Raw genomic sequence first — 133,723 nt, 5'->3', positions numbered from 1 at the left:
TTTTCTGCACTTCTTTATTCTCAGGACTCCTTCCGCTGAGTATCAGTTTGTCCTAGCTCCTGGCAACAAATAAATGTCAGGTATTCTTCCTCTGTTCCAAACCTTTCAAAGCTGTAGAGAAGCTGTTATTATAGAGTTATAAAATATTAATGCCACTAGAAACTTAAAAATCAGCCAGTCCAAGCCCCTCATTTAGCAGTTGCCCAAAATGAGGCACAAAAATCCGGAGATCTCCTCGTGGCTTGGTGTAGTGTCCAAGCTGAGATCTGACCAGCACTTTGGGAGGTCATGGCAGGAGGATCACTTGAGCCAGGAGTTCCAGACCAGTCTGTGCAACATGGCAAAACCCTGTCTCTACAAAAATTAGCTGGTTGGCTGCATGCAGTGGCTCACACCTGTAATCCCAGCACTTTGGGAGGCTGAGGTGGGCGGATCACCTGAGGTCAGAAGTTTGAGATCAGCCTGGCCAACATGGTGAAACCCCATCTCTACTAAAAATACAAAAACTAGCCAGGCATGGTGGCACACGCCTATAGTTCCAGCTACTCGGGAGGCTGAGGCAGGAGAATCACTTGAACCTGGGAGGAAGAGGTTGCAGTGAGTTGAGATCGTACCATTGGATTCCAGCCTGGGCAACAGAGTGAGATCCTTCTAAACAAAAAAATAGCTAGATATGGTAGTGTAACGCCTGTAGTCCCAGCTACTTGGGAGGCTGAGGTGGGAGGATTGCCTGAGCCTGGGAGGTCGAGGCTGTGTTGACTAATGATCACGCCACCGTACTCCAACCTGGGCAACAAGAGCGAGACTCGGTCTCAAAAAAAAAAAAAAAAAAAAATCTGTAGTCCTGTTGCATTTTATTCACTTGGCTTATAGGTGTTATTTTGTCTTTCATTTTCTTTTCTTTTTTTCTTTTTTTTTTTTGAGACGGAGTCTCGCTCTTGTTGCCCAGGCCAGAGTGCAGTGGCGTGATCTCAGCTCACTGCAGCTTCTGCCTCCCTGATTCAAGCGATTCTCCTGCCTCAGCCTCCCGAGTAGCTGGGGTTACAGGCGCCCGCCACCACGCCCGGCTAATTTTTGTATTTTTAGTAGAGACAGGGTTTCACCATGTTGGCCAGGCTGGTCCCGAAGTCCTGACCTGAGGTAAGCGACCCGCCTCGGCCTCTCAAAGTGCTGGGATTACAGGCCTGAGCCACTGTGCCTGGCCTATCTTTCATTTTCAAAGCTTGTTTTTGAGTGGTGGCATGGGGCATACCCCTGTACTGCTAATGCAAAGGAATATTAGAATCACCATTTGTGAAAGAAACTTGGCAGTCTGTTATAAGAGCCTCAGCTATGTCATACAGTTTCACCCAATAATTCTATTTCAAGAGACTTATCCAGGAAAAAAAAAAATAATAATAAGAAAAGCTTTGTAATGAGCCCTTGTTGCTTTTACCTACCCAGTGCCTCTGTTCCTCTTCTGGTAACTGAGTTCCTCCTTCATCTACCAATTTATAGCAGCAGGGTTTGAGATTCTTTCACTGAATTCCAACCAACCGAATTATCTGAAAAGTATTATTTTTCTTTTTTCAGACAGGGTCTCGCTCTTTCACCCAGGCTGGAGCACGGTGGTGTGACCTCAGTTCACTGAAGGCTCAACCTCCTGGACTCAAGGGATCCTCCCACCTCAGCCTCCTGAGTAGCTGGGACTACAGGTGCACACCAGCATGCCCAACTAAATTTTATTTTTTGTAGAGATGGGGTTTCGCCATGTTGCTTGGGCTGGTCTCGAACTCCTGGGCTCCTGCGATCCGCCCACCTCAGCCTCCCAGAGTGCTGGGACTACAGGCATGGGCCATTGCACCTGGCCTGTAAAATATTCCTTTCTTTTCAAGTGACAAATGGTATCCTACTGATGTCTTAATTTGCCTTTCTTTGATATATACAGTCAGGGAGAGCATCTTTTCCACATGTCTATTGGCCATGTGTATTTCCCATGAAATATTTCATACCACCCCCCTCACCATTTTACAATATGATCTTTATCAGTGTCACAGTGATAGGATATGTCTCTAACCTGTATCTTTTATTTTCTTTCTTTCCTTTTTTTTTTTTTTTTTTGATACGGAGTTTTCCTCTTGTCGTCCAGTCTGGAATGCAATGACACGATCTCGGCTCACCGCAATCTCCGCCTCCCGGGTTCAAGCAGTTCTCCTGCCTCAGCCTCCCCAGTAGCTGGGATTACAGGCATGTGCCACCATGCCCGGCTAATTTTGTATTTTTAGTAGAGACAGGGTTTCGCCACGTTGGTCAGGCTGGTCTCGAACTCCTGACCTCAGGTGATCCACCCCCCCCCCCCGCCCTTAGCCTCCCAAAGTGCTGGGATTACAGGCACGAACTACTATGCCTGGGATTAACCTGTATCTTTTGACTTATTAACTTGTCTGTGCTTACTGGAGTGGCACTCTGAGCTGAGCCTGGACAGGTGAGACTATTTCTAGAGGTTTGTCTATTCTATATATTTCATATAAACAGGATCATACAATATGTTGGAATTGCATCTTTATGTCTCTTTTCAGTAGTCCAATGGCACAATCTCAAAAACAGTCTAACTTCTGAACTTTTGCATACTGTTTGTTTGTGTTCTTCACATCTGGATTTGGCGTTCCCACGCTGGAATGCTGTTTGGGGGGATGATACGCAATCTTCTCTCAGTCTCCATGGTAATTGCTCTGAACTCACCGCCCAGCTGTAGGGCAGCGCTTGCATGTGATCATGATAAACTGCAATATGCATTCAACTGAAATAGAAAAGCAGCTCAAGGACGCACAGTGAAGCTGTGGTTTTTTTGTTGTTGTTGTTTTTGTTTTTTTGTTTTTTTTTTTGAGATGATGTTTTGCTCTTGTCGCCCAGGCTGGAGTGCAATGGCAAGATCTCGGCTCAATGCAACCTCCGCCTCCCAGGTTCAAGTGATTCCATGCCTTAGCCTCCTGAATAGCTGGGATTACAGATGCCTGCCACCACACCCGGCTAATTTTTGTATTTTTAGTAGAGACGGGTTTTCACTGGTCTCGAACTCCTGACCTCAGGTGATCCACCTGCCTCGGCCTCCCAAAGTGCTGGAATTACAGGTTTGAGCCACCGCATCTGGCCTGCAGTGAAGCTTTCTAAGTCTATCTTTTCCTTTCCCCTTTCCTTCCCCGTGTCCCAAAGGCAGAAATATGCCCCTCCTCTTGAAGTTCCTCTGATTGTCCAGTCCTCCACGGAAAATCTTATTATTTATCAGAACAGAAGCAAAATAAATGCCCTTGAAAGGTGACAAGCAACAGCGTGAGGAGGACCTCGCTTGCCCAGGCAGCCTCCTCCAATCCCACCCTTGCCCCACACCAGAACAGAGGATAATTTCAGCACCCGTGCCTGGGAAGACACCCAAAATGAGTGTCTGTAGTTTGTCCCCTCTTTGAAAGAATGCAGGGCTTGAGAAGGCTCACTTTCCCTGCAGGCCTCTGTCTGGTGCCAGATGTAGGCTCTGTGAAAAGAAGCACAGCTACAACCGGGAGCCTTAAAATAGTCAAAGTTTCTATAACAGAATTATTAGTGGTGTAGGGGAGCAAAAACAGGCAAAAGAATAGCTGCTTTGAGCTTCAGGCTTTCATTGTGGTTAATAGACAATTGAAATCAAAGAAACATGTTTACTTCTTTTTTCTTTTCTTTTTTTTTTTGACAGGATGTTGCTCAGACTGGAGTGCAGTGGTGCGATCTGGGCTCACTGAGGCCTCAAACTCCTAGGCTCCAGGCTGGGGTGCTGTGGTGTGATCTCAGCTCACCGCAACCTCCACCTCTGGGCTCAAGCGATTCTCCTGCTTCAGCCTCCTGAGTAGCTGGGACTATAGGTACACACCACCACACCTGGCTAATTTTTTTTTTTTTTTTTTTGAGACAGAGTCTTCCTCTGTCACCAGTCTGGAGTGCAGTGGCATGATCTTAGCTCACTGTAACCTCCGCCTCCTGGGTTCAAGCCATTCTCCTAGCTCAGCATCCCAAGTAGCTGGGATTACAGGTGCCCACCACCACACCCAACTAATTTTTGTATTTTTAGTAGAGACAGGGTTTCACCATGTTGGTCAGGATGGTCTTGGTCTCCTGACCTCGTGATCTGCCCGCCTCGGCCTCCCAAAGTGCTGGGATTACAGGCGTGAGCCACCGCTCCTGGCATTTTTTTTCTGTAGAGATGGGGTTTTGCCATGTTGCCCAGGCTGGCCTCGAACTCCTGGGCTCAAAGCAACCCTCCCTCCTCGGCCTCTCAAAGTTCTTGGATTACAGCATGAGCCACCATGCCTGGTGGAAATCCATGTGGAACATGTTTGTTTTCCTCCCACTGGGTTGTAGCCCAGCTTTCACTCCACTATTTGTGTTATTTCTCCACCTCCCACTTCAGCACCTCAGTCTCTTTCATCCTAAGAAAATCCACCTCACCCTGTGGAATTAAAAACATTTAAACCAGCCAGGCACGGTGGCTCACGCCTGTAATCCCAGCACTTTGGGAGGCCGAGGCAGGTGGATCACCTGAGGTCAGGAGTTCAAGACCAGCCTGACCAACATGGTGAAACCCCATCTCTACTAAAAATACAAAAATTAGCTGGGCATGGTGGTGGGCGCCTGTAATCCCAGCTACTCGGGAGGCTGAAGCAGGAGAATCGCTTGACCCCAGGAGGCGGAGGTTGCAGTGAGCCGAAATCGCACCATTGCACTCCAGCCTGGATGACAAGAGCAAGACTCCATTTAAAAACAAAACAAAACAAAAACCCTTTAAACCAAATAATTTGGATGCAGATTGAAATGGTTAGAAAATGTGGCCAGGCATGGTGGCTCACGCCTGTAATCCGAGCACTTTGGGAGGCCGAGGCAGGTGGATCACCTGAGGTCAGGAGTTCAAGACCATCCTAGCCAACATGGTAAAACCCCATCTCTACTAAAAATACAAAAATTAGCAGGCGTGGTGGTGTGCACCTGTAATCCCAGTTACTTGGGAGGCTGAGGCAGGAGAATTGCTTGAACCCAGGAGGCGGAGGTTGCAGTGAGCAGAGATCGTGCCATTGCACTCCAGCCTGGGGAACAAGAGCAAGACAACATCTCAGAAAAAAAAAAAAAAAAAAAAAAAAGAAGAAAAGAAATAGTTAGAGAATGCAAGGCCCTGGGTTAGTCATTAGCCTTTGTTTTTCAGAAGGACAAGAAATAAGGTGAGGAAATTTTTACATACCAGTGGCCATAAAATTTAAGTTAAATCTTGACTTATTCTGTATCTTGGCCTGCTAAAACTGCGTTTCAGTTTGTTTTGGTTTTCTATAAGGGGCAAGGAGCTTTTCCTTCCTCCTAGAAAGGTCATTTTCATAATTGTGAGAATTGTCACTTTGCAACCTTGAAACCTTGAGTCTGATCATGTTTATTACTAGAACCTACATCTGTTTGAGGGTTTGTTGTGGAAAACTGTCTTTGTTCCAGGAAGTCGTAAACCACATTGATCCTAAGATGCTGACTTCACTCCTGGACCGAATCGTTATTAACCCCAGTGGCATTACTATTCTAGCTCTAATTAACTCTACCAATATGAAAACCTCTGAGGGTTCTCTGAAAATCAGGAAGCTATCTAAAGGCATTCCTTCTTGTAAAAACACACACACACACACACACCCCACATCAATTAATAAGTAAATCTAGGCTGGGTGCCATGGCTCATGGCTGTAATCCTAGCACTTTGGGAGGCCGAGACAGGATTGCTTGAGCCCAGGAGTTCGAAACAAGCCTGGGCAACATAGAGAGACCTCGTCTCTACAAATACTTTAAAAATTAGCCGGGAGTGGTGGCGCATGCCTGTGGTCCCAGCTACTTGGAAGGCTGAGGCGGGAGGATCACTTGAGCCCAGGAGGTCGAGGCTGTAGTGAGCCGTGGTTGTGCCACTGCACTCCAACCTGGGTGACAGAGCGAGACCCTGTCTCAAAAGTAAATCTACACTCTACTTTAATTTATTTTATTTTATTTTATTTTATTTATTTATTTTAGACGGAGTCTTGCTCTGTTGCCCAGGCTGGAGTGCAGTGGCGCAATCTCTGCTCACTGCAACCTCCGCCTCCCAGGTTCACACCATTCTCCCGCCTCAGCCTCCCGATTAGCTGGGACTACAGCCGCCCGCCACCAGGCCCGGCTAATTTTTTGTGTATTTTTAGTAGAGACAGGGTTTCACCGTGTCAGCCAGGATGGTCTCGATCTCCTGACCTCGTGATCCACCCGCCTCGGCCTCCCAAAGTGCTGGCATTACAGGTGTGAGCCACCGTGCCTGGCCCATCTACACTCTAAACTGCAGGCCCAAACCAAGTAATCCACACAAATATCTAGGACAAGAAAAGCTCCCTGGGAGGGTTTCACCCTTATCAGTAGATCGGTCAGAGCAGATTTGGAGGTCGAGGAAGACGCCCCTTGGGCAGGGGAAACGTCTCATTCCCCCACAGTGTTTCAGTAGCAAGAACAGCTTCACAGCTCTGACACATTTTTTTCTTTTAGACAGAGTCTCGCTGTGTCGCCCAGGCTGGAGTGCAGTGGTGCAATCTCAGCTCACTGCAACCTCCGCCTCCCGGGTTCAAGCAATTCTCGTGCCTCAGCCTCCCGGGTAGCTGGGATTACAGGTGCCCTCCACCACGCCTGGCTAATTTTTGTATTTTTAGTAGAGATGGGTTTTCACCATGTTAGCCAGGCTGGTCTTGAGCTCCTGACCTAATGATCCACCCGCTTAGGCCTCCCAAAGTGCTGGGATTACAGGTGTGAGCCGCCAGCTCTGACACATTTTGAAGGAGGAAGGGCCTAGGAGCTAACACTGACAGTGCTTACCATGTGCCAGGCATGGGGCCAGGTGCCCATCGATGCCTCAGCACAGCCTCATGAAGTTGGCATCATTATGTCCCTATTACTGTTGGGGACATTTCAGCACAGAAAGCTTAAGTGACTTCCCAAAGTCACACAGCTAGCGGGTGTCTCAGATTCCATGCCTTTGGCCACTGCAGTTTACTGATAAGAGGGAGCCATTCTTTTAGTCAACAAATATTTGAGCCGGGCGCGGTGGCTCACACCTGTAATCCCAGCACTTTGGGAGGCCAAGGCGGGCGGATCACTCGAGGTCAGGAGTTCGAGACCAGCCTGGCAACATGGTGAAACCCCGTCTCTACTAAAAAAAATACAAAAATTAGCCAGGCATGGTGGCTCATGCCTGTAATCCCAGCTACTTGGGAGGCTGAGGCACGAGAATTGCTTGAACCCAGGAGGCAGAGGTTGTGGTGAGCCAGGAGCATGCCACTGCACTCCAGCCTGGGCGATAGAGTGAGACTCAAAGTCTAAAAAAAAAAAAACAAAAAAAAAAACACAAACATTTGAACATCTACCATAAGTTAGGTAATAAGGAAGCTACATAAACCAATACAGCCTTTGCTCTTGAGAGGGGGAAATGTAATGGGGGTAAATTACTAGGGGAAAACAAGATAAGCACATAAGTAAACAGTAAAGCAGGACAAGATTCAGCTTCCTAAGAAGGGAACATAAATTTTTTCTTTTCTTTTTTTTTTTTGAGACGGCATCTTGCTCTGTCACCCAGGCAAGAGTGTAGAGGCATTACCTCGGCTCACGGCAACCTCCGCCTTCCAGGTTCAAGAGATTCTCCTGCCTCAGCCTCTTGAGTAGCTGAGATTACAGGCGCACGCCACCATGCCCGGCTAATTTTTGTATTTTTTTTTAATAGAGACAGGGTTCGCCATGTTGGCCATACTGGTCTCAAACTCCTGAACTCAGGTGATCCACCCACCTCAGCCTCCCAAAGTGCTGGGATTACAGGTGTGAGCCACCATGCCCAGCCAGTAAATTTTTTCTATGGGAGTTCAGAGGAGGGAAGAGAAGCCCTCAGCCTACACCTGGTGAGGAAGATGAAGAGGTTTCACTCAGGAGGTAGAAGCTGAGCTGGATCTTAAGGAAGGGCAGTTTATTGGCCAGGAGATGCTTGGGGAAAGGCATAAGTCACCTTACGCTCAGAAAAAGATGTGACATCTTGGGGAGGCCCATTTGACCCAAGGGTTCTCGTCACGGACTAAAGTGAATTGAAGGTGAGAGGTCAGGTGGAACAGAGCATGAACCAAGACCCAGGTCTCCTGGTGCCCAGTCTCAGGCTCCTTTCACTACTCCTCACTGCCTCGTCACCCAAAACATTCCCCCGTTTAGGCTGTGGGCTCCTGATCTTAGTCACAACTGCCCCGAGGCTCAAGGACTTCAGCTCTGAGGTGAAAGGTTGGGTTGCTTTCAAATTCCTTCCCAGGCTCCTGTGTCCAACTGGAGGTAGACTTCCAGCTCTGGCCACCTGCCAAGAAGCTGAAAGTGACTTCAGGCAAGCCACAGCCTCAGTTTCCTCATTTGTACTGCTCTTCTGGCATCTATCACGCCCACCCTGATGGAATCATGTTAGGAGATCATGCTGCCTTCTCTCTCCTACTAGGCTGCAATCCCTATTAGAGGAAAATCTGGGTCTGACTAAAAGGGTGAATAAGGTTCAATCCCTAAAGGCAAGGAGTCCAGGGTCAAGGCATGACATGACAAGCACAAAATCTATAATTTCATGATCACATGGTAAGTGTGGTGATAAGGTAAGCTTAAAAAGAAAAGGGGGCTGGGCGCAGTGGCTCACACCTGTAATCCCAGCACTTTGGGAGGCCAAGGCAGGAGTGTTGCTTCATCTCAGGAGTTTAAGACCAGCCTGGACCACATAGTGAGACCCTGTCTCTACCAAAAAATAAAAATTCTAAAAAAATCGCCAGGTGTAGTGGCATGTACCTGTAGCCCCAGCTACTGAAGAGGCTGAGGTGGGAGGATTGCTTGAGCCCTGGGGATCAAGGCTGCAGTGAGCTGTGATCACACCACTGCACTACAGCCTGGGCAACAGAGCAAGATCCTGTAGAAAGAAAGGAAAGGTGGCCAGGCACGGTGGCTCACACCTATAATCCCAGCACTTTGGGAGGCCGTAGGCGGGTGGATCACCTGAGGTCAGGAGTTCAAGACCAGCCTGACCAATATGGAGAAACCTTGTCTCTACTAAAAATTCAAAATTAGCCAGGTGTGGTGGCGCACACCTGTAATCCCAGCTACTCGGGAGGCTGAGGCAGGAGAATCGCTTGAACTTGGGAGGCGGAGGTTGTGGTGAGCCAAGATGGCGCCATTGCACTCCAGCCTGGGCAACAAAAGCAAGACTCCATCACAAAAAAAGTAATAATAATAATAAAGAAAAATAAAGAAAGACAGGGAAGGAAAGAAGGGAGGGAGGGAGGGAGATACTTAACCCAGTCTGAGAGAGTCAAGGCCTCCTGAGGCTACAGCAGCTAAGCTGAGACTCACTGTTGAGTAGAAGCCAGCCAGTAGAGGGGGGCTGTGAGGTGTGGAGGATCTTCCAGGAAGAGGAAAGGCACAAAGGTAGGACACAGTGTGGGGTCTGCAGAGAACCATAAGCAATTTGTTGGGAGGCCGAGAGTGCTAGAAAGGAGGTAGGAGAGGAAGGACAGGGCCAGGCCTTGTAAGATTTTACTTATGTATATTATATGCCTTTGTGTCATCCAAATACATAACAAAATGCATTCTATGCAGTGGGCCTTCCATAAATACTTTCAAAAATGAATACGATGATTGGCTGGGCGTGGTGGCTCACACCTGTAATGCTAACACTTTGGGAGGCTGAGGCGGGTTAATCACCTGAGGTCAGGAGTTTGAGACCAGCCTGGCCAACATGGTGAAACCCCATCTCTACTAAAAATACAAAAATTAGCTAAGCGAGATGGTGGGTGCTTGTGATCCCAGCTACTTGGGAGGCTGAGACAGGAGAATCACCTGAACCTGGGAGGCAGAGGTTGCAGTGAGCCGAGATTGCACCACTGCACTCCAGCCTGGAAGACAGAGCGAGACTCCGTCTCAAGAAAAAAAAAAAAGAATACTATGAGATGATGGATTAAATGTTCTCGAAAGTTCTTTCCAGCCCTTGAAAGCCAGTGTTGCCACTCAAGGCCCCGCTGAGATTTGAGTTCCAAATATTCCCCAGTCTTTAATGGAAGAGTATCAAACCTCATCTGTGGGCTTATCTCACAAAATGTTTGCTCTGTAGAGGTATCTGTTCGGGCAGGAGACAAGGCAATGTTAAATTCACCCTAAAGGTTTAAGTTGTACCAGTTGGCTGGGTTTTCTCTGCCCCCCAGGTGAGTTGTCAAAACCAAGCCAGGCCCGGAGACAGTCATGCTGGAGGGGTAAGAACTATGGCCTTTTGCCAGGCGCGGTGACTCACACCTATAATCCCAGCACTTTGGGAGGCCGAGGGGGGCACATCACCTGAGGTTGGGAGTTCAAGACCAGCCTGGCCAACATGGAGAAAGCCTGTCTCTACTTAAAAAAAAAAAAAAACAACAACAAAATTAGCCAGGCATGGTGGCTACTACTTAGGATGCTGAGGTAGGAGAATCACTTGAACCCAGGATGCGGAGGTTGTGGTGAGCTGAGATCGCGCCATTGCACTCCAGCCTGGGAAACAAAAGTGAAACTCCGTCTCAACAAAGAAAAAAAAAGAGGACTATGGCCTTTTAACCCACAGGGAAGGGTTGAAGATCCAGGAGAAGCCAGATTGAAGCCGGAAGGAATAAGATAAGGATTCAGACTGATTGGGCTTACCTCCTCCTCTGAGCTCTGAGGCCAGGTGTTCCTGAGATAGAGGAGAGGGCGGAGAGCTGCCACCAGAGCAGAAGGCAAAGGAAGACAGCACATTCGTCTGTGGTGAGCTTTCTCTACACAGACACGGGAAGTGGGACACGGGTTCAACAGGAAGTCAGTAGGAAGAGTTTATCCCCTGCACAACAGTTCATGAATGAAGGGCCTTCAAGTGCTTACTGTAAGGCCAGCCCCGTGCCCCAGAAGGCTGCGGGGATTGTGTGCGCCCTCTCCCTATCCATCCCCAACATGAGAATGCTAAATGCTGCAGTGAGGTCTTCAGAATAGGAGCCCTAACCATTGTCTAGGATTCCAGGTACTTTCTGGGTAAGGAAATTAGGGGCAGTGAAAAATTGGAAGTTGGACGGCTGGGCATGGTGACTCACGCCTGTAATACCAGCACTTTGAGAGGCTGAGGCAGGAAGATTGCTTGAGCCTAGAAGTTTGAGACCAGTCTGGGAAACACAGTGAGACCGTATCCTTAAAAATAGGCTGGGTGCGGTGGCTCACACCTGTAACCCCAGCACTTTAGGAGGCCGAGGCAGGTGGATCACTTGAGGTCAGAAGTTCAAGACCAGCCTGACCAACATAATGAAACCCATCTCTACTAAAAACAAAAAAATTGCAGAGCATGGTGGCTCACGCCTGTAATCCCAGCACTTTGGGAGGCTGAGGCAGGTGGATCACCTGAGGTCAGGAGTTCCAGCCTGGCCAACATGATAAAATCTTGTCTCTACTAAAAATACAAAAAATTACCTGGGCAGGGTGGCGGGTGCCTGTAATCCCAGCTACTTGGGAGGCTGAGGCAGGAGGATCGCTTGAACCCAGGAGGTGGAGGTTGCAGTGAACCGAGATAGCACCACTGCACTCCAGCCTGGGCAACAAGAGCGAAACTCCATCTCAAAAAAAAAGGACTACGGCCTTTTAACCCACAGGGAAGGGTTCAAGATCCAGGTGAAGCCAGAAGGAATAAGATAAGGATTCAGACTGATTGGGCTTACCTCCTCCTCTGAGCTCTGAGGCCAGGTGTTCCTGAGATAGAGGAGAGGGTGGAGAGCTGCCACCGGAGCAGAAGGCAAAGGAAGACAGCACATTCGTCTGTGGTGAGCTTTCTCTACACAGACACGGGAAGTGGGACAGGGGTTCAACAGGAAGTCAGTAGGAAGAGTTTATCCCCTGCACAACAGTTCATGAATGAAGGGCCTTCAAGTGCTTACTGTAAGGCCAGCCCCGTGCCCCAGAAGGCTGCGGGGATTGTGTGCGCCCTCTCCCTATCCATCCCCAACATGAGAATGCTAAATGCTGCAGTGAGGTCTTCAGAATAGGAGCCCTAACCATTGTCTAGGATTCCAGGTACTTTCTGGGTAAGGAAATTAGGGGCAGTGAAAAATTGGAAGTTGGACGGCTGGGCATGGTGACTCATGCCTGTAATACCAGCACTTTGAGAGGCTGAGGCAGGAAGATTGCTTGAGCCTAGAAGTTTGAGACCAGTCTGGGAAACATAGTGAGACCCTATCCTTAAAAATAGGCTGGGCGCGGTGGCTCACACCTGTAATCCCAGCACTTTGGGAGGCCGAGGCAGGTGGATCACTTGAGGTCAGGAGTTCAAGACCAGCCTGACCAACATAATGAAACCCATCTCTATTAAAAACAAAAAAATTTTGGGGTGTGGTGGCTCACGCCTGTAATCCCAGCACTTTGGGAGGCTGAGGCAGGTGGATCACCTGAGGTCAGGAGTTCGAGACCAGCCTGGCCAACATGATAAAATCTTGTCTCTACTAAAAATACAAAAAATTAGCTGGGCAGGGTGGCGGGTGCCTGTAATCCCAGCTACTTGGGAGGCTGAGGCAGGAGAATCACTTGAACCCAAGAAGCAGAGGTTGCAGTGAGCCAAGATCGCACCATTGCACCCCATCCTGGGCAATAAAAGTGAAACTCCGTCTCAAAAACAAAACAAAATAAAACAAAACAAAGAAACAAAAAAAACCCACAAAAATTCACTGGGCATGGTGGTGTGCACCTGTAGTCCCAGCTACTTGGGAGGCTGAGATGGGAGAATCACTTGAACCCAGGAGGCAGAGGTTGCAGTGAGCCAAGATTGCACCACTGCACTCGAACCTGGGCAACAGGGCAAGTCTCCATCTCAAAATAAATAAATAAATAAGTAAAAATAAAAGTAAAAACTTAGCCAGGCGTGGTGGCTGGCACACACCTATGGTCCGGCTACTTGGGAGGTCAAAGCTGGAGGACCACTTGGAGCCCAGGAGTTCAAGGCTACAGCAAGCTATGATCTTGCCACTGGACTCCAGCCTGGGCAACAAAGTGAGACCCTGTCTCAAAAATAACAACAAGCCGGGCGCGGTGGCTCACGCCTGTAATCCCAGCACTTTGGGAGGCCGAGGCGGGTGGATCACGAGGTCAGGAGATCGAGACCATCCTGGCTAACACGGTGAAATCCCATCTCTACTAAAAATACAAAAAATGAGCCGGGCGTGGTGGCAGGCGCCTGTAGTCCCAGCTACTCGGGAGGCTGAGGCAGGAGAATGGCGTGAACCCGGGAGGCAGAGCTTGCAGTGAGCCGAGATTGAGCCACTGCACTCCAGCCTGGGCGACACAGTGAGACTCCGTCTCAAAAAAAAAAAAAAAAAAAAAAAGAAAGGAAGGAAGAAAGAAAGAAACAGATTTTAGGGTATTATTGGTTTATTTATTCAACAACAATTTGAGCATGTCCTATGTGGTATAATGATCACTGAGAATAGGGTAGGTAGTGAAATAGACAAAGTGCCTCCTCCGCGCAAACGTACATCCTAGTGAGGGAGATAGACCAGCAAACTTGTTCTGTAAATGGCCAGATAGTAAACATTTTAGGCTTTGAGGGCCACACAGTCTCTGTGGAAACCATTCAGCTCTGCCCTTATAGCAGGAAAGCAGGTGTAGACAATATGTAAATGAATGGGCTTGGCTGTGTTCTGATAGTATTTTATTTATGGACACTGAAATTTTTTTTTGTTCGGGGGCGTGGATGGAGTCTCACTCTGTTGTCCCGACTGGACTGCAGTGGCACGAGCTCAGCTCACTGCAACCTCCACCTCCCTGGTTCAAGCGATTCTCATATCTCAGCCTCCCGAGTAGCTGGGATTACAGGCGCCCACCACCATACCCAGCTAATTTGTGTATTTTTAGTAGAGACGGGGTTCACCATGTTGGCCAGGCTGGTCTTGAACTCCTGATCTCAGGTGATCAGCCCGCCTCAGCCTCCCAAAGCGTTGGGATTACAGGCGTGAGCCACCGCGCCTGGCCTACCGAAATTTAAATTTCATATGCTTTTAGTTTTCACGGGTTAGGAAATACAATTCTTTTGTTTTCTTTGTTTTTTGTTTTGTTTTGGTTTTAGACAGGGTCTCACTGTCACCCAAGCTGGAGTACATTGGCACAATCATGGCTCATTGCAGCCTTGACCTCCTGTGCTCAAGGGGTGCTCTCACCTCAGACGCCTGAGCAGCTGGGACTACAGATATTGATTTTTTTTTCCAACCATTTAAAAATGTAAAAACAGCTGGACGTGGTGGCATGTGCTTGTAGTCCCAGCTGCTCAGGAGGCTGAGGTGGGAGGATCCTTGAGCCCAGGTATTTGAGGCTGCAGTGAGCTGTGATTGTGCTACTGCACTTCCTTTTGAGGAAGACACTTTCTCAAAAATAATAATAAAAATAAATAAATAAATATGTGAAAACCTGTCTTAGCTAGCAGGCCATACAAAAATGGGTAGTAGGTCAGGGTAATCCCTGAGATGGTCAGTGAGTAAACAAGTACAAAATATCATTAAAGGGCCAGACATGGTGGCTCATGCCTGTAATCCCAGCACTTTGGGAGGCTGAGGCGGGCGGATCACCTGAGGTCAGGAGTTCGAGACCAGCCTGGCCAATATGGTGAAACCCCATCTCTATGAAAAATACAAAAATTATCCAGGCGTGGTGGCGGGCGTCTGTAATCCCAGCTACTCGGGAGTCTGAGGCAGGAGAATGGCGTGAACCTGGAAGGTGGAGCTTGCAGTGAGCCGAGATCGCGCCACTGCACTCCAGCCTGGGCGACAGAGCAAGACTCCATTTAAAAAAAAAAAAAAAAAAGGCAAAAATTAGCCAGGTGTGCACACCACGTCCAGCTAATTTTTTTTCAACCACTTAAAAGTGTAAAAACAGCTGGCCAGGCACGGTGGCTCACGCCTGTAATCCCCAACACTTTGGGAGGCCAGGGCAGGTGGATCACCTGAGGTCAGGAGTTCAAGACCAGCCTAGCTAACATGGCGAGACCCTGTGTACTAAAAAGACAAAAATTAGCAGGGCATGGTGGTGGGCGCCTGTAATCCCAGCTACTCGGGAGGCTGAGGCAGGAGAATGGCTTGAACCCGGGAGGCAGAGGCTCGTGCCATTGCACTCCAGCCTGGGCAACAAGAGAAAAACTCCGTCTCAAAAAAAAAAAAAAAAAAGTGTAAAAACAGCTGAGCGTGGCGGTAGCTAGGTGTGGTGCGTATGTAGTCCCAGCTACTTGGGAGGCTGAGGTAGGAAGATTGCTTGAGCCCAGGAGTGCCAAGCCAGCCTGAGCAACATAGTGAGACCTTGTCTCTACCAAAACAAACAAACAAAAAAAATTAGCTGGACATGGTGATGCTCGCCTGTGGTCCCAGCTACTTGTGCGGGGGTGGGGAGAGGCTGAGGTGGGAGGATCCCTTGAGCCTGGGAGGTTGAGGCTGTAGTGAGCCGCGATCGCCACCGCTGCGCTCTAGCCTGGGTGACAGAGTGAGACCCTGTCTCAAAATTAATTAATTAATTAAAACAACAAACAACAAAACCCGAGCTGTGCGGGCTCTGGGCTGGGCCGCCTCCCCGGCGGAGGGGGCTCCCTCTCAGGCAGACCGCCAGCCGCTGGGTCCGGGGACTGCCGGATCCGGAGGTGCGGGGACCCCTGCGCACCTGGCGGCTCCCGGGACGCCCCCCTGAGGCAGGCGGGAGGGCAGTACGGAGACGCCCCTCCGGGCAGAGCCCGCCCCAGCCACTCCCCTCTCCAACTCGACCTGCCTCGGCAAGTCCTGAGTGTCGCAAAAGTGCTACGGTTGCAAGTGGCACCAGAGACGTGCCCTTGTCCCGGGGTCCATTTGAGGGTGAGCGTGTTGGTGCCGAGCTGTTTTTTTGTTTTGTTTTGTTTTTTGTTTTTGAGACCGAGTCTCGTTCTGTCGCCCAGGCTGGAATGCAGTGGTGTGATCTTGGCTCACTGCAACCTCCACCTTCCGGGTTCAAGTGAATCTCCTGCCTCAGCCTCCTGAGTAGCTGGGATTACTGGCACCCGCCACCACAACCAGCTAATTTTTGTATTTTTAGTAGAGACAGGTTTTCATCATGTTGGCCAGGATGGTCTCAATCTCCTGACCTCAGGTGATCTGCCTTCCTCAGCTTCCCAAAGTGCTGGGATTACAGGTGTGAGCCACCGCACCCGGCCAGTGCTGAGCTGTTTTGACAACTTGGACCCCGGGTCCTCTGTGGGTAGGAAAATCAGCTCCCTCTTTGCTCCTCTGGGGCAGCTGCACCTCGGGCCAGCTTCCTGCCTGTCTGCCTGTCGGCACTGCTGGGTCGCCGTACCCAAACGCACAGCCTGTGCCCCGTGGTAAGTCCTGGCTCCCCACCTTCCCCGCCCGCCCCCGGCCACCTCTCCCTCCAGTTGCCCTGGTCTTAGCAGTCTGACCGACTTGTCTTCTGACTCCGGTTCTGTCCCACCAGCCTATTACCTGCCAGCCTGTCTGTTTCCCTCCAGCTAGAAGGTCTTCAGTTTCCAGAAGAGCCAAAGCATCTTTGGACCTACCTAGGGAAGGACCTGCCTGTGACCTTTGCCCTGTCCTGGAGGGTCCAGCTTTGGGCTGAATGGCAGCACCCACGCTGGGCCGTCTGGTGCTGACCCACCTGCTGGTGGCCCTTTTTGGCATGGGCTCCTGGGCTGCTGTGAACGGGATCTGGGTGGAGCTGCCTGTGGTGGTAAAAGACCTTCCAGAGGGTGAGTGGGAGGGAGGTAGGGAAGCGTGGGGCAGGTGTGCCCAGAAAGGTGGCCTGTGGCAGCTCTTTGTCCCTTAGCCACTGTGCTCCTGACATGGCATCATTCCTTCCCTGCAGGTTGGAGCCTCCCCTCATACCTCTCTGTGGTTGTGGCGCTGGGAAACCTGGGTCTGCTGGTGGTGACCCTGTGGAGGCGGCTGGCCCCGGGCAAGGGCGAGCAGGTCCCCATCCAGGTGGTACAGGTGCTGAGTGTAGTGGGCACAGCCCTGCTGGCCCCTCTGTGGCACCACGTGGCCCCAGTGGCAGGGCAGCTCCACTCTGTGGCCTTCCTAACTCTGGCCTTGGTGTTGGCAATGGCCTGTTGTACCTCTAATGTCACTTTCCTGCCCTTCCTGAGCCACCTGCCACCTCCTTTCTTACGGTCTTTCTTCCTGGGTCAGGGTCTCAGTGCCCTACTCCCCTGTGTGCTGGCCCTAGTGCAAGGTGTGGGCCGCCTCGAGTGCCCACCAGCGCCCACCAATGGCACCTCTGGGCCTCCCCTCGACTTCCCTGAGCGTTTTCCTGCCAGCACCTTCTTCTGGGCACTGACTGCCCTTCTGGTCACTTCAGCTGCCGCCTTCCGGGGTCTCCTGTTGCTGTTGCCATCACTACCCTCTGTAACCACAGGGGGCTCAGGGCCTGAACTTCAACTGGGATCCCCAGGAGCAGAGGAGGAAGAAAAGGAGGAAGAAGAGGCTTTGCCATTGCAGGAGCCACCGAGCCAGGCAGCAGGCACCATCCCTGGCCCAGACCCTGAGGCCCATCAGCTGTTCTCAGCCCATGGTGCCTTCCTGCTGGGCCTGATGGCCTTCACCAGTGCCCTGACCAATGGCGTGCTGCCTTCTGTGCAGAGCTTTTCCTGTTTGCCCTATGGGCGCCTGGCCTACCACCTGGCTGTGGTGCTGGGCAGTGCCGCCAACCCCCTTGCCTGCTTCCTGGCCATGGGCGTGCTGTGCAGGTGCAAAAGGGTCCCCAGGCTTGGTGGGTGGAACTTAAGGTTGGGGTACAGGTCCCAGAACAGCCAGCCCTGAGTCTCTGCTCATCCCCAACAGGTCCCTGGCAGGGCTGGTTGGTCTTTCTCTGCTCGGCATGCTCTTTGGGGCCTACCTGATGGCACTGGCAATCCTGAGCCCCTGCCCACCCCTGGTGGGCACCACTGCAGGGGTGGTCCTTGTGGTGAGCAAGTGGAGACATGAAGTGGGGAGGAGGGTGTCCCCTGGAGCAAGTGCATGTCATGCTCAGCCTGCTGCTGTGTCCTCCCTTGCAGGTGCTGTCGTGGGTGCTGTGTCTGTGTGTGTTCTCATATGTGAAGGTGGCTGCAAGCTCCCTGCTGCATGGTGGGGGTCGGCCGGCATTGCTGGCAGCTGGTGTGGCCATCCAAGTGGGCTCCCTGCTTGGTGCCGGTGCCATGTTCCCTCCCACCAGCATCTACCACGTGTTTCAAAGCAGAAAGGACTGTGTAGACCCCTGTGGCCCCTGAGCCTGGGCAGGTGGGGACCCAACTCCACCCCACCTGTCTTCATCGTGAGGCTGCCACAGTGCCTGACTACTTGTGGCCCAGGCAGGCTTCCCCCAACACAGGAACGGTCATGGACACCTGCACACTCCACAGAAGACGCTGGCATGTGAGGCCAGGGTGGGCACCAAAGACCAGGCCCAGAGCCAGGGGACGGTTGGGGCTGTGGGCTTGGACCCAGGGCCTGAGACCTTTGTGGGATTTGTGCAATAAAGTGTTTTTATTTAAAAACAAAAACAAAAACAAAAAGCCTAATGAAAACCTTATAAGAAATATATAATGAAATCAGGAAACTGGATTAAATAATTTTTCATACATATATTATCTAATGTGCAATTAGATTTAAATACACATTGTAGTGCCTTTCTTATAGCCACAGCTTATCTCTTCTTCTGTGGGTTTTCTTGTCAAAAACCTTTCTTACTCAGGTGAGTCTCTGTCATTTGCTATGGGATTGCCCTTTAAAGACAACGGAGTCTCACTCTGTTGCTCAGGCTGGAGTGCAGTGGTGCAATCTCGGCTCACTGCAACCTCTGCCTCCCGGGTTCAAGCGATTCTCCTGCCTCAGCCTCCTGAGTAGCTGGGATTACAGGCGTGTGCCACCACGACCGGCTAATTTTGTAATTTTAGTAGAGACGGGGGTTTCACCATGTTGGTCAGGCTGGTCTCGAACTCCTGACCTCGTGATCCGCCCGCCTTGGCCTCCCAAAGTGCTGGGATTATAGGCGTGAGCCACCGCGCCCAGTGGAAACATGGATTACTTCAATTTTCTTCCTTCTGCTTTTCTGTATTTGTTAAATTTCAAATAAAGCAAACCCTGATTCAAAACCTCCTCTAATAAGCGGGGATTGTTTCCCCTAAGGTCGATCTACCCCCTAGCACAGTCCCTAAGGCAGAAGAAGCTGCTCAATGAAGGCTTCTCTTCCTTTTCTTTGGAACTCAAGAGCACCCACGAAGGGGAAGAAATGCTAATTCTGAAAGGAGTCAGGTCCTCCCTTCTGAAAAACGAAGATGACAGCTAGTCCTGGGGGAAGAGGAAATCCCCGCAGGGCTCCCGCCCACCTCCGGACCTTCCTCCAGACACGCGGAATACAGAAGCCCAAGCCCGGCGCCGCGTCACCCCCAGCCAGCCTTCTGCGCGTGCGCCCTCCCGCCTTGCGCCCCCCCGCACCCCCGCCTCGCATCCCCCCCCGCCTCGCACCCCCACCGCCTCGTCCCCCCCACCACCGGTCTCGCACCCCCACCGCCCGCCCGCCCGCCCGGGAGACTCACAGGCGCGCAGGGCCGCGGGGGGTCCCCTCGGCCACTCGTTCTCAAGGCTCCGTGAACGCGCAAGCAAAGACGTCCTTCGAGGGAACCTTTTCTCCTCCTGGCGGACAAGAGTGGAACGACAGGGCTTGAGGAGAAGTTTTGCCAGGTTGGGGGTGACATCTTTTGAAACTAGACCTCGTGTTTTATTTTGTTTGTTTGCTTGCTTGCTTGAGACGGAGTCTCGCTCTATTGCCCAGGCTGGAGTGCAATGGTGCAGTCTTGGCTCACTGCAACCTCCACCTCCTGGGTTCAAGCGATTCTCCTGCCTCAACCTCCCAAGTAGCCGGGATTACAGGTGCCCACCACCATGCCCGTCTAATTTTTGTATTTTTAGTAGAGACGGGCTTTCACCATGTTGGCCAGGCTGGTCTCGAACTCCTGACCTCATGATCCGCCCGCCTCGGCCTCCTAAAGTGCTGGGATTACAGGCGTGAGCCACCATGCCTGAGACCTCACCTCGTTTTGCAAGCACCTCTCTTCTTTCTCAAGGCCTCATATCCGGTTCAGAGTAAAGAAAAAGGGAAGGCACCAACCTTGAGCTCCTAAAATGTGCTAGAGCCTTTACATGTATTATCAGTAAATCTTCCCAACAGCTTCATTATTCATCCTGTTTTGCAGAAAAGGAAATTGAGACTCAGAGAAGGTGACTTACCCAGAGTAACACAGCTAATTAGTGAGACGACTGGAGCCCAGGTCTGTGTGCTCCAGAGATTCTGACTGCAGCCCTCACCTGTTGGGGATGGGGCTCTGGACTTGGAGAAAGGAGAGCTGCTTCTCTGCAGCTGAAGAGGCTCTGCAAGAAGCCCAGAACAGGCAGGGCGCTGTAGCTCATGCAGGTAATCCTAGCACTTTGGGAGGCTGAGGTGGGAGGATCACTTGAGCCCATAAGGTTGAGACCAGCCTGGGCAGCATAGCAAGATCACTGTCTCTACAAAAACAAAACAAAACAAAACAAAACAAAACACAGCCAGAGTCAGGCATGGTGACGCACACCTGTAGTTCCAGCTACTGGGGAAGGTGAGGCAGGAGAATCCCTTGAGCCTAGGAGTTTGAGGCCTCAGTGAATTATAGACCCACCACTGCACTCCACCCTGGGTGACAGAGCAAGACCTTGTCTTTAAGAAACAAAACACAAAACAAAACAAAAACAAAAAAACAGAACAGCTTCCCTGGTCATTTGTAAAGAACCTTTAATGGACTGTACCACAGGGCAAGACTTTCCGAGGTATCTCAAAACATATTCCTTCTCCAGAGATTAAGGTGGGGAGGGCAGGTGGGGGAAGGAATAGGAGGAGTTGAGGTGGAAATTCTCATTGGTGAGGCTGTTGGGGACACAGCAGGATTTGTTTTTTGTTTTTGTTTTTCTTTGAGACCGAGTCTGGCTCTGTCACCCAGGATGGAGTGCAGTAGCACAATCTCGGCTCACTGCAACTTCCGCCTCCCAGGTTCAAGCAATTCTCCTGCCTTAGCCTCTCGAGTAGCTGGGATTACAGTCATCTGCCACTATGCCCGGCTAATTTTTTTTTTTTTTTTTTGTATTTTTAGTAGCGATGGGGTTTCACCATGTTAGCCAGGCTGGTCTCGAACTCCTAACCTCAAGTGATCCACCTGCCTCGGCCTCTCAAAGTGCTAGGATTACAGGCATGAGCCACTGCACCTGGACTTTTTTTTTTTTTTTTGAGACTGAGTCTTGCTCTGTCACCCAGGCTGGAGTGCAGTGGCGCAATCTCAGCTCACTGCAACCTCCGCCTCCTGGGTTCAAGCAATTCTGCCTCAGCCTCCTGAGTAGCTGGGATTACAGGTGTGCGCCACTATGCCTAATTTTTATATTTTTAGTAGAGACGGGGGTTTCTCCATGTTGGCCAGGCTGGTCTCGAACTCCTTACCTCAGGTGATCCACCTGCCTTGGCCTCCCAAAGTTCTGGGATTACAGGCATGAGCCACCGCGCCCAGCTGTTGGGGGCATGGCAGGTTAATGTCAGCTCCTACAACTGTGAAATTGTTGAGGGATGAGAGAAGCAGTTTCTACAACTCACATCTAGTGACCAGGCCTTTAGATTAAACATACTATCCCGATGACGCCACAGTCTCCTCCTGCCTTTCAGTAGAGACAGAAGTGGGTAGCAGGAGTGAGAACACTCCTGTACAAGGCAGAGGCTGCTGGCCTTTGACCTGGAGAGATGGACACTATGCCAACCTTAACTGAGTAGCCGGAGATGTTAATGAGGCAGCAGAGTACCAGAGGTGCAGGGAGAGCCTGTCAGCCAGATTAAGTAGGATATTTAAAGCCAGCCTGCCTTGGGTAGTGTTTAAAACCTATTGGTATAGGAAGCAGGACCTTAGTGACATCCAGGGGACCACAGACTCTGTTTGAAGGAAGAAGATGATGGTGCAAGCGTTGTCTGTGACTCGTCAGGAGTGGCAACCTTTGGGCATGATGAGTGAAACCTATTCACAGTCCACCTGAACCAAAATGGCATCCAGTAGCTATGGACACTAACTCTTTAAAAGGGAAAAGAAGGCTACTTTTAGGGCCAGGCGCGGTGGCTCACGCCTGTAATCCTAGCATTTTGGGAGGCCGAGGCAGGTGGATCACGAGGTTAAGAGATCAAGACCATCCTGGTCAACACGGTGAAACCCCGCCTCTAATAAAAATACAAAAATTAGCCGGGCATGGTGGCACGCGCCTGTAATCCCAGCTACTCGGGAGGCTGAGGCAGAAGAATCGCTTGAACCTGGGAGGCAGAGGTTGCAGTCAGCCGAGATTACACCACTGCACTCCAGCCTGGCGACAGAGCAAGGCTCTGTCTCAAAAATAAAATAAAAATAATAAAATAAAATAAAAGGGAAAAGGTGACTGGCTCATGCCTATAATCCCAGCATTTTGGGAGGCAGACATGGATGGATTGCTTGAGCTCCGAAGTTCCAGATCACCCTGGGCAACATGACAAAACCCTGTCTCTAGAAAACTACAAAAAATTAGCTGGGCATGGTGGCATGCACCTGCAGTCCCAGCTACTCAGGAAGCTGAGGTGGGAGGATCACTTGAGCCTGGGAGGTCGAGGCTGTAATAAGCTGTGATGGCACCACTGCACTCCAGCCTCGGCGACAGAGTGAGATTCCTTCTCGAAAATAAATAAAAGTAAAAAAAAAAAAAAAAAAAGGCCAGGCATGGTGGCTCATGCCTGTAATCCCAGTACTTTGGTAGGCTGAGGTGGGCGGATCGCTTGAGGTCAGGAGTTCAAGACCAGCCTGGCTAACATGCCAAAACCCCATCTCTACTAAAAATACAAATATTGGTCGGGCATGGTGGTGGGCGCCTGTAATCCCAGCTACTCGGGAAGCTGAGGCCGGAGAATCGCTTGAACCCGGGAGGCGGAGGTTGCAGCGAGCGGAGATCATGCCACTGCACTCTAGCCTGGGCGACAAGAGCAAAACTCCATCTCAAAAAAAAAAAAATAAAAGGTTGGGGGGAGAACAATTTCAAACCAAACCAAATTTGAAGCTCTGAATATAGAAAGGTATAAATAAGACTGGTGGAGAAAAAATGTATTTGATCCCCAAATTTATTCAAGATACAAAAGTTCCAGGTGACAACAACAAAAAAAACATGTCTAAAAGAATAACCAACATATGTCGGTATGGTGTGGGAAGCTAAAAATAAAATAGTAACCAACAAAAGGAAAGCAGCTCCAAAGAAAGACAATGAAGAAAAGCAAATTAATTTCCAAGAAAATCAAGGATGACAGTGTAGAAATGTCAAGACGGAGTGAGCTAGAAAACTGAGATTGCTTGGGTGACTTCTCATGATTCCAGAGGAGGCCCACGAAATAGCTGCTGTCACTCACAGGACAGCCTGGGCAATTTGAGAGGGAACAGAAACTAGACGCAAGTTCATGAAATGCCTGGGAAGATTGAATTTGAGGAGAAGGCCCCATGGATTCTAAGCGAGGTGATGGTGATGTCTGATGTTCTTTTTATTTTTATATATATATTTTTAAGACAGGGTCTCCTGGTGGTGCAATCACAGGTCACTGCAGCCTTGACCTCCCAGGCTCAAGCGATCCTCCCACCTCAGCCTCCCAAGTAGCTACAGGTGTGAGCCAGTACACCCAGCTAATTTATGTATTTTTTGTAGAGACAGGGTCTTGTTATGTTGCCCAGGCTGGTCTCAAACTCCTGAGCTCAAACAGTCCTCCCGCCTCCGCCTCCCAAAGTGCTGGGATTACAGACATAAACCACCGCACCCAGCCAATATTTGATGGCCTAGAGGGGTGAGATGGGGTTTGGGCTTTAGTTATGTTGACCTGGGTTGGAATCCTAACTTTGCCACTTAAGAACTGTCTGAATTTGGGCAACTCATTAATCTAAACCAACCTCAGTCTTCAGGAGCCAGGCACGGTGGCACATGCTTGCAGTACCAGCTGCTTGGCTTGGGAGGCAGGATTGCTTGAGCCCAGGAGTTCGAGTTCAGCCTGGGCAACATAGCAAGATCTTGATTCTAAAAAAATAAATAAATAAGCCGGGCGTGGTGGCTCACGCCTGTAATCCCAACATTTTGGGAGGCAGAGGCGGGTGGATCACCTGAGGTCAGGAGTTCGAAACCAGCCTGGCCAACATAGTGAAACCCTGTCTCTACTAAAGATACAAAAAATTAGCCGGTTGCAGTTGTGGGCGCCTGTAATCCTAGCTACTCAGGAGGCTGAGGCAGGAGAATCGCTTGAACCCAGGAAGTGGAGGTTGTAGTGAGCCAAGATCATGCCATCGCACTCCAGCCTAGGCGACAGAGCGAGACTCCGTCTCAAAAAATAAATAAAAATAAACAAAACCTCAGTCTTCCCATCTGAAAAATGCAGACAAAAGACCTATTTTACCAGGGTACTTTAAAGACTAAATCAAATGCATATGGAATGCCTGCACAGGTAGCACAGATAAAAGATAAACAGGCACTACTCTGAATAAAATCTAAGTAAGTTTGCCCACAGTATTATTTTTGATTTTTATTTTTTGTAGAGATGGTGGGGGGGTCTCACTATGTTGCCCAGGCTGGTCTCAAATTCCTGGCCTCAAGTGATGCTCCCACCCTAATATTCCAAAGTGTTGGGATTACGGGTGTGAGCCACTGTGCCTGGCCCATGCACATTATTAAAGACTGACTTGGAAGGCTGGATATGTGGATTTTTTTTTTTTTTTTGAGAGAGTCCCACTCTTGCCCAGGCCAGAGTGCAGTGGTGCCTTCACGGCTCACCGCAGCCTCAATCTCCATGGGCTCAGGTGATCTTCCTACCTCCCTAGTAGCTGGAACTACAGGTACACACCACCACACCCAACTAGTTTTTCTATGTTTTGTAGATACAGGGTTTCACTATGTTGCCCAGGCTGGTCTCGAACTCCTGGACTCAACTGATCCTCCTGCCTCAGCCTCCCAAAGTGCTGGGATTACAGGTGTGAGCTTCTGTGCCCAGCCATAACTGGATTTTTAAAATTATGGATAATATACATTTATATAAGTCAAGGTCTTTAGGGAAAAATAATCCGTCTTTTAAGTTAGCAAGCTATTTTTCTCATCTCAAACCCCACAGCATTCTCTGTAACACTCAACTCAGCTCCCTCTGACCTCCAGAAAACTTGGTATTCTATCATTTTCTTGCTCACATTGAGTCTCCCCGGCCAGATTTTAAACTGCTCAAGCAAACACTGTTGCCAAACCATCCATTACATTCCAGATCTTGAGTCACTGTCAACAGGTCTGTGAAAACCTGGCAGTCAGAGGTGTCAAAGTAAAGGCAGGAGCATCAGGGTGTGGAAACCTAGAGTAAACCTAATCGTTCCTTCGCCCAGAGCCGTGGTTTGGCTGCAGTTGGGATATCTATGGTTTTGGCTGGAGACTGACCCCAGGAAGCTGTGAAGCAGTAGCTCAGAGCTTCAAGTGGGTCAAAGTGTTTTCCTGAGAACAGGATGAAAATGTGGGGACTCCGGAGTCTGGCAAGCCAAAGGCAGTGCTGGAGTACAGTCTAACCTGCAAAATCCTGGCAATGTGGCATAGTCAAGGGCTCGCTGCCTCAAGCCAGAACATTAAAACAAGCAGGCAACAGTTTTTTTATTTTTCTTGAAATGGAGTCTCGCTCTGTCGCCCAGGCTGGAGTGCAGTGGCGCAATCTCAGCTCACTGCAAGCTCCGCCTCCCAGGTTCACGCCATTCTCCTGCCTCAGCCTCCTGAGTAGCTGGGACTACAGGCCCCCGCCACCATGCCCAGCTAATTTTTTTATTTTTATTTTTAGTAGAGATGGGGTTTCACCATGATAGCCAGGATGGTCTCCATCTCCTGACCTCGTGATCCACCTGCCTCGGCCTCCCAGTGCTGGCATTACAGGCGTGAACCACTGCGCCCGGCCAACAAACAGTCTTAACACAAATAAAATAACGACTGGGAACAATGATGTAGCCTGCCAGAAGGCAGGTAACACAACCAGGATGAAAACAATCAGGTAAGCGCAGTATGCTTGCCCAACCCATTCACTATCAAGAGAAACTGGCTGCTTGGGAGACCTTTCAAATAAGTTAGGTGTCTTAAAGCAGAACTCCTCTGTACCCCACAAATCCTTCTGTATCTGTCAGCAACAGCCAGTTAAGCATTGACAGGCTGGCGGTCCCTCTACCTCCCCTCGCATCCCCGCTTCTGTGCTTTGTCCATAACAGACAGTGGTGCTGCTGGCACAGATTGAGACACTGGGTAAGCAAACATGAAAGCAGGGGAGGCCGGGCGCGGTGGCTCACACCTGTAATCCCACCACTTTGGGAGGCCAAGGTGGGTGGATCACTTGAGGTCATCAGGAGTTCGAGACCAGCCTGGCCAATATGGTGAAACCTCGTCACTACAAAAAATACAGTAATGAGCCAGGTGTGGTAGCACATGCCTGTAATCCCAGCTACTCAGGAGGCGGAGGCTGCAGTGAGCCAAGACTGTACCTCCAGCCTGGGCAACAAAGCAAGACCCTGTCTCCCAAAAAAAAAAGCAGGGGGAAAAGATCGGGCTGCGCACCCTGAAGGAAGAGACAGGAGGTTGAAGTTCAGGAAGACAAGATGGAAACATTCTTATATCCAGATCTGGGTGGTGCCTGCACAGAGCACACACACAAAACTTCACTGATAAGTATGCTTAAGACCTGTGCCATTGCCTTATATAACCTACACCTCCATGAAAACCCAAAACAGACAGGCCACAAGCTCCCTGTTTGCTATCCTTTATTAAAGGGCCCACATCCTCATGGGACTCCAGCCAAACCAGTCAGGTCCCCCAAATATAGCAGGAGGCCTGGAAGGGGAGGGGAATGACTTATGATCCTACCATGCCTCCCAAGAAACAGAAACCACCACAGACAGACAGACAGACGGACAGGGGCTGGGGAGAACTTGCCTCACTCTCAGTCCTCTCCCCCTTTCCCCCACTTGAAAAGAAAGTCAAACACTGGCTACGCAGCACCCCAGCCCCCCACCCCACCCATAGCAGCGTTTGTGGGACACACCCCCTTGCAAGGGGTGGCCCCGAGGCAGCTTCCTATCTCTCTCTTCACTTTGGTTTGCTCCTGGCAACTCTGTGCCCTCTTCCTTTCCTCAGCCTCCGGCTCGGTCTCCCCCTCGTCTTCTATCACCTACTCGGACCTTCTCTCTCATCTCCTGGGCCTCCCTGCCCCAGCACTTCCGGGGAAGCAGCGTCTCGGGCGTCTTCCCTTCTCCTAGCAAGGGGCCCCACCAGGCCCTCTGCCCAGGATGTGGGACTCACACAGCTGCCCCACTCTCCTTGAGGTCAGGGGCAGAACGCTGCCGTCTCATTCGTGGGGGAGTAGTGTATGGGGGGTAGCGGGGCCCTGGGGGCCGCTGGGCTGGGTAGGGTTGGGGTGGCTGGGGATAAGAGTTGTGCTTTTTGGGCTGGAAGTGCTGGGGTTCAGGCTGTGCAGAACCCGCTCCCCGGGATCGGCCCCCTCCATCCAGGGAGTTCCTGCGGGGATGGTGGGACCTTCGGGGACTCGGAGGCCGGCGGGCAGGGGTGGCTGGATGGGGAGTGACCTCCTCAGGGGGTTGGGGCGGAGTTGGAGCCTCCCCGCTCCCCATCCCTGGCCAAGACTCCCGGTGTTGGGGGTTGCTCTTGAAGGGGAAGCGTAGCTTGCAGTCGTGAGGCGGCACAAAGCGGGCTGGGGGCCTGCGCAGCCCCCCGCCCCGGCCCCCAGAGCCCTGCAGTCCCTGCAGCCGTAGCTGCTCCTGCTTGAGCCAGCGAAGACGACCACGACGGAAGGCAGGGTCCTCCTCCATGAGCCGTGACACCCGCTCCCAGCTTGACAGTGGTGGCGAGGGGGGCCGGGCTGACGGCATGCGGTCACTGGGGGCTGCCTCCTCTGCTGCCTCTGATCCCTCAGGCGGGGCCCAGGGGACCTCACCACCTTCTTCATTCTCATCCTCATGATCCTGGGAGGGAGGAGTGAGAGAAAAGGAGAAGGGATGTCAGGAGAGCTGAATCCTCAGGACATGTGGATTCAAGAGGGACCTGGAGTGGCTGGATGTCAAAAGGGTCCAGAGAAAAGCCTAGAGATAAGGAAGCTCGAAAAATAGTGGTTTAGGGCCGGGAGCAGTGGCTCACGCCTGTAATCGCAGCACTTTGGGAAGCTGAGGTGGGCGGATCACAAGGTCAAGAGATCAAGACCATCCTGGCCAATGTGGTGAAACCCCGTCTCTACTAAAATACAAAAAAAAAAAATTAGCTGGGTGTGGTGGTGCGTGCCTGTAGTCCCAGCTACTCAGGAGGCTGAGGCAGGAGAATGGCTTGAACCTGGGAGGCGGAGGTTGCAGTGAGCCAAGATTGCGCCACTGCACTCCAGACTGGCAACAGAGCAAGACTTCACCTCAGAAACAAAACAAAACTGCAAACTTTATATCAGTGGGTCTTAGACTTCACTGCATTTCAGAAACACCCAGAGCTTATTATAAATGCAGATTTGTCCCCAAAGATGTGGATTCAATAGGTCTGGGGTGGAACCCAGGAATCTATTTTAATTAGCAGCCTGGTGACAGCGAGGCATGTGGTTCATAAACAATATTGAAAAAAAACGTACTATACTTCAATGCAATTTTTTCCAGACTTGGGGAAGGTTAGGCTCTGAGATGGAAGGTTCAGACTCCTAAAGGGAAGAGCCGAGAGAGGAGAGAAGGGAGGCAGAAGGCCAGTCCTACCTGGGCCAGGGGGATGACCCTCTCCATGCGGAGCATGCGGTCCCGCAGGGCCTGCAGCTCCCGGTCCTTGCTGCTGTTCTGCAGCTTCACCTCCTGCAGAATCCCCGTCAGCTTGTCGATGTGGGCCCGGAGGTCCTCCACCTCCGCCCCTCGGGCTCCCTCCTCACTGCCACCACCACTGCCAGCTCCACCTCCTTCCTCCTCGCCTACAGTGTCCCAGACATCCCGGGCCACAGCCCTCCAGGCGTCTCCGGGGCCCTCTGGCTTGCCATAGGTGCGACACAGCTCCCGCATCTTGAGGGCGGCCAGGGCCTCAATCTCAGCCCGCCCGTGGCGGAAGTCAGCCAGGGCCACCTCGTAGCAGATCTCCTTCACCGCCTGCATCTTCAGATCAGCCATGGTGGCCCAGCGGGGGTCTTTGCCCTGCAGCCTGCGTCGCTGGGGGATCTGATAAACCCTGCGAGGGGCCCTGCGCTTGCCACTGCTGGGCAGACCACAGCGTTTGACAATGGTCTGGACCGTGGTGGGCGGCAGCTGCTCCCGCAAGGAGGAGATGAGCCTCCAGCTCTCTTCACAAGAGCGCTTGTCAGAGTCATCCCCGCTGTCCGAGTCTGCATACTGGGGCCACAGAAAGAAAGAGGAAGAGAGGGCTAAGGACATCCAGAGCCCATGTGTCTTGGCCCATTGTGTCCTAAGTACACTGGAAACACGCCCATCAGGGAGCCTGGGTTCAAGTCCTGCTCCACCCCAACAGCACACCCTTGGGCAGACTGCTTAACGCTGCTCTTCTAGACAACAGAGATAGTGACGGGATCTACCTCCCAGATCCATGTGGAGTACTTAGAACCATGGCTGGCACCGAGAAAGTTACCATAAGTATTAGTTGTAGCTAATCGAGTGTGGAACTTTGTGCAAGACTTAAAAGACCATTGAGGGGTGGTGGCTCGTGCCTGCAATCCCAGCATGTTGGAAGGCCAAGGCAGGAGGATCACTTGAGCCCAGGAGCTGAAGACCAGCCTGGGCAATGTAGTGAGACCCCCATCTCTACAAAAAATAAAAAATGTAGCCAGGCATGGAAGTGCACACCTGTGATCCCAGCTACTCAGGAGGTTGAGGTGGAAGGACTGCTTGAACCCAAGGAGTTCGAGGCTGCAGTGAGCTATGATCAGGCCACTGCACTCCAGCCAGGGTGACAGAGCAAGATCCTGCCTCAAAAACAAAACAGAAAGTCCATGGCCAGGTGCGGTGGCTCATGCCTGTAATCCCAGCATTTTGGGAGGCTGAGGCATGCGGATCATCTGAGGTCAGGAGTTCGAGACCAGCCTCGCCAACATGGTGAAACACTGTTTCTACTAAAAATACAATAATTATTAGCCAGGCATGGTGGCGGGCTCCTGTAATGCCAGCTACTGGGGAGGCTGAGGCATGAGAATCGCTTGAACCCAGGAGGCGGAGGCTACAGTAAGCCGAGATCATCCCACTGCATTCCAGCCTGGGTGACAGGAGACTCCATCTCCAAAAAAAAAAAAAAAAAAAAAAAAAAAACCACAACAATCTTAATACCAACACAGGTGGTACTTGGATATGGTGAAAATCATAAACTTGGCACGAGAAACTGGAGTATGGGAAGGCCTGGTCAACTGGAGGAATCTTACTTCCTTCCTCACAGTGGATTCCTCCTGTAGTCACATCTCTCTCCTGGCTTTTTCCTCTTGGACCCTTCCCCTTACCCCCATGCCCATTTCCCACTCTGGCTCAGCGGTGAGCACTGCACTGGGACTTAGGCTTGCGGCTCATTTGCCCATCAGCCCATCCCCAGCCCTTGCTGCCCCTCACCAGTCGCTGCTGCTCCAGCAGAAGATCGGCTTCTTCCTTTTCTTTCCGGTACTGATTCTCCAGATCCTGCAGCCTGGGATTGGACAGGGAGGGAAGGAAGAGTAACCTTGGTGAGGTATCTGACAAGAGGAGGACACGGGCCCAGAGGCCCGGGAGGGACGGCCTAGACGGCCATGGGGCACGTGGGTACTCCCCTCGCACCTCTTCTCCATTTCCAGCTTGATGTCGATGCCTTGCTGCTCCAGCAGTTCCTTCTGGGCAAAGTTCCAGTCGACTGGCTCAGAGGGCGGTCCTGGGGGTGGGGGGACCCCTCGTTCCCGTTCCAGCCTCGCCTGCTCCGGGTGGTTGAAGCGGAAAACGTGGTTCTTGCCCATCACAATCCTATTCCCTAGAGATGGGAGGAGGGAAAAGTAAACTCGCTCCCCATCAGCACCAAATCCATCCCTACACCCAAGGCATAGAGAATCTGGCACAGGGACTGTGACACCCTCCCCTTCATCACCCCAAGTCTGAAGGCAGTTGGAGCCTATGCTCCCCTGGCTGACACCCAGGGACCAACCCCATTCTTGTCAACCAAAGGGAATTGCGAGAGCTTGGCATCCTCTTCCTGTTCCCTGGGGCGGAAAGAGAAACCAAGACCTGACTCCTTGACCTTCACTTCCCAGTTCCTTCTTTATATCCCAGTGCTATTTCTGATGTATTTCAGGGTCCTCCTCTAGGATGCACCCAGAAGGACCTCCCTTGAGACTTCCTACACACAGCCACGCCCCAGAACCCTCAATCTGCGACACATCTTCTACCTGACTTCAGCACCAGCGGCTCCGTCACAAGCTTCCCATTCACATATGTCTCAGCTCCTTCACAAGGCTCCAGAGTGACCACCACTGAATGGAGGGGCAGAGGAAGGGGAAAGATTAGACCCTGGAGGAAGGTGGGTCATGGTCACAGATTCCCACCTTGCCTTACCCCAAAAAACCACACATGCACCACCAGTCCCACCCCCAGTACCTGTGGGGGGTGCCATGGCCCCTCTGGTGGCAGGCAGCACAGGAAAGGAAGAGCAGAAGGAGGGTTAGAGCCCCAACTACAATTCCCAGAAGCCTCTGCAGTGGCTCCTGACTCACCCACCTCTATCCTCCCCAGCAACAGCTTAGAAAACCAGTAATTGTCAAAAGGATTCATTCCTCATGTTTAACTGCTCAGAGGCCCTGTCATTTCTGCCTTCCAGATGTCCATTCCTACCTTTCCCACGGACATTATCCCTGGTGGGGCCTGGGCTCCTCCAGCAGGCTTCTAGCCCACCCCTCTGCCTCATGCATCTTGCAAACTGCCACCTGACTCATCTTCTCAAGCCACAGCTGACACGTGACAAGAGAAAGTCAACCCAACCCAAACATCCATCTAGCTGCTCCTCAGTACAAATCACTGAGCCTGCCAGTTTCTGGGGACGCGAAGATGCACGAGGCAGCTCCCTGTCCTCGAGGAGCAGTGGCCATTGCCGCAGAGGAACCCTGGTATCCCAAAGGCCCAGGCTCTGCAGCTCCTTAGCCAGGGATGCTGAACAAGTCAATTTAACTTCTGTGATATTCTATAAGATGGGATAATGAAGTCTGAATGAAGAGTGGTTAGAAGGCCCAAATAAGTAAACCACAAAATAACATGCAAACATGTGTTTTATTATTATAATACTTATACTAGAAGTAATAGAGAAACACAGAAACTGGGATGAACTAAAATATCAGGCAGGGATGGGGACAACGGATGCTGCTGGGAGAACAAGGAGAGCAGAGGACTCAGCTTAGGAGCAGAGGGAGACTCAGAAGCCGATGGGGAGAAGGGCAGCCAAGGGCATCACGGTCGGTCGGGGAAACAGCAGTGGCAGAAGTGGACAGCAGGACGGGATGCGGGTGCCTAGAGGGGGTGCCATCTATCCCCACCTTTTCTTCATTTCCCATCATGCCACAAAATTCATTTATTGATTCAAACCCAAATATACCACACTCCTACTATCTTCCAAACACTATTTTACTAGGTCTCAGAAATACAGTGGTGATATAAAACAAAAAATCCCTGCTCTCATAGAGCTTACTTCTGTCTGGTAAGACAGACAATAAACAAGATAATCTAAAGTCATTTAATCGTGATGGATGGCTTTTTTTTTTTTTTTTGAGATGGAGTTTCACTCTTGTTGCCCAGGCTGGAGCGCAATGGTGCGATCTCAGCTCACTGCAACCTCTGCCTCCTGGGTTCAAGCAATTCTCCTGCCTCAGCCTCCTGAGTAGCTGGGATTACAGGCATGCGCCACCACACCGGGCTAATTTTGTATTTTTAGTAGAGACGGGGTTTCTCCATGTTGGTCAGGCTGGTCTCGAACTCCTGACCTCAGGTGATCCGCCCACCTTGGCCTCCCAAAGTGCTGGGATCACAGGCATGAGCCACTGCGCCTGGCCAGATGCCATTTATTAAAACTAAAAGAAGGGGTAAAAAAGGCATTTAATTCTATTAATATTTTTAAAAGCAGATTATCTAAAGTCCTCTCTAAAGGGAATAGGATTGGGCACAGTGGCTCACGCCTGTAATCCCAGCACTTTGGGAGGCCGAGGCAGGTGGACTGCTTGAGCTCAGGACTTTGAGACCAGCCTGGGCAACACAGTAAAACCCTGTCTGTACGAAAAGTACAAAAATTAGCTAGGTGTGGTGGCACAGGTCTGTAGTCCCAGCTACTCAGGAGGCTGAGGTGGGGGGATCACTTTAACCCGGGAGGTTGAGGCTGCAGTGAACCATGATCATGCCACTGCACTCTAGCCTGGGCGACAGGGCAAGACCCTGTCTCAAAAAATAAAAATGAAAATGAAAATAAAAAAGGAGGGAATAGGTGTTATGCAGGGAAAGTGGGGCTGGGTGAGAAGACTGCTCCAGCTTGGCCCAGGCAGCCTTACCCTGAACCCATGATAATCTGACAGTCTAGGGCAGAGCTCACAGCACAGCCCCTGGTGCCTGCCATCCTGTGTCTGAATCCAGTTCTGCCATTTTGTGTCATCTTTTGCAAATCACCTAACCCCCGAGAGCCTCAGTTCTCTCACCTGTGAGCTATGTGAGAAAATGCGGACACACAGAGTAGATGGTCAGTAAAAACCATTCTTCTACATCCATACCTGTCTGTGCTGCCCCGTCCTCTCTGCCTGTCTCTGGCCAGGTCTTAAATCTGCTGTTAAGAACTGAGGCCCAGGCTGGGTGCGGTGGCTCACGCCTGTAATCCCAGCACTTTGGGAGGCCAAGGTGGGTGGATCATGAGGTCAGGAGATTGAGACCATCCTAGCTAACATGGCGAAACCCCGTCTCTACTAAAAATACAAAAAAATGAGCCGGGTGTGGTGAGGGGGGGGGCGCCTGTAGTCCCAGCTACTCGGGAGGCTGAGGCAGGAGAATGGCGTGAATCCGGGAGGCGGAGCTTGCAGTGAGCCGAGATCGTGCCACTGCACTCGAGCCTGGGCGACAGAGCGAGACTCCGTCTCAAAAAAAAAAAAAAAAAAAAAAAGAACCAAGGCCCACAGGGACTAAACCACCACAATCCCCACCCTTGGCAGCACAGAATCATTGGCTGCCTTTACTGTGACCTATGTCAGTCTTGCACACAGGTGTCATCTCCCCGCACTGTAGCTCCTTGCCCATGGGCTGGCTCTGCTGAGGTGTATTTTTGGTGGCCTGTATGGCTTTCATATCTCCCCCAGCAAATGGCTTGAGGTTGCCGCAGAACAGGAACTTGGCAATAACTCACTGGGCTGAACTGATTCAACAGCTTTCAACCCAAAACGCCGGAAGCATTTGCTGTCACTGAGGACTTGAACCAGACCAGAACAAGTGCCTTGATTGGCTGACCCTGAACCATATGGAAACCCAAGAGGCATGTCTTTTTTTTTTTTTTTTTTTGAAACAGAGTCTCACTCTGTCACCCAGGCTGGAGTGCAGTGGCGCAATCTCAGCTCACTGCAACCTCCACTTCCCAGGTTCAAGCAATTCTCCTGTCTCAGCCTCCTAAGTAGCTGGGATTACAAGCGTTTGCCACCACGCTCAGCTAATTTTTTTGTACTTTTAGTAGAGACGGGGTTCCACCATGTTGGCCAGGCTGGTTTCAAACTCCTGACCTCAAGTGATCCACCCACCTTGGCCTCCCAAAGTGCTAAGATTACAGGCATGAGCCACCCCACCAGCCCCAAGAGGTATGTCTTAAACCTCACTGTAAGACGCACACGATAACGTCTTTTGTTATTTTTTAAAATGTGCTGGCTGGGTGCGGTGGCTCATGCCTGTAATCCCAGCACTTTGGGAGGCCGAGGCAGGAGGATCATAAGGTCAGGAGTTCAAGACTAGCCTGACCAACATGGTGAAACCCTGTCTCTACTAAAAATACAAAAATTAGGGCTGGGTGCGGTGGCTCAAGCCTGTAATCCCAGCACCTTGGGAGGTCAAGGCGGGAGGATCACTTGAGGTTGGGAGTTGGAGAAACCCTGTTTCTACTAAAAATACAAAATTAGCCGGGTGTGGTGGCGCACACCTGTAGTCCCAGCTACTCGGGAGGCTGAGGCAGGAGAATTACTTGAACCCGGGAGGCAGAGGTTGCAGTGAGTCGAGATCGTGCCACTGCATTCCAGCCTGGACGACAGAGCGAGACTCCATCTCAAGAAAAAAAAAAAAAAAAAAAGGTGCTGACCATACACACCCCAGGTCCCTTGTCCCCTGGAAGGTGTTAGGCCAAGCACTCCTAGGTCTCTGAGGCACAACACACACACCAGGTCCAAGCTGACAGACAGCACATGTGTACCACGTCCTTCCTCCCTGCCCAACTCATTTTCACAGAGACTTTGCTTGAGCTTATGTGAACCCAAATCATTATATTTTTTTTAAGTGTTACAACTAAAACAAACTGGTGACCTCAAAAATACACCTCAGCAGGTGCAGTGGCTCACGCCTGTAATCCCAGTGCTTTGGGAGGCCAAGGTGGGCGGATCACATGAGGTCAGCAGTTCAAGACCAGTCTGACCAACATGGTGAAACCCCGTCTCTACTGAAAATACAAAAATTAGCCTGGTGTGGTGGCGCATGCCTGTAATCCCAGCTACTCAGGGGGTTGAGGCAAGAGAATCACTTGAACCTGGGAGGTGGGGGCTGCAGTGAGCCAAGATCATGCCACTGCACTCCAGCCTGGGGGAAACAGTGAGACTCTGTCTCAAATGATTAAAAAAAAAAAAAAAAAAAGCTGGGGGCAGTGGCTCATGCCTGTAATCCCAGCACTTCGGAAGGCCGAGGCAGGCGGATCACCTGAGGTCAGGAGTTCGAGACCAGCCTGACCAACATGGGAGAAACCCCATCTCTACTAAAAACGCAAAATTAGCCGGGCATGGTGGCACATGCTTGTAATCCCAGCTACTCGGGAGGCTGAAGCAGAAGAATTGCTTGAATCCGGGAGGTTGAGGCTGCAGTGAGCCCAGATCGCGGCCATTGCACTCCAGCCTGGGCGACAAGAGCGAACAATCCGTCTCAAAAAAAAAAATAAAAATAAAAAGAAATCTCAGCAGTCATAGCTGGATAGAAGCAGGTTTTCCACAGGGACAAGTTCCGATATTCAAATACAGGTTTTTGTTTAAAAAGGATCAGAGTGCTAGTTTTGGTTAACAAGATCAAGAAGGGCAGGATCTTCTCTTCAGCAAAATCCCACACTCTGGCTCACCAGTGTCCCATTTCTACCTTAGAACCCCTCGCCAGTGCCTGACCACGCAGCAGTCTGCCTTCTCAGGGTGGGTGCAGAGGGCTGGGCTTGTGGTATTCCTCCATTCATACCCATGAGCCCCAAGCCCCTCTGAGGACAAGGCCACATCCCCTCTTTATATGGCTGCACTCCCTGGTGCCCGACCCAGACCTCTGTGTTCAGTGTGTGGGGTGGAACATGGGGCCTCTCTCCGTCTGGCCTCTCTCACCCCCTCAGCCATTACCTTCTCCATCTGGCTGGGGGATGCTCCGGAACAGACAGTGTTGCTCCCGAATGAACTGTCCGGTCAGCTTGATGTCCATATCTACTTGGCCGACCCTGGGGAAGCAATGGCCAACGTTTGTGAGCATGTGCCAGACTTTAACCAAGCCCCTCCTGAACACCAGTTTATCCAACTCAATGAACCAAGCCAATTATTCCCATTTCACAGATGAGGAAGCAGAGGCTCAGGGAGGTGAAATGGCTTGCCCGGGTTCATTCAGTGGGCAGTGAAGTGATGCTGGGATCTGAGCCCAGGTCTGCCTGACTCTGAAGCCATGCTCTTAGTCACCATGTTATACAGCAGGCTCGCCAACTTCTCTTGAAGCTGGGAGAGCATGCAGGGCTGTGGAGGCAGCTGTTTAGAGATCTGAGATATCTCCAGGGACCACCAGGGAAGGGAGGCACCAATGTGGCTAACCCTCAGCAGCCACACCCCAAAAGCAGAGGCTGCTCCCCAGGCCACTGGGTACATGCTACCTGGGTACATGCAAACCTGGGAGAAATGGGCACCCTCAGCCACAGGCCTCCACCCATCCTTAAGCTGATGATCCTGAGAGCTCACTCCCTACCCAAGATGACTACCAAGGACAGCCACAAATGCCTGTGGTGGGAGGGGAAGGGCACCCTCACCCCTTTAGGGGAGGTACCGAGCCCCCATGACTTCATAATACCAGCCCAAGGAGCCACATGCCCTTAGCTGTGCAGCCCTCAAGCGCACAGACCAGGCCGTGTTTCCCTTCTCCCGCCCCCAGGGAAGGCCCCACCAAGGGAGGCCAAGGCAATGGCATCAGGGTCTAAGAATGAGGGGGTCTATGTTTCCCAACTCTCCTGCCCCAGTAAACAAGGTTGTCTCGCCCTAACCAAACTGGCAGGTGGAGGCAAGACAGCCACTGAGCAGGCACACTGCTCTTGAAGCTGGGAGAGCATGCAGGGCTGTGGAGGCAGCTGTTTAGAGATCTGAGGTATCTCCAGGGACCACCAGGGAAGGGAGACACCAATGTGGCCAACCCTTGGCAGCCACACCCCAAAAGCAGAGGCTGCCCCCCAGGCCGCTGGGTACACGCTACCTGGTGACGCCATCTTTGATGTGGTAGAGCAGACACTCAGACATCAGAGGGTCTTCGTTCAGGTTCACCAGGTGGGGAGTCTAAGCGGGGAGAGAAAGGTGGTCAGGGGGAGCCAGCCAGGGGTGCTATGGAAAGGAAGAAAGGGAGCGGTGGGAGGAGACACCCTTCCAGTCCTGGCACTGCCAGCTGCGCCCCCTCACTCTGGAGAGCTCTCCTGCCCTCTGTACTCCTCCTATCGTCATCCGTCCACCCCAATGACGTTCTTTGGTTCCCACCTCTCACACCAACCGCCTTCGGGACAGCCTGATCCACCCTCTCCTCACACAAGGGGCCTACAAAAATTGCCCCACCCATCCAGCTGCATCCAGGTCAGCAACCCTTCCCAAGGCCTGTCTCTTCAGAAGCACCTCGACCCACCAGGGTCCCTGACCAGAAGCCCCGGACCCCCTGCATTCTCTTCTTCCCTATATTCCTCTGTCTCAGGTCCCATCATTTCTTTCCTCAAAATGTACCTTGCAGCTTCTGGAGAGTTGGGGGAGACTCATGAGCAGACTGGTACTCCCCACCTTTCATCAACCTTGAATTTCCTACACACATGAATTACTTTCACAATTTAAAAATAAAAAGTGTCTCTTCAACTTAAAAGCAAATGGAACAAACATGTTTCTTGAAGCAGACTCACTGACTCTTCCCCAGTGACTACCCCTCCCTGGGCTGCTTCACCTCAAGCCTGGGTCCCTGCAGCACCCACCTGGGGCTGTCCCTGCCTAAGGCCCCCAGCCAAGTCCATCCTGAACACCTGAGTGACTGTTACGCTGCTCTGTGCTGAAAACCCGGCCCATTCCCTTCTCCCACAGCACCTTCTCCTGACTTGTTTCCATTACAACAGCCCTGCCCTTGCTGGGCAGTACTCTGGGTGGCGTACAGGCCACGCTGCCTCTGTATCCCCATTCATGCCACTGCTGCCACGCCTGGGGAAGTCTCCCTTCCTGCCAGCTGCTGCCGTGCCACACACCTGTCCATCCCTCGGCACCACCCTGCCCCAGGCCCACCTGCCTTCCTGCCACCCCTCAGGTCTCCCAGCTTCCTGCCCACACCTCGCTATGGCCATGTCTTTGCCTCTCTGCTGAGACCTCTCCAGCTGGAACCCCAGGGCCCGCTGGACTTGAGCCTACTTTTTCCCCTGGCATCCCTGGGCCTCCTCCATGTCCCGGCTCCAGTCCATCTGTCCAAGCCCCACTCCCAGGCCTCTCTCCCGGACTGGGTACTTCCACTCAGCAGACCCCTGAGCACTCCCTCCAAAGCAGGCCTCCTGCATCCCTGACTGCCAATGTCCCCAACAACAGACCCCCTCCCGCCCTGCCCCCACCTGCCAAAATCATTCACTTCCTTCACATTCCTCCCAGTCTGTCTGAAATGCAACTTCCTCCGAGAAGTTTTCCTAAGCCTTCCATCAGAACACAAGACCCCTGCCTCTGCTGCAGAAGGACTGACTGTGGCCTTTCTACCTCACCCTGGTGAAGTGCTAGGCGGGGTACAGAGATGAGTCAAGCCCAGGCACTGCTGTCCAGTCAGTCAGGAAATGAGAGTCAGCTAGGGGAGGTGAGGCTTGGCGTGGAAACACCATTACAAGTGGGAAACGGATGCCTCATGGAGGAGTTTCTGATTGTCTCATGCCCTTGCTTCAGTTCATTTATTCATTCATTTGTTCCCGGGGCTTGAGTGCCACTGTGTTCTGGGAGGGACTCACATGCAAACAGGAACAAAGTGAAGAACTATGGGACTTCAAGGGGATCAGGAGGACTTAATGGAAGGGTAACATGGGAGCCAGCCTTTGAGGACAAGGAGGGCGTGGACATGCACAAGAGCGCTCCGGGTGAAAGCAGCCTGGACAGAAGCATGGAGGCAGAAAGCACAGGGTACAGAAGGGAAACAGCACGGAGTCGAACCTCTATTTCTCTGGGAGCCACTTAACACTCAGAGCCCAAAGCTGTGTCCCCCACAGGTGTCTGTGTATCTTGTGCATCCGCCTTTCACCCAAGTGCTCCAACGATCACTCCTGCGACACTTCTCCTGAGGGACTCCCATGCCCCTCCCTACACTGCAGTGTCAGGCCTGCTCTGGGACTGGCAAACGCTGACGGGCTCCGGAAGCAGAAAGCAATCTATCCCTGGGGAGAGGGAACACGATTTGAGGCGGTGCTTTTCAACTTTTTCTTCAGCCCTATAACTCTTTGTTCAAAATGAAACCTTCTCTGGAAGCCTAGGACATCAAGCAGATAAGCAAGAAGCTGCTCAGGCCCAGGCTGGGGGTGAGAGCCCCAGGGTCTGGTCCTGTCCCTATCCTCAGCCCCTGAGAAGGCAGCTCAGAACCGGGTTTGAATACCACTGATTTAAGCAATCCTTAGCCCTGGTGGTGGGGGTCTTAGCAAGAGGAGGCTCCCTCCAAGATAAACTGTAGTTTTTTCCTCTAAGACCCAACTATTCCCTGTTGGAGCTACTCACACCAAACCCATTTCCCCCATGAGTCTAACAGTTCTCTCTTCTGGCTTCAGACCACATGGCTTTTAAACATGAGAAGAGTTCATCCTCACCACCTTGAGAAAAATGTAAAAGTGAACTACCTTAAGACACCTTCTCACCAATCACACCGGCAAAGAGAAAAGTCTTACTAAGCCAGAATGTGGGAAAGGGCGAGGGGAAATGGGCTCTCTTGTATGTTACCCTCGGGAGTATAAATTGGTATGGTTCAAAAAATTAGCCAGGCGTGGTGGCGGGCACCTGTAGTCCCAGCTACTTGGGAGGCTGAGGCAGGAGAATGGCGAGAACCCGGGAGGCGGAGCTTGCAGTGGGCAGAGATTGCACCACTGCACTCCAACCTGGGCAACACAGCGAGACTCCATCTCAAAAAAATAAATAAATAAAATACAATAAAAAATAAAATAAATTGGTATGGTTATAATCTTCAGAGGGCACTTTGGCAATATAGATTAAAAACAAATTTTTTTTTTTTGAGACGGAGTCTCGCTCTGTCACCTGGGCTGGAGTGCAGTGGCATGATCTCGGCTCACTGCAAGCTCCGCCTCCCGGGTTCATGCCATTCTCCTGCCTCAGCCTCCCAAGTAGCTGGGACTACAGGCGCCCACCACCATGCCCGGCTAATTTTTTGTATTTTTAGTAGAGATGGGGTTTCACCTTGTTAGCCAGGATGGTCTCAATCTCCTGACTTCATGATCCGCCCGCCTCGGCCTCCCAAAGTGCTGGGATTACAGGCGTGAGCCACCACACCCGGCCTAGATTAAAATTTTACATGGCTACCATTTGACCCAAAATCTCCATTTCTAGGAATCTGCTCTACAGATAACACCCATTTGTAAGACTATGCATTGTAGCCTTTTTTGTAGTATCAAGGAATGGGAAACAATCTGAATGTCCATCAGTGGGAAGCTGATTAAATACATTATCCTACATCTACACAATAGAATACCCTGACACCATGAAAAAAAATAAAGGAAGCTTTAAAATAAGGTATGCAGGCCAAGCACAGTAGCTCACACCTGTAATACCAGCACTTCGGGAGACCGAGGCCAGTGCATCATTTGAGGCCAGGAGTTTGAGACCAGCCTGGCCAACATGGCAAAACCCTGTCTCTACTAAAATACAAAAATTAGCCCGGTGTGGTGGTGGGTGCCTGTAATCCCAGCTACTTGGGAGGCTGAGGCATGAGAATCACTTGAACCTGGGAGGCAGAGTTTGCACTGAGCTGAGATTGTGCCACTGCACTCCAGCCTAGGCGACAGAGTGTGACTCTGTCTCAAAATAAATAAATAAAATAAGGTATGCAACTACAACTATTAGAGAGGCCATGAATGTGAGTAAATGTGTATAGTTCTATATAACATATGCCTATACATGTGTTATCTCCTAGACAGCATCTCTAGGAGAACATTTTTTCTTTTTTTTTTTGAGACAGAGTCTTGTCTGTCACCCAGGCTGGAGTGCAGTGGTGCGATCTCAGCTCACCGCAACCTCTGCCTCCCGGGTTCACGCCATTCTACTGCCTCAGCCTCCCTAGTAGCTGGGACTACAGGCACCCACCACCACACATGGATAATTTTTTGTATTTGTAGTAGAGACGGGGTTTCACCGTGTTAGCCAGGGTGGTCTCAATCTCCTGACCTCATGATCCACCCGCCTTGGCCTCCCAAAGTGCTAGGATTACAGGTGTGAGCCTCCAGGCCCGACCCAAGGAGAATATAGTAAGAACCCATAATGGGCTGGGCACGGTGGCTCACACCTGTAATCCCAGCACTTTGAGACTCCGAAGTGGGTGGATCACGAGGTCAGAAGTTCAAGACCACTCCGGCCAACATAGTGAAACCCCATCTCTACTAAAAATAAAAAATATTAGCCGGGTGTGATGCTGTGTGCCTGTAATCCCAGCTACTTGGGAGGCTGAGGCAGAAGAATCGTATGAACCCGGGAGGCTGAGGTTGCAGTCAGCCAAGATTGCACTGTTGCACTCCAGCCCGGGTGACAGTACAAGACCCTGTCTCAAAAAAAAAAAAAAAAAAAAAAAAACTCATAATGAAGGCTGCCTCTGAGGGGAAACTTAAGGGTGGGAAGGATGGAGAGTTACTTTTTTTTTTTTCTATAACAAAATGCTGTAAATTGGAGACTTTTCACTGTACACACCTTTTAGAACTATTAGAATGTTCTCTCTGGTGTGTATTACCTTTATAAGAACAATTAAAACAAGAACCCCCTCCTTTGGTCTCCAGGCTTTGGCAGGTGGCATCTCTGCAAGCTCTCCAAGGAAGAAACCTCCACCCCACCAGTCTCCCCACTCCTTTCTGCTTTTTCTCCATCCTTGCAACTGTGGTGGAAGCGGCCCAGCCCAGGTATACAAAGGTGGCTGGAAGCCATGCTGAGAGCATCCGTAGCCCCTCTTTCCACCTAGGTGTGGCTGGGTCCCAGAAGAGTCTGGCTTCCTCAGAAGGACCCCAAAGCCCCAGGGTACCCAGCCCCAGACAAGACCCCAGACAAGCAGCCTGGCCTACTGCCCACAGCTCTTTCACTCCCTCACTGTGGCTTGGGCCAGGCAAGGCAAAACCCCTCTCCTCTTTTCAGAACAGGGGTTCAGTGATCCCTGCTTGCTTAGTCCCCTAGATGGACCTGACTTTACAAAACAGAGAGGAGCCTTCTTCTGGTAACCCATCACCTCTTCCAGGCAGCCCCCAGTGACACTGTATGGCTCAGAGCACAGTGTATCTGACTTAGGGCCTGATCCTCTGCTGCTTCACACCATGGTCCAGACAGGCTGGGCTGGTTCCCTGGTGGAACTGGAAGTTCACGCTCTGCTCCAACTGGCCTCTGCACCATCCCTTCATTGGTATGCACCGGTACAGCGGTGCTGGCTGTCTATATCCAGAGTCCTTTCTGACTGGTCAGTCCCTATGCCGGATGGTTATTAATATTTGGAGTATCATTCCTGCCTCCACCTGAGCCTGACCTCTCCTGCCCTGCTCCTTCCTTCCTTTCAGCAAAGATTTATTAGGTACCTAAAACCTGGTGGCAGGCACGTGTCAGGCACTGGCGTGTCCCACTCACCCCAACATGTACCCCAGGCTGTTCAACCTCATGTTGGCCCTACTCCTCCATACTTCCCAAGTCCTGTCCATCTTTCAGGTTCCACTTTCCAAACCACCTTCTCCAGGAAACCAGTTGCAGCACAGCTCCAAGCTACACGGGTGCCTCCATCTATAACCAACCCCTCGCTGCACTGGCAACCACTGTCTTACAATGTAGTGCTCACGCCTCCTCTATTCCCTTTAGTCTTGTCTTCCCAAGTTATCCTTTTGAAAAATAGATTTCTTTAGTTATCTTTTTGAGCATGCACAGAATACAAAACTCAAATGATACAAAAGCATGCACAGTGCCTCAGTCTCTATCGCAACCAACCTCCGATTTCCCAGGTCCTCTCCCTCTCCTGAGGCTGACTGTTGAATGGCTGGAGGGAGAAGGCAGGGATGACTAAACAACACGGAGAGGAGGTGGCAGGGGAGGGGACAGAAATGATGGAGGGACAAGCCGGGGACCTCAAAGGGAGCGATCAGGGACAGCACTCACTACCCTGCACCTGCTGCCTCTTTTCTAGGCATCCAGAGAGCTCTCTAGGCCTCCTCGCCCGATTCCTCACTCACCTTCTTTGGAGAGAAGACGCCCACAGTTCCCCCATCCTCCCGGACGGCCACCCCCATCTCAGCCAGCAATGCTTCTCTGTGGGCAGAGGAGAGGCAAATGTCAGTCTTACCTTCACTGCCCGTGACCTCCTTCCCTGTGAGGCCTGACCTCCCCCGCGGCCTCCAACTCCACCCAGGACCCCAACTGTCGGCCCTCACACCTCTCCATCCTCAGGGCTTCTGTCTTGCGTAGCTTCTCCTCCCACGTCTCGTTCAGCTCAGCTATAATCTTCTCTGTCTCCTGGGGGCGTAAGGTGGGTAGGTTTCAGGATGGTCTGGGACAAGCAGACCCAGGGTAGGGACAACCTACCCTGGGGCCATGCTACTCCTAGAATTCCTTCTTTCTCAAGCTTGACTTTGGAGAAGTAAACTCCCAGGAATGCCCAGACCCCCAGCCCTTGCCAGCTCCAGCTTCCCACCTGCAGCCTCTCCATGGCTTCCTCAGGCCCAATCTGGGGCTCCGTGTTGGGGGAGAATGACGGCTCCAGCTCCCCATTATGTGTGGTGGGTGATGAGGGTGACACTGGAGCCGGGGGAGATGACACAGCTGGTAGGGCGCCTCTGACACTCCCTTCTTCCGTCTTCAGGCCTGGGAGGGAGACAGAGGAAAAAGAATGAGGCTAAGGAAAGAAGGAGCTGATGAGAGACATCCAGGAGACCAAGAGCTTCACAGAGGACCAGTCTGTAAGGACTACAGAAGACTGCTGGTCAGCCTCCTACCAGGCAAGGAACCCTCCTACTGCAGCCACGGTAAATGGGCACCCAGTCTCTCTACTTGAACTCCAGGGGTGGAGAGCTCATTACTGAAGGAGGCGGCCAGTCCTTTCCACTATTAGATGATTTGCACCATCAGAAAATTCTTAGGTGGGGCTAGGTGTGGTGGCTCACACCTGTAATCCCAGCACTTTGGGAGGCCGAGGCGGGTGGATCACCTGAGGTCAGGAGTTCAAGACCAGCCTGGCCAACATGGTGAAACGCCATCTCTACTAAAATACAAAAATTAGCCTGGTGTGGTGGCAGGCACCTGTAATCCTAGCTACTTGGGAGGCTGAGGCAGGAGAATCGCTTGAACCCAGGAGGTGGAGGTTGCAGTGAGCCGAGACCACGCCATTGCACTCCAGCCTGGGCGACAGAGCATGACTGTCTCAAAAAGAGAAAATTCTTAGCTGGGCCGGACACAGTGGCTCACACCTGTAATCCCAGCACTTTGGGAGGCCAAGGTGGGCGCATCACCTTAGGTCAGGAGTTCAAGACCAGCCTGGCCAGTCTAGAAACCTCTGTGTCGAACTTTTTTTTCTGAGATGCAGTCTCCCTCTGCATCTTGGCCTCCCCAAATGCTGGGATTACAGGCATGAGCCACTGTGCCAGGCTAAAACCCCCGTCTCTACTAAAAATACAAAAATTAGCCAGCTGTGGTGGTGGGCGCCTGTAATCCCACCTATTCGGGAGGCTGAGGCAGGAGAATCTCTTGAACCCAGGAGGTGGAGGTTGCAGTGAGCCAAGATGGAGCCACTGCACTCCAGCCTAGCGACAGAGCAAGACTCCGTCTCAAAAAAAAAAAAAAAAGAATTCTTAGCTGTGCTGAGCTGAAACTGGCCCCACGTCATGTGTGCTGGTGTTTCTAGTTCTGCCCTCTGGGATAAAAAGTCCTTACTGCTTTCTCTTCTGCAAGAAAATCCCTCAAATGTTGGAAGGCAAACATCCTAGCTACCTTATCCTTCTCTTTCCAAGAACACTCATACTCCCCACACTGTGCCCTTCAGCACCCTAACTATCCTCAATGGGATGATCTCAAGACTGAATGCAGGGTCCATTCCTGACCGTCAACATGGATTACACATCCTCTGATTTGGACACTATTTCCATCAGTGAGGCTGAGCATGACATACTAGAAAGCACTTCACTGAGATCTGTTAGGCTATGGTCCACTTCAACTCTGACGTTTTGCAAGAACTTCTGTCAAGAAAGTCACCCGGTAGCCTAGCCTCTTAACAATTTACTGTTTGACCTGTAAGCATATATTGCCATTTTTTCCAGTAACGGTCATTTTATTACTTCCAGGAGCCTGACAGGTCCCTCTGGATCCTGATCCTCCCCTAGAGAATTAGTCCCTCCCAGCTCTGTAACATCTGAAGACATACGTTCCCTCTCCACATCTGTGTCCACGTCACTGAGCACATGAAAGGTTTCATAGTGTGTGGTCCCTCCCTGGCTCCAGGACTGGGCAAAGGCAAGTGAGGAGGGATGGGGTGGGCCAAGGGGCATCCCTGAGCTGCCCCTTCCTGGAACCTCGACCTTCCAGAGCAGAGGCTGACAGTCCCTGAGCCATCAGCAGTTCCCGCAGCCGGGCTACTTCCTCCTGCAGCTCTCTAATCAGCCGGGCATTAGGGTCCTCGTTGATGATGGCATTGCAGCGGATTTGCTTGGTGCGGTCAGCATACCTGGGTGACAGAGGAGCAGGGTCGGTTAGGCCTGGGGGCAGGGGACCCTTGGTCTGCTGTTTCTCCTTCCCCCTCTCCCAGGTCTCAAGGTATTGTGGCAGGGCTCCAGCATCTCCCCCGTCTCACGAGCAGGGTCCTGAGCAACTCGCCTCTGAACTCCTGGCACTCTTCCTATGCTGCCCCATCCCTGCTAGAGCCAAAAGCCTCACCTGAGGGTGCTGAGAGTCTCCTCGTAATTGATGTCAGCAGGGCTCAGGGCTGCAATCATGGCTGTGCGTGAGTTCCCACCTGTGAATGGAGTGCATGGAAAAGCTTTAGCTGAGGGAGGGGCTAAGAAAAGTCAGACTGGGTCATAGGGCTGGGGCCCACTGCCCAGGCAGGGGTCTTACAGGGTCATGGTCTGAGGTAGGGGAATCTAGTGGGGTGGAACTAACCATGACATCTGGTTATGGGAGGGAATGAGGTCAGGGAGATATATCTGCAGGACAGTCACAGAACCATGGAAGGGGGATGAAGTCAGCAGTGCAGCAGTGGGTGTGAGATCAGGGATCAGGGAGGGGTCATGAGTAGCCAGGTCAGTGAGGCCCTTGGCTTGATGGGAGGGTATGGCCTTGTTCTCAGCATCAGGAAATCTTCAAAGGATGTTCCCTTTGAAGGGTCAGGGGGAGAAGTAAGACAACAGGATTTGGGATTCTCGGCATAGCAAGGGGATTTGTCAGACGTATCAAAAGTTTGTGGGATGTGTCAGGGTCGGCAGAGAAAGAGGAAGAGGCCCTCACCCAAATTTTCCTTGAGCAGCCAGGTGAGCACAGAGTCCCTGTAGGGGATAAAATCCGACTTCCGCTTCTTTGATTGCTGGGGGATAAAAGGAGGAAGGAGGTTAGGGTGGGTCACTCCCCTTTCCCAGGCCCCTTCTTTCCAACACCCAGGTCTCACCATATCTGCAAGGGCCGAGATCACCTTCCCTAGTGTAGTCAGGGACTTATTGATGTTGGCTCCCTCCTGGAAAAGGATGAGGAATGTGGGGATGAGACCCTCTTCTCCCAATCTGATCCACTTCCCCTTCCTACCTCCTCAGTGAGAGTCTCAGGTTCCGACTGGAGACCTCCACATACAGCCCACAACACTGCCCCACAACAAACCACCCTCTGAAGGCCCCTCACCTTCAGGCGCATGCCCCGGGCCCCTGAAGAGTCGGCTCGCTCACTCCCGGCAAGGTCCACCAAACTGATCTTACTGACCTGGGGTCAGAGGAAACAGGCAGGAGATAAGGTGCGGGTGGGGGACGGGGCAGGCAACTCAGAGAAGCACCCAGCAGGAATGTGGGCAGCTGGCAAGGGCTAGAGAGAGCCAGGAGGAGGCGAGGGAGGAGGCCGGGGGAAACAGAATACGTGACAACAGTGAGACGGTGGTTACTCACTCAATTACAAATAGCTACAGGCCCACCGCAGGCATGGACAAGGGACACACAGGGGATCCAAGCCCTGTCCTGGGTCTCGTAAGAACAGCCGGGTGTGGTGGCTCACATCTGTAATCCCAGCACTTTGGGAGGCTGAGGCAGGTGGATCACCTGAGGTCAGGAGTTCAAGACCAGCCTGGCCAACACGGCGAAACCTCGTCTCTACTAAAAATACAAAAAAATTAGCCGGGCCTGGTGGCGCATGCCTGTAATCCCAGGTACTCGGGAGGCTGAGGCAGGAGAATCACTTGAACCCGGGAGGTGGAGGTTACAGTGAGCTGACATCGCACCACTGCACCACTGTACTCCAGCCTGGGTAACAGAGCAAGACTCTGTCTTAAAAAAAAAAAAAAAAAGACAAGCAAACAGTAGAGGGGGACAGACTGATCTGACGGAAAAACAGGGTAGGGGTGGGGCGCGGTCATGGTAGTCCTGAGGAGGCACTCAACCCAGCATGGGCAGGGAGGGCCCAAGACCCTTCTACCATGTCACTGTCCCTGTTGCCAGGGGAGGTTGCATCTGGCGTGGGACGGGGGGCGATCTCACCTTCTCTGAGTCCAGCCCCGTGAGCTGGTCATGGCAGCGCTGTGTGAAGACGATGGTAAAGACAGCATGGGAACGGCTGCTGGTCTCATTCATGTTGGTGGCAGCCACAGTCCTTGGGGGCAAAGGAAGCAGTCACTGGATCCTGCCTCTCACCTTCCTAACCCTGGCCCCCTTGCCCTCTGCTCCATCAGTCTGCCTCACCGTGCTTTATTTCCACAGTCCATGAGGTCAGCAATGTCTGCGTAGGAGGTCACAGCCAATTTGGACAGGTCCTGCACGTAGGGGCCCAGGATGGGGTGCTCCCGGACCCGCAGAGAACCCCGACTCTTGGGGTTCAAGAGGTCTCGTACCCGCTCACAGTAGATCTCCATATAGCTCACCTGAGTGGGAGAAGCAAATGAGAAGTAACAAAACTAGCAAAAACAATGACAACGCAACTTAATCTGACTCCACTGGACATGATCCAGGTGACTGCAGCTAATACACAGTGCGAAGCATTCTGCAGATGCTAGCTCAGCGACCTGCCCAACAAGCCAGGAGGTGCATCCAATCAACAGCATCTCCCAGATGAACATACGAAGATGAAGGACAGAATCACTGCCCCAAAGTCACAATCAGTAACCAGCAGAGCCAGGATTAGATCCCAGGCTGTCTGATTCCAGCAACAGCCCTCAGCAGTCTGGACCCCTCAGCCCCGCCACCAAGACCCGGGCTTACCTCCACAGAGTAGGATAGCTGAGCACTCTGGTTCTCACTAACGCGAGAGAAGAGGTCCTCACAGAGCTGGAGGGGGACACGGAAATACAGAGAAGCTCCTGTTCAGGGCACACCTAAAGTGTCCAGCCACAGGCCAGGCCCAGTCCCAAGTGACCCCATTTAACCCTTGCCACAGCCTTGAGGGAGGGGTTATTCCCATTTCACAGATGGGAAAACCACCTCAGAGAGGTTCCCACTTGCCCAAGATCACAGGCTAGCATTCAGCCAGCCAGGGTGTAAACCCCAGGAGTCCTGACTCCCAAGCCCGTGTGCCAGGTTGCTATGCTGGACAGCCAGGGACAATTATGGTTAACTCTGTTATCCCAATTGGCGTTTCTACAGTTAACACTCTGCTGGCGGTACACAAGCCTGCAGGAGAACTATACTCACAAATTATTATGAAACCAAGTAAAACAGTAGTAAGTCGTAAAACTGGCACTCAAACCCAAGGCTCACTGATGCCAAAGCCCTGCTCTTCTCACTGAGGCTCGTTGCCTCTGATAGGGGCGAAGACCCTTCCACCCCAGAGGGTTGTCCAGCTTGCAGTCAACCTCTATCTCCCATCACCAATGGCCTCAGAGCCAGGTCTCTGTTCCATAATCCTCAGACCCTAGTCCTTCCTTCCTCAGAGGGCAGCTAAAGATGCTCCTGCCCTGGCTGCCCCACCAGGTCCTAGGCATACCTGGGGCACGATGCCTTGCTGCCCTGGCTCCTGCCGCCCCATCATGGTATAGGATTTGCCAGCCCCAGTCTGCCCATAGGCAAAGATGCACACGTTGTAGCCTTCAAAGGCGTGGAGCAGCATCTCTTCTCCAATGTCCCGATACACTTGCTGCTGAGATGCAAACTGGGGGTCCTCCGTCTAGGAGAAAGTGGGGGCAGAGAAAAACAGAGTAACCCTGGATGTCTTTATCCTTCGTGTCTCTGTCCCAAGAGTCTTGCTTCCATCACTGACGATTCCCCAAATGTCCTGTGTGCCCTCCCACCCTCATCATTGTCCTTACCACCCCAAGGATCCTATCCAGCCCCTGCTAGTCCTAATTACCCCAAGGGATTCCGCCTTCCTGTCGAGGCCTCAATCACAGCCTAAGGGTCCTACCACCCCCACCCAGGATCATCCTCCCAATTCACCCTGACTAATCCCCTGGGGGTCCTATTTCTTAACATGTCCCCTCCCCAAGACCTAAATCCTCTGTCTCTCACTGCCTTGCTCTTCCCCCAGCCCAACAACCCACCGAAGTGTGTGACCAGTAGGAGTAGTCAAAGGTGAAGCTTTTGGGGGCATCCTTGCTCTGTTTAGGATTGATGATGGCTGAGGGGCAGGAGAGGGTAAACGAAGGAAAGTCAAGGTCAGGTATTCCCAGTCCCTGCCCATACCCCAACCAGCCCCTGGAATCCAAGCATCCCACTCCTCACCACTGTCCTGACTCTTCTCTCCCCTTTAATATTCCCCACCCCCTCCAGCCACCAAAGCTAATTTTGGCTTCCTAGGACCCGCCCCCACTGAGCTGCCTCCCTGGATTGGGCAATGGAGGGCTCCAGGCCAACATTCCCCCTCCCAGGGACTGGGAACACGGGAAAGGCCAGCCTGCCCCAGCCCCCGCCCTTACGACTAGCACCTGCTCTGTGCCCAGCATTACCCTCCTCTTAGTTTGGCCCAGCGGGACTGGCCTGTGTGGTGGGCCCGGCCTTCCCTGCCTGTGCCCAGCCAGGCCCCGGGGACTCACTCACAGGTGGTGTTGCCCTGCATGCTGACCACACACTTGGCATCCTGGCTGGTCTCACGGGCGTTAAAGGGCCGAACCCTCACTGCCACTTTCACCGAGGCACCAGCCATGGCTCCAGACACTCCTGCCCTCCTCAGCTGGAGGACAGAGAAAGGAGTGGTGGGATCAGAACCACTGCAGGGACCCAGACATTGCCTCCCAGCTTCTTCCCGGAACCAGTCTCTTCACATCTCCCCCAGAGCCACCCAGCCTCTCAAGGACCCAGCTCTTATTCCCTCGGCTTTCCTCCCAAATGTCACTGTCTTGAGAGACTCCCAAAGGTATTTCTGCCTCTCTCCCCAGCCATATTCCAGCTTGCAGGAACCTGGGCGGTCTCCCCCAGTTACCTGGCGTCCTGGCCCCAGACCAGGGGGGCTGTATCAGTTCTGGCTGCCACCAGCCCTCGTAGGGGGAGCCCCATCCTACTCCTGGGGCCTGGCCACACCAGCTGGGGCTCTGGGAGATACCCTGGTTGCGGGGGAAGAGTTGTTAGGAGGCACCTGTGGTTCCAGAGACCCGTCTGGGGTTCCCAGGTTGAAGGGCCAAGGTTACGGGGGGAATAGCAGGAAAAGTACGGACAGCTGCCCCTCTGGAGTGGCTGAATGCAATGTGAATCCAAGGGCAGGGATGGTGATATTTTTATTCCTTGTCACTCGCAAATGTACTGAACGTTCAGATAGAGGACAGAGAGAGAAAGAGGCTGGACAGAGGGCAATTCAGAGAGAGGGGCACATGGGCAGAGACGTGAGGGTGGTGGGAAGAGAGAGAGGAGGAGCAGAGAGTCACAGACACCAAGAAAATTAGAGAAATAAGACAAAAGGCAAGCCTGAGGTCATGCTATGAAGGAAAGAATGGGAGAGGAAAGGAGGAAGAGACACAGCACAGCAAACCCACGGTGTTAAAGAGGCAGGGTGGGGAACTCCGGCGCCAAAGCACAAACTGGGAGCCCAGAAGAGAGACCAGAGAGGAAACTGCAGATGCAAAACCTGTCCTCAAATTCCTCCACAGTGTCGGCAAGGGAGAATCCAGTTTCCACCTGAGGCCCACAACCTCCATGCACCAGGCCGGTAGTGCGGATGGGCAAAGTCCAAGGACTGTAGGTAGGGCCCAGGACTGGGATCCACAGGGCCAGCTGTGTGGGCTCTAAGCCCCTTGCCCAGCCCCCAGCACTTCCTCCTCAGGATCCGGGACAATGGGCAGGGGAGGGTGGGGTCATCCTGTAGCCATCAAACCAACCCTCAGGGCTCCACCCTTGGGGCGCCCAGAAATACCTGTATTTGAGGGTAGAGGGTCCCTGGGGCCTCCCTAAAAGGGAGAAAGAAAAGGAAGCCGGCTGGCTGGTGCCAGCCCCAGCCTGGGGCTAGTGCTATGGCGTCCACTGCCCTGGGGAAGGTGCCAGGCTGGAGCCCAGGAATGTGGGTGATCGGGTGCCCACACCCTGGGAGGAGAGGCTGAGCAGCCCACGCCCACGGACAACAGGGAGGAGGACCACGAAGGATAAGGGATGCGGAGCCCCCTCCTGTGGCCCCAGTGGGCCCCAAACTCCTGTCACGCTGGGCCTCCCCTCACCAGTCTTCCTGGGCAGAGCATGGGAGGGTGAGGGGCTGGTCTGTCCCAGGACAGGAAGGGAGTAGCTGGAATCACAGAAGCTGGCTCAGGAAGAACAGCCCTGACCCCCTAGACCCTGACCAGGGGAGGGAAGGACACTGGTGGGGACAAGCGATGGTGACGCCGTTGCTGCAGCTAATGGGACAGGGAATGGGGTGGCACGGCTGGGGGCCAGCGGGGTAAGGGAATAGAGGTAGGGACAGGGGTCGGCCGGTGCAGCTGTGAAGGAGCCGTGGGGTACAAGGAGGATACTGGGCGGCTGGGGTGGGGCCGACCGGCCCGAAAGGGGGTCTTGGGCCACCTGCACCTTGCCCACCCGGCGGTTCTCACACAGGTCCCCGCCCGGCCTCTCAGGGCGGCCATGCGGACCCGTCCTCCTGTCCAGCCAGCCGGCGGCCGCCCGGGCCTGGCACCTCTCTGCGCCTCCGCGGAACAAACAGCACATGATCCCGACTCTTGAGCCTAGATCGCGCCGCCGGACCCCGGCTCCCCGCCCCCCAACCCGGCACATTCCTCCGCGGGCATCCCTTCCCTCCCCCTTCCCCAGCCCTCACCTCGGCGCGGCGGGGCTCCCAGAGCAGCTCGGCGGAGAGGGACAAGCTTTCCGGGAAGCGTGAGGCGGGAGCGGGAAGGATCCGGGGCCGGTTCGGAGCTGCCCCCGCCCCTCGCCGGGTGCCCGGGCGGCGGGCGGCGGACTCGCGCCCCGGGGGCGGCAGCAGTAGCGGCGCCAGCGGCCGGCGCCCGCCCGGGCAGCGCGAGCTGGGGCGGGAGCGAGGGGCGGGGGACGCGCGAGCGCGCGCGGAGGGGCGGGTACGCGCCGTCCCGGGAAGGAGCCGGGAGCGACCCGGGCTACTCTTGTTAAAGGGGCAATGCTCCTGGCCTGTGGGGCCCAGCGAGCGGGAACGTGGGGAACGAGCTGCGGACGCAGAAGGGCGAGCAGACGCCGCAACCCAGGAGGGTTGCAGACGCCTGAGGAACAGGGAAACGTCGGAGGCTGACCCGCGGGGGCACCCAGGCCCCGGCCCAGTTCCCGTCGCCGCCGTTGGAGGCGCGTCCAGGGGGCGGAGCCTCCTGCCGAGGCCCGCCCAGAAGGTGGCTCCGCTCAGGCCTCGCCCTCAGACGAGCACCGCCCGCCGGCTCCTCCCGCGGCTGGAATCGCCGTCTCTCTCCTCCCCGCCCCGCCGAGTTCTAGAATTCGCCGCGCAGCTGCTTCAGGTGCTGGGGCCAAGTGCGGCCGGCCGTGGCGCGGCTACTCGGGCGCTCTGTCCCCGCCTGGCCCTCAAGTTCGGCCGCCCTGGACGCCGCCTGAGGCCCAAACAAGCCCTTCAGGCCCGGGTGCCGCCTAAGGCCGGAGCTGCCCTCTCAGCCCCGGGGCGCCCCTCAGGCCCCAGCCTGCCCTTCAGCCTGGGCCCACCACCTCAGGGCCCCTCTCGAGGGAAGCAGCCCCCAGTCGTGCCCTCGGGCGGGGCTGCCCGGAAGGTCCGGCCACGCCCGGTCCACCTGTCGAGGGTCCCCGTCGCCCTTTCAGGCGCAGGCCGCGCCCTCCGGCCCGGCGCTTCCCTCCAGCGGGGCTCCAGGCAGCCCCTCGGCCCCAGCCGGACCCTCGGGTCCTCATCCACCCTCGCAGGCCCAGGCCGTGGCTACCCCGAAGTCAACTGTGGAGGATCCTTCCTGGCTTCCTTCAGCTCCATCCTGCCCTTGGATCTAGGTCACCCGCTTGGACCCAACTATCTGAGGCCCGAATGCCCCGCAGCTCCCGCTGCTCCCTCGCGTTCTGCTGACCCCCCTCCGAGTCAGGACATCCCCTTTAGACCCCACTTTAGGCCCTTTCAGCCCAACTCCAACTAGCCCCATCTGCCGCTTCCGCACGGTATACTTCTCTCCGCTTTTGACCTCACCTGCTTTCTCAGCCCATCCCTAGTTCCCTTGGATAAATACTAGTTCAGTGCTACAGTTCCAGCTGGCTGCTTCTGTCCTTCGGGAGCCTATGTGCACTCTCTCCTAACTTATCTAGTATTCTTTTTTTTTTTTTTTTTTTTTTTTTTTGAGACGGAGTCTTGCTCTGTTGCCCAGGCTGACCTCGGCTCACGGCAACCTCCGCCTCCTGGGTTCAAGCAATTCTCCTGCCTCAGCCTCCCGAATAGCTGGGATTACAGATGCCTGCCACCACACCCGGCTAATTTTTGTATTTTTAGTAGAGACTGGGTTTCGCTGTGTTGGCCAGGCTAGTCTCGAACTCCTGACCTCAAGTGATCCGCCCACCTCAGCCTCCCAAAGTGCTGGGATTACAGTCTTGAGCCACCGCGCCCGGCTTTTTTTTTTTTTCTTCTTAGAGACAGGGTCTCACTCTGACGCCTAGGCTGGAGTGCAGTGCAGTGGTGCGATCTTACCTCACTGCAGCCTTGACCTCCCGGGCTCAGATGACACTCCCACCTCAGCCTTCCGGGTACAAGCGCACACGACCACACCTGGCTAAACTTTTTTGTATTTTGGTAAAGAGGAGGTTTCGCCATGTTGCCCAGGCTGGTCTCAAACTCCTGGGCTCGAGCAATCCACCCACTTCCGCCTCCCAAATTGCTGGGATGACAGGCGTGAGCCACTGTGCCCAGCCTTAACTGCCCTTTCTCCCCACCCCAACTGGCCTTCAGGTCATCTTTGGCTGTCCCTATATGCAACTGACCTCCCTGCTCACCTTCCTATCCACAGGCATTCCCAACTGCCCCCTCCTTCCCTGTCACCAGTTGACCATTATGTCCACACTTAACTTTTTTTTATTTCTTTTTTTATTTTGTTAGAGACAGAGTTTCACTCTTGTTGCACAGACTGGAGTGCAATGGCGCGATCTCAACTCACCGCAACCTCTGCCTCCCCGGTTCAAGCAATTCTCCTGCCTCAGCCTCCCGAGTAGCTGGGAGTACAGGCATGTGCCACCATGCCTGGCTAATTTTTGTATTTTTTAGTAGAGACAGGGTTTCTCCATGTTGGTCAGACTGGTCTCGAACTCCCAACCTCAGGTGATCTGCCTGCCTCGGCCTCCCAAAGGGCTGGGATTACAGGCATAAGCCACCGCGCCCAGCCGCTACAAATACCTTTTAAGCTCTCTCTTTTTTCAGCATCCATACATTCTTTTTCCAATCTCTAGATCTGCTACTGGCCTCATCCCTACAGACATTATATGAATGAATGCCTTTTTTTTTTTTTTTTTTTTTTTTTTTTTTTTTGAGACAGAGTCTTGCTCTGTCCCCCAGGCTGGAGTGCAGTGGCGCGATCTCGGCTCACTGCAACCTCCGCCTCCCAGGTTCAAGCGATTCTTCTGCCTCAGCCTTCTGGGTAGCTGGGACTATAGGCGCGCGCCACCACACCCGACTAATGTTTGTATTTTTAGCAGAGATGGGGTTTCACTATATTGGCCAGGCTGGTCTTGAACTCCTGACCTCATGATCCGCCCACCTTGGCCTCCCAAAGTGCTGGGATTACAGGCGTGAGCCACCACACCCAGCCCGAATGAATGACTTCTTTTCCATTATCCTCCCAGCACCAAAAAGGAGACTAACTACCCAGCCCAGTCCAGTCATGCAGGTGCAGGATGATGGAGTCAACCTCATCCCCTTTGCCAAGTGAGTCCTCCCACTGGATGGGGAGCATGGGGATGGGATGGAGGGGATATTGCATGCCTGGGTCTTTCCCTAAGAGGATTAGGAAATAAAGAACAGGAAATGCAATGCCTGGTCTCAGGGGATTGATGATTCATTAATTTATTCAACAAATAGTTTGAACACTACAATGTTCCAGGGACTGTATTAGGCACTGGGGATTCAGCAACTAGCAGGATAGGGGTCCTGCTCTTGTAGAGCTTACATTCTAGAGAGGGGAACACAGAATGTGCAAACAAATACAATTTCAGCTAATGATGGGTACTATTTAAAACATAAAACAGTGGGCCAGGTGTGGTGGCTCACTCCTGTAATCCCAGCACTTTGGGAGGCTGAGGCAGGCGGATCACCTGAGATCAGGAGTTCGAGACCAGCCTGGCCAACATGACAAAACCCTGTCTCTACTAGAAATACAAAAATTAGCCAGGCATGGTGGTGCTCGCCTGTAATCCCAGCTACTTGGGAGGCTGAGGCATGAGAATTGCTTGAACCCAGGAGGCAGGGGTTGCAGTGAGCCAAGATTGTGCCACTGCACTCCAGCCTGGGTGACAGAACAAGACTCCATCTCAAAAAAAAAAAAAAAAAAGGCCAGGTGCGGTGGCTCACGCCTGTAATCCCAGCACTTTGGGAGGCCGAGGTGGGCGGATCAGGAGGTCAGGAGATCAAGACCATCCTGGCTAACAAAGTGAAACTCGTGTCTACTAAAAATACAAAAAAATTAGCCGGGCGTGGTGGCGGGCGCCTGTAGTCCCAGCTACTCGGGAGGCTGAGGCAGGAGAATGGCGTGAACCCAGGAGGCGGACCTTGCAGTCAGCCGAGATCACACCACTGCACTCCAGCCTGAGTGACAAAGTGAGACTCCGTCTCAAAAAAAAGGCCGGGCCCAATGGCTCATGCCGTAATCTCAGCACTTTGGAAGGCTGAGGCGGGCAGATCACCTGAGGTTGGGAGTTTGAGACCAGCCTGACCAACATGGAGAAACCCCATCTCTACTAAAAATACAAAATTGGCCAAGTGTGGTGGCGCATGCCTGTAATCCCAGCTACTCGGGAGGCTGAGGCAGGAGAATTGCTTGAACCCAGGAGGCAGAGGTTGTGGTGAGCTGAGACCGAGCCATTGCACTCCAGCCCGGGCAACAAGAGTGAAACTCCGTCTCAAAAAACAAAAAAACAAGGTCAGGCATGGTGGCTCACACCTGTAATCCGAGCACTTTGGGAGGCCAAGGCTGGTGGATTACCTTAGGTCAGGGGTTCAAGACCAGCCTGGCCAACATGGTGAAACCTCGTCTCTACTAAAAATACAAAAATTAGCCGAGTGTGGTGGCGGGTGCCTATAATCCCTGCTACTCAGGAGGGTGAGGCAGGAGAATCACTTGAACATGGGAGGCAGAGGGTGCAGTGAGCCGAGACTGCCATTGCACTCCAGCCTGGGCAACAAGAGCGAAACACCCTCTCAAAAAACAAAAACAAAACACTATGCTAAGTGTGGTGGCTCATGCTTGTAACCCCAGGACTTTGGGAGGCCAAGGTGGGAGGATTGCTTGAGCCCAAGAGTTTGAGTCTGCAGTGAGCTATGATTACAGCACTGCACTCCAGCCTGGGTAACGCAAGTCCCTGTCTCTAGAAAGAAAGAAGGGAGGGAGGGAGGGAGGGAGGGAAAGAAGGAGAGAAAGAAAGAGAATGGAAGAAAGAAAAGGAAAAGAGTGGAGGGGAGGGGAAGGGGAGAAGAGGAAGAAGAAAGAAAAAATAAACAAGTATAGGCCGGGTGCGGTGGCTCACACCTGTAATTACAGCACTTTGGGAGGCCAAGGTGGGAGGATTGCTTGAGCTCAGGAATTGGAGACCAACCTGGGCAACATAGTGAGACCTCATCTCTGATAAACATTTTAAAAGAATTAGCCAGGCATGGTGGCACACACCTGTAGTCCCAGCACTCAGGAGGCTGAGGCAGGAGGATTGCTTCAGCCCAGGAGTTTGAGGCTGCAGTGAGCTATAATTGGGTCACTGCACTCCAGCCTGGGTGACAGAGTGAGACTGTCTCAAAAAAGAAGAAGAAAAAAAACGGTTTGGATTTTATTCAGTGGAAAAGTTTTAAGGCAGAGAGTGACATGACCAGCCTTTTTTCCTTCAACTTTTTTTATTATGGAAAATTTCAAACAAACACAGTAGAGAAAATAGTATCATGAACCCCATGTACCCTTTTCAGTCAGCTTCAATAATTATCATTGTATGGATAATCTTTTCATCTCTATACCCATCTAGCCCCCTATTTCTCAAATTCTTTGGAAGTACATCGCAAACCTTATATTATTTCGTATGATCATCTCACACAGTTCTGTGCAGAATATATTGTTGGGGGATGGGAATGGAAGCAGAGACGGGGGGAAGAGACCATTGCAACAGTCCAGGAAGGGGAAGATGACCTGAAATATATGGTGGTAGGAGTGGGAATGATGAGGAGTGGTCAAATTCAGGTACACAGTATTTTAGATGTACAACTGACAGGAACTGCTGATGGATTAGATGTGGGAGGTGAGGGAAAGTGAGACATACCATGTTTTTGGTCCCAGCAACTGGGCATTTGAGTGCTTTTCATTGAGAGGAGGAAGGTTGGGGAGGAGATGTTGAGTGGAGCCCAGAGAGGAACCAGGGCTGGATATATAGATTTGGGAGTCATCAGCTTATTGACAGCATGGTACTGGGTGAGATCACCTAAGAAGAGATGAAGACAGAGAAGATAAAGGGCCCCAGGCCTAAGCCCTAACATACTCCATTTCTTAGAGATCAGGAGGGCAATCATCATTCAGCCTGTGGAGTTTGGAAGTGACGAGCACTGTTCTCAAACAGCTCTGCACACTCCTATTTACAAGGATATTAGTCCTTCTGAGATGGGGAGACAAATGAGGTAAACAGAGGTTCTCTCCCCTGGATCCTTGCATTGACCTAAATGAATCCTATCTGTCATATAACCTGAGTAGCCAAGGCCTTCCTCTTTAACAACTCTGCTTGCTAAATATTACCTTCTCTAACTATGAGGTATAAAGCAAGCTTGTCCAACTTGCGGCCTAGGATGGCTTTGAAGCAGTCCAACACAAATTCATAAACTTTCTTAAAACATTATGAGATTAGGCCGGGCACAATGGCTCACACCTGTAATCCCAGCACTTTGGGAGGCCGAGGCGGGTGGATCACCTGAGGTCAGGAGTTCAAGACCAGCCTGGCTAACATGGCAAAACCCCGTCTCTACTAAAAATACAAAATTGGCCAGGCATGGTAGTGGGCGCCTGTAATCCCAGCTACTCGGGAGGCTGAGGCAGGAGAATCACTTGAACCCGGGAGGTGGAGGTTGCAGTGAGCCGAGATCGCGCCATTGCACTCCAGCCTGGGTGACAAGAGTGAAATGGTCTCAATAAATAAATAAATAAAATAAAATATTATGAGATTTTTTCAATTTTTTTTTTGAGATGGAGTTTCTCTCTTGTCACCCAGGCTGGAGTGCAATGGCATGATCTCGGCTCACTGCAACCTCCTCCTCCCGGGTTCAAGTGATTCTCCTGCCTCACCCTCCCGAGTAGCTGGGATTACAGGTGCCCACCACCACGCCTGGCTAATTTTTTGTAATTTTAGTAGAGACGGGGTTTCAACATGTTGGCCAGGCTGGTCTTGGACTCCAGATCTCAGGTGATCCACCCACATCAGCCTCCCACAGTGCTGGGATTACAGGCATGAGCCACCACGCCCAGCCAGTGTTAGTGTACTTTATGTGTGGCCCAAGACAATTTTTCTTCCAATGTGGCCCAGGAAGCCAAAAGATTGGACATCCCCGATATAGAGCTTAAACTCAGTGAGATCTGAGGGTCAAACTATAGCCAATCTCCACCCTCAACCCAGCTTCAATTTCCTTTCAAAGCAGAGGCCTTACCACCTTCTTCAGCTAAAGTGGTTAAGAGAGGACATAGCCCGAGGGAACCCGGGCAGCTTTATAGTCCCATGGAAAGATGGCCCCTGAATCCTTGGGATGAGTAGACTGCTGTAAGGGAAGAGCCAGACCCGAGCCTACCTTGTCCTCACCTCAGGTGTTCCAGGGTGGTCAGCCGATCTCCACCCCCAAGGTTGCCTTCCCAGAGCCTCAGACCCATGCCCCAGCGTTATGGAGATGTCTTCTGGAAGAACCTTAATCAAAGGCCCAGGTGAGTAGAGGAGAAAATGGAAACTAACTGGATGTGGTCTTAACTGGATTAAACTACCATAAACCCATATAGCAATAGGCCCTAGTCTGGGGTTAATTTCCCACTGGCTGGTGGACATTGTAGCTCCTAATGACAGAAAGGAGGTTGGGAGAGATTATTAAAGAAGCAATATGGATGGACATGTCCCCTCTGCACTTAGAGCCCCCTTTTTGTTCTTCACAGCCCCACTTGGCTGGAGGAGCAGCACATTCCACCCATGCTGGTAAGACAGACCCTCTGCCGTTCAACATTTCTCTGTTAAAATTGCACCCACTGCTATCCTGTCCCAAGCTCTCCTTATTACCGCTTCCCTCTGTTATTCCCCAACCAGTGCACTGACCAGGCCTTCCTTTCTATGAATCAGTCATCAGGTTTTCGAGATCACAGGGGTCTTCCCAAGACCCCAGACTCCCTACCTAGTTCAATCCAAGCTCCCTTGAGAGAGCCAGTTCTTTTTTCTAGCTCTTTTTCCCCATTCTCTGGCACAGAGAGCCACTGGTTGCTCCCAGCTTGGTCTGTATCCTCCTGAGCAGCTCCCACCCCCTGAAATGCTTTGGAGAAGAAAGAAGAGGAGGCCATGTTTGGAAGGAATGCAGCAGCAGGGCCTTGGGGGAGTCCCCGCCCGGGTGAGGGCTGTCACTTACCACCTGGAGGACCTAAGAAGGCGTCAGAGCATCATCAACGAGTAAGGAAGGGAGACATCTGGGTTCTGGGAGTCACGCAGGATTTGGGGGCAGAACAGTTTGAGCTAAGGAAGGGGTTGACAGCTTTGAGGGGAGGTTTGAGGGGAGCTTTGAGGGGAGGTTGCTTGGAAGGAAGCTGTGGGCTTTGGTGTGATTGAAACAGATTTCTGTAATATGGAAAGAAGGAGGGAACTGCAGTAAGGAGGATAAGCCACATGAGCTGGAAGGAGTGGAAACTAGATCACTGAAAACAGGAAAGCAAACCATAGAACTGGAGGACAGTGGGGAGGTTGGGGTCACCTCTGGGTTCCTAGACATTATGCTTCAGTCTGAGGGGAGCAGAAAATTGGGAGTGGAGGGTTAAAGGTCAAATGACAACTCCCTGGAGTCCCAGCAGGAAGTATTTCAGAACAGAAAGGTGAAGAATGGAGAGACAGGAAGCCTGGCCTCCAGGCACTTCTCTCCTCAGCCTAAAGTCTCCACAGACTGAAGAAGGCCCAGTGGGGCAGCTCTGGGGCTGCATCTGAGCCAGTGGTGCTTGGCGAAGAGGGCTGTGGATTCCCCAGCACCAATGAATACCCTGATCTGGAAGAGGAGAGAGCAACCTATCCACAGGAAGAGAACCGTTTTCTCACTCCTGACAGGGCCCAGGTATTGTTGGAGTGGAACTGGGTGGAGTGAGGGAGTGATGTAGGTCTCTGGTCTTGCATGGAGATGCAGAAGCTGAGAGCCAGGCTGGAGAGCTGGATTTGAGAGAAACAAAAATAACATAGGTGAGAACCAGAGACTTCGAGGTACCTAAGCTTGGGTACTAGGAAATCTGGAAAGAAGACCTACTTTTCCATTTTCTTTTTCAATTTCTCTCATTTTGACAGCTGCTTTGGTCTCCCTGGAGTCCCCTGGATCAGGAGGAGGCTTGTGCCTCCAGGCAGCTGCACTCTCTGGCCTCGTTCAGCACTGTCACAGCCAGAAGGAACCCCCTTCACAATCCCTGGGGGATGGAGTTGGCAGCGTCTGAAGAGTAAGGAGAAACCACCGATGCCGAGAGGCTAGTGGTGCCCCAGGGACCCAAGACTAGTTCCGTCACTAAAGTCACCCTCATTGCTGACATGAAGGCGTTTCCCCTTCCTTAGTCTCTCCAACTGCCTTTCCCATCCTCTGAACTAGGCATGAACAGCCCCCCTGGGCTCCCATCTCAACCCACCGCTCTCACAGGAGCACCCCAAGTCCTGTTTTCCTCCAGGCCCCGCTCCTGGCCTTGTATTCTCTCTGCTCTGTTATTAAAAAGCAAGCAAGTGGAGCCCGAGTTGTCTTTCTTCTTGGGATGCAGCGTTGGAGAGGCCAATGGGGAAGGAGGGCTCCTTTCGCTTTCTCGAGGACCCAGCTACAATGAAGTCGGGCTGGGTCCCCAAACAAGGAGTCTTGTCCGAGGCGAGAAGGGTCCTGCTCCCAGTCCAGCGTTCCTCACCCGGCCCCTCGCGTTCCAGCACTGGTGGGCTGCCCCCGCCCCGTTCTCTCGAACTGGGAGTCAGTCGGCCGAGCTTCCGCCTCCAGGACCCTGGAATCCTGCCCCTCAGTGCTGCTGCCCTTTTGGGGACTTCCCAGCAGTCTGTCCCTCGGCCTGGCTCAGAGCCCTAGAAGCCGAGTCCCTCTGCCCAGCACCCCACCCAGAACTCCACGTGTGCTGACCCCTGGTTCCCTTCCTGACCCTCATCCCCTTAATTGGGAGGCCCCGCCCCGTGCGCAGTGACGTTAGACGCCGCTGTCAGCCGGCGCTGGGGGGGGTCGGTGTGGGGTAGAATGGCCGCTGCCGCCGTCACCCGCGGGACCCCGGGAGGTAAGAGCCAGGGCCTCTCGCCCGCCTCTCCGCCCCCGCGCCAGGGGGCGCAGCTCCTCCAGGTCCCGACGCGGAGCGCCGCGCCGGGGACCACCGTCCCTCCTCCCGGTTCGCCCTCACCTCCCGCTTCCGTCCTCCTCCCCCGCGCCAGGGGGCGCCGCTCACCGCAGGGCCCCACGGCGGACCAGCGCGTGCCGGGGACTGTCCCGGAGACCCCCGCACCCGGCACCTGCACTGTCCCTCGCCCACCGCGTGCCCGCGGACTCTGCTCCCGGCTTCTCCAGAACATCCCTCTATGCGGGCGGGACCCTCCCACCTCGGAGGTTCTCCTGGGACCACCACTCCGCCGGGGGGCCGCCCAGAGTGCCAAGCGTCCGATCCGGCGCCGCCCAAGTGCAGCCCAAGGACCCGCTCCCGCTCCGCACCCTGGCAGGCTGCCTAGCCGGGACTGCGCACCTGCGCCCTGGGGCGGAGTCCTTACCCCAACCCCAGCTTCACTGCACATAGCCGAGCCCGACGGGCCTCCTCCCATCTCCATCCTGGACACCTGGCGGAGCCCGTGCTGAGAGCCTCCTCCAGCTCCCATCTGTTCCCCGAGGAGGGCGGGGGGCTCAGGCTGGAGCCAGAGCGGTAGATGGGGTAGGCTAGGCCTGGAGGCCAGGGGAGGCAGAGGCGTTTGGGGAGAGGGAGCTACGTAGAGAGGGCTGTCAGCTGGAGGGTGGGTTGTCCTGAGGGTGGGAATCTGGGTGTCTGGCCCAGATTCTATCAGGTCCTAACCAACCTGGAGGAGAGAATAGGTTAGGTTCAGTTATCAGATCTGCCCTTCCCCTTGGAGAAATCAGAGAAGGAACTCAGGGCGTGTCTTCTAAAGGCCTAGCTTCTACCGGAGGTAGAATCTCCTGCCCTGCCCCCAGGATCCAGGCTCTCTTGCCAAACCATCCTCCAAGGACCGGATGGCCTGAGTCCCAACCCCCAGGACCTGACCCAACCATAGCCCCAGTCTGTGCAAAAGCTCAAGCTTTAGGGCCTCTGAGGCCCAAGCCCTGCCAGTCTTCTCCCCCCTCCCCCACCCCAACCCATTTCTTCCTGCTCACTCTTCCTGTCCAGTCTCCTCACTCATATTGGCTCCGGGCACCATGTGTGGTTCTCTCTTCTACTGTCACATTACAGTCAGCCCCTCCCTCCCTTTCCTCATCCTTCCCAGATACTATGACCCAGTTCTATATCCACTCCCTACCTCATACTTCTCATCCTGGATTAATGTGGGGGCTTCTGCCATGACCTTGTTCTCTCCCTTCCCAGCACAGACTCCCCCTCCCCCCGGCCCCTCAGGCCGGGGGTGACCTTGCCCCCTGGAGCCCTCACCATGAATACCAAGGACACCACCGAGGTTGCCGGTAAGTTCACAAACCAGGTTCCCAATGTGGCCACAGCCTTTCGTTCTCCCCACGCTTTAGTGGCCCTCTAATTCTTGGATTCTCTGTTCTCCTTAGTGAGGTTTCAGTTTTCCCCAGTGCTCTGTATTGCCTTCAGCCCTTTCCCCTTGGACTATCACAGGGACGCCCCAGGGTAGCACACTAAACCCTCCCTTCTAATTCCCTTTAGAAAACAGCCACCACCTGAAGATCTTTCTCCCCAAGAAGCTGCTGGAGTGTCTTCCTCGCTGCCCGCTGCTGCCTCCAGAGAGGCTACGGTGGAATACAAATGAGGTTTTCTAGGGAGGCTGGGGGTTGGGGCCCAGCAAGACCTAGTAGGCTGGAGGAGGGTGAGTGGGGGGTCTTTCCGTGTCTGTCAACACTCCTAAGTGCAGAGCACCATTCTAAGCTCTTTGGGGATCATAGGAGAGGTATAAAAAACATGGATCTTGGCCGGGCATGGTGGCTCATGCCTGTAATCCCAGCACTTTGGGAGGCTGAGGCGGGTGGATCATCTGAGGTCAGGAGTTCAAGACCAGCCTGGCAAACATGGTGGAACCCCGTCTCTACTAAAAATACAAAAAATCAGCCAGGCGTGGTGATGTACGCCTGTAATCCCAGCTACTCGGGAGGCTAAGGCCGGAGAATTACTTGAGCCAGGGAGGCGGAGGCTGCAGTGAGCTGAGATCACGCCACTGCACTCCAGCCTGGGTGACAGAGTGAGACTCCGTCTCAAAAAAAAAAAAAAAAAAAAAAAGACATGGATCTTGAAGGAGCCCTCTTTTCTGTGGCATAGCCACCTGGGTAAAAACAAAAGCTACTGCCAGTAAAGTATTCCTTACATACTGGGCACCGTGCTAAACATTTGGCCTGCCTTGTGTCATTTAATCCTCTAATGGTGCTATAGAGCAAGCCCTGTTATTGCTCCTATGTTATTGATGAGGAAACTGATTTACCTCATAGTTTATCTAACTTACTCCAGGGCTTTTTTTTTTTTGAGACGGAGTCTCGCTCTTGTTGCCCAGGCTGGAGTGCAATGGCGCGATCTTGGCTCACTGTAACCCCCGCCTCCTGGATTCAAGTGATACCCCTGCCTCAGCCTCCCAAGTAGCTGGGATTACAGGCATGTGCCTCCACGCCTGGCTAATTTTTGTATTTGTTTTTTTTTTGAGATGGAGTCTCGCTCTGTCGCCCAGGCTGGAGTGCAGTGGCGCGATCTCGGCTCACTGCAAGCTCTGCCTCCTGGGTTCACACCATTCTCCTGTCTCAGCCTCCGGAGTAGCTGGGACTACAGACACCCGCCACCATGCCTGGCTAATTTTTTTGTATTTTTAGTAGAGATGGGGTTTCACCATGTTAGCCAGGATGGTCTCGATCTCCTGACCTCGTGATCTGCCCACCTCAGCCTCCCAAAGTGCTGGGATTACAGGCATGAGCCACCGCGCCTGGCTAATTTTGGTATTTTTTAGTAGAGATGGGGTTTCAACACGTTGGTCAGGCTGGTCTCAAACTCCTGACCTCAGGTGATCGTCCCGTCTCGGCCTTCCCAAGTGCTGGGATTACAGGTGTGAGCCACCAAGCCTGGCCTTTTTTTTGTTTTGAGATGGAGTCTCACTCTGTCGCCCAGGTTGGAGTGCAATGGTGCAGTCTCCGCTCACTGCAACCTCTGCCTCCCAGGTTTAAGTGATTCTCCTGCCTCAGCCTCCTGAGTAGCTAGGACTACAGGCGTGCCACCACACCTGGCTAATTTTTGTATTTTTAGTAGAGACGGGGTTTCACTATGTTGGCCAGGCTGGTCTCGAACTCTGGACCTAGTGATCCGCCCGTCTCGGCCTCCTACAGTGCTAGGATTACAGGCATGAGCCACCACGCCCGGCCGGAACCTTTATTATTAACCACCACTGATACTGGCTCTTTCTGGAGGAGGCACAGTCCTTGTGTTACACATTTTCTGTATTCTGCATACTTACTGCCTTGTATGTAGTTGGTTGTTGATATTTATCAATTTGATGTCAGAAGAGGACTGTCAGTAAAAGGATGCATGTATGTGTGTATGTGTGATTGTTGTAAGTGCTATAGAGCGTTTAGGAAGGTCCAGTGTGGTCAGCAGGGCTTCATGGAGCATCTGAAAAGGGGTTTGGTTTATAGAATGGCTATGATTTCCAGATATGGAGAGGTGTGCACATGATACCTGCCTTGTAGGGCACTAACATGCAGGAGGTAACTATTCAAAGCATGTTCAGGAAGGCATCAATGGATCCATCTGGCAGGAATTGTAGGAGCAATATGGGTAAATAGTGGGAACAGTGAAAGTTTGATCCCTTGTTGGGGAGAACCTTGGAGTCAGGCTAAAGAATCTGAAATTCCTGCCAGGCGCAGTGGCTCACGCCTGTAATCCCAGCACTTTGGGAGGCTGAGGCGGGTGGATCACGAGGTCAGGAGATCGAGACCATCCTAGCTAACACAGTGAAACCCCGTCTCTACTAAAAATACAAAAAATTAGCCGGGCGTGGTGGTGGGCGCCTGTAGTCCCAGCTACTCAGGAGGCTGAGGCAGGAGAATGGCGTGAACCCAGGAGGAGGAGCTCGCAGTGAGCTGAGATGGTGCCACTGCACTCCAGCCTGGGTGACAGAGCGAGACTCTCTCAAAAAAATAAATAAATAAATAAATAATCTGAAATTCCTGGCAGTGTCAAACCACTGAAATTTTTTGAGTCAGGAAGGGGCACAGAGGCCAGGAGTGGTGGCTCACGCCTGTAATCCCAGCACTTTGAGAGGCTGAGGTAGGCGGATCACCAGAGGTCAGGAGTTCGAGACCAGCCTGGCCAACATGGTGAAACCCCGTTTCTACTAAAAATACAAAAATTAGCTGGGCATGGTGGCAAGTGCCTGTAATCCCAGCTACTCTGGAGGCTGAGGTAGGAGAATTGCCTGATCCTGGGGGGCAGAGGTTGCAGTGAGCTGAGATCATGCCACTGCACTTCAGCCTGGGTGACGGAGTAAGATTCTGCCTCAAAAGAAAAAAAAAAAGTCTGGGCACAGTGGCTCACGCCTGTAATCCCAGCACTTTGGGAGGCCAAGGCGGGTGGATCACCTGCGGTCAGGAGTTCGAGACCAGCCTTACCAACATGGTGAAACCCTGTCTCTACTAAAAAAAATACAAAATTACCCGGGCGTGGTGGCGCATGCCTGCAATCCCAGCTACCCGGGAGGCTGAGGCAGGAGAATTGCTTGAACCCGGGAGGCAGAGGTTGCGGTGAGCTGAGATCGCGCCATTGCACTCCAGCCTGGGCAACAAGAGTGAAACTCCATCTCAAAAGAAGAAAAGGGGCACAGGAATGAGATTTTTGGAGAGTAAAATAATTCACAAAAAAAGTTAGACTTTTGTCTTAGGACAAAAGAAGGGTTCTTAGGAGGGCAGTGGGTCTTGCTGGGTCCAGATACCTAGAAGCATCCTCCACTAGCTGCCAGAACTCAGCAGAGAGTGAGACACTGACAGGATGACCAAGAGGCCAGGCTGAGACTCTCTGTGAAGGAGACGCCCAGCTGAGTGCCTCCTCTCCTACAGGAGATTGCATCCTACCTGATCACCTTTGAGAAGCATGATGAGTGGCTGTCTTGTGCCCCAAAGACAAGGTGAGAAAGTTTGAGAACATGGGGGAGTGGCAGGGGTCCTGGGTTCTGTTCACAGAACTCCAGGGCAACCCTTCCCTTCCCAGGCCTCAGAATGGCTCCATCATCCTCTACAATCGCAAGAAGGTGAAATATCGGAAGGATGGTTACCTCTGGAAGAAGCGGAAGGATGGGAAGACCACCCGAGAGGACCACATGAAGCTGAAGGTCCAGGGCATGGAGGTAAGAGAGTCAGACATTCAGCTCATCTTCCCGAGCCTGCCCTCCTCCACCCTTAGCTGGGCTCTAGCCCGACCTGGGTTTGGTGGCATTGTCCACCTCAGTCCCCTCCCAGTTACTCTTCCCTTCTCACTCACTTTGGGTCGGCTGACATTGCTTTGGCCACTCTCCACTTCCCATTTCCCTCCGTGACTCAACTATCCAGGCCGTAGGCCATGCCTCCCTTCCAGAACACTGATGCCCAGGCCCCTCACTGCTCTTGTGTTTCCCTCAGGGATCCCAGCAATGATGCTCTCAGCACAGGTTTCTCTTCCCCAAATCATTGCCCCTCATCTCAGATGCATTCTTGCTCTGCCCTCTGGTTTCTAGATAGTCCCGCATCTCAAATCTGGTCCTCACTATAAGGCCCCAGCCCCACTGCTCATCTATGACTCAGGGCTGCTGGGATTCAAAAGGGGTGGGGAACAGGTGGGGGCGAGGGTGGGGGAAGGGTTGAAGAGGAACTGGTGGAAAGATTGGGATTCCTGCAAAGGGACTGAACAGAGGAAGAGTTGGGGAGCAGACTAGCCCTCCCCCCACCCCAGCCTGTCTCCTGGCAGTGTCTCTATGGCTGCTACGTTCACTCTTCCATCGTCCCCACATTCCATCGGCGCTGCTACTGGCTGCTCCAGGTAAGGACGGAAGAGCCCAGGGAGCCACACTCTTCCTGACTCTTTGAGGGACATGGGTCTGAAAGAAGGAAGTGAAAGGATGGCTGAGTTCTGAGTGAGGAAAGGAGCCTGGGAAGAAGAGAAAGGGGCTTGGGGATGGAGAGAGTCAGAAATTGGGGGCGAGGTTAGGAGGGTGCCCAGGAAGAAAGTGAGGATTAGGAAGCCGAGCCCCTGGACCTCAGGACCCCATGGCTCTGTGTGTCCCCTTATGCTCTCAGAACCCTGACATCGTCCTTGTGCACTACCTGAACGTCCCAGCCCTGGAGGACTGTGGAAAGGGCTGCAGCCCCATCTTTTGTTCCATCAGCAGCGACCGTCGAGAGTGGCTGAAGTGGTCCCGGGAGGAGTTGTTGGGACAGCTGAAGCCCATGTGTAAGGCAGCAGGGTGGGGATAGAGCTCCAAGGGGAGAGTAGAAACAGGGCTCCCACAGGGGCCATGGTTCTGGACCCAAAACCTGAGGGCTGATCATCTCCCTCCAAGCTGGGAGGGTGCTAGGATTCCCGGTGTGTTCTCAGGTATTAGAATACGGAGAAAGGACTAAAGCAACATATCTGAGCAGTCTTGAGGCTGCTGGCCTCTGTTCACCTGGCCAGAAGTCTTGAAGCATGTCAGGTGCTTGGAGGAGCCATCAAGGTACTCTGGGGCCTGTTTCATGGGGATCCCACAGCACTTTCCCCTAACTTCTCTAGTTCATGGCATCAAGTGGAGCTGCGGGAATGGAACAGAAGAGTTCTCTGTAGAACACCTGGTGCAGCAGATTTTGGACACCCACCCAACCAAGCCTGCTCCCCGAACCCACGCCTGTCTCTGCAGTGGGGGGCTTGGTAAGTTACTCCCTGACCTTTTGGCTGTCTTCCCACCTAGCCACACTGCTCTTACGCAAGCCAGGGGGATATCCGTCTTGATGGGATTTGCATGCTGATTTGCAAGTCTTTTGCATGTCCCAGAAAGATGGGCCAGATGAACAGACGTTCCCATCTGGGTGCACACTGGCTCGGAATCAGCCTTGCACTCAGCTGTCATGGCAGCCTCTGCCCTTCCTGTCTTCTACCTTCAGCAATTCCTGTCCCCTCAGCACCACCAGTGACACCCAGCCTTAGCCTTCCTCCTAGTTGGCACCCCCTTGGTTCTGTTCTTTTGTCCTTTTCCTATGCCTTTAACTTTTGCTTTTAGCTACTCTCCCAAGCCCTCAGTTCTCTGCAGCGTTCCTCTGGTCCTGCTTGTTTTGAGGGGAAATGGAGAGGGGGAGGGGGAATAAAGGGTAGGGGTAGAGAACAGACATTTCTGATGCCTCCCAGTGGCTACAATCAGTATTACACCTCTGGTTTATAGGGACGTCCCAGGAAATACTTTTAAGGGCTTCAAGGTAGAGAAGGTGCGGAATGATGTGTCTTATCTCCTCTCCCTCCTACTCCTCTCCACTCCAGGTTCTGGGAGCCTTACCCACAAATGCAGCAGCACGAAACACCGCATCATCTCTCCCAAAGTGGAGCCCCGAGCTTTAACCCTGACCTCTATCCCCCACCCTCACCCCCCAGAGCCTCCTCCACTGATAGCCCCACTTCCCCCAGAGCTCCCCAAGGCACACACCTCCCCATCTTCTTCCTCTTCTTCCTCCTCATCAGGTTTTGCAGAGCCCCTAGAAATCAGACCTAGCCCTCCCACTTCTCGAGGGGGTTCTTCAAGAGGAGGCACTGCTATCCTCCTCCTGACAGGACTGGAGCAGCGGGCTGGGGGCTTGACACCCACCAGGCACTTGGCTCCCCAGGCTGATCCTAGGCCTTCCATGAGTTTGGCAGTAGTTGTAGGCACTGAGCCTTCTGCCCCACCGGCTCCTCCCAGTCCTGCCTTTGACCCTGATCGTTTTCTCAACAGCCCCCAGAGGGGCCAGACATATGGAGGGGGGCAGGGAGTAAGCCCAGACTTCCCCGAGGCAGAGGCCGCTCATACCCCCTGTTCTGCCCTAGAGCCTGCTGCTGCCCTGGAGCCCCAGGCAGCTGCTCGGGGTCCCCCACCACAGTCAGTAGCAGGTGGGAGAAGAGGAAACTGCTTCTTCATCCAAGATGATGACAGTGGGGAGGAGCTCAAGGGTCAGGGGGCTGCCCCACCCATACCTTCACCCCCTCCCTCACCCCCACCCTCACCTGCCCCCTTGGAGCCATCAAGCAGGGTAGGAAGAGGAGAGGCCTTGTTTGGAGGACCTGTTGGGGCCAGTGAACTGGAGCCCTTCAGTCTTTCATCATTCCCAGACCTTATGGGAGAACTCATCAGTGATGAAGCTCCAAGCATCCCTGCTCCGACCCCCCAGCTGTCTCCTGCTCTTAGCACCATCACAGACTTCTCCCCAGAGTGGTCCTACCCAGAGGTGAGACTCAGGCTTACCTCCTCCCTTCTCCCTCCTATTTTTGTCTTCTGACTCCCCAAAACAAATTGTGTTAACTCTTACCCCGTGGTCCGTGACCTAGTTTCCCTCAGTTTTCATGGCTTCTTAGGCTTCTTAGTCCTCTACCTAATCTTTTTTTTTTTTTTTTTTTTGAGACAGTTTTGCTCTTGTTGCCCAGGCTGGAGTGCAATGGCACAATCTTGGCTCACTGCAACCTCCACCTCCCGGGTTCAAATGATTCTCCTGCCTCACCCTCCTGAGTAGCTGGGATTACAGGTGACCGCCACCACACCCGGCTAACTTTTGTATTTTTAGTAGAGATGGGGTTTCACCATGTTGGCCAGGATGGTCTCAAACTCCTGACCTCAGGTGATTGCCTGCCTCGGCCTCCCAAAGTGCTGGGATTACAGGTGTGAGCCACCGTGCCCAGCCGCCAATCTCTTTTTTTATGTAGAGTGAAGCTGCTTTCCTGTTTCCAGAGTCCTCAGCAACTTAACCTTTTTTCTGTTCCTCTCCCTTCCATGTGTTAGCATGGTTTCTGGAGTCTCCTAGGACCTCATTCCCTTCCTGACTGTTTTCAGGGGTAGGGAATTGGGGCTGTGCAGGCTGGAGAAGAAAAGAAACATCAGGGATGTGATTGCAGACTTTGAGTAGCTGAAAGACTGTCTTCGGCAGTGGAGAAGTTCTGTTTTATGCTGCCTTTGAGAGGAAAAGGAGGAAGTACAGTGGGGGTGAATTAGCCCAAGAACAGAACTTCCTTCTGGTGACAGCTCTGTGGTAGCTTTGGGGGAGGCCCTGAATTCCCAGCTACTGGCAGATTCAGGTAGAGACCAGGCAACCACTTGGCAGGGATGTTGGGGAGAGATAGACTCACTGACCTCACCCCACTGGGTCCTGTCTATCCCTGGACCCCCAGACTCTAGCACAGGACCTGCCATATAGTAGATACCCTGTAAGGGTCTGAATAAATGAATGAGGGGATGAATGCCCAACTCCAGTCACATGGTCTCTGACTTCTGTCTGCAGGGTGGGGTCAAGGTGCTCATCACAGGTCCTTGGACTGAAGCCGCCGAGCATTACTCCTGTGTCTTTGATCACATCGCAGTGCCAGCCTCACTTGTCCAGCCTGGTGTCTTACGCTGCTACTGTCCCGGTATGAGGATTGGGAACCGTAGGGGGAGGGACTGACATGTGGGCAGTTAGGACAGATCAGGAACTCCAGGCTTCCAGAAAGCACTGGGAACAAATGGGTTGTTTTGAGAGCACAAGGACTTCATCCAGTCCTGAGGTTGAGCCCCAAGCTCTCCCAGCAGGCAGAAGAGCCCAGACTTAGGTGTCAGAAGATCAAGGTTCTGGTCCAAGAAGTCTACTCCTTAGCTAACCAGTGACCTCAGATGAGTCTGATCCTTCCTGAGGTCCTTGGCCTCCCCTCCTGTAAGGTTAGGCATTGACCAAAGGGATTTCTAATGTCTGTCCAGGCTTTCTGGCTCAGAGCCAGAGTCTCCAACTCCAATCCAGGGGGAATGAGAAAGAAGAAATGTGGGTTTCCTCTAACCAGTCTTGGGACTGAAGGACATTGGCTTTTAGAACTGTGCTGTCCAGTATGGTAGCCATTAGCCACATGTGCCTATTAATTAAAGTTAAAGAATACTGAAAATTCACTTCCCCAGTCTCACTGACCACGTTTCAAGTGTTCAGTAGCCACACATGGCTCGTGTTACCCTATTGGATAGTGACGATATAGAACATTCTTGTCACTGCAGAAATGTTCTATTGGACAGCACTGGTCTAGACTTCATTGCCAAGGTTCATCTCTGCCCTTTTGCCACCAGCTTTGCCCTTACCCTACACTCAAAAATCAGCCTTACTAGGGGACCTCAAGGACCACCAAAGTGACAGGTTGGCAGCTTTGCTGTCTACGAGTGTGTTCTCCCCCAGTCTCTACAGCAGCATCCAGCATGTGTGTAAGGAAAGGGGATGAGACCAGAGAATCTGGGGACTGGGAGAAAAAGTCTCAGCACCTGGTCTTAGGATCAGGGCCTGCTGGTTCCATGCTTATGGCCACTGGACACTGTTCATGAGCGGCTAGCTCCCCTTTCCTCCATCTCAGTAACAGCGTCATAACTTCCAGACTCTGATCCGGGGATCAAGAGGATTTTCCAACATCAAATTGTTCATAACTAGTCTCTTGACCCTCAGTTTCCAAACCTTCTTGCTGAATAACAAATATCTTCAACTACAGGGTCTAGAATCCAAGGGATCTCTGGCCCATAGTACGTATTAAGTTCTCAAACAAATGGACTCCCTTCCCAGTTAGTGCCAAGGCCACTGAAGCCAGGGGCCTCTTGGCCCACAGCAGGGCAGTAGGGGAAATAACTATGGAATAATTGTCTGTGGCTGACACAGCTAGCCAGAGAAGGAGCCAGGGAAAGAGAGCCCTTCTCGCTGATCCTACCCTCTCCAGCCCATGAGGTAGGGCTGGTGTCTTTGCAGGTGGCAGGGCGGGAGGGGCCCCTTTCTGCTTCTGTGCTCTTTGAGTATCGAGCCCGCCGATTCCTGTCTCTGCCTAGTACTCAACTTGACTGGCTGTCACTGGACGGTGAGTACCCAGCCCTCTGAACCAAAGTATCCGGCCCACAGCCTTTAAGCATGACATGCTCCTAGACCACTTAGGGTTCACGTGGCCATCACTGAGCCCCCACTTTACCATTCTTTTTTTTTTTTTCAATTCCTATTTCACTAGTGATTTCTAAATGTGGCAGCAAACTTCCCTCACCTCCTCTTCCCCATAAATCTTGGGGTCATTTTTATACCAGTTCTTGACCTGCCTTCTCCATCCCAAAGGGTGGAATCTAGACAAGGAAGGCTAAGAGGCAGGGCAGGGACAGGGTCTAGAGCAATATATAGGCGCTATGTACAAGTTTATATACTTATTTATTATTTATTTTTCTCTTCTTTTTTGAGACGGAGTCTTGCTCTGTCTCCCAGGCTGAACTGCAGTGGCGCGATCTCAGGTCACTGCAACCTCCACCTCCTGGGTTCAAGCAATCCTCCTGCCTCAGCCTCCCAAGTAGCTGGGATTACAGGTGCCTGCCACCAAGCCTGGCTAATTTTTTGTGATTTTAGTAGAGATGAGGTTTCACCATGTTGGCCAGGCTGGTCTCAAACTCCTGACCTCAAGCAATCCACCCCGCCTTGGTCTACCAAAGTGTTGGGATTACAGGCGTGAGCCACCACACCCGGCTGTACTTATATATTTAAATTTCTGTTGTTTTTCCTCTTCTGATATAAAGATGTGTTCATTAACAGAAATTTGGAAATTACACAAAAGCACAAAATAGAAAATAAAAATTTCTGGCTGGGCGCGGTGGCTCGTGCTTCTAATCCAAGCACTTTGGGAGGCCAAGGCGGGTGGATCACCTGAGGTCAGGAGTTTGAGACCAGCCTGACAAATATGGTGAAACCCTGTCTCCACTAAAAATACAAAAATTAGCCAGGCGTGGTGGTGGGTGCCTGTAGTCCCAGCTACTCGGGAGGCTGAGACAGGAGAATTGCTTGAACCCGAGAGGCGGAGGTTGCAATGAGCCAAGATTGTGCCACTGCACTCCAGCCTGGGCGACAGAGCGAGACTCCGTCTCAAAAAAAAAGAAAAAAATTTCCTATACTACTACTTCTCAGTGATATCCATTGCTAATAACATGGTGTACTAACACAAACATAGAGGCACACACATGCATGTATCTATGTGTGTGTGTATTTATTTATTTAAATCTGGGATTGTTTTTGTTCCGGTTACTGGTTCTCTCTCTTGTGGCCTTGAACATTGTTTCTGTCTGCACCTGCTGGTTTCTGCTTTCTCAAGGTTAGCTTTTCTCTATCTCTTCCTCTTGGTGTCTTTGTTGTTGCCTCTTGGCTTCTCTCAGTTCTGCTGCCATCTGTGTTATCTTAGTCTCCCTCTGTCCTTACTTCTCTCTCTCCGGAGCTCTGGTCCTTAGTTTTGCCTCACTCTTGGAGCTGGACCCCACACAAAGCCTGAGTGTGTTGAGTTGCTTGTCTCTGACTTGAGTCTGCCTACCTTGGGATCTGGCCAGGTCTCTCAGTCCTGTTCTGTCTCTGTCCTGCCCTGTGACTGTTCATCACCTTATTTCTCTGTCCCTTTCTAATCTACGTTTTACCATCTCTCCTATGAGTCTCTTCCATCCCTCTTCTTTCCATTTCTTCTTGAACCAATATCTTAACTTGCCTGTCTTTTATCGTCCTTTCTTACTGCTTGTTTGGCACTTTTCCCCCAGCCCTCCTTTGTCCTTTCTCTCTTCTCCTTCACTTTATCTTTTTTGCTCTCTCTCCTCCCTTTGTTTTCCTTGGGTTTCTGTTCATCATTCTCTGTCCTCCTATCACCTGTGTACCTTCATCCCCTTCTGTCCTGGCATCTCAGAACATCTCCAACCTTCACCGTTTCTGTGTCTGTTTTCCTACAGCTCTGATCCCCTCCTGCCTCCCCTTCTTGTCCTTGTTTGATCTCAGGAGGGGACAGATATAGCTTGGGGGGATATGTGTGTACGTGCGTATTTGTATATGGGGGGGGAGGAGGAGGAGAAATGGACATGGCTATATGGCTATCCATCTCTGTCACCTTCCGTCCCCCACCATTGTCTTTGTGGACAGCTGCGGGGGGCTGGGAGGAAGGGGAGGTACTTTTCAAATCACAGTCCCTGAGCTTTTTGGGGCAGTGGTTATTAAAAGGGAGGGACCCTGGAATCCTTCACCTTCACCATGGGGGACAAAGGTAGTGTCTGCTGCAAAAATTGACAGAACATTTTACCTAGGAAAAGGCTGGGGGGAAGAGTGTGTACGGGTGGGATTTGGGACATCTGGAGGCTGGATGACCATTTGGGAATCCTACTACCTCTGTACCTTGAAGGAAACAGTTTTGGTTCCAGATCCGGGTTCTAGGTCAGTGGGTAGTATTAACAGCCCTAGTTTAAGGACTGAGTCCTGGTAGGCTTTATTTAGGTGAAGGGGTAAAGGAGCTGTTGTTTTGGGAAGATAAAAGAATATGGTTCTGTGTCCTCATCCCCAGATCTTGGGACAGGTCTACTTTTGGTGTTCAGGGCATCACCTAGACTCTGCCCACTCAGCCTCCCATACCCGTTCCCCCTCAGACAACCAGTTCCGGATGTCCATACTAGAGCGACTGGAGCAGATGGAGAAGCGGATGGCAGAGATCGCAGCAGCTGGGCAGGTGCCCTGCCAGGGTCCTGACACTCCTCCAGTTCAGGTACTTCTGTGAGGAGGGAGGTGGTCTACGGTGGGGAGCAGGGGGAGGACACAGCTAAAGAAAACATCTAGTGCCCGTGACTCTCCTCCCTCTCCTGTCCCCAGCCTCCTCAGCCTGTCTTCCCTCTCCCTGACGTCACCCTGTTCCCATCCCCACCTTGTGGCGAGAGTGGCTATTCTGGGCACCCTCTTGGCATGACGGGCTTCAGACTATTTCTGGTCTGAAGAAGGGTGGAGGTGAAGGAGAGGGCGGGGGAGGGGTCAGGAGCACTGGGGCTCAGATCTCTGTGGGTCCCAAGTTTCTGAAAGAAGAGGGCTAAGGCTCAGAGAAGGCTCTGGCTTCTGAGGGGGGGAAGCCATGTGTGAACATGTCACTAATCTGAGCTGATGGGAAGACACATGGGCAAGATTGTGTGAGGTCTGGCTGCTGGAGGAAGTGGCTGTGGGAGCAAGAGACACAGGCCACAGAGGAACTTCAACTGATGGGATCCTAGAGTGGGACATGTGGGGAGGGGGCAAAATTAGAAGCTGGGAGGACAGATGTGAGGTGGCCAAGGCCATCTCAAGCCAGGGGAGTAGATACCTGGGTCTCTGCCTAAGAGTGTGTATATCGCAGGATGAAGGCCAGGGGCCTGGGTTCGAAGCACGGGTAGTGGTCTTGGTAGAAAGCATGATCCCACGCTCCACCTGGAAGGGTCCTGAACGTCTGGCCCATGGAAGCCCCTTCCGGGGCATGAGCCTTCTGCACCTGGCTGCTGCCCAGGGCTATGCCCGCCTCATCGAGACCCTGAGCCAGTGGCGGTGAGCAAGGGCAGCTGGGTGAGGGCTGGGCAGCCTCTGGGACAGAAGTGTCAGGGGACTGAAGAGAAATTGGAGGACCTGGGGCCCTACCAAGAGGGAGTTGGGGTCATTGTGGGAAGGGAGGGGGTTGGGAGAGGACTTATATTTTGGGGAACTTTCATATCCTGACTTACAACACTTTGACTTCTTGACCTCCTTAAACTAGTGTCCTTGACTGCCTCTTCCCACCGGCCCTGTACAGCTTGCCTCCTAGTGCCTTTACTTCTGATGTTCCTACTTTGCCCACTTTTTCCCTCATTGGGCTCTGCTGTCTCTCTCCCAAACCCTCCAGGAGTGTGGAGACTGGAAGCTTGGACTTAGAGCAGGAGGTTGACCCGCTCAACGTGGATCATTTCTCTTGCACCCCTCTGGTGAGGATGACAGATTCCTAAGCGCATATGGGGCAGGGAGCAATGGGAACCGCCGTTGAAAAGGAAGATCCTGAGGAATGCAGGGAGTGGGGTGGGCTGGGGTCTGAAGACCTGACTACCTGGAGGAAGAGCCCCTGGCCTCACCTCCACCTCCGTCTCCGCCTGTCCCGCCCCCTTCCTCAGATGTGGGCTTGCGCCCTGGGACACCTGGAAGCTGCTGTGCTCCTTTTCCGTTGGAACCGACAGGCACTGAGCATTCCCGACTCTCTGGGCCGTCTGCCATTGTCTGTGGCTCATTCCCGGGGTCATGTGCGCCTTGCCCGCTGCCTTGAGGAACTACAGAGACAGGAGGCTTCGGTGGAGCCCCCATTTGCCCTATCGCCACCCTCCTCCAGCCCAGACACTGGTGAGGGTGGCCCTAATCTTTTGGAGAGAGGGATGTAGGTAGGAGGATAGGCCAGGACAAAGCCAAAGGGTGTGGGAAACGAGTAAGACAGGAGACAAACCACAGAGGCAGGGATGGGAGATAACAGAAGCAAGAACAGACAGGGACCGAGAACAGGATGGGGGAGGCAAGAGACTTGAGCGAGGGATGGCCGTGGCTCCGGCTGCCCTCACTCTCTTCCCTCCCCACACAGGTCTGAGCAGCGTCTCCTCGCCCTCGGAGCTGTCGGATGGCACCTTCTCCGTCACGTCAGCCTATTCTAGTGCCCCAGATGGCAGTCCCCCCCCTGCACCTCTGCCAGCCTCTGAGATGACTATGGAGGACACGGCCCCAGGCCAGCTTTCCTCTGGTGTCCCAGAGGCCCCCCTACTCCTCATGGACTATGAGGCTACCAACTCCAAGGGGCCCCTCTCCTCCCTTCCTGCCCTCCCACCAGCCTCAGATGATGGGGCTGCTCCAGAGAACGCTGACAGCCCACAGGCTGTGGATGTGATCCCGGTACTGCTTATATTGATGGAGTTACGGGGGCTAGAAGGGAGTAGGAAGGGTGAGGCCGACTTCCATTAAGCCGAATCAAAGTCTGGCTTCAGTTTAGGAAGGGCCTATTTACTTCATTTTGGGACAGGCAAGGTAGCCTTTTGCTTAGCTCCTTTCAGACCATGTGACTTGGAAGTCATGAGGCAGCGGAGGTTGAAAATTCTGGCTGGTCCCACAATACAGATGTTGGAAAAAAAAAAAATTTGGCCGGGCTTGGTGGCTTACGCCTGTAATCCCAGCACTTTGGGTGGCCGGGGCGGGTGGATCACTTCAGGCCAGGAGTTTGAGACCAGCCTGGGCAACATGGCGAAACCCCGTCTCTACGAGAAATACAAAAATTAACTGGGCACTGTGGTATGTGCCTGTAATCCCAGCTGTTTGAGAGGCTGAGACACAAGAATCACTTGAACCCAGGAGGCACAGGCTGCAGTGAGCCGAGATTGCACCACTGCCCTCCAGCCTGGGTGACAAAGTGAGACTCTGTCTCAAAAAAAAAAAAAAAAGACAAAATAGTAAGATTTAAAATATAAAAAGCATTGAAAAATATTCTGGCTGGGTGCGGTGGCTCACCCCTGTAATCCCATCACTTTCAGAGAACGAGGTGGGAGGATCACTTGAGAACAGGGGCTTGAGACCAGTCTGGCCAACATAACAAGACCCCATCTCTACACAAAATAATTTTTAAAAAATAGGCATGGTGGCACACACCTGTAGTTGTAGCTACTTGGGAGGCTGAGGTAGGAGAACCCCTTGAGCCCAGGAATGTGAGGTTGCAGTGAGCTGACTGTGCCACTGCATTCCAGCCTGGACAAGAGACCCTGTCTCTATAACAAACAAAAATTCTAGGGAATATCTTCAGTTAGAGCTGGTTTGTAGGAGTTACCTGTTGATCTATGTAGGGACAAGGTTCTAGGAGAACCAAGATGACAGAGGGCAGCTGGGAGTTGTGTGGAGAGGTAAGGCTGGCAAGATGAGGGTATTTGGCAGTGATCTGATGCAGGAAGGAGGCTTGCACATGATAAAGCTAAGAAAGTCTTGTGGAATGAAAGTGAATCTTCAAGTATAGCCTTGTACTTCTCTGATAGAGACTGGGGACATACCTGCTTTAGAGAGACTAATGGAGTAAGTGGGTGGCACTTTAAGTACAAAAAACTTAGGGAACTCCACAAGTAGGTTGTGTTGAGTGTGTCCACCAGGAAGTGCTGGAGTATAGGCTTCAGGGCTGGAGCAAAGGCCGGACTGGAGCCATTCATCCGGGTAGTAGTTGGCAAGTGTTGGGATGGTTCTTGGAGAGTTGAAAGGGAGCTGGGGGTGGGCACAGCCAAGCCTATGGGGAGCATGTGCTGGTCAGCTGGCATGGGGCAGGCCCAGGTAGGACAGTGGATGGTTGGCCTGAAAGGGTGTCAAGTCCTCCATTTGTTCAGCTTTGAATCCCCACTTGGAATATCTCCTTTTTATCCTATATTCTCCATAGCATCTCAGCACAGAGGGACCCCCAAGTGGGAGCCCCATCAGTATAAATGAATGAGTCTGGAACAGTGGCCTAGAAAGACAGGGTTAGCAGCACCAGGCAGGGAGAGAAGGAACAAGATAGGAATGGACTGAGGTTACAGCTGGCAGCTGGGGCCCCTAAGGACTCACTCAGCTTCTCCCTTCTTCCAGGTGGACATGATCTCACTGGCCAAGCAGATCATCGAAGCCACACCGGAGCGGATTAAACGAGAGGACTTCGTGGGGCTGCCCGAGGCTGGAGCCTCAATGCGGGAGCGGACAGGGGCTGTGGGGCTCAGTGAGACCATGTCCTGGCTGGCCAGCTACCTGGAGAATGTGGACCATTTCCCCAGCTCAACCCCTCCCAGGTGACTAGCTCAGGACAAAGCCTCCAGATTCTTCAAAGGAAGATGGGAGGAAGGGAGAAAGCTGGCTTTCCCACAGCCAAAGCTCCATTCTGGCTGAGGCCCCAGGGCCTTGGAGAAGCGAACTGAACTGGCTGATGAACTCTGAAGTCACTCTCCAGACTCAGTTGCTGGTGGTTTTCCTTCATAGCCATCCATAGGTGGCAGAGGAGGGACTTCAGATGCTTCATGACACCCTCTTTCCCTACCGCCTACAGCGAACTGCCCTTTGAGCGAGGTCGCCTGGCTGTCCCTTCAGCACCCTCCTGGGCAGAGTTTCTCTCTGCATCCACCAGTGGCAAGATGGAAAGTGATTTTGCCCTGCTGACACTATCAGATCACGAGCAGCGGGAACTGTATGAGGCTGCCCGAGTCATCCAGACGGCCTTCCGAAAGTACAAGGTCAGGGGCAGGGGTCTCAGGATGAATTACACAATCTCCAGTCAGGGGAGACTGGGCTCCCAGGGCTTTTGGAGGATGAGTAGTCGTGCAGACAGGCCTTGGATGGGGTAAAGGGTCAGGGGAACCCCAGGAAAGTTGAAGGGACAAGTCAGATATGCCATTATGTGGGTCATGAGGTGCTGAGACTTCTCTCCCTTCAGGGCCGGCGGCTGAAGGAGCAGCAGGAGGTAGCAGCAGCTGTAATCCAGCGCTGTTACCGGAAGTACAAGCAGGTGAGACCCTTCTCCCTCAAAAGTGTAACCAGCAACCCACCAACCCACACCCATGTCTAACCATTCCAGAATGTTGCCAGAGCCCTAACTCCCCTTCTCTCTCCACAAGCTGACCTGGATTGCACTTAAGGTATTAGGCATGAGCTCTGAGTGTGAGGTCTGTGATGATTCAGTCTTTCCTTGAGTGTGTGGGTTACAGAGAGTCTTGCATCAGCCTAACTTGGGTGAGCCTCAGGGCTTTGGGTCTCCGTCCCTCTATTTCAGCCCCTGTCCCTCCTCCCCACCCCTGCAGTTTGCACTCTATAAGAAGATGACCCAGGCGGCCATCCTGATCCAGAGCAAGTTCCGAAGCTACTATGAACAGAAGCGATTTCAGCAGAGCCGCCGAGCGGCTGTGCTCATCCAGCAGCACTACCGCTCCTACCGCCGCAGGCCCGGCCCTCCCCACCGGACTTCGGCCACCCTGCCTGCCCGCAACAAGTAGGGCCCAGCCCCAGCCCTCTGTGCCCACCCACTGCATCCACGCCATTCCCCCTTACTCATCCTCTTGATCATCATGCCTCACTGCCATTCCCTGCCTAGGGTTCCTGGGGGGGCCGAAGGCATGCGATGCCTTCTGTGAGGTCCATCTTTTGTTTCTTTCACCAGAGGCTCCTTTCTCACCAAGAAGCAGGACCAGGCAGCCCGGAAGATCATGAGATTCCTGCGGCGCTGCCGACACAGGTACTCATCCCTTCTCCCCCTGGGCTTTTGCGTTGCCACCCGTCCTGATCCGCCAGTCTCCTCTGACTCCTATCTTTCTCTCTGCAGGATGAGGGAACTGAAGCAGAACCAGGAGCTGGAAGGGCTTCCCCAGCCGGGACTGGCCACATGACCTGGCCACCGCCTTTCTCACCACCCTGGGGGCGCCTCGTGCAGTCTTAACAGGGAGAGGGCTTTCTGGGGCAGGGGGAGCCCCTGTCGGCAGCTTTCCTGTTCACCTTTGTTGGAGCCCTCTGTAGGCCTCCTCCCTCCTCCCCACGCCTTGCTCCCACACCCCTCTCCTCGTCCCTCCTGGTCGTGCCCCGTCTCTTTTGGTCCTGGCTCCAGAAGACCCGCGCCCCACATACCTGCATCTTCCGCTGTGACCTCCGGAGCCCTGCCTGCCCCTGCTCCCCAGCTCCTCCTGCCTGCACCCGACTCGGCTCCCTCCTGACTTGCCTTATTTATTTGTTCGACGCGTCTCTGAATGTATCCGCCTCGGTTCCCACCACTGCCTTCGCTGCGCACGCCCCTCGTGTTTCAGGGCTGACCGTGTCCCCACCCGACTCCGCATGTTTGCGTCTGTTTCCTCCCTCTCTGGCCCTGTCTTACCCCATCACCCGACTCTGGCCACCGACCTCAGGGCCGAAGGGGAGGTGGTGTACATAGGAACGCGTTGCGGAGTCCGCCCCGTCCCCCGAGGGGAGGGGTCTTGTACATACTGTAACATACAGAGTATAGTGAAGAATCTATTTAAGGCGCCGCGGGGAGGGCTGCACGGCCGGGCTTGTGGTTCTCTAGCGCGGCGGGAGCCTCCTGCCGGCTCCACGGGCACTTTCTACTTGTGCATGGGCTTGGTTTATACGAATTGCCATTAAACATCGCTGCACCAGCCAGCCTCCGGCCTCTGTCTGCGGGGGCGGGGCGGGGCCTAGGCCAGCTGGAGGCCGCCACGCACCGCGGGCCTGGGATCTGCGCCCAGGCCAGGCGGGCCCAGGGTTTTCCGCCTCCGACGTGTTTCCGGCCTTAAAGGCATTCCGCCCTTCCCTTTAAGACGCACCGCCCCCTCTCAGTCACTCCCAAGATGGCGGACCTACTGGGCTCCATCCTGAGCTCCATGGAGAAGCCACCCAGCCTCGGTGACCAGGAGACTCGGCGCAAGGCCCGAGGTGAGGATCCCAAATTCACAACCGCCTTCCTTCGCCCGGTCCTCGGGACCGCACTTTTCCCTCTTTGGACGATGCCGCCTCCTCAACCTTGAAAGACCCCTCACAGGCCCCTTCCGAGACCCTCAGAGTCCCTAAAAGGGCTGCTGACACGCCCGCTGTTCTTAGCGGACAGTGATTGGCTACCTGAAAGATAGCGCCAGCCTCCTGCCTCTTCTCCCGACCCTGGCCTTCCGCAGTCCTTGTTTCCCATTAGCCGGCCGTCCCGCTTGTCCGCTGCTGACCTGGTCTGATTGGTAGGGTGCCTCCAACCTGCCGCATTCCTGCCCCGCTCACTTCTAGCTCTATTTCAATTGGATTTAGGACACGCCATCTACTGTGCCTTCATCTCTATTGGCTATCTCAACTTAAAGCTCTGCCTCCTCAGGCCTGTTCGACCTTCCTTCGAAACCACCCCAGCCTGCGAATTCCCATTGGTTGCTGGGCCTCTGTGTGTTCTTGCCCCTCCTGCTTGATTTAACCCAGTCCCTTCTGCCTCCCTCCGACAACCTTTTTCCCATCCGTAGCCTTAAATTCCCGAGCTGCCCGGGCGGATCGTAGTGTTGATTGGAGGGATGAGAATACCCGCCGGGTCCGATTGGCCACTGTCTCCGTCTGCGTTCTCGGAGTAGCTTCCCTGCGGGTGGGCTGGAGTTCGGCGGCCGGCGTAGGGCGCGGCCCGGCAGGGCGGTGGGAGCCTCCCCGGGGCTGCTCGTGTTGCAGCTTGGGATGATCCTGGCGGAACGCAGGACCCCAACTCCCAAACCTGCGGACCATGACCACGGACGAGCCCTGTCCCGGCTCCCCACGTGCCCCAGGGGGACCAGAGCAGGCAGGACGCCTTCCAAGTTTTCAAGGGCCGCTGGTTGCCTACGCTTCGTCCCCTTGTTTCTTGAACAACCGTTAGGGACCAGGGGTACCCCTCAGGGAGGCCACAGTCCGGGGCTGGGGCGCTCACTGATGCAGTGATCACACGTAAGTTTAATAACCAACTTGATAAGTGCTCTGAGAGAAAAATAACTGTGAGAGCGGCCACCTGAGGTTCTCCCCCAATCTGCAGTGAGCCGAGATCAGAACAGGTAATTCCGTAAATGAGAAAGCGTTACAGGCAGAAGAGTCTATTTGAAATCTCTGAGAAAGGAGGAAGCATGATGGGAATGGGGAACTGGAATTCTCTAATGCTCCGATGACTGTCTAAGTGGGGGATCACCCGGCATTGACAGACTAGGAAGCTTAAGTGAGTCACTCGCCTGAGGTCACATGGTTAGTTTGGTAAGTGGCAGAGTTTCAAACCCAGGTATGACTGGGCTCGAAGCCTATGTTCTTGACCATAATCTTGTGCCACTTCTCTAGATGCAGAGAAGACTCGAAAACCAGTTAAAGAACAGTCAGTGGGGCCCGGCCTTGTAGCTCACACCTTTAATACCACCACTTTGGGAGGCCGCGGCGGACGGATCGCTTGAGCCCAGGAGTTCAAGACCAGTCTGGGCAACATGGAGAAACCCCATCTCTACAAAAAATACAAAAATTGGCCGGGCTCACGCCTGTAATCCCAAAACTTTGGGAGGCCAAGGCGGGCAGATCACGAGATCAAGAGATCGAGACCATCCTGGCCAACATGGTGAAACCCCGTCTCTACTAAAAATACGAAAATTAGCTGGGCGTGGTGGCGCGTGCCTGTAGTCCCAGCTACTCAGGAGGCTGAGGCAGGAGAATCGGTTGAACCCGGGAGGCGGAGGTTGCAGTGAGCCGAGGTCGCGCCACTGTACTCCAGCCTGGCGACAGAGCGAGACTCCGTCTCATAAATAAATAAATAAATAAATAAATAAATAAATAAATAAATAAATATTAGCTGGGCTTGGTGGCGCGCTCCTGTGGTCCCAATTCTCGGGAGGCTGAGGTGGGAGAATCGCTTGAGTCTGGGAGGTTGAAGCTGCAGTGAGAGGTGATTGCGCCACTGCACTCCATTTTGGGCGATGAAGTTGAGACTCTGTTTCCAACAACAAAAGATGAAATGCGCTGATGGTCAGTGAGGACAGAGGGATGAGAGCTCCTAAGCTGTCAGGCCCTGGGGCTCCAGAGGATAACTGAACAGTAGATCAACAGGGTCCCTGCCCTCCAGGAGCTCATACTATGCTGAAGGAGACAAAAAAAAGAAGTTATGATACGTTAGTTCTCTGTCTATGCTATGCTAGGTGTCTCAGCCAAAGGAGCTTGGAGCCCAGGGGAAGAAGTAACTCTGACTCATGGTAGATCTCAATGTTTGCAAGAGGAGGAAAAGCATTCCAAGCAGAGGAACAACGTGTGCAAAGGCATGGAGTTATTTGAAAAATGGGGAAAGGGCTCATGCCTATAATCCCAGCACTTTGGGAGGCTGAGGTGGGCAGATCACTTGAGGTCAGGAGTTCAAAACCAGCCTGGCCAACATGGTGAAACATCGTCTCTACGAAAAATACAAAAAAATGGGCGGGCGTGGTGGCTCACGCCTGTAATCCCAACACTTTGGGAGGCTGAGGCGGGCGGATCACCTGAGGTCGGGAGTTCGAGACCAGCCTGACCAACATGGAGAAGAAAGCCCATCTCTACTAAAAATTAAAAAATTAGCCAGGTGTGGTGGCACATGCCTGTGATCCCAGCTACTCGGGAGGCTGAGGCAGGAGAATCACTTGAACCCGGGAGGCAGAGGTTGCAGTGAGCCAAGATTGCACCATTGCACTCCAGCCTGGGCAAAGAGAGCGAAACTCCATCTCAAAAAAAGAAAAAGAAAAAAAAAATTAGCCAGGTGTGGTGGTTCACACCTGTAATCCCAGCTACTCAGGAGGCTGAGGCATGAGAATCACTGGAACCCGGGAGGCAGAGGTTGCAGTGAGCCGAGATCGAGCCACTGCACTCCAGCCTGGGCACAGAGCGAGACTCTGTCTCGAAATAAATAAATAAATGATGGGGAGAGGTTCAGTGCAGCTGGAGAGGATTCAGATCCTGGGGAAGAAGGAGGCCTTAAAGATGTAAAGGATTTGGCCGGGTGCGGTGGCTCACGCCTGTAATCCCAGCACTTTGGGAGGCCGAGACGGGTGGATCATGAGATCAGGAGATCGAGACCATCCTGGCCAACACGGTGAAACCTTGTCTCCACTAAAAATACAAAAAATTCTCCAGGCGTGGTGGCGGGCGCCTGTAGTCCCAGCTACTTGGGAGGCTGAGGCAGGAGAATGGCGTGAGCCCGGGAGGCGGGGCTTGCAGTGAGCGGAGATTGCGCCACTTCACTCCAGCCTGGGCGACAGAGCGAGACTCCGTCTCAAAAAAAAAAAAAAAAAAAAGATGTAAAGGATTTGAAATGGCAAAAGAGAAAAAAATTTCAGGCTGAGGAGCAGGAGTAGGAAGAAGCATGCACCCAAATCTCTAGAGGTAGTAAAATCACATCGTGGGAAAGACAGGCAAGCATGGAGGACCCGGGTTAGAAATTCTTCCTCCTCCTCCAGAGGCAGAGGGGATCTGGCGCGGAGGCAGGATCTAAGGAAGAGGAAGAAAGTTAAATAAGACCCTTAGCCAGGCGAGGGGACTCACAGCTGAAATCCCAGCACTTTGGGAGGCTGGTCTTGAACTCCCAGCCTCAAGTGATCCTCCCACCTCGGCCTCTCAAATTGCTTGAGAAGCTTGAGTCTCTGCACCCAGACCTGGCTAATTTTTTTAAAAAAAGTTTTCTGTAAAGATGGGGTCTCGGGCATCTTCAGGCAAGAGGCAGGCAGATACCTTGAGCCCAAGAGTTCAGAAAAAAAAGACCCTTCACAGCTAACCTTGGACACCTACACTCCCAAAGGAGAAGGGTGTCAGATTATCTATTTCGGCTTCATCTTGTCTATAGAAGTGGGAAATGGGGGATTTTACAAAATATAGAAAGTTAAATAATTTCCCCTTTCCAGCTGGGCGCGGTGGTTCAAGCCTGTAATCCTGGCACTTTGGGAGGCCGAGGCAGGTGGATCACAAGGTCAGGAGTTCGAGACCAGCCTGGCCAATATGGTGAAACCCCATCTCTACTAAAAATACAAAAATTAGCTGGGCGTGGTGGCACATGCCTATAGTCCCAGCTACTCAGGAGGCTGAGGCAGAAGAATCGCTTGAACCCGGGAGGCGGAGGTTGCAGTGAGCCAAGATCGTGCCACTGCACTCCAGCCTGGGCGACAAAGCGAGATTCCATCTCAAAAAAAAAAAAAAAAAATTCCCCTTTCCTGTGTAAACGAGATGACAGACTCTTTGAGGCCAGGGTCTTAGTCTGTTTTCCTCACCTTCCCAGATGCATTATGGTTTGTTTTTGTTTTTGTTTTTGACAGGGTCTTGCTCTGTCACCTAGACCTCTCAGGCTCAAGTGATCTTCCTACCTCAGCCTCCCGAGTAGCTGGGACTACAGGCATGCATCATCATGCCTAATTCTTTATTTTTTGTAGAGACAGGGTCTCACTATATTGCCCGCACTGGTCTGGAGCTCCTGGCCTCAAGCAGTCCTCCCACCTTGGCCTTCCAAAGTACTGGGATTACACACGTAAGCCACCACGCTCAGCCCAAACATTTATTTAATGCCCACAATGTACAAAGAACTAACTATAGTCCGGGCATGGTGGTTCACACCTATAATCCCAGCACTTTGGAAGGTCAAGGTGGGAGGATTGCTTGAGGCCAACTGGAGACCAGGATGGGCAACAAACTGACACCCCATCTTAACAGAAAACTTAAAAAAAAAAAAAAATTAGCCAAGGCTGGGTGCAGAGGCTCAAGGCTTTCAAGCAATTTGAGAGGCCCAGGTGGGAGGGTTATTTGAAGCCGAGTTCGAGACCAGCCTGGGCCCACACTTGTAATCCTAGCACTTTGGGAGGCTGAGGCGGGCGGATCACGAGGTCAGGAGTTCGAGACCAACCTGACCAACATAGTGAAACCCCATCTCTAATAAAAATACAAAAATTAGCTGAGTGCTAATTGCACCCAGCCTGGGTGACAGAGTGAGACTCCGTCTCAAAAATAAAAATAAAATAAAATAAAAATACCATCCTGGGCAACATAGTGAGACCTCATCTCACAAATATTTTTAATTATTTTTTAAACAGTAGCTGAGCATGGTGGCACACGCCTGTGGTCCCAGCTACTTGAGAAGCTAAGGTAGGAGGATCCCTTGAGCCAGGGAGGTCAAGGCTGCAGTGAGCTGTGATTGTGCCACTGCACGCCAGCCTAGGCAATAAAGTGATATCCTGTCCCAAAAATAAATAAATAGGCCTGGTGCGGTGGCTCACGCCTATAATTCCAGCACTTTTCGGAAGGTGGGGCGGGGGGATCATTTGAGCTCAGGAGTTCGAGACCAGCCTGGCCAACATGGTGAAACCCCATCTCTACTAAAAATACAAAAATTAGCCGGGTGTGGTGGCAGGTGCCTGTAATCCCAGCTACTTGGGAGGCTGAGGCAGGAGAATCCCTTGAACCTGGGAGACGGAGTTTGCAGTGAGCTGAGATCATGCCAGTGCACTCCAGCCTGGGTGACAGAGTGAAACTCCATCTCAAAAATAAATAAATAAATAGATGTTTGTTAATTGGTTTCCCCAGTGGAGTTGGAAAAGGGGGTTAAGCATTATTCTGATCTTTGTCACTCCCACTAAACTGGGAGCTCTTGAAGGGCCACATTGTGTCTTAATAATCTCAGTACTTCAGGGTCTCGCCTGGTGCCAGATACAGTAGTCCCTACTTCTCCCTTATCCAAGGTTTTGCTTTCCAAGGTTTTAGTTACCTGCAGTCCAGAACTGTTATATACAGTAAGATATTTTGAGAGAGAGAAAGAGCATAGCCACAAACTTTTATTTCAGTACATTGTTATAATTGTTCTATTGTATTACTGTTATTCTTAATCTCTTTTTTTTTTTTTTGAGATGGAGTCTTGCTGTGTCGCCCAGGCTGGAGTGCAGTGGCGCCATCTCTGCTCACTGCAAGCTCCGCCTCCCAGGTTCACGCCGTTCTCCTGCCTCAGCCTCCCGAGTAGTGGGAACTACAGGCACCCACCACCACACCCAGCTAATTTTTTGTATTTTTTTTTTTTTTTTTTTTAGTAGAGACAGGGTTTCACCGTGTTAGCCAGGATGGTCTCGATCTCCTGACCTCATGATCCATCCACCTCGGCCTCCCAAAGTGCTGGGATTACAGGTGTGAGCCACCGCACCCGGCCATCTCTTTTTTTTTTTTTTTTTTTTTGAGACAGAGTTCACTCTTGTTGCCCAGGCTGGAGTGCAATGGCGCGATCTCAGCTCACTGCAACCTCTGCCTCCCAGGTTCAAGCGATTCTCCTGCCTCAGCCTCCCCAGTAGCTGGAATTATAGGCGCCCACCACCACACCCGGCTAATTTTTGTATTTTTAGTAGAGATGGGGTTTCACCATGTTGACCAGGCTGGTCTGGAACTCCTGACCCCAGGAGATCCGTCTGCCTCGGCCTTCCAAAGTGCTGGGATATAGGCGTGAGCCACCATGCCTGGCCTATTATTCTTAATCTCTTACTGTGCCTAATTTATAAATTAAACTTTATCATAGGCATGTATGTATAGAAAAAGACAGTATGTATAGGGGTCAGTACTATCCACAATTTCAGGCATCCACTGAGGGTCTTGGAATGAACCCCTGTGGATAAGGGGGACTATTAGATAGAATAAACATCAATAAATGCTTGATGAATAAACGCTAATCCTACCTTCCCAGCCTGACACCTCCCAGTGGACACCACACTTCACTTGAAGCCTTAGAAACCTTTCCCACCCATGCTTCCAGCCCTGGCTTCATGTTGCCATTTCTCACCCCCAGAACAGGCCGCCCGCCTGAAGAAACTACAAGAGCAAGAGAAACAACAGAAAGTGGAGTTTCGTAAAAGGGTGAGAACAACTGGAGTGATCAAAGGCAGACTCAGGAAGGACTTCCAATAAGTTAAAATTGGAAGGTTGAGGACTCAGTTTTGCTGAAAATGTCTTGAGAGAGGTGACGCCTGGAAGCCAGTGGCATGGAGGCTGGGGAGGGTGCTGGGGAGGCGTAGAAGGGCCCGGGCTCAGCTAGGGAGAGGGGTACTTGGGTGGAGCCATTGTCTCATATCTGCTTCCTTTCCCCTCTCCCAAGATGGAGAAGGAGGTGTCAGATTTCATTCAAGACAGTGGGCAGATCAAGAAAAAGTTTCAGCCAATGAACAAGATCGAGAGGAGCATACTGTGAGTGTCTCTGAGCTGGGGGAGGAAGGAAATGGGTGGCTAGCGGGGCATGAAAGGGCCAGCAGGGGGCTCCTCCAGAGGAGGGCACTAGGCCCGCTCCTGGCTCAAGATACTCTTTCCCCTCTGCCATCCCATCCCAGACATGATGTGGTGGAAGTGGCTGGCCTGACATCGTTCTCCTTTGGGGAAGATGATGACTGTCGCTATGTCATGATCTTCAAAAAGGTAAAGGGCCTGAATTCCTCATTCTCTCCTCTCCCCTTTGTAGCCTTATCCCCACTCCCCGACCAAGGAATGAAATGAAACATGTGTATGGACTCTGACCCCATCATTCTGCTCTTCTCCAGGAGTTTGCACCCTCAGATGAAGAGCTAGACTCCTACCGTCGTGGAGAGGAATGGGACCCCCAGAAGGCTGAGGAGAAGCGGAAGCTGAAGGTGAGCTATGCTTTGCAGCCCTTGGGGCCCAGAAGCCCACCACCTGGGAGGGGTGGGGGTTTGGGCTGGGGCCCTGAGCACCAGTGCCCCCACTTTCACCCCTAGGAGCTGGCTCAGAGGCAAGAGGAGGAGGCAGCCCAGCAGGGGCCTGTGGTGGTGAGCCCTGCCAGCGACTACAAGGACAAGTACAGCCACCTCATTGGCAAGGGAGCAGCCAAAGACGCAGCCCACATGCTACAGGCCAATAAGACCTACGGCTGTGGTGAGGCCACAGTGCGGCTGGGGGTGGCTGGGAGAGGAGCATAGGATGTGGCAGGAGGGCAGTGGAGGCTGAGGTACGGATTTCTAGGCCCTCCCTACCCTCCTCTCTGCCCCTAGTGCCCGTGGCCAATAAGAGGGACACACGCTCCATTGAAGAGGCTATGAATGAGATCAGAGCCAAGAAGCGTCTGCGGCAGAGTGGGGAAGAGTTGCCACCAACCTCCTAGGCGCCCCGCCCAGCTCCCTTTGACCCCTGGGGCAGGGCAGGGGGCAGGGAGAGACAAGGCTGCTGCTATTAGAACCCATCCTGGAGCCCCACCTCTGAACCGCCTCCTACCAGCTGTCCCTCAGGCTGGGGAAAACAGGTGTTTGATTTGTCACTGTTGGAGCTTGGATATGTGCGTGGTGTGTGTGTGTGTGTGAGAGAGTGTGAATGCACAGGTGGGTATTTAATCTGTATTATTCCCCGTTCTTGGAATTTTCTTCCCCATGGGGCTGGGGTACTTTACATTCAATAAATACTGTTTAACCCAATGTCCTGGTTTGTTTATACACAGAAAGGTGGGTCCTGGAACCACTGGTAGAGAAGAAGGGGAATAATTTTCAGTTGAACAGCATAAAATTGCTGTTTGTATAGGTTAAAGATGGCCAGTTGGAACTATCAGAGGTTTTTTGTTTGTTTGTTTTGAGACAGAGTCTTTCTCTGTTGCCCAGACTGGAGTGCAGTGGTGTGATCTCGGCTCACTGCAACCTCTGCCTCCAGGGTTCAAGCGATTCTCCTGCCTTAGCCTCCTGAGTAGCTGGGATTACAGGCATGTGTCACCACACCCGGGTAATTTTTTGTACGTTTAGTAGAGATGGGGTTTCACCATATTGGCCAGGCTGGTCTCTAACTCCTAACCTCAGGTGATCCGCCCGCCTCAGCCTCCCAAAGTGCTGGGATTGCAAGAGTGAGCCACTGTGCCCGGCCCAGAGGGTTTTGTAAGATGCTGTATTTTAAGAGTGCAATCGGGCTGGGCATAGTGGCTCACACCTGTAATCCCAGCATTTTAGGAGGCCAAGGCTGGAGGATCACTTGAGGCCAGGAGGTCAAGATCAGCCTGGGCAACATAGTGAGACTTTCTCTCTACAAAATTAAAAAATTGGCTGGGCGCAGTGGCTCACACCTGCGATCCCAGCACTTTGGGAGGCCAAGGCAGGAGAATCGCTTGACTCCAGGAGTTCGAGATCAGTCTAGGCCACAAACCTTCTCTACAAAAAGAAAATAAAATATACAAAATTAAAAAATTAGCCATACCTGGTGGTGTGCACCTGTAGTCCCAGCTACTTTGCAGGCTGAGGCAAGAGGATTGCTTGAGCCCAGGAGTTTGAGGCTACAGTGAACTATGATCACATCACTGCACTCCTGCCTGGGTGACAGATCAAGAAGCTGGCTCAAAATAAATACACGAGAGTATAATCGCCGGAGTCAAATACCTTGGCTTTGGATCCTAGCCCTGCCAGCTGCCAACCATTACCTTGGGTAAGGCATTTAACCTTTTGTGCCTCGGGTTTCCTCACCTATAAAATAAGGATAATTATGGCAGCTATCTGACAGAGCTGTTTGAACAATTGCACAGGGCAATATATGTCAAATATTTAGAACAGTTTCAGATCCTGTAAGTTCTTTTTTTTTTTTTTTTTTTTTTTGAGACAGAGTTTTGCTCTTGTTGCCCAGGCTGGAGTGCAATGGCACCATCTCAGCTCACTGCAACCTCCGCCTCCCGAGTTCAAGCGATTCTCCTGCCTCAGCCTCCAAGTAACTGGGATTACAGGCATGCACCACCACGCCTGGCTAATTTTTGTATTTTTTAGTAGAGATGGGGTTTCTCCATGTTGGTCAGGCTGGTCCCGAACTCCCGACCTCAGGTGATCCGCCCGCCTCGGCCTCCCAAAGTGCTGGGATTACAGGCGTGAGCCACTGTGCCCTGCCAAGATCCTGTAAGTTCTACAGGAGAGGCAGCCACTGTCATTATCACTCTCATCCTCACAAAGCCCTCCCTAGGACTGCAGCCTCACTCTAGCATCCTCTGCAGACCATTTACTTCACAGCCAGCTTCCCCTTCATGGTGGTGGCAGGACCCCAGTCCCCAGCCTGCTCCCCTCTCCTGGAGCTGGTTTCTTATTCCCTCTGAAACTCTTTATTTAGTTTTTTTGTTTGTTTTTGTTTTTTTTGTTGTTGTTGCTTTGAGACAGGGTCTTGCTCTGCAGCCCAGGCTGGAGTGCAGTGGTAGGAACATAGTGTACTGCAGCCTCAACCTCCTGGGCTCAAGCGATCCTCTCAACTCAGCCTCCCAGGTATCTGGGACTACAGGCGAGCGCCACCATGCCTGGCTCCATTAGCAACTCTGCAGCTTCATTTTACCATATAGCATCTGCTTCCCCTACCTCCTTTGGAAATGTGAACACCTCTGTTGTTCTAGAACCACCCAGCTTCCTCTCTGAGTCCCTCACCTCCTCTTTGTCCTAGCAGGTTACATATCTATTTGCCTCCCCTCCCTGCCCCCATCTCTCCACCTCCTGTTTTTCCCAGCTCAGCCCAGAAACCAGCATCCCCTAGCTCCCACAAAGAAGCACACAGCTGTCTTGGTTGGCACCAGTGTTTATTTCAGGAAGCAGGTCTGGAAGACCTGGGTCTGTCCAGTGGAGTCCTGGAGCCTCCAGCTTCTCACTTGGCCTTCGGGTTACGGAACTTGCGTCCAGCAAAGATTGCCTTGTCCCCAAGAGCCTCCTCGATCCTAGAATGCAGGCAAGGTTAGGGCTGCTGAACTTCCAACCTAACAGCCTCCAGCACCCCAATGCCCAGGCCCACTGTTCCCGCTGTACCTCATGAGTTGGTTGTATTTGGCCAGACGCTCCGAGCGGCAGGGGGCGCCAGTCTTGATCTGATGAGGGAAGAAGGATTTGGAGGGTTAGATGAGGCTGGAGAGGAGGGGTTGGACCTGGCCCCAAGGGAGCATTAACCTCAAGGGCAGGAGGCCAGGGACCCCAAGAAAACTTGGTGAGACACTCAGTAGAGAGAAGCTGCAAGTACCTGTCCTGTGCAGAGCCCCACCACAAGGTCAGCAATGAATGTGTCCTCAGTCTCCCCAGAGCGGTGGCTCACCATCACCCCCCAGCCATTAGACTGAGCCAGTTTGCACCTGAGTGGAGAGGACATTTGATGTGGCCTTCTAGAACCTCCTCAGTGGGAAAGTAGGGGTTGGGTGGGGCCTCTCCCTTCTGTTTTGGGTAGCAAGCACTCTGCAGGGAGGGCAGTGACTAAGTTCTTTGGGAAGTAGGACAGGAAAAGACTTATCTTGATTTCGGGCTCCTGAGATGCTGGTGAGAACAGCGGAATCTGAGAGAGGAATGGTGTGGACTGGGGGTGGGGGGTCATGACAGGGCCACGGGGGCAAAGCTCTTGGAGTCAGGCCAAGGATTAGTCAAAGCCTTGAGATCAAGGTGTGGGTAAGTCAGGTGCCAGGGGAAAGGTAAGCTTGGAGTTGGTGGGTAAGACTGTAGCTGGAGTGGGCAGAGCTGGGGCAGAGGCAGGCTATGGTGAGCCTCAGGGTCAGGAGGCACTCACGCCTGGATCGATTCGGTCACCGAGCCGATCTGGTTGACCTTCAGCAGCAGACAGTTGCAGGCCTTCTTCTCAACGGCCTGGGCAATCCTCTTGGGGTTGGTGACTGTCAAGTCATCCCCCACAATCTGGATGTTCACTCCCGAGAGGAAGGAGGTCCAAGTGGCCCAGTCATCCTGGTCAAAGGGGTCTTCGATGGAGATCACTGGTGGGGTTTGGAGCAGAGACAGGGCAGAGACAGAGCAGAGACAGGGCTAGAGGTCAGAAGGAGCCTCATGGAGGGGTGACAGGGCAGAAGAGCTTAAATGGGGATTTCAATGGGGCTAAGGATTGGAAGGATCCAAGTCGATGGCAAAGCAGGTCACTGAAATCAGTATATTAGGCAGCTGCATGGGATTCGGGCAGGAACACTAGGACACCCGAACGCCTCACCAGGATAGTTCTTGATAAAGCTCTTATACAGCTCTCCAAGCTTCTCCCCAGTGATGTGCCGTGCGGGATCATCAGGCGACTTGAAGTCAAGATCGTACTTCCCATTGCGATAGAACTCAGATGCTGCCACATCCATGCCGATCACCACCTTGTCTGGGTAACCAGCCGCCTGGATGGCCGTCTTCAGCAGCTCCAGGGCTGGGGGAGGACCAAGAAAGGACCTGAGACTCCAATGCCCCTTGTCTGCAGCCTCCCCTGCCCATGTGGAGATCCAGGGGGTCTGCCCCCCAGGGTGCTCAGCACTGACCCTCATTGTTCTCCAGGATGTTGGGTGCGAAGCCACCTTCATCACCCACATTGGTGGCATCCTTCCCATACTTGGCCTTGATGACCCCCTTGAGGTGGTGGTAGACCTCGGCGCCAATGCGCATGGCTTCCTTGAAGGAGCTGGCTCCCACAGGCAGAATCATGAACTCCTGCATGGCCAGCTTGTTTCCAGCATGGGAGCCCCCGTTGATCACATTGAAGGCCTGAGATGGGGAGAGGGTGTCTGGACCTGGACCGGGGCATGAGGGCTCAAGAAGGGACAGGGGCGGGGGGTGTTGGGGTGGAAACCTGGCTTCCCTACTTACTAGCTCAGTGGTCTAGGATGAGTAGTTTTGCTCAAGAGCCTCTTTCCTCATTTCTTTCTTTTTTTTTTTTTTTGAGACGGAGTCTCACTTTGTTACCAGGCTGGAGTGCAATGGCGCAACCTCCGCCTCCCGGGTTCAAGTGATTCTCCTGCCTTAGCCTCCCTAGTAGCTGGGACTATAGGTGGGCGCCACCATGCCTGGCTAATTTTTGTATTTTTAGTAGAGACAGGGTTTCACCATGTTGGTCAGGCTGGTCTCGAACTCCTGACCTTGTGATCTGCCCGCCTCGGCCTCCTGAAATGCTGGGATTACAGGCGTGAGCCACTGTGCCCAGCCTCTCTTTCCTCATTTCTGTAAAATGGGGATAGCACCTACTTCCCTGTAGGATCTTTTGCTGAAAATTAGAGAAATTGAATGTAAAGTTCTTAGCATGTACCTAGTATATAATAGCTAACACTTTTATATAGCACTTACTACATGCCACGCACTAAGTACTTTACATGTATTAGCCCATTTCATTCTCAAAACACCTCTATTCATTGGTATCGTTATTACCCCCCATTTTACAGATGGGGAAACCGAGACAGAGCAGTTAAAGAACTTGCCTAAAATCATACAACTAATAACAGGCAGAGCCAGGATTCAAACCCAGCAATCTATCTCTAGAGACCATGCTCTTATGCAATCCTCCTAGTAAGTAACAAGAAATGGTAACATTATTATTGGGATTAAATTCAAAGAGTTTCCATTCATCAAGAGGGCACTGGTTTAAGAAGGACTCAAGAAGACACAAAGAAATGCCAAGATCTTTGCCTCAAAGAAACTCTCAATATGATTTGGGTGTAGGGTGTGGGGTTGGAAGGAGGCTGGAGTTATCGAGCCTGATTGGAATGGGAAGGAACTGGGTTATATGGCAGGGAAGGAAGCACATAGAGCCTTCAGGGAAGGTTTGGATTGTGGAAAAGAGGGAGGGGCGGGACCACAGCAGGAGAGATTCAATTTCAGGAAACTGCTTCTTAGGAGCTGGTCTGAAAGGTGGATTTTCCAGGGGGGCAACCCTGGCTGGGCGGGGTTGGCTCTGTCCAGGCGAGATCTGGGAAGGGCGGGTAGCTGCACTCACTGGCACTGGGAGTATGAGGTCAGGGTTCCCAGCGAGATCTGCGATGTGGCGGTACAGGGGGACCCCCTTCTCAGCTGCTCCCGCCTTACACACGGCCAAGGACACGCCCAGGATGGCATTGGCCCCAAACTTGGCTGGAAGGAGGCAAGCGGGAAGAAAGGATGAGAGCTTCTGCAGGGTTTGGGGTGGCTACTCCAGGAAGACGCCAGAGCTCCAAACCACTGAGCATGAAGAATTGGTTAGCAGATCTCTCCCCAACAGCCTGAGTAGCCCTAGGAACCCCCACCCCAGGGGAATGTGTCAGCTGCATGTCTGTGTCCACAGCCCGGCCCAGGCCTGGCAGAAGGCAGGCATAGGAAATGCCTGTGGAATGAACACAAATCCATCCAGCTGCGGTGTGACCCAAAATGGGGGACCCAGAAATAACCCATCAGGCCTCACCCCATGGCCTCTCGCCATCTCTCCCACACCTCATCCCTTCCCCACCGCTAGCCCTTCACTCACACTTATTCTCGGTCCCATCCAGCTCAATCATAAATTTGTCAACTTTTTCTTGATCCACAACGCTTAGTTTCTGGAAGGGTGAGTTTGAGAAGGGAGAGCAGAGGTCAGATTTCTCAGAAGTCAGGGCACATGCAGGGGAAGGATAAGGGAAAATGTTTCGGGAGAGGCCTGTCCGGGCTGAGGGAGCAGGGGCATGGGGAGGAGGCTGCAGGGAGCGGGCTTCCCCACTTGCCTTTTGCAGCAGAGCAGGGCCCAGAGTATTGTTGATGTTCTCCACAGCCTTCAGGACTCCTAGACAGGCCAGAGGACGAGTTTTGGATCTCAATCAACTGGGCCTCTTTCTGTGGACCCCAGCTCCTCAAGAGCCTTGGGGGTTCCAGTCCTCTACCCATTGTGCACCCATGTCCTAAAGCCACCCACACAGGCTCCTTCTGCACTGGTGTCTCCTCACCTTTCCCCAGGTAGCGGCCTTTGTCCCCGTCTCTTAGTTCCAGAGCCTCATAGATACCCGTGGAAGCCCCACTGGGCACAGCTGCTCGGAATCGGCCTGGGACAGGAGGAAATGGAAGATCACAGGGATGGCTGGGCGCGGTGGCCCATGCCTGTAATCCCAGCACTTTGAGAGGCCTAGGCAGGTGGATCACTTGAGATCAGGAGTTCAAGACCAGCCTGGCTAACATGGTGAAACCGTCTCTGCTAAAAACACAAAAATTAGCTGAGGCCGGGTGCGGTGGCTCACGCCTGTAATCCCAGCACTTTGGGAGGCCAAGGTGGGCGGATCACGAGATCAGGAGATCGAGACAATCCTGGCTAACACCGTGAAACCCCATCTCTATTAAAAATACAAAAAATTAGCTGTAGTCCCAGCTACTCGGGAGGCTGAGGCAGGAGAATGGCGTGAACCCGGGAGGCGGAGCTTGCAGTGAGCCGAGATCACGCCACTGCACTCCAGCCTGGGCGACAGAGTGAGACTCCATCTCAAAAAAAAAAAAAAAAAAAAAAAAAAAATTAGCTGGGCGTGATGGCACAGGCCTGTAATCCCAGCTACTTGGGAGGCTGAGGCACAAGAATCACTTAAACCCGGGAGGCAGAGGTTGCAGCGAGCTGAGATTGCACCACTGCACTCCAGCTCGGGCCATAGAGCGAGACTCCATCTCAAAACAAAACAAAACAAAAAAAAGGACCTCACAGGGAGTCTCTCTACCTCTCAAAGGGCTGAGGTGTCCTCTCTGAGCTCAGGGACAGGAGGCAGTGCAGAGAGAGACTCCTGCTTCTCCTAGCTTCCAGCTCTGGTTCCACATTGGAAGAAGGGGGCTTGGGAAGAAGTCTGGGAAAGGGAACCCGAGAGAAAGGAGAGGATATGGCACAGAACTGGGGGGCAAAGGCCAAAGGGTTGGGGTCTTCGGAGGCGAGCCTATCCAATGGGCCTTGTGTTACCCTTGGCCGTGTGCAGGTCCACCTCCACCGTGGGGTTGCCCCTGGAGTCCAAGATTTCCCGGGCAAAGATTTTCTGCATGGCCATGGCTGCAGGACAGGAGGTGTGAGTGAGTGTAGACAGTTGATCTCTTAAGGAACCAGAAATCCCTTGCCCTTTAAGAGTCTTCCCCACTCCAAGAAGGCAGGTGCTGGAGCTAAAAATACCCTACAAAAAGGTCACAGACCAAAGAGGCAGGCGCAGCCCCCTCCCCCACTCAGAACAGCTCTTATTCCACCCTCCCATCCTAAGAATCCAGGGGCCTCTTATCTATAGCTCCTGGGATGCCACCGCTCACCAAGCCCCCACCTCCCCCAAGCCTCCACTTAGGCCTTCTCCTTCCACCCCTCTGGTCAAGCAGTCTGTTCTCCATGGCTGGTGGCCTTCAAATCCTTTCTGGTTCTCATTTTCCTGCTCCGAAATCTTCTTGGGCCCCCAATTCCCTATCAGGTTCCAGCTCTAGCTGCCCTTTTCTATTCATCCCTGCTGCCCTCCTCACAGCCTCCTTTCCCTAGATCCTTTGGTGTTCCCAGAGTTTGTCCCATCTGCTTGCTCCAGCCGCCCCTTCCCCCAGCTTTTTCAAGCATCTCCAGTCCCAGGAGGAAAAAAAGCAGAAATGTCCCCCACTTCCTCCAAGCCAATACCATGCGCACCCTTTACTACCTCCACCCCCAGGGCTGGAAGAGTCACCCGACCTGGGATGTCTTCGCTGGAGGTTTGGATGGAGCTCCGAGTCTAGGTGGCAGCTGGGACAGTGTCAGCTCACCCCCTCTCAGGCTGCGCATTTATCCCTGAGCCACTCAGTCCCCAGCCAGCCCCGCCTCTCTTTCTCTCCATCCTCCCCCCTTCACACTGGGCTGGCAGCCAAGTGCCCACTACAGCCTAAAGCAGAAGCCTCTGGCCCTGGGCACCTGCCCCCTTACCAAAGGTCAACTACTATCCCCCACTTTCTGTCTCCCAATAACAGTCCCTGTTCTAATTCCACCCTTTGGGAGGAGCAGGGGAGGGGCTTCAGATGAGGGGTCTCCCCCCACCCCAGGATTACATTCCCCTTTTGCAAACGTCAAGAGGAATGAGTGACCTTTAGGAAAGGCCAGGGGTAACCTGAGCCCTGCAAGGCTGGGGAGGGGGCCTGGAAGAGGGGCTGCAGGATTGACGTCCACACATGCTCAGATCGCTGGGCGGGCCTCTGTCCTCAGTGGGGGAAGGGACGGGACCCCCCACCCTAGAAGGCGAGAGGGTCTCACCTCTTAGGGTCCTCATAACGGCCATTCTCGGCGCCGCCCCATCCTACCCTCTCCAGGCCAGCCAGCGCCGGGATGAGTTAGGGGACAGGAGACGAATTTAGACAGGCCCTTTCGGCTGGCAAGGCACCCGACTGATAACGCTGGGACAGCACTTGTCGCCCGGCGTGGGGACTGTCGGTCAGAGCCCCTTTCCCCATCGACTGTGGGCGCTCAGCGCACGGCCCCAGCCCATCAATGAATGGGGTTGAATCAACAGTGAACAAAAATGAATGGACCGAGGACGGGTGGCCTTTTGTGAGCTTCTGCACGCCTGGGGCTCTTCCGGCGCCCCACTTGTAGCACTGCGGGGAGGTAGGTCTCTGCCCTCGGTAGAGATCTCCACTTTGCCGGCTCTGGGGCCAGTGCGGGGTCTGCCCCGAGCTCCTCTGCAGCCAAACCAGCCGACCTGCGGGGGTCACAGGGCGCCTCGGCCCGACTCGGAGGCCCTTCCCGCCGGCGCCGGGGCAGCCCGCGCCCGGTGACTCACCCCCGCCGCCCTCTCCCCACCCCTGCTCCCCGCCCCTCCGGCCCGCGCGGCCTCCCAGCCCCCACCCCAGGCCACCTGCCCCGCCACCCGTCCAGTCTCCCCTCTAGCCCCACCCCCTCATCTCAGGCCGCTCCTCCCGGGATTTTTCCACCCCGGGGTAGGGGTGCGGTGGGCCAGGGGTCAGGAGATGGCGGGCGGGGAGCGCCGCCACGTGCCCGGGTGCGGCCCCGCCCGAGCCCGCCAGTGACTCAGCCGCGCGGCTGTCGAGGAACACGGACTCGAGGGGCGTCGGGGACTGTGGGATTCGGCGTGGACGCCAGGGATGCGCGCCGCGCTCGGGAGGAGAGAGAAAACCAACCCCCTTTCCGCCCGGGCCGCGCTCGGTGACCCCGCGCCCCTAGCCCAGGCTCCGGAAGCCGCCCAGCCCTCGGCGGCGGGTCGGAGGAGGCGGTTTCACCGCGGCCGCCCCGCCCTCCCCAGGTGGCTGTGAGCGCACATCTGACTGCGAAGAAACCCAAAGGGCCCGAAGTGGGACTTTCCCCTTCTTGAAAAAGTTGCCACTCTTGCAACTTGAGTATTCTTCCGCCTCGAAAAATAGCCCCGCCTGTTAAGCCCCGCGGGTGTCCGCGCTCAGTGACCTCTGCAGACACAGGCCAAGGGGCACGGCCGGTGATCCAGACACTGCCTGCCCGGGGCGGGCGGGGCTGGGATGTGGGGTGAGGCCCTGGGCTAGAGCCGATCCAGAGAAGGGACAATCCTCTAGACTGAGAATGGGCCCTGGTGAACCCAACCTGCACGACCCGAGAAGACGCTGGGGACAGAAGTGGCCCCGGTGGGTGCCTTCAGCTATGAGAGCGACTAGAGGATTTGGCCAAACTCTTCTTCGCTTTCTTATTACTTGAATAAGTAAAATCAAGGGTGGTGAGGCGGCAGCGCGCACGGCTTCGCCCCCGCCCCTTCCGCCAGGCGGGAGACACGTCCCCAGCCCGCCTTCCTTTCCCGGAGGGTCCACATGGGTCGGGCCGGGCGCGCTCCCGTGCAGCCGGCTCCGGCCCCGACTGCCCCATGCACTCCCGGCCCCGGCGCAGGCGCAGGCGCGGGCACACGCGCCGCCGCCCGCCGGTCCTTCCCTTCGGCGGAGGTGGGGGAAGGAGGAGTCATCCCGTTTAACCCTGGGCTCCCCGAACTCTCCTTAATTTGCTAAATTTGCAGCTTGCTAATTCCTCCTCCTTTCTCCTTCCTTCCTTCTTCTGGCTCACTCCCTGCCCCGATACCAAAGTCTGGTTTATATTCAGTGCAAATTGGAGCAAACCCTACCCTTCACCTCTCTCCCGCCACCCCCCATCCTTCTGCACTGCTTTCCATCGAACTCTGCAAATTTTGCAATAGGGGGAGGGATTTTTAAAATTGCATTTGCAAAGTTCGGTGTCTGGGCTGGCGAGTGGGGGAGGGAGGGAATGGGGAGTAGGCCCCGCCCCTACCGTCCTTTGCAAATAAAAATCTAGCGGGGCGGTGGGGGGAGGAGCAGGAAGTGGCGGTGCGAGGGCTGCTGCACAGCGAGCAGAGCCGCGGTCCGGACGGCAGCGCGTGCCCCGAGCTCTCCGCCTCCCCCCGCCCGCCAGCCGAGGCAGCTCGAGCCCAGTCCGCGGCCCCAGCAGCAGCGCCGAGAGCAGCCCCAGTAGCAGCGCCATGGCCGGGTGGAACGCCTACATCGACAACCTCATGGCGGACGGGACCTGTCAGGACGCGGCCATCGTGGGCTACAAGGACTCGCCCTCCGTCTGGGCCGCCGTCCCCGGGAAAACCTTCGTCAACATCACGGTACTGCGAGGCCTGCGCGGTCCGGGGCACTGCTCCGGCTTGGACCCTGAGGGAGGGACTTGGGTGGGGGCGGGCGCGGTCTAGGGCGCGCAGCGAGAGGCCCTGACTGGGTGCTTGCCCTGGAAGCGGCGCGAATGGCGGCTGCACGTGAATGGGTCCCTCGGTTGCCCGTAGGTCCTATGCCCCAGGCGGCGGCGCCCATCCCGCCCGCTACCCCGCTTTCCGCGACGGGGCGTTACATCCGGGGCACAGGGCGGGGAGGGGCGCGGCGCCCGGTGCGGCGGCCCACTTCCGCCTCTCCCAGGGCGGGGCGGGGACGCGCCTCAGTTTTTACTGGGGATTGGGATTGAGAGGGGACCCGGGGATCCTTGGACCCCCAGCTCCCCGTCCGGCTGCCAGCCCGCGTCCCTCTACCATTGTTTCTCCTGGTGCGGAAGGGAGCCCCAGGCGCGTGGTCTTGGTCCCTTGCCCACCCTCTGTGGGCTCCTGGCCCCTCCTAACTCCGTTAGAGAGGGCGAGGCCACCACACGCCCCCCCAGCTCAGCACGTTGGATTCAACATTCCTGCGAGGCCAATCCCGGAAGTCCCCTCGCCCTCCCTTCCCGCCATCCGGCGGGGCCTGGAGCAGGGGAACTTTGTGAGAAGTTCTGAGACAGCATAAGCGAAAGTATATTGGTTTACTACCGCTGCTCCTACCACCATCTCCCTGTCCACACTGCCCGGAAGTGGGGAGGGGGAGCGGAAGTTCAAAAGGGGGGGAAGGGGGTTTCCGGGCGGGAGGGGACCGGATGTGGGGGCTTGGGGTGAAAGGGGGAGGGGGGAAAGGTTCCCGGGGTACCTAGACCCAAGAGCTGGTCTGCCGGGTCTGGCCCCTGTCCACCTTCAAAAGTTTTCCAACTTTCCCGGAAAGCCCCCAGGGGTCTGCTTCCTCATCTCAGGGTAGAGATACCTGGAGCTAAACTCTAGGTTACTAGGAGACCCAGGCGTCCGGGCCCTAACAGCTCCTGCAGAACCTTTGACCAAATAAGGGCAAAGTTGCTTCTCTTGCCTCGCCCGCCCCCCTCCCTTCCCCTCTCCGCTTCTGCTTTTCCTGAAGGAGAGTTCTGAGCATCCAAAGGCTCCTTACCTCACTGACTCCCTTTATTTCCTGGGTTTACTTTCCGCATTAACACTGACATGTAAGTCTCTAGAGGAGTGTGTCATCCCTTTCTCCCTGGTTCCATATTCTAAGTTTCAGAATCATGATCTTTTTCTGCACTAACGTCCCACAGTCCTCAGAGTTTCTCACAGTTCATTGATGTGTACTGAGTATATAATTTATACTTAGCCCCCACGGCGGGGTGGTTCTCAGAAGTGGAAGACAGGTGGGTCTTTGGAGAACACGGTGGGAATCTTGGTGCACTGACTAACTTGATGGGCGCTTGGTTCCTCTTCCAGCCAGCTGAGGTGGGTGTCCTGGTTGGCAAAGACCGGTCAAGTTTTTACGTGAATGGGCTGACACTTGGGGGCCAGAAATGTTCGGTGATCCGGGACTCACTGCTGCAGGATGGGGAATTTAGCATGGATCTTCGTACCAAGAGCACCGGTGGGGCCCCCACCTTCAATGTCACTGTCACCAAGACTGACAAGAGTGAGTTCCTGAGTCTTACCCTTCCTTTAGCTCCAAGATCTCTAATGTACCGCCTTCTGGTAATCTTGAGGGTGCTTTTTTGTGTGATTCCCCAACATGAAGGGAGTCAGACCAGTATTGTGTTCCTTGTCTGCTGGATGCTGGAACACGGGATAGTCCTTCCATTCTGTCTCAGTTCCTCATCTTGTAATTCGAAGTTGCTGAACTGCATTACCTCTTAAATTACTTACTGCCTTGAGCTCGGATTAGAAACTGTTTTCTAGGAGTATAGGTAGGTTGTTGGGGTCCTGAATCATCATTTAGTTCATCGTTTGAGCTCTTTTGTTAGAACCTGGAGGTGGCATGCACATCCACAGCCCTTTCTAGCCTGAACACGAGTCAACAGTCTATGAGCCTTTGACCCCTAAGTTTTTAGTCTGTTCCTCTCCAGCGTTTAAGCTTGATTTTCCTCTTTTGAAAAGCCTTATTGTTTCAGGGTGACTGACAGCCTGCCTGTGTGTGGTGGGGGGGGGGGGGTTGGGAGAGATGAGGTTGGGTTACAGCCCCCAGGGCTGGACAGCTGCTGAACAGCTGGCAGGGGGTGGAATTTTGACACCTGGGTCCTAGCCTCCTTTCTCTTTCCTCCTCCTCCAGCGCTAGTCCTGCTGATGGGCAAAGAAGGTGTCCACGGTGGTTTGATCAACAAGAAATGTTATGAAATGGCCTCCCACCTTCGGCGTTCCCAGTACTGACCTCGTCTGTCCCTTCCCCTTCACCGCTCCCCACAGCTTTGCACCCCTTTCCTCCCCATACACACATACACCATTTTATTTTTTGGGCCATTACCCCATACCCCTTATTGCTGCCAAAACCACATGGGCTGGGGGCCAGGGCTGGATGGACAGACACCTCCCCCTACCCATACCCCTCCTGTGTGTGGTTGGAAAACTTTTGTTTTTTGGGGTTTTTTTTTCTGAATAAAAAAGATTCTACTAACAAGGTGCTGTGTGATTTGAGCTTGGGTGTCAGAATGGGGGATAGGCACTGTGACTTGCCTCCTTTATCGTGGTTTGGGAGCAGGGAGGTTGAGGTACTACAAGGTGCAGGAATTTGAGCTTCTGGCCAGGTGGCCCTGCCCCTCCACAGTGGCATCTCCAGGCCTAAGTCCTCAGTGTGCTGGTCAAATTGGTGGATAATGGAATAGAGCCATCTGGACCAGAGAATGGGTGCAGGCCTGCAGGCAAGGCAGGGCTAGTTGAGTCATCCTTGTGGGTGGGGCTCCCCCTCTGAGTCATAGCAAATGCCTGCTGGGGCTGTCCCCATGACTATAGGTTAGTGTCTCTCAGCATCCCCTTGCTCCTTATGGCTAAAGGGGTGATTCCACCAAAGGGTTAAGTTCACCTGTGTGAGAATGATCTTACCCTTCCTTAGTCCACAAAAAAACAATTTTATTAGCCCAAGAAGTGAAGACCCAGTCCCTTTGCTTGCCCCAGCCCCACCCCAAAGCCCCACAAAAGGATAGGTGTGGGTAAGGGAGAAGCTTGGGATGGAATGTCCCCTATCCCTCAGAAGACTGGAGGGAAGACGACGGTCTGCAAATAGGTCACCAGAAGTGTATGTGTGGGGGGTCATTAGACCAGGATAACAGGGGAAGAGGGAGGAGAGGGTGGGGGATCTGTTGAAGGCCCAGGAAAAACAAGGGGAGCTGGGGCTAAGGAACCAAAGGAGGTGGGAAGAGTGGGGCTAGAACCCAAAAGTGGGGTCCTTTCTGAGGCAGGGTGGTCCCTTGGCTCCCCTTCTTCATCACCCTCCTCTTGCCCCTGAGTTTCTTCCTCTTGGTCTTCGTCCCCAGGACCCCGATGAACAGGCTGCTTGCAAATGGGGCAGGTCTTCCGGGTCTGAGTGAGCCAGGGGTCCACGCAGCGGCTGTGGTAGGCTGCAGAGAGGAACAAGGTGAAGCACCTGGTGGCTGCTGGTGGCAGAGGGGCATGGGCAGGCAGTGAGGGCCTCACCATGAGCACAGGGGAGTACCCGCAGCTTGTCCCCATCCTCATATTCATCCAGGCAAATGGCACAGACATCATACTGGTCTCCTGGGACAGAAAGAAAATAATCTAGTCCTTCACTGAGCCACCATGACCCAGGGCTAAGGCTTTTAAAGCCTTGCAAAAATTTTCCCTCACCTACAAAGCCAGTGGAAGAGATAAGACAGGTAGGCAGGGTAAGGTCAGGGCAGAACATGGAAGAATTTAGGGCTAGAAGGGACAAGCAAAGAGAAGCAGAGGTAAGAAGGGAAGTGGGTTTTTGGGGAGGTGTGAGGGTGGAGATAGGGAGTGGAAGGAACGGAAATGGGCAGGGCTTCTGCCACAGCCTTATACGGGCACTGGAGGCCCCAGGGCCTAAAGCCCCAGCCCCTCGGTACCGGTTTCTTCCTTCTCTAACAGAATCCTCCCCATTCCTCCCATTTTTCTGCTCTCTCCACATCCCCTATAAGCAAAGTCTGTCCCTCTATTGTTTCCCACAATTATTTCACTTAATCATCTTTGCTTTCCATCTCCTCTCCCGTCTTCGTTGTATTTATGCGTAAAAACAGAAGAAAAGACAGCATCTCAAGCTGAAACCTTCCTACTGCCATCTTTATTTTTATTATTATTTTTTTGAGAAAGGGACTCCCTCTGTCGCCCAGGCTGGAGCACAGTGGTGTAATCTCAGCCCCCGACAACCTCCGCCTTCCTGGTTCAAGTGATTCTCCTGTCTCAGTCTCCCAATTAGCTGGGACTACAAGTGCACACCACCATGCCCAGCTAATTTTATTTTTTTATAGAGATGGGGTCTCACCACATTGCCCAGGCTGGCCTGAACTCCCGGGGTCAAGGGATCCACTTGCCTCAGCCTCCTAAAGTGCTGGGACTTTTCTGTTTCATCATGTCACCCAGGCTGGTCTCAAACTCCTGGACTCAAGCGACCTGCCCACCTTGGCCTCCCAAAGTACTGGGATTAGAAGCACTTGGGATTACGTAAGCCACTGTGCCCGGCCACTGCCATCTTTGTATACCCTATCTTCTGGGCTCAAAGTCCTTCAGAACCAGATAAACTGTGGGAAAAGCCCTCTTCTCCCCTAACCCCCTCACCCTTCTGATAGTCATGTGTAGGAATCTGTTTCAGTTGCTCTTTGGTAAGTCGATTCCGCTGGAGCCGTTTCCGGTGCTGGATACAACGAGCTATCTGGGGGAAGCGGGGGTGGATGGACAAGGCTTAGGAACAAAACTAGACAATCTAGGACAAGCCACTCCCATCTCCCAACTCCAGATCCAGTCTGGCCTCACAGGCCTCAGTGCTTCCCATCATGTTCCCTCAGCTACTCACCATTACTGCTCCCATGGCCAAAACCAGCAGTCCCACAATCCCTGTGAAAGGGATGAGGTAATAGCCCAAGGGGAAGGTATTGTCTGGAACCAGAAGCACCCGAGCCCTGGGAAAAGGATGACCAGTCTCAGCAGGGCGAGAAAGGCAAAGGGAGAAAAAAAGAGGGACAAAGTAATTGACTCTGGACAAAGCCCATAGGTGGGGACAGGAATGGGAAGAAAGTCAAAGAGGCAGGGAAGGAAGGACAGGAGGCTGAATGGTTCAGGTAATGAGGAGGCCTGGGCTCCAGGTTGGCATGGAACTGCTTGCTGAAGGAAGAATGGGAAGGAGGCACATGTCCTACCCCTTCTCGTAGACAAAGAGGGCACGCAGGTACTCGGAGCTTCTCTCCCCAATAAATACAGACGGGATCCAGATCTGCTGCTGGATTTCCTCTGCAGGGATCAAGGTGTTACTCTGGGGACTCACAACCTTCTACTCAAATCCTCTGGGAACCCTGGCATCTTGCACTTTGGCCCCACCCCACCTAAAGGATTGGCTTCTTTTCCTGAGGCCTTCAACCTTCCCACCATCTCTGGGTCCTACTGAAAGCCCAGCTGTATAGACTCCCCCAGCCTTACCACTATTCCACACCATGTTCAGAAGTTCATTGGAATTCACATTGTGTACTACAGCGGCACCATATCCAGCCTTCTGGGCATTTAGAACCTAGGCAGACAAAGCAGAGGACAAGGAGCCATCATGGGCCTTACCTGTCTTCATTCCTGGTGCCTTTTTTTACCCTCAGCTGCCCAGCTCCCCTTCCTCATTCAGCAACCTTGAGGTCAAAGTTGCAGTCGAATCTTCGAAGCAGCGCAATAAAGACTGACCCATTGACCGGGGCTGGGGGTGGTGGGGCAATGGGGCTGCAGGCATTGTCTGGGTGAGCCTCCACAAGGAACCCCTGAAGGATGGAAGCAAACAACAGTGAGATTTCTCCTCTCTAGGTTCTGCTCTATACAGGGGCCACCAAACACACTAGCCCACATGCTGCACACCCTCTATCCTTACTTCCTCCTCCTTCCTGGGGTCTGAGCATCCCACCATCACAACCTTCTCTTAGCCTCTTGAAAAGGCAATGACATAAAACATCCCTTCACCAAACTCTCCCATCATCCCTCTCGCTGCCCCAGATGGGCTAATCTGTACCCTATACTGCAAGCTAATGCAATTATTTTTGTCTTCTAATATTCCGATTGTAATTCAATTCTCAAACCACCCATGTCACTTTCTCTCAAGTTCTGTTTCACAGTCCCCTCTCCAGCACATACTCATACAGACACACTCCCCTCCCTTCAATTTTCTTTTTGTTTTTCTTTTTTTTGAGATGGTGTCTCGTTTTGTCACCCAGGCTGGAGTGCAGTGGCGCGATCTCGGCTCACTGCAACCTCCACCTTCCGGGTTCAAGTGATTCTCCTGCCTCAGCCTCCCAAGTAGTTGGGACTACATGCGTACACCATCACGCCCAGCTAATTTTTGCAATTTTAGTAGAGATATGGTTTCTCCATGTTGGCCAGGCTGGTCTTGAACTGGGATTACAGATGTGAGCCACCGCGCCCGGCCTCTTCAATTTTCTGATTACCCATCTCACAAACAATTCGACTGCTACTAAGGCCCAACTGAGTTCTTGCTATGTGGCAGTCTTTGGGATGAAGTACTACAAAATTTGCGTATCTACTTTGATCTTCACAATAACCCTAGGAAAACTTCTAATATCCCATTTTACAGTAAAACAAACTAAGGCTCAAAGAGAGATTAACTTGCCCAAAGTCATATAAGCAATAACTAGCACCTGACACCTTCCTGATAAGGACCGTTGATCCTGCCTTCTGTCTTCGTCCACTTTCAGTCTCCCTCCACTTTCAGTCTCCCTGATAACCTCCGAGTTCCAGGGGTGGACACTCTGTCTTCACCCTCTAGATTCTGGGTTCTACACTAGACGTGCTCAGTTCCTAACTTCATTTTCCTACCTCCAGTTTCACCCAGGACAAACCTCCCCAACCCCAGCCTAGGATGGAGGATCTTGCGAAATACTAAAAAAAGAAAAAAGACAGAAAAGGAAGGAAGGAACGAAGGAAGGAAGGGAGGGAAGGAGGAAAAGAAAAGAAAGAAAATCACCTGGAGGCCCTCCTGGCTCAAGGTAGCCCCAAACAGAGCTGGAAGGTCTGCAAAGTCCATGCTGGCATTGTGGTCCGAGGTCTGCGGACAAAAAAGGCCATGTTCCCCTTCAGCCTGCAACCCTTCCTTTCAGAGCCCTTTCCCCATCCGTCCCTCAGACTCACCGCTCGAATGAGCCCCCGGGTCGGGGCCGCTCCCCACAGCACAGCGGCCACAACCACAGGAAGCGGGAAGGCTGCAGGGTGCATGGCAGCGGGAGGAAAGAGGCTGAGGAGGCCGCGCGTCCTGGTAGCAAGGAGCAGAAGCGGAGTTCTGCGCCCTCCCTGCCCCTCCTTTAGGATCCCAGGGGTCCAACCACCCCCAGGTCCCACTTCCCAGCTACATGGGGGCGCCGGGGAAGGAACCCCGACTCAAAGAATGAGATATCCAACCCGTTTAGTGGAGCTGGGTGGGAGGCACTAAATGTATCCTTTTCTGGTACGGGGATAAAACGGGGAAAGGGGACGGAGCCTAACACAGGTGACAGAAAAACTTCGGGAAGGGTGGCGGAGCTCAAGGAGGTGGGACTTCCTGCTAGGTGGGCCGTGTTCCCAGCCTCTGGAAAAGGGCTTCCGGTAGAGAATATCAGGCCGCTTTCAGCATTGGATGCTTGAGATGAAGGACTTCCGGTCCTAAAAGGCCAGTTAAAAAAAGGTTAGCGATGGAGGGACTGCCTGTGGAGATGGAAGGGGCACTGGTGGCCCAGAAGACGACCTAATAAAAGTGCCCGGAAACCCGGAGCCTCCTAGTTTACAAACCTCTCCTCCCTCTGGCCTCCGCCGCTCCTTCAAATCTCGCGAGAGTGCTCACCACCTCTCCCGTCCCCTCGCAGCTGAATGCTTGCTGTGTCTATCGCGAGAGCTCTCCAACTTGGCGAGCCGTACTCACTCGATCTCGCGAGACCTTCAAACAAACTCTTCTTTATTTTCCCGCGATTCTAATTCGGTGAAAACAGCGCCTTTCCTCTGGTTTCCAAATCAGTTACGCCCCTTCTCGCACGCTTCCATCAAGCTCCTCCTTCAGCTCCGCCTTACTCCCGGCCGCCTTTGCGCTGCGCGCCTGCGCCCGCGCCGGCTTCCAGCGGGTGTCGGACCTGAGAGCTGGAGGGGCGTGCGCGCGCCCTCGCTCTGTTGCGCGCGCCCTCGTTCTGTTGCGCGCGCGGTGTCACCTTGGGCGCGAGCGGGGCCGCGCGCGCACGGGACCCGGAGCCGAGGGCCATTGAGTGGCGATGGCGGCGACGGCGAGTGCCGGGGCCGGCGGGATAGACGGGAAGCCCCGTACCTCCCCTAAGTCCGTCAAGTTCCTGTTTGGGGGCCTGGCCGGGTAAGCTCAGGCCCCAGGGATGGGAAAAGAGGAGGAAGGGAAGGGCAAAAGGAACCGGGCCCGGTTCATCTCTGGGTCTGTTGCAATGAACTGTGCCGGCATGGGGTCAGCGCGATCTCCAGCGTATTGCGAGTTCCCCGATGGGCTGCTAGGGCCCCATTGCAGGACCCTTATGGACTGCATGCGGGGTCGTTGCACAACCCCCGCCGGGCCAGCTGAGTTTCCCAGCGCATTGCTAAGCTCGGCCGGGCGGCAGGGGGTTCCAGGCCATTAAATGGCTCCTGCAGGACTACCTGGAGTCCTAAATCTTGGATGCCCCTTCCTCCCCTCCCTGTGTCGCACTGCGTGCAGCCCCAGGTCACTGCTTGACTGTCATGAAGCTGCTTGGAGCACTTTCATTGCATGGCCCCTACTGGACAACTAGACTTTTCAGACCCGTTGCACTTGGTGTACATATAGACTCTTATACACGTGCTCACCAGCATCCTGATTCTTGAATCGCATGGCAGGCCCTGACCTTTGTAACCTCTTGCTGCCAGGCTCCAGTGGGCACTGGTAGATCTGGAATGCCTGGCCCTTCACTCCACCTCTGTCTTCCCCCAGGATGGGAGCTACAGTTTTTGTCCAGCCCCTGGACCTGGTGAAGAACCGGATGCAGTTGAGCGGGGAAGGGGCCAAGACTCGAGAGTTCAAAACCAGCTTCCATGCCCTCACCAGTATCCTGAAGGCAGAAGGCCTGAGGGGCATTTACACTGGGTATTGGGGCCTCAGGATGGAGGGTAGGCTGTGGGTTGGCAGCTCTAGACCTTGGCCTGATATGCTGACCCCTCTGCTCCTCAGGCTGTCGGCTGGCCTGCTGCGTCAGGCCACCTACACCACTACCCGCCTTGGCATCTATACCGTGCTGTTTGAGCGCCTGACTGGGGCTGATGGTACTCCCCCTGGCTTTCTGCTGAAGGCTGTGATTGGCATGACCGCAGGTGCCACTGGTGCCTTTGTGGGAACACCAGCCGAAGTGGCTCTTATCCGCATGACTGCCGATGGCCGGTGAGTTCCAAGTCTGAACCTAACCCCAGCCCCATTCCCTCGAATCTAGAATGAAAGGACCAGTTTTTTATCCCATATCTAGAGCAGAGTGTTTACCTGTTTTGGCCTTCCTTTCTTTGCACCTGTGGGCAATCCTGATCTTGACCTCTTTCTGCCTTCCCACCAGGCTTCCAGCTGACCAGCGCCGTGGCTACAAAAATGTGTTTAACGCCCTGATTCGAATCACCCGGGAAGAGGGTGTCCTCACACTGTGGCGGGTGAGTGGAGGGGCTGGAGACTTGGGGGCTGTGAGGTCCGGTTTTAGGGGTTTCTGACTCTTCCCCGCTCCCCTCCCTCCAGGGCTGCATCCCTACCATGGCTCGGGCCGTCGTCGTCAATGCTGCCCAGCTCGCCTCCTACTCCCAATCCAAGCAGTTCTTACTGGACTCAGGTGAGATCCAGAGCTGGGCCCTTAGCTCCCAGCCTGGCCTGAGCCACCTCTGAGCTGACTGCCACCCCCGCCTCACCCCCCCCAGGCTACTTCTCTGACAACATCTTGTGCCACTTCTGCGCCAGCATGATCAGCGGTCTTGTCACCACTGCTGCCTCCATGCCTGTAGACATTGCCAAGACCCGGTGAGTGTGCAGCCTGGGCCTGGAGGTGGGTGGGAGGGTGTCCTTTCGGTCTCTCATGCCCCTGCGTCCTCTCCTGCAGAATCCAGAACATGCGGATGATTGATGGGAAGCCGGAATACAAGAACGGGCTGGTGAGGAAGCCATTCGGGGGGCCTGGGAGGGGGTGTCGGATCCCCTGGGAAAGGTGTGAAGGCAGCTGGGTGAGGGGGATGGGGCCCTAGAGTCCTAGCCCCAGCGCCCTGCCTGTCTGTGTCTAGGACGTGCTGTTCAAAGTTGTCCGCTACGAGGGCTTCTTCAGCCTGTGGAAGGGCTTCACGCCGTACTATGCCCGCCTGGGCCCCCACACCGTCCTCACCTTCATCTTCTTGGAGCAGATGAACAAGGCCTACAAGCGTCTCTTCCTCAGTGGCTGAAGTGGCTGGGGGCTCCCACTCGCCTGCTGCGCCTATAGCCACTGCGCCCTGGGGGCCTGGGCTCTGCTGCCCTGGACCCCTCTATTTATTTCCCTTCCACAGTGTGGTTTCTTCCTCTGCGGTAAAGGACTTGGTCTGTTCTACCCCCTGCTCCAGCTTGCCCTGCTTGTCCTGATCCTGTGATTTCTCTGTCCTTCGCTATTCTTGCAGGGAGCTGGAAAACTTCCTGAGGATTTCTGGCCTCCCCCTGGGTTTTAGTTTCAGGGCACACAGGACAGCAGAAGATCCCCTTTGTCAGTGGGGAAACCAAGGCAGAGCTGAGGGGACAGGGAGGAGCAGAAGCCATCAAGATGGTCAAAGGGCCTGCAGAGGGAGATGTGGCCCTTCCTCCCCCTCATTGAGGACTTAATAAATTGGATTGATGACACCAGCCCCAAATCTGGAGAGTCTGGGGGGTGGCTAGGAGAGGGGAGGAGACTGGACAAAGAAGCTGGAGAATAGGAACTGGAGTTTTTAAGAAAAATTGTTAAAGAAAAAGCAGCCGCTGGTTTTTTGCAAATGCTGTGTAAATCTGTCATGCCACAGCAGCTGACAGGGCCGGAAAAACTCAAATCCCAGGCCCGGTGTGTTTCCTCCAGCCGCTTGCCCAAGAATGCCACAGATGCCCAGATCATCTCACATAATCCCCAGGAAAAGCCCCTCGGTCTGATGACTGCTTCTGCAGCCTAAAGAGGGAGGAAATAAAGAGACTTAGAGAGGAAGTCAGACCACTGTGGGCTGGAGGCAGTGCAGGTGGAAGGCCAGGGCTTAAGCAGGTGGGCACTGGAAGCTTGAGGAAAGGGGAATGCTGGCCAGAGACCTGATCTGGGTCCTTGGCTGGGGAGAGTGAGAACCTTGTCCATTTCTTTAGAAGATGTGTGGTTCCCAGGCCAGCCTTCAAGGAGCCTTAAAACCTCTTGGGGCACAAGAGAGTTTGGGAAGGTCAAACTGAGGAGTGCTTGCCAGGCTAGGGGACAGGCAGGCAGCAGGTGGGAGCTGTCCCTTTGGCAGAGCCTCATCAGCAGAAGAGGTGGAGTTCAGCATCCTGGCGCCCCTGCTGCTGCCTCCGTGTACACTGTCCTGGGCCTTGGTGGCTATTGTGAGATGCCTGAAGCCTAGACCTTGTCCTTAAGGAGTTCCTGGTCCAGAAGACAAGATTATACAGGAGCAGTTGGGAAACTGAGTGTAGCAATAGTGTTGCAGGGTAACCTGGAGCACCTGGCCTCGCCTGGGAGTAGTGACTTGCAGACTGAGTGGTTAGACTGGCTGGGGATGGGGCAAGGATAGCACACCTGGCTGGACTGAGGGCAAAGGCTTAGAGTGAAACACTGTTGGGGAGCAGGTGATCTATAGGCTTGTGATAGTTGGAGCACAGCCTGTGAGGTATCTCCCTTGAGATGAAGCTGGACTGTCAGATGGGGTCAGTGCTTGGCACTCCCTGACTGCCAAGCTCAGGAGTTGGTCCTCCACCTGGGGAGAGATGCGGTCAGACTTCCTGGTTTGGGAGATCTTCAGGACCATCTGGAGGGGGATGGGGGTCTCCATAGTCCCATTCTCTGGGCCCCAAGCCTTGGATTGGGCTGGAGACAAGGCAGGAGAGGAAGCCACACCAGTGTGTTTAGGGAATGGCAGGATTTATGAGAAAAGAAATGGGGTTCCATTTGCCTGTGTCCCAGCCTGAGAGCAGGAAACCCAAGACTATTCAGTCACACCAAGATGGTGCATGCTGCAGGGTCCACCCCTTGCTGTCCTGCTGACCTGGGCAGTGAGGAGAGCTGCACTTCTGAGGCTGCAGGTGCAAAGCAGGCGCCCACCTTTGCCCCTAGTACTGCAGGCTGCTACCAGGTAGGTCTCAGCAGTTGTCATTAAACTCCAGGAAGGCAATTTTTGAGCTGGATCTGATGCCTGGGGTGGCCTGGTGGGTGGCCAGCCCTGGAGGAGAGGAGGCACCCCAGGCAGGGGAAGTGTAGGCTGTAACTGGAGGTCTATTGGATAAGTAGTTGTGACCAGGGTAGGGCAGTTGGAGCCTTGTGAATTCTCATGACAGGTGCCCCAGCCACTCTTCACCAAAAGAAACCAAGTTGTTTTGAGACAGGCTCTCACTCTGTCACCCAGGCTGGAGTACAGTGGCACCTTCAGGGCTCACTGCAGCCTGCATCTCCCAGGCTCAGGTGATCCTCCCTCCTCAGCCACCCAGGTACCTGGGACCACAGGTGCACGCCACCACACCTGGCTAATGTTTTGTATTTTTTGTAGAGATCGGGTTTTGCCATGTTGCCAAGCCTGGGTCAAACTCCTGGGTTCAAGCAACCCACCCGCCTCAGCCTTCCAGAGTGCTGGAATTACAGGCGTGAGCCCCTGCACCCGGCCAGAAGGTTTTTTTTTTTTGTTGTTTTTTTTTTTTTTTTTTTAGACAGAGTCTCACTCTGTTACCCAGGCTGGAGTTCAGTGGTATGATCTTGGCTCACGGCAACTTCCGCCTCCCAGGTTCAAGCGATTCTCCTGCCCCACCCTCCCGAGTAGCTGGGATTATAGGTGTGCACCACCACGCCTGGCTAATTTTTGTATTTTTAGTAGAGACAGGGTTTCACCATGTTTGCCAGGCTGGTCTCGAACTCCCTACCTCTGGTGATCCACCCGCCTCGACCTCCCAAAGTGCTAGGATTACAGGCATGAGCCATCACTCCCAACCCTAAAATTATTTTTTATTATACAGATAATATACAATAATAGTGGAAAACTAGAAAATGCTAAACAGCGAAAAAGAAAATAAAACCACCCATATTTGTAACATCCAGACACAACGAGTGCTCACATCCTGATAAATCACTTTCCAGATTTTCTTCTGTGCATAGATGCATGTGGGAACCATGCAGTATTCTGCCAAAATGGTTCACCGTGAGATCTGGCAGTGCCCCATGCAGCATCGGGAGCTTTGTCCTGTGCCCCCCCCCAAGTCCATGTCATTACTCCTTCTGCTTTGGCTGGGACTGAAATTGTGTGCCTGTGTTGTGAAGACAGGGCTTCTGATACAGAAAAAGGAACTAAGACCCCTCCCCTATCACCCTGTGTTCCTTACCCGTCCAACCCCCAACTAGATTCCAATAGGAGAGCCCACAGGCTCTTCTCTCAAGGACCCCAAACCTCCCACCCTCAGAGGCTGTGGCCAGAGTACCTAATGCTCACTGTGCCCAGCAGTTCCTGACCACGACCCTGACTCAGAGCTGAGGGCCTCCTTCCTGCCACTAGAGGCCCCACACGGCCATTAGGCCGTACCCACAGGAAGAGGCTGGAGCGGAAAGTGGGGAGCGAACCTCGAAGGAAGAGCAGCCAGGCCCGGGGCACCGTCACTTGCCGTCCCCTCTGCAGCTCCAGGTGTGTGGTTTGTGTGGCTGTGGTCAGAGCAGCACCTTGGCCAGCGTCCAGGGCCTGTGGTTTCACATGCCCGACGCAGCTCAGCAGCAGGATGAGGACCACAGAGGCAAAGAGCAGCCAGAGGAGACCCAAGACATAGAAGCCCAGGGGGAGGAGGCAGCAAAAGTCGGGGTGGAGAAAAGGGTCATTTCTGGAGCTCTCCAAATGCCCTTGGAGCACCCCACGGAGCTTTGGTGGCTGATCAAGTTCAGGGATGGTTTTTTTGGTGGATTCCAAGAGTGATACGGATTTTGTGGTAGTTAAAAATATGATGCTTTTTGGAGTGATCAGGCTTGTGGCAGACACCAGGATGGTCGGGCTTGTGGCGATGGTCGGGATTGGGGTGGGCTCCGGGGTGGTCGGGCTTGGGGCGGGCTCTGAGGTGGGCTGTGGGGTGGTCGGGCTGGGGGCGGGCTCTGAGGTGGGCTCCGGGGTGGTCAGGCTTGGGGCGGGCTCTGAGGTGGGCTCTGGGGTGGTCGGGCTTGGGGCGGGCTCTGAGGTGGGCTGTGGGGTGGTCGGGCTTGGGGCGGGCTCTGAGGTGGGCTCTGAGGTGTTCAGGCTTGGAGTGGGCTCCAGGGTGGTCATGTTTGGGGCGGGCTCCGGGACGGGCTCTGAGGTGGTCGGGCTTGGGGTTGGTTCAGTAGTGGATTTTGGAGTTTTGGAGAATGTGATGGATTCCATGTGAAGTGTGAAATTTGGGGTCCATCTAGGTGGGAATGTGGTCTGCTCCTTAGTGGATTCTTGTGTTGGATGCAAGGAGGAGGGCATTTGGCTGTCTAGAGAAGCAGTGGACCATGAGTAGAATAGACCCCAGGGGGTTGTCTGGGCTTTGGTGGGGAACTTGGCCACAGTCCTTGTGGCACGCACCTTATCGCCCTCAGTGTCCTCTTCTGGGTAGTAATCATATAGGTCTGTGTCACCTTCATCACCAAGGGTGGGGCACCCCTTTCCTGGGTATTCGTAGACGGGAAACTTGTCTGAATTGTCACACTGCACACTGGCCACGTTAGAGGTCATGGCCTTGACGTCCACACCTTGCTTCCATACGTAGACATTTTCGGCATTGTCCTGCAGCCAGCGACGAAAATAGAGGATCTCACAGTTGCATAACCAGGGGTTCCCGTGGAGAAAAGCAAAAGGCAGGAGGTGGGACCCAAAAAAGCCCTTTGGTATCGTATACAGCGAGTTCTCTTGGAGGAGAAGGGTGTCGAGATTCTCCAGCCCATTCAGGAGCCCAGCGGGGAGCTCAGTCAAGTTGTTGTTAGCCAGACTGAGCTTCTCCAGCTTGGGTGTGGGCGTCAGGAGCCCTGGGGGCAGGGTCTTCAGCTCATTGCCTTTCAGGTAGAGCTCTTGGAGTTCGCCAAGACCACGCAGGGCACCAAGAGGCAGTGAGGTCAGCCGGTTGAAGGAGACGTCCAGGACGGTGAGAGCAGGCAGTGTCTGCCCTAGCAAGGGCAGGCTTTGCAGCTGATTGTGGGATAGATCCAGGGTCCCCAGCACTGGCAGCGTCCCATCGACGTGGAGCTTGGTGAGCTCGCACCTATCTAGGTTCAGCTGAGTGAGGCGAGTGTAAGGCATCAGGGTTGCCAGGGAGAAGGTGTACAGGAGGTTCTCACTCAAGTGGAGGATGGTTGTGTCTTTCGGCAGGTCTGGAGGCAGCACTGTCAGATTCCTCTTGTCACAGTTCACTTCTAGGTGGCTGGCCACTTTGGAGACCTCACAGATGGGGTGGGGGTGTAAGGGGCTTGGCAGCAGGAGCAGCAAGAGGAGGAGAGGCATGAGGACCTGTGGGCAAGGGGGCCTTGAGTGGACCCCTCTGCAGCCCCTGGAAGCATACCCCCAGGCCCCAGCCCCCTTCCCCCTGCAGCTTCGCTTCCAGAAACAGCATCCACACCTCCTGTCCTCCCTACTCACATCTCCCACCCTTGCCTGCAGAACTTAAACTACTAGCTCCAGGTCCTTGGCTCTTTCCCCTCCCTCAGACCCCTCTCCTGCCCCAGCACCAACCCCGGCTTACAGGCAGGCAGAAAGACCTCCGAAGGCACAGAGCGTCTTCTAGGGTGCCACTCGACTCCGTCCTTCTCTCTTCTAGCCCCATGGAGGACTAAGCCAGTGGCAAGGAAGGGGATGGGGGTGAGGAGGAAATGCAGGCCTGATAGGGATTCCAGTGACCGGGAATCCCTTGGACACAAGCCCTTATCGCCTCACTCCACGGCTTTCCCCCAGGCCCTCTTTGTGGTTCTCTCTTCCGCTTTCCTTTTACACAGGGGAGATGGGGGTGGACTCCTCCAAACAGCCTTCTGCCATCTTTTAAAAACCTCTCCAGGGCCGGGCGCGTGGCTCATGCCTGTAATCCCAGAACTTTGGGAGGCTGAAGCGGGCGGATCACCTGAAGTCAGGAGTTTGAGACCAGCCTGACCAACACGGGGAAACCCTGTCTCTACTAAAAATACATTAGCCAGGTGTGGTGGCGCATGCCTGTAATCCCAGCTACTCGGGAAGCTGAGGCAGGAGAATCACTTGAACCCGGGAGGTGGAAAGAGGTTGCGGTGAGCCGAGATCGTGCCATTGTACTCCAGCCTGGGTGACAAGAGCAAAACTCCATCTTAAAAACAAAAAAACCTCTCCAGATGCCCGCTTCTCTTCCTCTTCACAGCTGCATTCTGAGAGTTGCCTACTTTTAATTCTCTCCCACCTTTCTCTCTGCCTTCTCACCCCAGTCTATGCTGATTTCTTTCCCCTGCTACTCCATTGACTCGGTTCTTACCAAGGTCTTTAATGCTCTCCTTCCTCTACATCCATGGGAAACTTCTCCGCTGTGATCTTACTTTATTTTGGCAGCCTGCATACCCATGGCCACTCGCCCCTTGGGATTCTCCTTTTGGCCTCTGTGACACATGACCCTGTAATTTTCTTGGTTTTCTTCTTACCTGTTTGGTTGGGCCTTCTCAGTCTCCTTCATAGATTCCCCTTCTTGAACAATTAAACTGCCCCCAGAGTTTGTGCTTAGGCTGTCTTCATTCCCAGCTAATTTTTATATTTTTAGTAGAGACGGGGTTTCACCATGTTGGTCAGCCTGGTCTTGAACTCCTCATCTCAAGTGATCCACCCACATTGGCTTCCCGAAGTGCTGGGATTAGAGGCATGAGCCACCGCGCCCGGCCTTCTCTTCTTTCCTTATGCTGTGCAACCACCTGAGATTATCCTCATCCATTCCCTTGCCTTCAGCCACCACCTACAACCTAATGACTCTCAAATCTATGTCTCTAGTCCAGACCCTTCTCCTGAGACACAAGCACATATGTCCAGCTGCCTTCTGGACATCTCTACTCGGATGTCCCACAGACACCAAAACAATATGTTCAAAGCTGAACTCACCATCTCTCTCCAAATGGCTTCTCCTCCTGTGTTGCTCAGCCTGGTGAGTGGCACCATCATCCACTCATTTACCTAACCATTCAGTCAACACGAACAAAATCCCTAATAGTCATCTCTAACGTCTCCCGTCTTTCATCCCCATCACCAAGTCCTGGTGATTTTATCTCCCGTCTCTCTCAAATCTACTCTCCATCCACACTATCCTGCCAGCATTCCTAGTCCAAGGTTGTTGTTGTTTCTTGTTCATATCCTCCTCCTCCTCTTCTTCTTCCTCCTCTTCCTCCTTTCTTCTTCTTCTTCTTTTTTTTTTTTTTTTTTTTTTTTGAGATGGAGTCTTGCCCTGTCTCCCAGGCTGGAGTGCAATGGCTCCATCTCGGCTCACTGCCACCTCTGCCTCCTGGGTTCAAGCAATTCTCCTGCCTCAGCCTCCTGAGTAGCTGGGATTACAGGCACCCGCCACCATGCCCGGCTAATTTTTCATATCTTTAGTAGAGACGGGGTTTCACCATGTTGTCCAGGCTGGTCTCCTTTGCTCTGTCTCCCAGGCTGGAGTGCAGTGGCACAATCATGCCTCACTCAAGGACAAACTCCTGGACCCAAGGGATCCTCCTGCTTCAGCCTCCCAAGGAGTTGGGACTGCAGGCATGCACCATCACACGTGGCTGATTTAAAAATTTTTTTCTAGAGACAGAAACAAATTTTTTTGTTGCCTAGGCTGGTCTCAAACTCCTCGGCTCAAGTGATCCTCCCACCTCGGCCTCCCAAAGTGCTGGGAGTACAGGCGTGAGCCACCATGCCCTGCCCAGGGCACCATCTTCTCGCTGCTGCTTCCCTGCAACAGCCTCCTTGCTGGTCTCCCAACTTCCCAATTCCCTTTCTTCTCTTTATTCTCCACTGGAGTGGTCTTTCAGAACTGCACATTTGCTCATATCCTTCCACTGCTTGAAATTCACCAATGGGCCAGGCACAGTGGCTCACACCTGTAATCCTAGCAGTTTGGGAGGCTGAGGCGGGTGGATCACCTGAGGTCAGGAGTTTGAGACCAGCCTGGCCAACATGGTGAAAACCCGTCTCTACTAAATATACAAAAAATTAGCCAGACGTGGTGGCTGGCACCTGTAATCCCAGCTACTAGGGAGGCTGAGGCAGGAGAATCGCTTGAACCCCAGTGGGCATAGGTTGCAGTGAGCTGAGATCACACCCCCTCACTCCAGCCTGGGCGAAAGAGCGAAATTCTGTCTCTAAATAAATAAATAAATTCACCAATGGCTCCTCATAGATCTCAGGAGAAAGTCTAAAGTTCCCAACATGGCCTGCAGGGTCCTGCAAGGTCTCCCCTTTGCCTGCCTGTCCAGCCCCATCTGTTTCCACTCTGCCCTTACTCTTGATCATTCTCTCCTGTGCCTGAACTTTTTCTTCAACCCTTATCCCCTTCTGCCTAACTTTTACTTATTTGGCAAGTTCCAGCTCAGAATTCCTTCCTCTGGAAAGCCTTTTCTGACTTCCGAAGACCAGGTTAAATGTCTATTACAGAAAGTCAGAAACCATGCCCTGCCTGTTGGTCCACTGCCCCTTCTGTGATGAGAATGTGGCCCTGCACTGTTCCCCAGTAGGGGCTCCATGCAGCAGCCTGAGCCTGCCCCTATCTGCTTCCAGCTGGTGACTGGACAAGGGATAGACACTTAAGCCAGATGCAGTTAATCCATAGATTTGCCATTTATATAAGTTGCCAGCTGCAAAGGTATTGGAAAATGTGGGGAAGACAAGGTAGTATAGAAAGTGAGGTGGGAGTTTGTCTGGAGAGAAGCCATGAAATTGAATAAGGACCCCGAGCCCAGAGACTGTTGATTTTTTTTTTTTTCTTTTTGACACTCACCCAGGCTGGAGTGCAGTGGCATGATCTCAGCTCACTGCAACCTGTTCAAGCAATTCTCCTGCCTCAGCCTCCCAAGTAGCTGGGATTATAGGTGAACACCACCATGCCGGGCTAATTTTCATATTTTTAGTAGAGATGGGTTTCACCACGTTGGCCAGGCTGGTCTTGAACTCCTGCCCTCAAGTGATCTGGCCGCCTTAGCCTCCCGAAGTTCTGGGATGACAGGTCTGAGCCACTGCGCCCAGCCTGCTGTTGATTTTTGAGGGCATTTTACTGTATCAGAATGTTTAGTTGCAAGCAACAGAAAATGGTCTGCCTAATTTAGGCTGCAAAGGAATTCATTAAAAATACGTTGGTGGGGCACATTTTCTCAGGACCTCCTGGGACAGTGTCATGGGTGAAAAAACAAAACCGAAACAAAACAACAACAACAAAAAAAACCTGGCTACTTCAAAGACTTCCCAGTGAGGTCTGGAGAAGCAGACATGGAGCTATGCAGTCAGGAACAGCGCCCAGAACCAGGCTGCAGAACCAGTCCGGTGAGCAAAATTCTGCTCCTGCTGCAAGAACAGGTTATGGAAGCATGTGGAGCTTGAGCTGCTGAGCCAGAAACAGTGTTATCACAACAGCACCTGCTGCAGACAAAATCCTACACCATCCCTATTCCTTTGTGATACTGGCTCCTAATTCAAAGTCTGGGCCAGGCATGGTGGCTCACGCCTGTAATCCCAGCACTTTGGGAAGCCGAGGCAGGTGGATCACCTGAGGTTAGAGTTCGAGGCCAGCCTGGCCAACATGGTGAAACCCCATCTCTACTAAAAATAAAAATTAGCTGGGTGTGGTGGCACGTGCCTGTAATCCCAGCTACTCGGGAGGCTGAGACAGGAGAATCACTTGAACCTGGGAGACGGAGGTTTCAGTGAGCCAAAATCTCACCATTGCACTCCAGCCTGGGCGACAGAGTGAGACTCCGTCTCAAAACAAAACAAAACAAAACAAAAAAGTCTGGGTGAGTCTGATTGGGCATGTGCCTGTGACCCAGCTGCAAGAGAGTCTGGGAAAGCAAGTATCTGGCATTTTCAGCTAAGAAAGCTGAAGCATGCTCCGTTTCTCCAAAGATTCTGAAGTTGAAGGATTTTCCATAGACTCACATGCTTTGGCACCTACTAAAGTGATCCTATGTTTTACTTTCTTCAGATGTCAATGTCCTGGTTTATTTTTTATTTTTTATTTTTTTTTGAGCCTTCCGGCTCTGTTGCCCAGGCTGGAGTGCAGTGGCACAATCTCGGCTCACTGCAACTTCTGCCTCCCGGGTTCAAGCAGTCCTCCTACCTCAGCCTCCCAAGAAGCTGGGACTACAGGCGCGTGCCACCATGTCTGGCTAATTTTTGTATTTTTTATAGAGATGGGTTTTGCTATGGCTGGTTGTGAACTTTGAGTTCAAGCAATCTGCCTGCCTCAGCCTCCCTAAGTGTTGAGATTACAGGTATGAGCCATCGTGTCACGCCCTGAATTGTATTAACACATTTCCGAATTTTGCATCTTTGAGTCCTTGGAATTAACCTTACTTGGTCAATACAATTCTGAGTTGATTTGCTCACTTTTTTTTTTTTTTTTTTTTGAGACAGAGCCTTGCTGTGTTGCCCAGGCTGGAGTGCAGTGGCACGATCTCGGCTCACCACAACCTCCGCCTCCCAGGTTCAAGCAATTCTGCCTGAGCCTCCTGAGTAGGTGGGATTACAGGCGCACCACCACACCTGGCTAATTTTCTGTATTTTTAGTAGAGAGGGCATTTCACCATGTTGGCCAGGATGGTCTTGATCTCTTTTTTCGCTCTTGTTGCCCAGGCTGGAGTTCAATGGTGTGATCTTGGCTCACGGCAACCTCCGCCTCCTGGGTTCATGTGATTCTCCTGCCTCAGCCTCCCAAGTAGCTGGGATTACAGGCATACGCCACCATGCCCAACTAATTTTGTATTTTTGGTGGAGACTGGATTTCTCCATGTTGGTCAGGCTGGTCTTGATCTTCCGACCTCAGGTGATCAGCCTGCTTCGACCTCCCAAAGTGCTGGGATTACAGGCATGAGCCACTGCGTCCAGCCTGCTCACATTTTATTTAGGACTTTTGCCTCTAAGTTAGAAAATAGGAGTGGCTTATAGATCTCTTTTGGGGATCTTTGTCTGTTTTTCTGTTTGTTTGGTTTTATGATCAGAGTTTATGCTAGCCTTGTAAAATAAATTGGAAAACTATATTCTCTGGAACAGTTATAGATAGGGATTTTCTGTTCTATATAGATTGGTGGAGTTCACCTATAAACCCATCTGGAGGCTGGGCGCGGTGGCTCACGGCTGTAATCCCAGCACTTTGGGAGGCTGAGGCGGGCAGATCATGAGGTCAGGAGATCGAGACCATCCTGGCTAACACGGTGAAACCCCATCTCTACTAAAAAATACAAAAAAAATTAGCTGGGCGTGGTGGCAGGCGCCTGTAGTCCCAGCTACTTGGGAGGCTGAGGCAGGAGAATGGCGTGAACCCGGGAGGCAGAGCTTGCAGTAAGCCGAGATCGCGCCACTGCACTCCAGCCTCGGCGACAGAGTGAGACTCCGTCTCAAAAAAAAAAAAAAAAAAAAACCATCTGGATGTGGTGCCATTTCGGAGATAGGTTTTTGTATTTTTTTGTGTGCTTGGTTTGGTGTGATTTGAGACAGGGTCTCACTTTGTCACCCAGGTGGAATACAGTGGTGCCATCATGGCTCACCGCAGCCTCAACCTCCCAGGCTCAAGTGATCTTCCCACCTCAGTCTCCTGAGTAGCTGGGACCTCAGGCATGTGCCACTATACCCAGCTATTTTTTTAAATTTTTTGTAGAGACAGGGTCTCACTATGTTACCCAGGCTGGTCTCGAACTTCTGGGCTCAAGCAGTCCTCCTGTCTCCACCTCCCAGCCACTCAAAAGGCTGAGGTAGGAGGACTGTTTGAGCCCGGGAGGTCGAGGCTGCAGAAAGCCATGATTGCACCACTGCACTCCTGCCTGGGTGACAGGGTGAGACCCTGTCTCAAAATAAATAAATAAATAAGTTCCTTCCCTAATAGTCTTCCTGTTATTGAAGCCACCTTTGCAAAATTATGACTGAGACAGTGAAAGAGATCTAACCTAACCAACTCCATCTTGCTTCTAAGCTTTAAGCTGTGCTTGTTCCTTCCTGAGCATAGGCTGAACTAACTTCGAGAGGAACTTAGTTTATTGTTTATAGTTACAGGCCATCACACCCGGGTGTGAGCCATCACACCCGGCCTAGAGTTTATAGTTTAAAACAAAGACGGTAATAGCCCTTTCCCAAAACAAACCTACTTCTTGCCTGGGAACTAGACTGCCTTTGTAGTACTAACAAACTAGCCAAGAGATTACCAATTATGGTTTAGGAGTCCGGGCGCAGTGGCTCACGCCTGTAATCCCAGCACTTTGGGAGGCCGAGGTGGGCAGGTCACCTGAGGTCAGGAGTTTGAGACCAGCCTGACCAACATGGTGAAACCCCATCTCCACTAAAGATACAAAAATTAGCCGGGTGTGGTGGTGAGCACCTGTAATCCCAGCTGCTCAGGAGGCTGAGGCAGGAAAATGGCGTGAACCCGGTAGGCGGAGGTTTCAGTGAGCCGAGACCGTGCCACTGCACTCCAGCCTGGCCGACCAAGCAAGATTGTCTCAAAAAAAAAAAAAAAAAAAAAGAAAGAAATTATGGTTTAGGAGTCATGCAGCTGGAGGCTACAGGATTCTGACCCTCCCTGGACTGCCCCTAAGATCAGTGCTTGAGATGTTTTGCCGACCCTGCACTTGATGGATCAGCTGGCGCCACCCAGATCAATAAACTGGCTCATCTGATCTTGTGGCCCCCACCCAGGAACTGACTCAGCACAAGAGGACAGCTTCAACTTCCCGTATTTTCATCTCTGACCTGATCAATCAGCACTCCCGGCTCACTGGCTTTCCCCCACCCACCAAGTTGTTCTTAAAAACTCCGATCCCTGAATGCTCAGGGAGACTGATTTGAGTAACAGTAAAACTCTGGCCTCCCACACAGTCGGCTCTGTGTGAATTCCTCTTTCTCTATCGCAATTCCCCCATCTTGATGAATCGGCTCTGTCTAGGCAGCGGGCAAGGTGAACCCATCGGACGGTTACCTTATTACCTGAGCCTAGCCCAGGGGTGTGACCTAATCACGGACAAGTGTACTCCTCCTAGGATTTCAGGTCGTGAATAAGGTGGTAAGAGGATGCAGAACTGGTCTTCATTCATTTCAGCAAAGTGTTCAGGAAAAGCTGTAGAGAAGTTCCTGCTACTAAGGTCCCCAAAGTTACCTGATTGCTGAGCTGTCCTCTGTTGTCAGTGTTCTCTTGCGTCCAGTGAGCTCCTGTATCTCTTTCCAAGAAATTTCTGTTGGATTAGGTTAGCTAGAGTACATTTCTATTACATGCATTTGAAGAAACCTAATCCAGTTCTTGTTTTTGTTGTTGTTGTTGAGACAGTCTCACTCTGTCGTCCAGGCTGGAGTGCAGTGGCACAATCTCGGCTCACTAAAACCTCCTGCTCACTGCAACCTCTGCCTCCCGGGTTCAAGCGATTCTCCTGCTTTAGCCTCCTGAGTAGCTGGGATTACAGGCACATGCCACCACACCCGGCTAATTTTTGTATTTTTGTAGAGACGGGGTTTCACCATGTTGGCCAGGCTGGTCTTGAACTCCTGACCTCAGGTGATCTGCCCACCTTGGCCTCCCAAAGTGCTGGGATGACAGGTGGGAGCCACCGCACCTGGCCCCTAATCCAGTTCTCTAGTGCAGTTCATTTATTTTTCCTTCCTTCCTTTCTTTTTCTTTCTTTCGCTCTCTTTTTTTTTTTTTTTGAGATAGGCTCTCATCCTGTTACCCAGACCCCAGACGGAAGTGCAGTGGAGTGGCATGATTGTGGCTCACTGCAACCTCCACCTCCCAGGCTCAAGCGATTCTTCCACCTTGGCCTGCCTAGTAGCTGGGACTGCAGGCATGTGCCACCACGTCTGGTTAATTTTTGTTTTTGTTTTTTTGTAGAGATGGAATTTGCCATGTTGCACAGGCTGGTCTTGAACTCCTGGACTCAAGTGATCTACCTGCCTCAGCCTCCCAAAGTGCTGGGATTACAGGCCTGAGCTTATGCGCCCACCCTAGTATAGTTCATTTCTAAAGAGTTTGTATAGAAGATGCCGGACGTGGTGGCTCATGCCTGTAATCCCAGCACTTTGGGAGGCCGAGGTGGGTGGATCACGAGGTCAAGAGATCGAGAGCATCCTGGCCAACATGGTGAAACCTATCTCTACTAAAAATACAAAAAATTAGCCAGGAGTGGTGGCGGGCGCATGTAGTCCCAGCTACTCAGGAGGCTGAGGCAGGAGAATCACTTGGACCCGGGAGGCGGAGGTTGCAGTGAGCCAAGATTGCACCATTGCACTCCAGCCTGGTGACACAATGAGACTCCATCTTAAGACAAAAAAAAAAAAAGAATTTGTATAGAAGACATTAGTTGGAGATCTATGCAAAATCCATTCAACTTTTACTCTTTTGTCTTTTGAGAAACTATTCCTACCTCATCCCTAGAATTTTTGGTGACATTGACTCTCAGCTGCGAGAGTGGATCTAAGCCGCTTAATAGACTCCCTCCTCTCTGACACGGTTTAAGGACCCAAGTACCCTGACATAAGCTGATTAGGGTGTTCATGGTCATAGTGATTGGCCCAGGGATAGAAATAGGAAGTAAGTTGGTCCTTTCATGATGAAACCCAAGACTCTTGTTTGATGGTTAAGGTATACAAACCTTCTCTGAAAGTGGACGAGGACATGTGTAACTCCAGGTGAGCTGTCAGCTGTTGGCATTATTCTGTGATTATGATGTGATCTGGCCTTCGGATGAAGCTATCATCAGAAAAGGTATGTGTTCATCAACAGTTGACTGGATAAAGAAAATGTGAGGTCAGATGTGGTGGCTCCAGCTTGTAATCCCAGCACTTTGGGAGGCCAGGGCCAGGGTGGGAGGATCATTTGAGCCCAGGTGCTGGAGGCTGCAGTGAGCTATGATCATGCCACTGCACTCCAGCCTGGGTGACAGAGCGAAACCCTGTCTCTAAAAATTAATTAATTAGGCCAGGCACGGTGGCTTGCGCCTGTAATCCCAGCACTTTGGGAGGCCGAGGCGGGCAGATCACTTGAGGTCAGGAGTTTGAGACCAGCCTGGCCAACATAGTTAAACCCTGTCTCTACTAAAAATACAAAAATTAGCTGGGCGTGGTGGCAGGCGCCTGTAATCCCAGCTACTCGGGAGGCTGAGGCAGGAGAGTCGTTTGAACCCAGGAGGTGGAGGTTGCAGTGAGCTGAGATTGTGCCACTACACTGCAGCCCCGGTGACAGAGTGAGACTCCATCTCAAAAAAAAAAAAAAAAAAAAAAAAAGTAATTAATTAAAGAAAATGGGATACACACACAAACACATACCATGAAATGCTATGCAGCCACTAAAAATAATGGAATCATGTCCTTTGCAGCAGCATGGATGGAGCTGGAGGCCATTATCCTAAGTGAACTAACTCAGAAACAGAAAACCAAATACTACATGTTCTCACCTATAAGTGGGAACTAAACAATGGTTACCCATGGACATAAAGATGGAAATAATAGACATTAGGGGCTTTGAAAGAGGGGAACTTGGGAGGGAAATGAGCATTGGACAATTACCTAATGGGGCCAGGCACGGTGGCTCACGCCTGTAATCCCAGGAGGCCGAGGCGGGTGGATCACCTGAGGTCAGGAGTTCGAGACCAGCGGGGCCAACATGGCGAAACCCCGTCTCTACTAAAAATACAAAAATTAGCCAGGCTTGGTGGTGGGCACCTGTAATCCCAGCTACTCGGGAGGCTGAGGAAGGAGAATTGCTTGAACCCAGGAGGCAGAGGTTCTGGTGAGCCGAGATCGGGCCACTACATTCCGGATTGGGCGATAGAGCAAGATTCCGTCTCAAAAAACAAAAAAAATTACCTAATGGGTCCAGTGTTGACTGTTTGGGTGATGGGTACACTAGAAGCCCAGTCCTCACCAGGATGCAATATATTCATCTAACAAATATGTACATGACCCCCTGAACCAAAACTAAAATAAACATTTCAGAAAAGAGCTTGGGGATGGTGGCTTATGCTTGTAATCCCTGCACTTTGGGAGGCCGAAGCTCGAAGATTGCTTAAATTTAGGAGTTTGAGACCGGCCTGGGTAACACGGTGAGACCTCATCTCTACCAAAAACAAAAACGAAAACATTAGCTGGACTTGGTGGTGTACTTTTTTTTTCTGCGACGGAGTCTTGCTCTGTTGCCCAGGCTGGAGTGCAGTGGCACGATCTAGGCTCACTGCAAGCTCTGCCTCAGCCTCCCGAGTAGCTGGGACTACAGGCGCCCGCCACCACGCCCAGCTAATTTTTTTGTTTTGTTTTTAGTAGAGATGGGGTTTCACCGTATTAGCCAGGATGGTCTCGATCTCCTGACCTCATGATCCGCCCATGTCGGCCTCCCAAAGTGCTGGGATTACAGGCGTGAGCCACCGCACCCAGCCTGGTGGTGTACTCTTGTAGTCTCAGCTACTGAGGCAGGAGGATCGCTTTAGCCCAGGAGGCCAGGGCTGCAGTGAAACATGATCGTGTCACCGCACTCCAGTCTGGACGACAGAGCCAGACCCTGTCTCCCTGTCTCAAAAAAAAAAAGAAAAAAAAATTAGTCGGGCATGGTGGCGGGCACCTGTAATCCCATCTACTCCAGAGGCTGAGGCAGGAGAATTGCTTGAACCAGGGAGGTGGAGGGTGCAGTTAGCTGAGATCATGCCATTGCACCCCAGCCTTGGTGGCAAAAGTGAAACTCTGTCTCAAAAAAAAAAAAAAAAGAAAAGAAAAGAAAGAAAAGAATTATTTATTTATTTTTGTTGGGGAGAATTCAGGGAAGAAATGAGTTGGGTTTGTTTGTTTTGTTTTTCTATTTTATTTATTTATTTATTTATTTTTTTGAGACAGAGTCTCACTCTGTCGCTTAGACTGGAGTGCAATGGCGCGATCTTGGCTCACTACAACCTCCTCCTCCCAGGCTGAAGTGATTCTCCCTCCTCAGCCTCCTAAGTAGCTGGGATTACAGGCACATCCCACTACCCCCTGGCTAATTTTTGTTTTGTTTTTTTTTTGTTTTGAGATGGAGTTTTGCTCTTTTTGCCCAGGCTGGAGTGCAATGGTGCAATCTCGGCTCACTGCAACCTCCGCCTCCCGGGTTCAAGCAATTTTCCTGCCTCAGCCTCCTGAGTAGCTGGGATTACAGGCATGCACCACCACACCCGGCTAATTTTGTATTTTTAGTAGAGATGGGGTTTCCCCATATTGGTCGGGCTGGTCTCGAACTCCCGACTTCAGGTGATCCGCCTGCCTCGGCCTCCCAAAGTGCTGGGATTACAGGAGTGAGCCACTGCACCGGCCCTGTATTTTTAGTAGAGACAGGGTTTCACCGGGTAGGCCAGGCTGGTCTTTGAACTCCTGACCTCAAATGATCAACCCGCCTCGGCTTCCCAAAGTGCTGGGATTACAAGTGTGAGCCACCATGCCTGGCTCCGTGTAGTTTTTTTTTTTTTTTTTTTTTTTGAGACAGAGTCTCGCTTTCTCATCCAGGTTGGAATGCAGTGGTGTGATCACAGCTCACTGCAACCTCCGCCTCGTGGGCTCAAGTGATCCAAACACCTCAGCCTCCCAAGTAGCTGGGACTACAGGTGTGCACCACTACACCTGGGTAATTTTTGTATTTTTGGTAGAGATTGGGTTTCCTCATGTTGGCCAGGCTAGTCTTGAACTCCTGACCTCAAGTGATCCGCCTGCCTCCCCAAGTGCTGGGATTACAGGCATGAGCCACTGCGACTGGCCTAGACTAGTGTTTGACCAAACAACTGACTACTACTATTAGTCTGGCAAAGTTGACACATAAAATTATCCATCACATCATACCTTGGATGTTTCTTGTAAACTGCAATACATTTTAAAGTTTACAATAGGCCAGGTATGGTGGGAGGACGGCTTGAGCCCAGGAATCCCAGACCAGCCTGGGCAACAGAGCAAGATCCCACCTCTAAAAAAAAAAAAAGAAAGAAAAAAGTTTATATTAAAAAAAAATCCATCTGAGAGACTTCTGCTTATGGGAAGATGGAGTACACTTTCTTTTACCTATTCCACTTGCTAAATACAACAAACCCCTGGATATTATACATAAAACGCAAAAGCTGAACACGGTGGCAGGTTCCTGTAATCTCAGCTATTCAGGAGGCTGAGGCAGGAGAATCGATTGAACCTGGGAGGTAGAGATTGCAGTGAGCTGAGATTGCACCACTGTTCTCCAGCCTGGACAACAGAGCAAGAGTCTGTCTCAAAAAACAGAAAAGAAAAGAAAACAAAAACGAAAAATGAAAAAACAACCCACTATTCTAGATGTTGCTGTGAAGGTATTTTCAGATGTGATTAACATTTAAATCAGTATGCTTGGAGTAAAGCAAATTATCTTTCATAATGTGGGTGGGCCTCATCCAACCAGTTGAATGGCTTAGAAGGAAAGGCTGAGGTTCCCTTGGGAAGGAAGGAATTCTGCCTCCAGACTGACTACTTTTGGACCCAGGATTACGTAAACTGTTCCCTCGGTCTCTAGCTTGCTGACTCCCTAGTCAAGGTTTTGGACTTGCTAGTGCACATAATCATGAATCATGTCAGCCAATTCCTTAAAATAAATATTTGTCGTGTGTGTGTGTGTGTGCGTGTGTGTGTGTATGTATACATCCTATTGGTTGTATTGGGTCTCACTCTGTTGCCCAGGGTGGAGTGTAGTGGCGTGATCATGGTTCACTGCAACCTCCTGGGCTCAAGCCGTCCTCCTGCCTCAGCCACCCGGGTAGCTGGGACTACAGGCGCGTGCTACCATGTCTGGTTATGGTTCTGTTTTTGTAGAGTGCCCTGACTAGTACCCGTGATTTTCACTTTCTGGAATTTTTTTTTTTTTTTTTTTTTTTTTGAGACAGGATCTGTCTCTGTCACCCAGGCTAGAGTGCAGTGGTGCGATCACGGCTCACTGCAACCTCCGCCTACCAGGCTTGAGCAATCCTCCACCTCAGCCTGCCCAGTAGCTGGGACTGCAGGCACATACCACCACACCAAGCTGATTTTTGTATTTTTAGTGGAAATGGGGTTTCACCATATTGCCCAGGCTGGTCTGGAACACTCTTGCCTTGGCCTCTCAAAATGCTGGGATTACATTAGCGAGCCACCAAGCCCGGCCTCTGGAATTTGTTATTCTCTTTATGTTCTATGTGCATTTTAAAATAATATGTATTCCCTGTTGAGATAATATATACTCTCAAATCCTGTATACTTTTTCTTATTTTTTGTGTACTTGATCTGTCCATTTCTGAGCGAGGTATGTTAAAATCAAGCACCCCAATTGTGGATTGTTCACTTTATTCTTTATTTCCATACAATTTTACTTTATTTTAAAGCTGTTTTTAGATAGACAAATGCCTATGACTATTAGCTAGTCAACTTGCTGGATGCTGTAACATATTACCACAAATCGAGTGGCTTGCAAAAATAAAATGTATCCTCTCACAGTTCTGGAGGCCAGAAGTCTGAAATCGAGGTGTCCCCATGGCCACACTTCCCCCGGAGGCTCTAGGAGAGAATGCTCCCCTGCCTTTTCCAGTGTCGGGCAGCTGCCAGCATTCCAACGCTTTCCTTGCTTGGAGCTTTATCATTCTAATCTCTGCTACTGTCTTTTTATCACTTTCGCTTCTGTGCGTCTGTCTTCTCATTTCCTGTCTCTTATAAGGACACTTGTCATTGATTCTCGGGCCCTCTTGGATAATCTAGAATCATCTCCTTATCTCAGGTCCTTAATTCATTTACATCTCAAAGTTCCTTTTTCCAAATAAGGTAACATTCACAGATGTCAGGGATTAGGATATGGATGTATCTTTTGAGGGGGGCCATCATTCAGCCCGCTACAACTATGATAGCTTCTTGGTATATTATACCTTTTATAAAGATGAAATATCCCCCTTGGTCCCTTTTAATGCTTTCTGTTTTGAATTCTTTTGTTTGGCATTAATATTGCTATATTTGTTTTCTTTATATTAGTATTTTTATGCCATAACTTATTCTCTTATTTTCCAGCTTTTTTTTTTTTTTTTTTTTTTTTGAGATGGAGTTTCACTCTTGCTACCCAGGCTGGAGTGCAATGGCACGATCTCGGCTCACCACAACCTCTGCCTCCCGGGGTTCAGGTGATTCTCCTGCTTCAGCCTCCCGAGTAGCTGGGATTACAGGTGCCCGGCTAATTTTTTGGTATTTTTAGTAGAGATGGAGTTTCACCATGATGGCCAGGATGGTTGCAAATTCCTGACCTCAGGTGATCCACCTGCCTGGGCCTCCCAAAGTGCTGGGATTACAGGCATGAGCCACCATGCCTGGCATTTTCCAGCTTTTTACCAATTTGTTTTTGTTGTCTCTTGCAAACAGCATGTAGCAGAATTATTTTATTTATTTTTGAGACAGAGTCTCGCCCTTTGCCCAGGCTGGTGTGCAGTGGTGCAATCTCAGCTCACTGCAACCTCCTCCTCCCAGGTTCAAGCGATTCTCTTGCCTCAGCCTCCCGAGTAGCTGGGACTACAGGTGTGTGCCACCATGCCTGGGTAATTTTTGTATTTTTAGTAGAGATACGGT

General features: G+C 52.7%; 10 protein-coding genes and 2 long non-coding RNA genes across 35 annotated transcripts; 7 read left to right on the top strand and 5 right to left on the bottom strand.

Annotated features, from left to right (window-relative positions):
* Positions 1-15,476: 15,476 nt before the first annotated feature.
* SLC52A1 (solute carrier family 52 member 1) lies at positions 15,477-18,660 on the top strand. Of its 3 annotated transcripts, none has more exons than XM_004058366.5 (5): positions 15,477-16,405; positions 16,553-16,789; positions 16,906-17,785; positions 17,880-18,003; positions 18,095-18,660. In XM_004058366.5, exons 2-5 carry the CDS (start codon positions 16,660-16,662, stop codon positions 18,305-18,307), a joined length of 1,347 nt encoding a protein of 448 aa, XP_004058414.4. In that variant the 5' UTR covers positions 15,477-16,405; positions 16,553-16,659; the 3' UTR covers positions 18,308-18,660. The 3 variants fall into 3 exon arrangements, with proteins under 3 accessions (XP_004058414.4, XP_004058415.4, XP_063556627.1); XM_004058367.5 differs by having other exon boundaries at positions 15,482-16,405; positions 16,519-16,789; XM_063700557.1 differs by having other exon boundaries at positions 15,525-16,405; positions 16,557-16,789.
* Positions 18,661-18,742: 82 nt separating this feature from the next.
* Positions 18,743-22,811, bottom strand: LOC129528003 (uncharacterized). Its single transcript, XR_008673126.2, has 3 exons — positions 20,385-22,811; positions 19,616-20,261; positions 18,743-19,341 (listed from the first exon to the last, which is right to left on the bottom strand). It is a non-coding gene; the product is annotated as an uncharacterized lncRNA (long non-coding RNA).
* A 391-nt stretch (positions 22,812-23,202) lies between these two features.
* Positions 23,203-53,320, bottom strand: KIF1C (kinesin family member 1C). Of its 2 annotated transcripts, XM_055367218.2 has the most exons (24): positions 53,182-53,312; positions 52,291-52,324; positions 51,367-51,487; positions 50,985-51,117; positions 50,489-50,565; positions 49,936-50,115; positions 49,215-49,280; positions 48,699-48,877; positions 48,498-48,609; positions 47,656-47,733; positions 47,429-47,494; positions 47,272-47,347; positions 46,702-46,780; positions 46,347-46,492; positions 44,471-44,640; positions 44,213-44,292; positions 44,013-44,088; positions 37,811-37,890; positions 36,706-36,800; positions 31,516-31,599; positions 30,917-31,103; positions 30,716-30,788; positions 28,880-29,497; positions 23,203-28,117 (listed from the first exon to the last, which is right to left on the bottom strand). In XM_055367218.2, exons 4-24 carry the CDS (start codon positions 51,088-51,090, stop codon positions 27,434-27,436), a joined length of 3,312 nt encoding a protein of 1,103 aa, XP_055223193.1. In that variant the 5' UTR covers positions 51,091-51,117; positions 51,367-51,487; positions 52,291-52,324; positions 53,182-53,312; the 3' UTR covers positions 23,203-27,433. The 2 variants fall into 2 exon arrangements, with proteins under 2 accessions (XP_055223193.1, XP_004058413.1); XM_004058365.5 differs by lacking the exon at positions 52,291-52,324 and having other exon boundaries at positions 53,182-53,320.
* A 382-nt stretch (positions 53,321-53,702) lies between these two features.
* Positions 53,703-62,491, top strand: INCA1 (inhibitor of CDK, cyclin A1 interacting protein 1). Of its 7 annotated transcripts, none has more exons than XM_055367247.1 (8): positions 53,729-53,842; positions 55,423-55,547; positions 56,163-56,244; positions 60,356-60,469; positions 60,692-60,731; positions 61,042-61,193; positions 61,677-61,842; positions 62,067-62,491. In XM_055367247.1, the coding sequence occupies exons 3-8, from the start codon at positions 56,201-56,203 to the stop codon at positions 62,214-62,216; spliced, it is 666 nt and encodes a 221-aa protein (XP_055223222.1). In that variant the 5' UTR covers positions 53,729-53,842; positions 55,423-55,547; positions 56,163-56,200; the 3' UTR covers positions 62,217-62,491. The 7 variants fall into 7 exon arrangements, with proteins under 7 accessions (XP_055223221.1, XP_030859410.1, XP_055223222.1 ...); XM_055367244.1 differs by having other exon boundaries at positions 60,997-61,193; XM_004058364.5 differs by lacking the exon at positions 53,729-53,842 and adding an exon at positions 54,380-54,497 and having other exon boundaries at positions 60,997-61,193.
* A 485-nt stretch (positions 62,492-62,976) lies between these two features.
* On the top strand, positions 62,977-83,060 carry CAMTA2 (calmodulin binding transcription activator 2). 7 transcript variants are annotated; one of them, XM_019013109.4, is made up of 23 exons: positions 62,977-63,028; positions 64,331-64,425; positions 64,634-64,737; positions 68,011-68,078; positions 68,162-68,297; positions 68,879-68,965; positions 69,223-69,376; positions 69,695-69,829; positions 70,433-71,370; positions 72,415-72,541; positions 73,853-73,987; positions 76,551-76,666; positions 77,282-77,466; positions 77,798-77,876; positions 78,060-78,282; positions 78,515-78,819; positions 80,521-80,717; positions 80,972-81,155; positions 81,356-81,427; positions 81,537-81,557; positions 81,720-81,907; positions 82,076-82,150; positions 82,238-83,060. In XM_019013109.4, exons 2-23 carry the CDS (start codon positions 64,395-64,397, stop codon positions 82,299-82,301), a joined length of 3,624 nt encoding a protein of 1,207 aa, XP_018868654.4. In that variant the 5' UTR covers positions 62,977-63,028; positions 64,331-64,394; the 3' UTR covers positions 82,302-83,060. The 7 variants fall into 7 exon arrangements, with proteins under 7 accessions (XP_018868654.4, XP_055223188.2, XP_055223189.2 ...); XM_055367210.2 differs by lacking the exon at positions 62,977-63,028 and adding an exon at positions 63,232-63,667 and having other exon boundaries at positions 68,894-68,965; XM_055367209.2 differs by lacking the exon at positions 62,977-63,028 and adding an exon at positions 63,232-63,667.
* Positions 83,061-83,206: 146 nt separating this feature from the next.
* On the top strand, positions 83,207-91,826 carry SPAG7 (sperm associated antigen 7). Its single transcript, XM_019013115.3, has 7 exons — positions 83,207-83,337; positions 90,200-90,267; positions 90,506-90,594; positions 90,735-90,819; positions 90,942-91,031; positions 91,137-91,293; positions 91,410-91,826. Exons 1-7 carry the CDS (start codon positions 83,253-83,255, stop codon positions 91,517-91,519), a joined length of 684 nt encoding a protein of 227 aa, XP_018868660.1. The 5' UTR covers positions 83,207-83,252; the 3' UTR covers positions 91,520-91,826.
* LOC129528004 (uncharacterized) lies at positions 83,344-84,820 on the top strand. The gene is made up of 2 exons (XR_010131693.1): positions 83,344-84,348; positions 84,727-84,820. It is a non-coding gene; the product is annotated as an uncharacterized lncRNA (long non-coding RNA).
* Positions 91,827-93,917: 2,091 nt separating the features above from the next.
* ENO3 (enolase 3) lies at positions 93,918-101,758 on the bottom strand. Of its 5 annotated transcripts, none has more exons than XM_019013105.3 (12): positions 101,623-101,758; positions 99,022-99,108; positions 98,036-98,131; positions 97,817-97,875; positions 97,585-97,654; positions 97,081-97,214; positions 95,636-95,858; positions 95,329-95,526; positions 94,900-95,101; positions 94,366-94,474; positions 94,158-94,216; positions 93,918-94,069 (listed from the first exon to the last, which is right to left on the bottom strand). In XM_019013105.3, the coding sequence occupies exons 2-12, from the start codon at positions 99,104-99,106 to the stop codon at positions 94,000-94,002; spliced, it is 1,305 nt and encodes a 434-aa protein (XP_018868650.1). In that variant the 5' UTR covers positions 99,107-99,108; positions 101,623-101,758; the 3' UTR covers positions 93,918-93,999. The 5 variants fall into 5 exon arrangements, with proteins under 5 accessions (XP_018868650.1, XP_018868652.1, XP_018868648.1 ...); XM_019013107.3 differs by lacking the exon at positions 101,623-101,758 and adding an exon at positions 101,190-101,331; XM_019013103.4 differs by lacking the exon at positions 101,623-101,758 and adding an exon at positions 100,306-100,828.
* Positions 101,759-101,846: 88 nt separating this feature from the next.
* PFN1 (profilin 1) lies at positions 101,847-105,260 on the top strand. 2 transcript variants are annotated; one of them, XM_004058356.4, is made up of 3 exons: positions 101,847-102,652; positions 104,090-104,282; positions 104,916-105,260. In XM_004058356.4, exons 1-3 carry the CDS (start codon positions 102,521-102,523, stop codon positions 105,011-105,013), a joined length of 423 nt encoding a protein of 140 aa, XP_004058404.1. In that variant the 5' UTR covers positions 101,847-102,520; the 3' UTR covers positions 105,014-105,260. The 2 variants fall into 2 exon arrangements, with proteins under 2 accessions (XP_004058404.1, XP_055223226.1); XM_055367251.2 differs by lacking the exon at positions 104,916-105,260 and having other exon boundaries at positions 102,330-102,652; positions 104,090-104,518.
* A 428-nt stretch (positions 105,261-105,688) lies between these two features.
* RNF167 (ring finger protein 167) lies at positions 105,689-111,069 on the bottom strand. Of its 4 annotated transcripts, none has more exons than XM_063700545.1 (11): positions 110,712-110,841; positions 110,216-110,455; positions 109,949-110,069; positions 109,785-109,865; positions 108,445-108,570; positions 108,248-108,335; positions 107,971-108,061; positions 107,628-107,733; positions 107,393-107,486; positions 106,274-106,354; positions 105,689-106,197 (listed from the first exon to the last, which is right to left on the bottom strand). In XM_063700545.1, the coding sequence occupies exons 3-11, from the start codon at positions 110,030-110,032 to the stop codon at positions 105,893-105,895; spliced, it is 1,056 nt and encodes a 351-aa protein (XP_063556615.1). In that variant the 5' UTR covers positions 110,033-110,069; positions 110,216-110,455; positions 110,712-110,841; the 3' UTR covers positions 105,689-105,892. The 4 variants fall into 4 exon arrangements, with proteins under 4 accessions (XP_063556615.1, XP_055223217.1, XP_004058407.1 ...); XM_055367242.2 differs by having other exon boundaries at positions 110,582-110,722; XM_004058359.5 differs by having other exon boundaries at positions 109,949-110,455; positions 110,582-111,069.
* On the top strand, positions 111,005-113,651 carry SLC25A11 (solute carrier family 25 member 11). The gene is made up of 8 exons (XM_004058353.5): positions 111,005-111,146; positions 111,750-111,902; positions 111,987-112,193; positions 112,360-112,450; positions 112,533-112,623; positions 112,709-112,808; positions 112,888-112,939; positions 113,066-113,651. Exons 1-8 carry the CDS (start codon positions 111,052-111,054, stop codon positions 113,219-113,221), a joined length of 945 nt encoding a protein of 314 aa, XP_004058401.2. The 5' UTR covers positions 111,005-111,051; the 3' UTR covers positions 113,222-113,651.
* Positions 113,652-116,413: 2,762 nt separating this feature from the next.
* On the bottom strand, positions 116,414-118,462 carry GP1BA (glycoprotein Ib platelet subunit alpha). Its single transcript, XM_055367228.2, has one exon. The coding sequence runs from the start codon at positions 118,451-118,453 to the stop codon at positions 116,414-116,416; it is 2,040 nt and encodes a 679-aa protein (XP_055223203.2). The 5' UTR covers positions 118,454-118,462.
* Positions 118,463-133,723: the final 15,261 nt, after the last annotated feature.

Source organism: Gorilla gorilla, chromosome 19, assembly GCF_029281585.2.
Source record: "Gorilla gorilla gorilla isolate KB3781 chromosome 19, NHGRI_mGorGor1-v2.1_pri, whole genome shotgun sequence".
Classification (NCBI taxonomy): Eukaryota; Metazoa; Chordata; class Mammalia; order Primates; family Hominidae; genus Gorilla; species Gorilla gorilla.
This window is presented reverse-complemented; position numbering and strand designations above follow the sequence as displayed.

Excerpts from the sequence above, each read along its gene's own strand:
- SLC52A1 (XM_004058366.5), top strand. The coding sequence starts at position 16,660 with ATGGCAGCACCCACGCTGGGCCGTCTGGTGCTGACCCACCTGCTGGTG. Across the intron at positions 17,786-17,879 it reads GCCATGGGCGTGCTGTGCAG|GTCCCTGGCAGGGCTGGTTG; the intron begins GTGCAAAAGGGT and ends CATCCCCAACAG. Across the intron at positions 18,004-18,094 it reads CTGCAGGGGTGGTCCTTGTG|GTGCTGTCGTGGGTGCTGTG; the intron begins GTGAGCAAGTGG and ends CCTCCCTTGCAG.
- KIF1C (XM_004058365.5), bottom strand. The coding sequence starts at position 51,090 with ATGGCTGGTGCCTCGGTGAAAGTGGCAGTGAGGGTTCGGCCCTTTAAC. Across the intron at positions 49,281-49,935 it reads AGCAAGGCATCGTGCCCCAG|CTCTGTGAGGACCTCTTCTC; the intron begins GTATGCCTAGGA and ends GTCCCCCTCCAG. Across the intron at positions 31,104-31,515 it reads GCCGCTGGTGCTGAAGTCAG|GGAATAGGATTGTGATGGGC; the intron begins GTAGAAGATGTG and ends TCCCATCTCTAG.
- INCA1 (XM_019013113.3), top strand. The coding sequence starts at position 56,132 with ATGAATGACTTCTTTTCCATTATCCTCCCAGCACCAAAAAGGAGACTA. Across the intron at positions 56,245-60,355 it reads AACCTCATCCCCTTTGCCAA|GTGTTCCAGGGTGGTCAGCC; the intron begins GTGAGTCCTCCC and ends TCCTCACCTCAG. Across the intron at positions 60,732-60,996 it reads AGCACATTCCACCCATGCTG|AGAGCCACTGGTTGCTCCCA; the intron begins GTAAGACAGACC and ends TCTCTGGCACAG.
- CAMTA2 (XM_055367209.2), top strand. Across the intron at positions 76,667-77,281 it reads CTGACACTCCTCCAGTTCAG|GATGAAGGCCAGGGGCCTGG; the intron begins GTACTTCTGTGA and ends TGTATATCGCAG. Across the intron at positions 81,428-81,536 it reads GTTACCGGAAGTACAAGCAG|CTGACCTGGATTGCACTTAA; the intron begins GTGAGACCCTTC and ends TCTCTCCACAAG.
- SPAG7 (XM_019013115.3), top strand. The coding sequence starts at position 83,253 with ATGGCGGACCTACTGGGCTCCATCCTGAGCTCCATGGAGAAGCCACCC. Across the intron at positions 90,820-90,941 it reads ATGTCATGATCTTCAAAAAG|GAGTTTGCACCCTCAGATGA; the intron begins GTAAAGGGCCTG and ends GCTCTTCTCCAG. Across the intron at positions 91,294-91,409 it reads CAATAAGACCTACGGCTGTG|TGCCCGTGGCCAATAAGAGG; the intron begins GTGAGGCCACAG and ends CTCTGCCCCTAG.
- ENO3 (XM_019013103.4), bottom strand. The coding sequence starts at position 100,330 with ATGGCCGTTATGAGGACCCTAAGAG. Across the intron at positions 94,475-94,899 it reads GTGACCGAATCGATCCAGGC|GTGCAAACTGGCTCAGTCTA; the intron begins GTGAGTGCCTCC and ends CTCTCCACTCAG. Across the intron at positions 94,217-94,365 it reads TGGGGCTCTGCACAGGACAG|ATCAAGACTGGCGCCCCCTG; the intron begins GTACTTGCAGCT and ends TTCCCTCATCAG.
- PFN1 (XM_055367251.2), top strand. The coding sequence starts at position 102,521 with ATGGCCGGGTGGAACGCCTACATCGACAACCTCATGGCGGACGGGACC. Across the intron at positions 102,653-104,089 it reads AAACCTTCGTCAACATCACG|CCAGCTGAGGTGGGTGTCCT; the intron begins GTACTGCGAGGC and ends TTCCTCTTCCAG.
- RNF167 (XM_004058359.5), bottom strand. The coding sequence starts at position 110,032 with ATGCACCCTGCAGCCTTCCCGCTTCCTGTGGTTGTGGCCGCTGTGCTG. Across the intron at positions 106,355-107,392 it reads TACACATGACTATCAGAAGG|GAGACCAGTATGATGTCTGT; the intron begins GTGAGGGGGTTA and ends TTTCTGTCCCAG. Across the intron at positions 106,198-106,273 it reads GGTACTCCCCTGTGCTCATG|CCTACCACAGCCGCTGCGTG; the intron begins GTGAGGCCCTCA and ends TCCTCTCTGCAG.
- SLC25A11 (XM_004058353.5), top strand. The coding sequence starts at position 111,052 with ATGGCGGCGACGGCGAGTGCCGGGGCCGGCGGGATAGACGGGAAGCCC. Across the intron at positions 111,903-111,986 it reads CTGAGGGGCATTTACACTGG|GCTGTCGGCTGGCCTGCTGC; the intron begins GTATTGGGGCCT and ends TCTGCTCCTCAG. Across the intron at positions 112,194-112,359 it reads CGCATGACTGCCGATGGCCG|GCTTCCAGCTGACCAGCGCC; the intron begins GTGAGTTCCAAG and ends CCTTCCCACCAG.
- GP1BA (XM_055367228.2), bottom strand. The coding sequence starts at position 118,453 with ATGCCTCTCCTCCTCTTGCTGCTCCTGCTGCCAAGCCCCTTACACCCC.